General features: G+C 36.4%; 1 protein-coding gene and 2 non-coding genes across 3 annotated transcripts; 2 read left to right on the top strand and 1 right to left on the bottom strand.

The window, feature by feature from the left end:
* Positions 1 to 41,151: 41,151 nt before the first annotated feature.
* On the top strand, positions 41,152 to 41,223 carry Trnat-ugu. Its single transcript has one exon. It is a non-coding gene; the product is annotated as a tRNA-Thr (tRNA).
* Positions 41,224 to 44,758: 3,535 nt separating this feature from the next.
* Positions 44,759 to 44,830, top strand: Trnat-cgu. The gene has a single exon. It is a non-coding gene; the product is annotated as a tRNA-Thr (tRNA).
* Positions 44,831 to 59,048: 14,218 nt separating this feature from the next.
* Positions 59,049 to 139,070, bottom strand: LOC124357700 (B-cell lymphoma/leukemia 11A). Its single transcript, XM_046809704.1, has 3 exons — positions 138,838 to 139,070; positions 85,156 to 85,590; positions 59,049 to 64,442 (listed from the first exon to the last, which is right to left on the bottom strand). Exons 1-3 carry the CDS (start codon positions 138,872 to 138,874, stop codon positions 61,708 to 61,710), a joined length of 3,207 nt encoding a protein of 1,068 aa, XP_046665660.1. The 5' UTR covers positions 138,875 to 139,070; the 3' UTR covers positions 59,049 to 61,707.
* Positions 139,071 to 144,179: the final 5,109 nt, after the last annotated feature.

Below are 144,179 nucleotides of genomic sequence, written 5' to 3'. Positions count from 1 at the left end.
TCATGAAGGACATTTGCAATCGTTCAGTGATCACCTCACTCAGTAACGCCTTTGATTTTTGGTATCACTGAACGATGGCAAATGTCCGGAAAAAATTCTGTTTCCTTCACAATCCTTCCATCGTCAAAAACAAACTTCCAATAAAACATATACTAGTATTACTAGAAAAAGATACTCTTTGAAATATTTCAACTTTGAAACCAGTCGAGGAAAGCCATGTAACAAAATTGAATTTAAACATGAAATATGATGCATCTTTGTCCTGTTGACGCAAATATTGTAATGCTCTATATACACTCTGGTTTCAAAGTTAGAAAAGGTTTAAAGTTAATTTTGAATACAAATGTGAATTCTACAGACTATAATGGGTAAGAGTTGATAAAAAAATTGGCATATAACTGTTGAATATCTTTATACTCCATTTAAATTTGTAATTAAGATATGTTTTAAATATTTTTGATATGTAATATTTTTACGAAAATAATTAATTTTCTGCCAAAAACGCAGTTTTTCAAAAAGATTCTAAAATTTTTTATATAAGTCACTCATTACAACTCTACAAGATCCCATGACAAGTCATTATCGTAAGTGTTACGAAACCAAATTTTGGAGGCTAAGAAAACAAAATTATATGCGTCGCAAATATATAACTACAGTTACTATACAATGTAGACAAATACTGGATTGTTACATAAACTAATTCTAACTTCTTAACAATTTTCAGGATAACCATAGAATAAGGCCTAGTTTATAAAAAAAATATGCAAAATTAATTTGTTAAACATATTTTTGTTTGTTGAATTTCCCGTTTAATTTATATATCAGTAACCTTTAATGGTCCTCTTCACTAGACTAATGGTTATTGTCTCTGCTCTTTAACTGAGAGATCACGGATTCAAATCCCGGGGAGGGCCAATCATGTATAGATACGAAAACAGTGTGAGTACTCTGAAAATAAACCAGTGTACATCGAAGCCGTCATAGCTAAAGCTGAGACTTAAAAGAGAGAAAAAGATTGAACACAATTAAAACCCTTATATTAATAAAAAATCTATAAATAAATTTACTCGTGCTCAATTATTGTATGGAGGGACATGCACCATTATCAAAATCATGTATCCCATAGAAATGAGGTTTTATTAAACATTTAAAATCTACATAGGAAAATGTGTTTTTGAGATATCCTGAGAAAAGTTACGTTCATAATCGTCTATCCCTTTTAAAGTAATAAGATTATTTTAAAATCAAGTTTTAATTTTTAATAAAAAATACTTTTTAAAATTAACATTTTTATCGTACAGTAGATCTAATATTAATTTGGTGTTAAATTCTTTGCCTTTATTATATTAATTTTCAGGACTTTTATTTACTTTTCATTAAAACTTCTGTTTATAATGTTATGTGACGTATCAAGAACTATTTCATGCAGAATTTTTAAGAGGCACTAAATTGAAAGTTTGTTTTTAAGAGCTTCAGAAAATAGAATATCAAACAAAACCTGTATCTTTTGTGATAAAAATCCAGAACACACTATTGCACCAATCGTTTGATTTTAAAAACTATCCAATATTATAATCCTACTAAATAAAATAACTACTACTATTAAAGTTTTTTATTGCATTTTTTTGACACATACCAAAGTGACTATACAATGTTCACTTTAAAAGAAAATAGAAATATATTACTGACTTATGTATAGTTAGCTGAACTTCTTTGTATATTAGATAACTAATATTTTAAGTGCGAGAAGTTGTAGTGGCACAACACTGGATACATTATTCATGATGTTTTCGTTGTACAGGCATTAAAAGTATATTGAAAAAGAAAAAATACGTCCTTTATGTAAACTTTATTGAATTCAGTTTCAATATTTCGATTTAAAAAAAGTCGACATTACCGTACGAAATTGGTATAATCTGTGAAAGTAACTTAATAAATATTTGTTCAATAATTTACTTAAACTATTAAGTATTACTTTACGTAGAGATAGAGAGAATGGTATTAACTATTACTTTACGTTAAACTATTAAGTTTATAGTTTTGTTTCCATTCCTCAAAACTAATTGTTTAACGACTGCTTATTGTATAGACAGTATGAGATGTGTTTGGAATAATCCTTACCAACTTTAGCTCGATAGTAATTGTATAGAATCTATTGGATTATATTTTCACTATTTAATGCTATAAAGTTCCTAAAGCCTAACATGTGTATAAAGTAACCCCTAACATGTTTTTAATTGGTTTTTATGCCTAGAATCAGTTTATGAAATTATTTTTTTTTAATTGTAAATGTTGATATATGCATATTTTTGTATTAAATATTTAAATATAATGTGTATGTATTTAAAATATGTTTTGTAAATTATATTTGGCTCATATTTTTAGGGAGTTAGGAGTTTGGTTTCTACCAAGAATGCATGGTGGGACTTTTTCTTCTCGATTGAAAAAAACTAAGAAATAATGATCACCTATAACGAATACACAATTGTAAAGATGCGATATTACAGTGTGTAGTATTAGCTGATTTGATTTTTTGGGATTGGATGGGTCGGGACCACAATGGTGTAATTGGAGTACACAAATTAATTACCACAAACACTTGTGCGTGTGTACTAGGTGTACCTACATCACAGAGCGATTATTCTTGCTCTCACAATGACGCCGCTCTGACGCCTAGAAGTACCCCAGTTCGATTGACGCACTTCAGTAGTGAAGAGTAAACAAACAAAGCAGGTGGCGGCATCTCTCGTAGGTCCACCTGTCTCTAATTAACGGAGATTGTATCCTCCCGCTGTAGGAGATTACGTTACGTCACGTGGAAGCGAGAGCGAGGTGATACGATGGGATAGGATACGATACGCTTGTCTACGTTAATTAATACGACAGACATCTCAACGGGCCCCGACTGCGACATCTCGGTGGTAGTGTGGTAGTGCCGCGGTACGACAAGTGTTTGTTATCACACATACAAGAGTGAGCTTGAGCCTACACCGGCAGACGTCTCGGGCACCTCTCGAGCTATCAAGAGCCTTGCAACTTTTCATACTCTTCTTACGGCCATCCTGGACTAATTAATGTCGGGTAAAATTTAATCAATTTAAATTATTAACTTAATTTTCCCATATTAAGATGGTGCAATCGATATTTTTTGAATTGTAATAATGTTATAAATGTGAAATGCTTTTGATTGTTTATTTTGTTTTCACGAGTAAACTGTTCAACCGATTTACATTAAATTTTAAATGGACATTCTTACGACTTCTGGGATGAATATAGACCTATTATTTCAAAGATATGTCTGGGCTACCCCCACTAGGCTTTAAAGTAGCTAGAATCTTAAAAGAAGTAGCTAGAAGTAGCTTGGCCATTAAAGTTGTAACATTTTAATTTAAAAAGCTGATAAATGTAATCCCTTTTGTGTAAACAGTGTTTTTTATTACAACACAACTATACATTTAATTAATTTTACCACTATTTTCAATTTGTTTACATTCATAGTGTGTAAATTCAATGTAAGGAGTAACGATTAGTTTTCACGCCGTTTTCATATTTCAGTGATGAAAACGTACTCTAAGGTAAGTACTCTACCTTAGAAATGTACTTTAAAAATATCTTAAAACATAAGATGATCAGAATATGACTCAGAAGACTCCCTTTGAAGCAGTCGCAGTCAGCAGGAACTGTGCTAGATACAAAGTTCGATGGACTGTGCTTTTCAACTAATGTACCAATTCCAGCTCTAAATGTTCTAAAATGTTTAAACAAGTTTCACTTTATAAAGAAGCAAATACGTAAGTGCCATTGTTAATTTACTTTTGAATGTACATATTTAGCAAATATTAAGTATTAGATACTCGTAAAAAATGACAATTTACTATCTAACTGTTAGTTACTATACATTTAAAGTCTGTTATAAAACCATAACGGTAGGCTTCTGATATGTGATCACTTTGGCCTCGAAAATATAATTCACTCGAAGCAGAAGTGCTCATATATGTGTAATACGAGTACATACAAAATTGCATGCGAAGCCGCGGGTAACTGATAGTAATACATATTGTTTTATATAAAAACAAAACTTTGGTCTTAGCGCTTTTAGAGACTTTTTCAAGACCGAAGAAAATATATTCTTTATGATTTCACGATGATGTAGCTATTTCAAGCATAATTTAGGGGCATATTACTATCAGACTTAAAGAAAAACGGCAAAAGGATAAGAATGTATATATGTTACTAACATTTTTATTTTAGCCTAATAACAAAATTACACACATTTCCCACCTTTAATGATCATTCCTCCTAATGGATGAATCTAAAAAGTGCATTTTCCATCTTCAGGAGAGTAATCATTTAAGGCTACATTTTAATATAAAAGAATGATTCCCAGAAAAAACCCGACTGCATCACCGCTTTAGGTCCTTTGAATAATATCTTAAAATTTATTTATCCATTAATAAAACTATTGCTACATAGTATTGTATCGATATCCTTTAAGTAGCTCTGTATTTCTGAAGTATAAGTTAGATTGGAATAGGCAGACTCACCTTTAGGAAAGAACGGGAAGGAAAAACTATCTAATACAGTAATTAACACTGAAAGTGTAATGACAGTAAACAAGCACCCCGAAAAAAATAAAACAATATCACACAAATTCAAAGCTGGTTTAAAAAACTTTTGATGTCTAAGACTTCCTAAACCTGCATGTTCTCGTAAAGACCTTTGATTATAAACCAGTATTCTGTTGGTAAAGTAACCAGTAAACTGAACATCTAATTTTCTATTATCTGGATATTACAACTGAAAATGATTAATAGATTGTAAAAACAAAATGATTCTATCCCTGTAATAGTGTACATGCAAATAGATATATTGTTAATTGTCATTAAAAAATATATACATCTTATAATTTTCTTTCCCTTAAAACCACTAACCAAATGGTGGGTAAGTTTATTTAGTGAAATATTTAAATAGAAGACGTATTTAATAAGATAATTGTGCTAACAGAACCATTCTTTACTAACTGTTCCAGGATCATTAGATTTATTATACGTACATATACGGAATATTAAATCCATCTATACATTCACCACCGTTATAAAAGTAAACTGTTTTTTTCAGGATTGGTCCTAAAGAACTTCTTTAAGACATTTTGGATAAATGAGTCTTCATTAAATAATTGTCCAAAAAACATGTCTGTACACCACTGGAAAATTTCAAATACGAATGTGAGTCATGGCTGAACATACTTTAAATAACCTTGTGTCCAAAAATGTTCGATAACAAAAATTCGAGTTAAATATTTCTTTTTGAGAATATTATTCTCTGGACTATCATTTTTCTGTCCTTATGCTTTTTTACGGCTCAGTTACGGTGCAAAGGTAAGGCTGAAAAGGAAAACAATTTGACAACTACTATCTGAATATGGCCAAAAGAAACACATTTCAATAATTAGTAAATAACTAATAACTTTGAGTAATGCTAAATAATCTCAAATAATGATTCTGAGTATCTATAGGTATTACATAATAATTACCACGACTATATTAAACTAACCAGTTTTTATTTACTTATTTTTACTTGCTTTCTTCTACCTAGCGTATGAGAAAGTGTTAATATGGCGCAGTAAATAAGTTTTGAACTATTTTGGATGTATCCATTTTGAATATGACCTGAATTTGAAAATATGAAAAATACGACTTAAGTACTTTTTATCACTGTCGTCGACTTTTTACCGTACTGACCCTCCTTGATCTTTGATAAGATCATCACACAGGCCAGTGGCCTATGAGGACGTACAAAATAAGGCTAAAAATGTCACCAAGCTTCCATAAAAGAACTTTGGAAATACAGCGTAAGTTAAAGAAAATACTAGTATGATAAAGTAAATCATCCCGTTTCACAATAATATTTTACGTACAGTTAATTTTCAATTCTAAGAAAAAATCACTCAAGTGTATAAACTTCTACGAAGAGACTAACCATTTAATGATTTCTCATGATCTGATCTAACAACATTTTCAGTGAACGATATATTGAACCCAATTCTACTGCATAAATTGTGGCAAAGTTACTAAAGCAGATTTACGACAACGGCTTTACTATCATAATCGTACAAATTCAGATTCTAAGTTGTATAATTACGAAATTAACTCAGGATAAAGAGAAATGTTTGCCAAAATGCCAATACAAGACTCAGTAGTATTGGCTAATTACCAATCAGAAGCTATTGTCCATTAAGCATTAAGATTCCTATATAACATAATTACATGTAAGTGATTCAATTTTATCACACAACTCAAATACAAAAATAAATTTTTACAAATTATAATTTGAAAGAAACTAACCAAATTAATAAATAATAATTAGATAAAAAAACTAACCAAATTACGTTATATAAAAGCTACTAGGTCCAATGCTCGTTGGAACAAAAGCAGAATAGCCATTTTAATTTCCATGGACTTTCCCTATTACGGAAATGGTACTAGTATTAACGCCAGCTGGGATTTAACAAATCACTATCCTTTTCATCATGGACAATAATTACAATTTAAATCCAGGATTACAGGAAAACGCATTCAACTTTTTATTACATCATCGCCTAGGACACAGAGGTTTAAGTTCAAACACTTTCTTGGTGTTCTCTTTATTTTATAATATTGCTCCTCATGATTTAAACGTTCCCTATACCTTAGAGTGTAAAATCTGCATTTGAGTCATAAGGTAGTATAAATTGCCCAGGTCATAAGGTTTTTTCTCGTTACTTAGTAATACAGTTTGATCATTTTGAATGGATACACGTTTTATTTGTAAATGTGCTTAATTCGAGGTAAAACGTTAACAAATAATTATCAGCTAATTAGAGACCGAACTCACTATTCCGGGTAAAAATCAGGCGCTGAAAGTAACAGTGCATAAAACAAGATCAGTGTACGCGAGAAAGCGTCTTTTATCGGGACTACACGCATACACGACAAGGGATTGGCAATTCTCACAATACGGGCTAATTATGGTGAGTTTTACAAAAAGGGTTGAATGCGAGGCCGAGGGGGTGGCGGATAAAGGTGACGAAATTAGCGAGTCGAGAGGGGCGCAATGGCGTATAAAAGGGGAAATAAAAACAACGAGCCCTACTTTCCAACATTTGTCCCGGGTCATTCCGAATGGTATGATTGGCCGAGACGCGGCAGTGTTGCGCGGGGGCGGGGTACAGTCGTGTTAATTAAGTTGCCAGAGTAGCCTGCTCTTGAACCCCGCTCGACTCGTTCTGAATCGAACCCCGCTAAAAAATAAGTGGATAATGTGAAAACTAGCTTTGCCCCTCTCTAATTAGGCGCCCGCTCAAACTCACAGGTCGGGGCGCACAACATGTCGAGTCGAGGCGAATGGAAGCAGTGGCTCGGAATACCCGCACTACCTGTGGAACCATCAGCCCTGCCGCCCCCGCTACCACCCCCGCTGCTACCCCCGCTGCGCGATCCGGCTACGGTACGGGACAAGTGCACTGCTGGTTCAGCTACAGACACCTAATTTGGCACAATACGCCGTGGCTGTAGCACGTTTTGTGTTGGGCTTCATTGTACGAGTCGCTTACGTATTTTAAATTGTAAAAGTCATCTTTAATTTATCCGGTTACCCGGAGATGCTGTCTTAGACGTGGAGCGTCAGATAATGAATCGTGAATTATAAAAAATGCAGACTATAAATTAAAAATACTTTGACTTGTATAAACAAAGAGGTCGCAAAACAAGACGTGTAACTTTAATTAATCCAATGACTGTGAAGAGAACAAACCAAGATCTTTTTGAACTAGTGGTTCAAAAAGCGTACTTTCTATTATATTAACTTTATTCAAATCAACTCACGACCTTAAACTGAACAAGACCAGACTTGTTCTCACAACTATGACTGCAATGCGCTTCGCCATACCAGTTGCTTTAAGAATGAACCACCAAGTCTAAGTCTCATGTTATGATGCTTTACACAAGAGCGAAGGTTTTGCAGTTAGATGCACAGATGGCTATGAATGAAAAAGTCTACAGATATAGTGCATATTACGTAAAACTGTAGAGCATCTAATCAAAAATTCCCAAAAGAGCTATTAAATATTATAAACGCATCTTCCACACAGGTATTCTATAGGAAAAAATTGGAGTTCCGAGCTTGGACGACCTAGTTATGAGCCTTTTATCTTTATAGTGTTAAGATGTTTCACAACGTTTCAAAATAAGTTAGCAGTAGTCTGTCTTGCGCGGGTTAGCCTCGTTCGCATTTTGTAGAGAAGTCTTAATAACAGCATATTACGGTTGTTTCTACACGTACTTGAATTATGGATGAATTATTTGGGGTTATGAATCCCTATCCGTTCATCAAAAGAATTCGTTTCATCATACGTGTCTTTTTGAACTCAGTCATGTAAGGACGTTTTTAGAGAAAATAATTTACTTATTTTTCCTAATATATAGCCTACATTCTGACATATACATTCTTGACATTGGCCTTTAAAAATAAAGACTTTTTTCAATAAAACACATAACTTATAAACTCCGAGGAAACAATTCCTTGGTACTTCCAAAACATAGGACATCCTTCTTTCTTTAAAAAAAACATACGTTTTATTCCTGCATCTACCTTTTTAACAACTTTCCTGCAAGGTTCAAAGAGACCACTAATCCTTTATAGGAATAAGTTAAAAAGTTCTAATTCTAAAAGAATACTACACCATCCATTGTTTTTTAATTGATAAAAACATTTAGATTTAAGGTATTTATTTAGTCATAGATATTTTATGTACTAAAGATTGTTATGCAATTTACAGTGTTAACAACAATAAAGAATTGTGATAGTAATTGTTGACAAAGTAGAACTGATTGCAGTTCTGTTAGAAGGAGGAACTTCTGTCTGAAGTTCTTTTGGAGTCTATAAGAAAAGTTTAAGTTAAATGGATTTTGACCATGCTGACATTAGATGTTTTTATACCCCGGCGGGTATGTAGCGACATGTACACGACATGACAGCTGAGGGTGACGTGCGAGGACGGCTAATCACCGTAGATTACCCACAGACTGCCGCCGCTAGGTGGCAGTGTCATCGCGGCGCGGCGTACATCCACCGGCCTTCTAACTACCCAACTTCTTGCTATCAACACTAACTTAGGCGCGTGCCCACATTGCGCAAGTTTTTGGTCGCCATAACTTTAGTCATTATGGGCAGATACGTTCAGAATTTAACAAGACACAGCCCTGTTGTAAGCCCATTATGTCGTAACGATCGAATTCACTTTCAGTCTTGTAATTATTTATATGTACACGATCATTAGTTTACGAAAAGCGGTAGAAATCCTTAATCACGAAAAAGATTGAAATATAATTGAAGAACAATAATTAAAATATAGTTATAGGATAGCTAATTCTAGGTGACGTTACTAAAATAAGTTGTAGTTTTATGAAAAAGCTAAAAAAAATTCTGTAGTAAGACAGGTAAATTCCGTACTTAAAATATTACTTAAAGGTTATATAGGCATTAATATCTATGAACCGTCTTTCTAGTCTAAACAGAAAAAATAAGATGGGGAAGTGCCCCAACAATAAATCACGCACAATAAGATATTCCACATTAACATATTCCAGGGGTTCTTCTCTAATTTTAAAATATTTAAGCCATTGCAACAATCAATGTCAAGATACTTTCTAAGATACTTTAAGATACTATAATATACTTTTTAGATTAAGAAAGGCATTTTTCAGAGGCTGTATTGAAAGGTTCCGATTATTTTAAGACAAACAGTTTGTTTTTCGGATCCCGGATGTTCAATTTTTTATTTCTTTTGTTTGTTTAACAAACATCAAACAGCTATCTGCACCTGCGCAAACAACCGTCAACAATGTTTTTCACCATGAAACAAGTTAAATTTAAATTTCATAAATGTTTGTCATCGATCAGTAAAATTGAAATAATTAAAATATTTTGATCCAGGACGCGATTTTCTATTTGCGGATACAATAGCTTTTATTAATTTCATGCTAGACATGTATATAGAGGCCTCGAGCGTGAGAGTTGAAAGTACATACAATAAAAGAACGTTCTTTTTCACTGACTTTCCTGTGATATATAATATGAAAATATATTACTAATTTATCTCCTTGGATTTGAACAATCAAATCTATACAGTTAAATAAGCCATTACATGAACCATTATATGTTATATGTTTTTAAACATCTTGGTTTAGCAAGAAATATTTCAATATTCCATCGCGTGATAAGTAAATGTAGAGTAATACCTAATTTGACGTGACATTCAAGGAACTGTGCTGCTATTTGCTGTGGAAATGGAATTCTTCCCAAGAGTGTAACAAAGATCATTTACTGATTTCATGACAAGTGACCTTGTTCATGACATCCTAAGTTGTAGTGTTGGAAGCCCAACACTTTATACATCTGGAGTATCAAAACAGGATTACTTTGTTGATGGATATTTATCAAAATAACTTTACCATTTACCAATTTACTAATTGCCATGCCAATTGATTTGACATTTATGTATGTACGAGGTGAAATTCTCACTGAGTCTTATTGTAGTTCTTCATAGTTTGTTGTGAGCAACGAAGTTGATTTACTGAGTGCAGAGATGGTTTAGGACATTTTACCGACCTATACGAGAGTCTTGATATAATTATTTTTAACTCTCATGGAACAAAATACCTACAAGTGGGAGCAGTGTAAATGAAGATTCCCGCCGAAAAGGATTTCTTAATGATTTAAACAGTTATGCAATAAGAGATTTTGCTCTAAAATATATTTTTTTGTCTGGGGTAGTTTTTCTTACCATAGGTCCCGTATACAAAAGAGTATGGGGAGTGGGGATTTATTCTAATAACTAATTACTGAATGTAGAGTTTGTTTTGAAAAATGGATAAAACAACACGATGACGTGTTTTGTTGGAGTCTATGCCTGGACACTACAGTATAAATATGGACCTTTTTCCAACCTTGTCTTATGCCTCCTTGTGGTATCTCAGTACACCCCTATAGAGATTATTGTTACTATTCAGAGGTAATTCCCGAAAACCCAATGTCTTCGAAGCAAGGACTTTATTGATTTTGTGATCAAAAGACAGCAAAGACCTTACAGTAAGTTGGTTAGTAAAAGAGTCTCGTTAAATCCTGTCAGTTCCTTAAACACTCTGTCGTATTAGTTTATTGAGGAAGCGTTTAATTAACTACATAACACTTTTTAAATATTTTTATATTGTGTGTTAATTTGTATATAACTTTATTTATTATGATTTAAACAATTTTAAAACTTACTTGCGGCTTATGCATTTCCGCCAGTATGATTTGTTATACAACTTTTTATGGGAGAAGCAATAAGAGTCATTGAAAAATCTAGCTTTTTAAGCAAAGGTGTTCTAATTTTTCCCGCCCAACAAGCATTATCCTTTGGAACTGGCAGAAAGTATGTGGGTATAAAGATGAGTGGTTGGGATGCTTATGCAGGTCGATAACCAAGAAGGATAAATATACTCAAAAGTTCTCAGCTGTCAATAGTTAGTTCAATACTGATTCTGGATTATTTTAGACTCTTACAATTCCTTTTGAAAAATATGTTATAGTTAACAAAATCAGTTGCAATTTCCTATATATAATGAACTAGTTAGTTACAGTAAGTACGCCCTAATGAGTGCTGTGATAGTATCACTGTCATGATATATGGACGGATCACCGAAAGTAATGGGTCTCCTAAGTGTTATTTACAATAATTATGATTTTATTACAAAAATATTACCACATTTCATACAACATGAACGGTTTTAATAAATTAAACAAATAAGCTGCAATAACATATGACAAATACCAGGATGTACTGGTCCAGTGACGAAAACAAGTAGGGGAGGCTGTAGTGGAAGCTCTACAGCAGGAGAACTGGTCCAGGCAGTAAGAACAAGTGTGGCAGTGGTCATCATGTTGACAAGAGGGAGAGAGGCAAGTAATCACGTAACAATTAGGCGGAATACCAGGATGTACTGGTCCAGTGATAGAGACAGGTAGGGGAGGCTGTAGTGGAAGTTCTACAGCAGGAGAACTGGTCCAGGCAGTAGGAACAAGTGTGGCAGTGGTCATCGTGTTGACAAGAGGGAGAGAGGCAAGTAATCACGTAACAATTAGGCGGAATACCAGGATGTACTGGTCCAGTGATAGAGACAGGTAGGGGAGGCTGTAGTGGAAGTTCTACAGCAGGAGAACTGGTCCAGGCAGTAGGAACAAGTGTGGCAGTGGTCATCATGTTGACAAGAGGGAGAGAGGCAAGTAATCACGTAACAATTAGGCGGAATACCAGGATGTACTGGTCCAGTGATAGAGACAGGTAGGGGAGGCTGTAGTGGAAGTTCTACAGCAGGAGAACTGGTCCAGGCAGTAGGAACAAGTGTGGCAGTGGACAACATGTTGACAAGAGGGAGTGAGGCAAGTAATTACGTAACAATTAGGCAGAATACCAGTATGTACTGGTCCAGTGATGAAAACAGGTAGGGGAGGCTGTAGTGGAAGTTCTACAGCAGGAGAACTGGTCCAGGCAGTAGGAACAAGTGTGGCAGTGGTCATCATGTTGACAAGAGGGAGAGCGGCAAGTAATCGCGTAACAATTAGTCGGAATACCAGGATGTACTGGTCCAGTGATGAAAACAGGTAGGGGAGGCTGTAGTGGAAGTTCTACAGCAGAACTGATCCAGGCAGTAGGAACAAGTGTGGCAGTGGTCTTCATGTTGACAAGAGGGAGAGAGGCAAGTAATCACGTAACAATTAGGCGGAATACCAGGATGTACTGGTCCAGTGATGAAAACAGGTAGGGGAGGCTGTAGTGGAAGTTCTACAGCAGGAGAACTGGTCCAGGCAGTAGGAACAAGTGTGGCAGTGGTCATCATGTTGACAAGAGGGAGAGCGGCAAGTAATCGCGTAACAATTAGTCGGAATACCAGGATGTACTGGTCCAGTGATGAAAACAGGTAGGGGAGGCTGTAGTGGAAGTTCTACAGCAGGAGAACTGGTCCAGGCAGTAGGAACAAGTGTGGCAGTGGTCATCATGTTGACAAGAGGGAGAGCGGCAAGTAATCGCGTAACAATTAGTCGGAATACCAGGATGTACTGGTCCAGTGATGAAAACAGGTAGGGGAGGCTGTAGTGGAAGTTCTACAGCAGGAGAACTGGTCCAGGCAGTAGGAACAAGTTGTCGGCATTTTGAAAATGGGAGAGGGTGACTAATCTAGGGAGCGACTAATCTACGATACTCATGTATCGGACAAATAGCGGGCTGTAGTGGCCAATCAGGTAGAGGAAACGTAGTGCAGGATAAACTAGAATGATTTTATTTTTTATCAGGTTATCAATTGAAAAATGAATATTTGAATATAATTTTTTTAATATTATGGTTCAGTGATGATAAAAACAATAATATATAAAAGTATTGAGGCTGATTGTATACATAGCAAAATCAAATTTACTAAAAGTGACGAAGCAAAACTTCCAGCACATGGCATAAGTATATACATTTTTACCAAAGTGATGTAATTATTCCATGAATGGTAAGCGATGCAGCATTTGTTTATAAAGAATGTTCGGTACCTGAACTATTTAAAACTGTTATAAAATGTTAATTTCTTTAATGTTTATACTAATTTCAGATAATTCATACGAAACTAAAAACATATGTTACATTTGAATAAAATCGGCTAGAGGTACAAAGTTACTGTCATTTTGATAAGAAAACTTTGTAAAGATGTGGTCGTGGTGCATTGATGCTATTAAATGAGTTTCTTTGCTTTTTATATGGCCATTTTAAGTATCTAAATTATTTTTTCATGTACATATGTAGTATAAAATCGAAAAATTTAACACTTTATACGTCTCCTTTGTGACTATAGCACATATAAGAATAAGGGATCTGCACCACAAAATTCCAAATTTTCAATGGCAATATTATATTTGAAACAGATTATTTTATGTTGTTTAAAACAGATATCACATAGTTGAACAGTTTAACAGTTCCTCAGGCATTTATTTCCAATAACTCGCAAGCTTAATATCAACTAATTGGTTAAAATATTAATTAATCAGCTGATACTAATAAGCTTATTTCTTTGTGATGGTTTACACTCGCATCACTTTAAAAATAATTCACAGCAAAGAATTTGTAAGGCTTATTGTTTTATTTGTAAAAGAATTGAACGTACAGAATTTCTAAACCCGACATTTTGTAATGATTGGGTTCATAATTTTGAAATGTTTTAATATTTTTAATTTATTTTTATCTAAATATTGTACAGGATTTTTAAAACCACGTACAATGTAAGACAGATTTACTTTTTAAAATAGTGATTACAATTTTTATATTTAATACTGGTAAATTCATCCAGTTTCTGAACACTCGCTCAACACCGGTTAGAGAACCTTGGTTTAATGTAAAGAACATTTCATATTTCAAATCATTCAAAATGAGGCACCACATAGAGTATTCTTCCATTTTATATTTATGAGATATATCTAGTGCAATTGTATTTCATATTTATTTTTTGGAAATAGGTAAACTTTGGTAAGTATGTTTATGTGCAAAAACTTTTAAATGATTAAAAATGTAAGACTTGGTAGTGTCAGTATTTTATTTTTAGTAGTATATAAAATTCCAGCATTTTTGTAAAACCATAGTTTTATTTCAATTTATTCTGCTATTGTTAAAATGAAATTGTTAAAGTCTGTTAAGAAAAGGGAGCTCAGAGCACTGTTATTTTTGGCCAGAGCTTAAAACTTGTGAGATGTTAATCCAGGTCATCCAGGTTTTGGAAAATTGTTTCAGTCTCTAAGAAGTGGAGCAATAGTCATTATGTCGTAAAGATGTCTAAAGGAACGTAATCACTCTTGTAGCTCTTGCCCTGACTGTATCTGGATATACTTTTTCCCAGTAATAATAAGTGGTAAACAGGATTTTGAGAGTGTATCGAATTTGTTTTGTTTTGTTACAGATGAGAATTTTAATGCCGTACGCCTACTATCTTCTCTTCAACTTCTACTGTGGATCGACTGAAGCAGGTGGCGGCAACTGAGGGAATTGCCTGCAACCTGGCCGAACATAGTTATTTGTTCCTTATCTCAAATCGTGGACGAAATATATAAATAAAATACCTTGACTGTGTTATGTGTTTCTTAGTTATAACCCTTGTTTCCAAGCTGTAATACAAAAAATCATAACAACGACGGCAAAAACAACAAATATAATAATACTAATTTTATTTTTATTAACAGTCTTGATAATAAATAAGAAAACACACAGATAAAAACATAAGTCTTGTATTAAATTATTGAAGCTGATGAGAATTAACTTCTAGACTTGTTCTTAAAGGTGTTAATTTTATATTTACTGAGAAAGGACATAAAATAAGACATGTTTTACTTCTAAACATTGGAGTTGACAATCATTAGTGGGCAAGATATTCTCCCGGTTCTTGGAGACTCTCACTGAGGTACTGCAGATCTGTTCATGAGACCACCTTATGGATCATGACATATCAATATCCTGCACACGTTTTATATTCGAAGCAATCTTCAGCAATCCGAACACGATCTAGGTTAAGTCTAATAAAGGACTTTATAGTCTTAACATCGCCTGGTAAACAGTTCATTCATTAATTTGCGATGATGCAATGAATGCATGGAATAATTTGATAAATAAAGCGTATAAAGTTGTAAATAATGCGTATAAAATTGTAAATAAAGCGTATAAAATTGAAAATAAAACTAATTCCAGCATTTTTTGAACATCTGAATTAATTTATATCTCTCCAAGAGAAACTATTTCTAAAATTAGGGTAGCAGTATAAAATGTCATCTGGTCAACAAATTATTTTTAAACTAAATACACTATTTCTATAAATGTGCATTTCACTTATTCACAGATCATGAATCCAGGGGGTAAAAATGAGGGCTTAACTCGGTTAACACAACTATTATGCAATTTTTATAAATACAGAATTGTAACTAAATTTGACATGACTATACTAGTGATATTACAATGACCAATTGATTTCAAAGCCAAGAGAGGAACCCCCAATTACCCAACATAGTTTGCTTTTTTAATACTTTCATAGAAGTCTTAAATTAAATTAATTTTAATATAAAAGACAATAAATATTCCATGTTGCAAATATTAACCGAGAATTGTTATTGGACACTATTTTGGAACCTGCTTTGAATATTTATGTAATATACCAAAGGATTTTAACCACAGCTGAATTTTAGATTTTATGATACATTTATTAGCTGATAACATTCAATGAATGGGTAATAATGCAGTAGAAGAAACCTTTGAATCTATAGTACTACATTGTATATACAGATGCGTATAAGTTAAAATTTACTTTCTTTGCAGCATTCATTATTAACCTAGGATTATTATAGAGTGCACGTATGAGGTCAGGCGAAACATAAATACGAGCTCCCAAAGTAGTTAATGAGTAAGAGAATAGTGCCTTGCCAACAGGGGCCTAATCAGGAAATTCTAAGACTTGACAACTCGCAGAAGCCGGGTCGACAGCCAAACTCGAGATTGCCAAGACGCATGAAGCGTAGGATACCCAGAGGCTGGAAAATCCCATTAGGTGACAGCTTCTAGTAAGTGGTATCGTCCCAAGATTGAGAACTCCCAGAAACACGAAGCTGTTTCAGCCTAAGAACGTCAACATACCAAAATCAATCTTGAACCAAAATATTAAAGAGGTTTAGTAACTTCCATAGGTTGAGAAGTCTCGAAATTAGGAAATTCCATTGGCTGGAAGTTTTTATGTTCCATAAAATTTTATCTGAAGGTTCTAAAGCCCTGGAACGTCCCATAGTCTCAAGAGAGTGGAAGGTCCAAGAAACTGAAAATTAACAGAGGTAAATAAATCACTTAACCTAAGGTTTTGAACTTATGAAACAATTGAAAGCTAAAAGGTCTAATAGGTCAGAAACTTCTAGAGGTCGAAAGTGACCAAAAGCCGGGTGTTCGCTCCCAAGTCAGGTAGCTCTCCGAAGCTTGGATTTTCTCAGAGGTCTGGTAGAATAAGATCCATATATTTCAAGCCAATTATTCGAGAGGCAAATCACAGAACAGTAAGGAGATCAGGGCAGGCATCTCCACGTATATTAAGTGTACTAGAAGCTAGTGGCTTCTAGGTATAATTTTAGTCGTTGTAAACTAAAGTTTCATAGACTAAGTGGAGCAATCCTAGGGACAAATGGTGTTTGTACTAGGATGTTTCGGTCGTGGACTTAAGCTTAGCTCTCTACATTGGCTCTATACATTGGTCATGTACTCTACTTTAAGAAAGCAGAAGTTTTAGGGGCCAGGTGTTTTATTTACCAGAAGTTCTAAAACGTGGTGTTAAGTTCTCATGTGATGAGCCTTAATAATGTTGCAGGTTACTAATCGGTGCCGATCTTCTTATCGGACTTTTTAAATATATTTTTAGTAACTGGCATTAGTTAAAAAAAAAAAAATGGGATTAATAAACCTTACATTAATAATTATGACGTATATTCTAACTTAAAAAAGAATGTTGTGAATAGTTTTCAGAATTGTAAAATCTCGTAAAAACTGCTTAAAACGGACTCATTTATTAGTTTTAAATACTTATGAGCCATTAGAGACGGTCTCCTTATTTTCTGCGAACAGCAGTGCACTATTGCCGTGTAAGGCTAGTTCAGTACCTACCAACAATGTGTGTATTGTTTAAAAAATTGCTCAAAAACTTACTAATTTATCAGTTTTATGTACTTATGAGCCATTAGAGACGGTCTCCTTTATATGGTGATGAATGGCCTTATTTTTTGCGAACAGTAGTACACTATTGCCATGTAAGGCTAGTTCAGTACCTACCAACAATGTGTGTATTGTTTAAAAAATTGCTCAAAAACTTACTCATTTGACAGTTTGAAGTACTTATGAGCCATTAGAGACGGCCTCCTTTATATGGTGATGAATGGCCTTATTTTTTGCGAACAGCAGTACACTATTGCCGTGTAAGGCTAGTTCAGTACCTACCAACAATGTGTGTATTGTTGCTGCAGGTTGTACTCCCAGCCATGCTGCGGTCAGAGCGCGGGCAGCGCTGTCATTGGTCCCAAGACATCGATCCTCCGCGCCGTCGCGTCTCCATGGCAACCACCCCTCTGTTGTGGTCGGCTGATGGTCAACTTGACCGCGAACCCTCGCTTGCTGCGCTCACTGCTGCTCTCCTTCTACATTCTCCTTCTCTAATGTTCAACTTGGGAATAATACATCTAAAAACGAACAGAACACAATGCCAAATGTTCCCTAGTTTTATTCCAAAATCTTTCCTTCAAACTGTTCATTTTATATCCATAAAAATAGAAAGTTCATAATACACATATGTGTTTATAAACCGATAAAAAATTAACTCTTTTTGAATCACTCTACCATTCAGGGATCGCAATTAGTAAACATACGACAAACTTCAAATTATGTATGGTGTTTAAAATTTGTTCGAAAGCCTTTATCATGTGTCAAAAATTTAAAGTAAGAAATGGTAAACAATATTCTCAAAATTTCAATTATGCATAAGTGTACTATGTGAGGGCCACGGGGTATGTTCTGAGATAGGAAACCATTTATTCAGTCATAAAAGAAAAGCAAACAAAATTTACAAAAAACAAACCTTTACTCTGTAAAAAGCCATGTGATACAAGGCATTTTTATACTTCGTTCACAAAATAAACAATCATATTTCTAACTAAATGTATTCATATTTTAATTAACACATAAGAATACACTATTAAATATTGATTAAAATATTGAGGGAAATAAAATTTCCCTCAAAACGGAAACTGCTCAATGTTCATTAAAAACTTGTTTAATTTTTAAAAAAAAAATTAATATTTCATTAATAAATTACAAATTAAAACCTTCCAATTTCCAATTATGTTTGGTACATTTAAAGCTCTTTCATATTATGTGGTTGGGATTGGAATTCAAACCCATCTTTAAGTTGCTTACTAATATAAATATAAAACATCAGCCATATTTCCGTTAATATGAAGATTAAAATTCAAACACGTTTTTGTTAACTGAATAATACTAGAATTAATAAATTTTAAAAGAATCTTTATTTTTGTAAATATGGAATGAATCTGCTCATGCTGTCTGTTTTCACCTATGATGTTTTTATTTGTGTAGTCTTTTGTGACTTACAAGACAGAGTTTGAACTTTGAAAAGTAACCCCCATTTTTAGAGGGATATTTTAGTGAAGAATCCATTCACTCCTGCGCCCCGCTAATTCTCTCGTGCCAATCGGAATTCTTCCAAAAGATTAGGTAATAAGGCTCAAGCTTGCTGGCCTAAAGGAACATAATGTCTTACTTAAAACAAAGCAAATGTGAGCTAGCAACTGTGTGAATAAATCAAATATTAGAATGTCACATTTTATATTTAAATCAAATTTTTGAAAGCATTTGTAATGCTATTGCTTCTAACTGCCGGGTCATATGGTTCGATACAAAGGCAAAGGAATAGGTGCAATGTAGGAAAGGTGCAGACTTGGACACTTAAATCTATATTTCCTAGTAATACGTTATTTTCATGCATACTTCTATAGAAATAAAAAATACCAATAATTATTACAATAATGTAATATGTTCAATCATTAGGATGAACACCACAGTACCTTCATTTTGTACTTCACCCGGAAAGAGTGTCAACGACTGAAGCGATTGATAACCTTTGCTGGGATATGTCCACTATTTCAGGTTTCACTCCCGAATGTTCCTTATTAAATTGACATACGGCTTCAGTGTCGCAGGAAGAACAGAGGCGGAATTATCCCGAATATTGTAAATATATATTCTGAATTTAGATGGTTTTACACTGCAGTCTTTAAAATCAAAATTACCGTGTTGTTTTTTCAGTGGAATAAGGGCGTAAGGATAAAATGTTGATTTTGTATTCATTTTATCCTAAAAGGTTTTCTTAACATAAAGTCGTTATCCATCCGTATATCTGTCTGTGCGGTAACTCTTGATAGATAGATCCTTAAGACTTGAAACCTGGTCATAGATTCCTCTTAATCGTAGGAAGAATTCAATATGATTTTCGACTTAAAAACTAAAAGGACAGTCCGTCCGCCTTTGCCATACATCTTTAGTCATGTTCTATCGGGTCTTGTGGTACTTACTACATTTTATCGCTTTATTAAAAAAGTGTTGAGTGTAGAGTGATTATTTTATCTCTACTCTGCTGCTTTCTCCATATGCATTTACCAACATTAAATGTTTGTCCCACATTACCCTTCCTTCACTATTATTTCTCCAATTGATATGTATTTGAAGATAAAGAAGCGTGACAATGATAGGAGTTTTGACCTAAATATGTAACGCTGGATAGAAGTACAGATGTATGTAATGATCCACTTAGAACTATACGTTTTTCGTAGCAAATGACATACCTACACCAAATTGACTTTGCAAAAAGTCTCGTGGTAGTTTTTTGCATCATCATATGAATTTTAAATTATACGATAAACTTTAATTTTATCGTAAATTAGTTTTATGATAAAAACTTTTAAGTGTTGCAAGTAAAAATTATACAAACAAATATAACTAATACAAATGAAAAATAAAATGCTAAAACAATTTATTCTAAACGTTTTATTAAAAAGAAATTTAAAAGAGGTAATGCCAAAATTTAAGTGTACCTAAAAAATAATGAAGTGAAAACTAAAAAATGCAATTTGAAGTCAGAGTATTGTATCATACACCTAATAAATAATATTATAGAATGTCCAAGTGGATCACGGATAATGCAATAATTGCTTCCATTGCATTACTTCGCTAGAAATGCAGAATAAAATATACTTTTGTATATTTCATAGTTGGTAAAACCTCTTATACTCATCTCCAATTAAAATAAACCATGTTAACCTAGTGGCTAATACTTCAGTCGATCTGCACTTCAGCTACTTATATTGTTTAACTATTTATAGCCATCAATTTCCAACTGCATTCGTTGTTATTATTATTATTATTATACTGGAAAACAACTTTACTTTTATTTTGATACTTGTATGGTTTTCTAAAAACTCAAATGAATAAAAATTGTGTTTTTAACAGGTAACTACAAAACAATAATGGAATATCGCCTAATTTTGACACCTGTGGAATAGATTAGATTTCAATCCTCGAACGTAATGTTTTATTTCATAACATGTATCGTCAATAATACACTTTTGACAAAAATATTGATAAACATCGTTTCTTGAAATTTTCGCCGACCCTAGAAATTTTATTGCGTTGGCTTTGAATAAAGAATTTTGTTCAGAATACAAATTTCTTACTTTTATGCTTCTATTTTTTTATAAAATAAATATTTACCGCCATAAAATAATCATTGTCTTACACATATATGGTCTATTATTATTTTATATGGTTTATTATATGGTCTACCATATAATAAATATTGTCTACCACTAGAATACCTCGTTATAAAGCATTTCCTACCCTAATTACTGCTGTAGTGAATCAGGTACCACGCTATTTCGACAGTTGTCTGCCCACGTACACCAGTTGTACATCTCGCCGTGGAGAGGAACTTGTTGCGGTTTTTGACGACGCTAAAAGCACTCTACTTGTTTGTGACAACGTTTAGTGCTCTCTGGCGGCGAAGTGTGGCGTCAAATTGAATCGGCGAGTTCAAAGCTCGGGTCTCGCACAAGGAGCGCTAGTTGCAATTAAGACTGGCCGCAGCCACAGCGCCCCGCCAATCAGAGCTCGCCCGGCCAATCACCATATGCTTACCATTTCATTTGCAATCTACCCGCCTGATGGATGCTAGTTGCTGTCTTGGCTCTCATTTTTGTCAGACTCTAGCAAAGGTGATTGCTTGGTGAATATGTAATGTTTGGAGTTTCTATCCTGAAATCATTCATGTCATTTCAAGATTTTGTTCAAAATAATAACAAAAGTCTTTTCCCACAACTACGTGGAGTGATCTTGAGTCTTATAACCGTAATTTATGAAGCAAAAATTAAGCTTCAAGCTATTTCTTGGCCGAACTCAGGTAAATAAGTTAAATAACGGTATTTAACAACAATTATCCATCTTAAAATTACAAGATATTCGAGACTATCGCTCACTCATTCTGTTGTACGCTATTTAAAATACAAACTGTCCCAGTTATCTTTCAAACAGTTTTCAATTTATGTCTGAAATAAGTGAACGAAGTACAAGGAGGGGTACGTCCTTATTATCTATCGCAATTCATAGAACAACCACCTTTAGTAGGCTAAGTCGTTTACAGTTTCTGCCTGTCGATAGTGGAATGCTTTACCTATAAACATCAGAGCCATTGATAAGCGCGCTCGCTTTGGGCCGGAGGTCAGTGCCTTCATGCTGGGGGCTCAGGGGGTATAGCGGTTGGTGGCTTTGGAGTGTGGTACTTTGGGCAATTGAATGCAAGTTGAATGAATGCGCTTGTGTCTTGTTATAGTATTTTAAATATGCATAAAAGTTACATCAATTTTTGATGCTTGTTTTTAAGCTAAGATTCATTTAATATATAATGTAAATAAATAGATTTATTTTTAGTTATAAATGCATATATATATCTGTGTGTGTGTGTTTAATTTTTTATGAGGTTAAGTGATAGAGAGGACTTTATACTCCTAACTTCGCCTCTAATAAAGACATTTTCATTTCAATATCAAGAAAATAGTCAGGAAAAAATTTGTGGGGGGAGGAGGGTCATGATGTCTGATATTGTATCGTAAGTAAGGCAAGTGCAGTCAACCGGTTATTCCTCATTTTGTTCCTTAAAAATTTCTTGGCCCATTCTGAGAACGAAATTTCAGCAGTACATGTCAGTAATGCTGAATTGTTTAAATAATAACAGTCGTTTGCTAAAAAGGAATTGAAAATGACGAAAAATTGGGGGGGATTCCGGACCCCTTAGACCCTCTTACTGGCTACGTCCTTGTTCAATGTTTAAAATTAGAAGCAGCACTTTCACGTTTTGAAACCCAAAGTACTCGAAAAAACCACTCTTAACCAGGGGGAGAGATTCAGAAGCGATAAGATAGTAAGTGCTCTCAGCAACAAATACTTTGCCATCTCGTTTAATTAAGATCGTTTAAGTAATAATTTACTGAGGAATTCCACTTAACTGTTAAAGTACCAACACCTCTCTGGCAGATTTTCTTTATACAGCTGCATGTTTTACTTTAATAGTTTTAAAATATATTAAACCACTTAGTATTTTAATTCTACCTTGTTTGAAGGTTAAGACAGTGTTAAATTGAAATCAAAATACAAAAGCTAAAAATAATTCTGTGGGAAACAGGCTTTTAGAAATGTTAGTTAACAACAAATCAACAATAGAAATAACCGCTCTTCTTCTAGCGATTTAATTGTCATGGAAGGAATTAATGGTTTTATTCCACATCTCTTGTTCAAGTTACACAGTTCTCGTAGCAAACGTCTTAAAGTTTTAATAAAAATTATTATAAGGCAGTAGCTTAAAATACCAAAACATTTTATTGATTGACAATTTTAATATTATACTCCAGTGTATACCTTGTAATTTGATTAAATAAAGCAAAAATGTTTTTAATGGTTGTAGTGTTCGTTGTGATTGGAATGTTATGTTTTGCAAGCGTTTACAGGAATAAATTTTCTCAAATTCTATAAGGGATAGAGTGATGATAAAAATGTGTCCTTGAAAGTAAAGTATACCTTCTGTAAGGATGGGGTTTACAAAATAAAAAATAAAGTTACAGAATTCGTTTAACACAACATTTCTACAACGTGCGTGAATTATTTTTAAAATTATGTTAATGGCATAATTTTTTACATATTAAAAAATTGCCAAATGCTAATGTTCCTTCAGTTTTTTTAAATTTAACCAACTGAAAAAATTGCCAAATAATATTCTCTATCATATTCGGACCTTTAAAATGTATGTTTCAAGTTAAAAAGTATACTTTTGGAAAGCAACGAAAACCCCCGACATTGCACTATATTAGTTTGTTTCGCCTACTTACGTTAAAACTGCCCAGGATTTTTTTATTGTTAGTGTAGTACAGTAAGTAAGGAAAAACATTCAAATGTGCTAAGTTTTTGTGATTCTGCACTTAAAATACCGAATGAAGTAGTACTAAAAAAAGGTTTGTTCCATTTGCATTATCACACAGTATATTTAATTACTTAGTATTTTATGTCCAGAAATTATCATAGAATAAAAGATGAAAAAAGTTGTATTCTATAAAATGAATTATTAATGTCTTTTGACGGGAGCCTTAATGAGATATAAAAACTAAAACTGTATTGTTTTAGTATGAACAAATAATGTTTAACAATACAAATTTAATATTACTAAACATAACATAAACATTGATCTCTTAGAGTCATTTTATGGGAATTATTACAGCAAATAACATATAAAATAATCATAATATTAAAGCATAATTCGTTAGAAAAACGTACTGAGATTTATTACACGATAGAAATGCGCCGTGACATTTACATGCAGGCAACATCTACTTAGCACAATTTCGAGATAGTATTGTAATATTTGCAGGCGCTCATGAAGAATGCACATCTCCAGAGACTTGCTGTGGATTTTTTTATTGTTACGTATTGTGGAAAAGACGATAGTATTTCCAATGTGATTACTGTGAATTACAAAATGAAGGTACTGTGATGTTCATCCTTATCATTGATATATATATATGTTGGATTTTTTTGTGAAGCAGAAGACACTACACATGTCTATGATGACAACGAACACATGTTCCAGATAATATTTCTTTGTTTCATTTATACCAAGAATATATATACACAGAGTTTGTATATTATATGCATGTATGTGTTTAATCAATAATATAAAAATGTATATATTTCAATAAGAAAGAATTGTATAATATCTTTTAGAAATGTGTTTCAAATGCCTACGCCTTTAGGTTTGAGGCGACTACTTGTGGATAAAAAAATAACCACAAACTAATCAAATTAACTCCAAAATAACGGGCATTACATAAAAATTTAGCTTATTCATTACTGCGTTTAGATATTGAAAGCAAATATCTACAAACAATAACTTCCAGTTTTTATGTGGGTACCATCTATAAAGGTATTTATTTGGCTTTTCAACCAGTCTGCAACTTTCCAGAGCTCGGAAACTCGTGATCTGAAATTATATAAATCTTGTTATGGAACTCTAGTCATTTTAAAAATATTTATTTAAAAAGCTTATTGTTTAACACAGGTTTAACTAGCAGGTTTTGTTAATTTAGCGCGGCCTGCTCGAGCAGATCTACAGACTACGCAAGGCGTTATGTCTCAGTATCATACTGATATATACAAATCTAATGGTGTGTTTCAATGTGTTCATATGTGTGTGTATTACCCAATCACGAAAAACCTACTAGACCGATTTACTAAAATTTTACATGGACATTCTTAGGATCTCTGGTTATCAGATAGGCCCATTCCCGTTTCAAAATCCCTCCGGGCTACGTCCCTCTCTCTCTGGTCTTGAAAACTCTCCTCTATCCAATACATTTATTGAGTTAGCTAAACCAAAATATTTGTTGTTATTTTGTCACCTGTCAAAATCAGTTACTCTTTCCAAACATCATGTTACTTAAAAAAGCCTTTTATGTCTCGATTTGGTTTTATTTTAATCAAGTACGGTAAAACTTAATCATTTATCACATCGTATGTGTGTTAACTGAAAAGCTAAGGACTTTGGCTTTAGTCTCTTTACAGACTTAGGTTTGTCCACATTGTCCTAAAATAGCACAATTGTTACTCAAATCATTGGAGCTTTTCAATAAAATATCATGTAAGATTGGAGAGAAATTCGAGAAATTTCAGAGATACTTATAAAAAACAGTTGTTGTGGTCACTCTTTGACTTCAGTGCCCCATCTTTAAACTTAAGTCTAAAAGGGATTAAGACGTTGGAAAATCTTTCAGTGACTATCACTTATGCCATTTTTGGAATGCCATTTAAAAATACGTAATACGATCATGCTGTTCCTTTTTATAAAAATTCGTGCGATGTCGCGGGTTACTTCTAGTATCTAATATAAGGAAAATTGTTTTGAAAATTCTATCATATATATAATAGAATTATCAAAACAATTTTCCTTATATATATATATATATATATATATATATATATATATATATATATATATATATATATATATATATACATATATATTCCATAACGTCGTAATCTTTTTCTGGCACCAGTAACCAACCGAAGCCGAATCGAGGGAACTGATTGAGTCCTTGAGTCAAAGTTCTTAAACGTTATAATACACAGTGAAAATTATTATTATTGTTGAGAGTGTATGGTAGATCTCATCATAAATTTCTCCTCGAAGACCGGCAAATTTTCAAGTTTTAAAAATACTATAGTCATATCATTACTTAAGAAGGAGATGTTTAACCAGCTTGTAAATAATAGGCCGTTTATAACAAATTCTACTTTTACTGCGATATTCGAAAACACACTATTTAACCGTTTAAGTTGGTACATGTGAGTATATGTTGACTTTTTTAAATTTTCCTATCAACTTGAAGAAACTGAAAGTTAGTGCTATTATTCATCACTGATAGAATAGTTGAAGTCTTATCGAACAACGTTCTGATATAAGAATATTTTCCTAACTACAGAAAGATTTGTTAGGGTCAATACTTGTTATTGCTCGAAACATGAATATTGTAGGTTAAAGGGATTGCTTTTTAATTATTTTTCTTATACACTGTTCTTCGCTTCATATTTAACAGGTTTAAATTCAAACTGTCAGTGAATTATGAAGATGGTCAGAATTAAAGCACTTAGAAAATAATACAGGTTTACTGCATTAATTCCCCAAAATACGTAAATCCTCTTATAAAAATCTGACAAGAATTTGTCCCCTAGTTAAACATTTTAATTGTACTAGATGAGCTTTAATTGTACTCTTTCCCTTACTTTTCACATTTAATTCATTCATATCGATATCGAACCTCCAGCATCATTGATGGTAAATAAGTCCTTTATTTTTTCTCAATTATTTATTGTCCGCGATATAGTGAGATATAGTGGCTTATATCATGAAGTATGGTAGGTGTGGTGCAGAATTTGAACTAATGTTTATGCTTATTAGCAAATAGTTGCAATCACATTTTTTTAATAAAGGTAAACGAAAATAGTTGTTAATTTAATTTATGGAAGTTGTTCTTAAAATGTCGATTGTCATCTTTTAAATTCTTCAAAGGCTTGGGAATTTTTATGCGCTATAAATGTTTTACTGTTGTTTTCATCAAACATAGTTCAAAACAGAAACGACGTATGTTAATTTGCTTGAATAAATGAACTTGTGCCATATTTCGTCAAAACTAATATTTGTAATAGGGAAATAGAAGATATGAAAATATTACCAACTAAAACTTAAGGAACTTATTAATTTTATTTTAAAATATCAATCGATTTGGTGGCATTGGTGGCACGAAGTTCTTGACTGAATGACATCACATGTTATCAGATTGACGATTGGACATATCCCCTTGACTCATAGTGTTACGTATGAATTAAAGCTCTCATTGCTCTCTCTAGCTGAATCTCATTTAAATAGTCATTAAGTTTTCTAGCTCAAAGTATGGTTGTAAATATCGCTACTTGCTTGTATTCCTGCAACTTCCTGATTCCGAACTGAATCCATTGATCATCTCAGAAAATATGACCCTCTACCTCTCATAATCCTTTTGTATGGTTGGCTAATGTTTTTTTCCGCATATCTACTTTTTACTTATTGCCTCATAAATGTTATCCAAGAGACTATGTTGGTTTGACTACACATCCTTTAAATAAAAGAATGAATAACCATCGTCTTCTTCCGATCGGAAAATTTAATAAATTAATTTCTCAACATGTTGGCCTATATTAAAGAATTTAATAAATCTTCTTCCTTGAAAAGGATTTGTTAGGTACCAAAATATTGCAATTTTGACTAAATAAAGGATAATGTTTTTGTATAAATTAATGTTTAATACTGCATGCATTATTATATTATACTAGATTTAAGACTTAACGTATTTATTTACCTGCCTGATAAGAAACTGTGTACTTGTATCTCACTATACATTTTGTTGAGTTTAGCTTTTGTAAACTTGTTCGTGAACTTACTATCGTATACTATTTTTGTAATAAGCATTTCTACGTTTGTACATATTGATAAATTATTATTATGTAGTACAATTTTTAAAATAAAAGTAACCCGACTTCAATTTTTGTACTAAAATTAAGAAACTAAAAAGTAAAATATAATTTTACTTTGACAAAATGAAATTTATTGAAAGCCATACCACACAAATTTAGAAAGCAGCGCAAAATTTTAAGGGGGACATTTTTTAGACAATTAATTCTATAGTTATAGGCTACATTATACACATTTCCCCCTTATTGTAGTCATTCTAAATATAATGTGTACTTTTTATAAGCAAAGAAATAAAACTTTCATGTTTAGAATTTTATAATAGCAGTCGACACATTCGATAGTTCATTATTTATAGGTACACTGCATTGGCCGTTATGTTTTATGAATGTGCAAGAATACTATAATAGTACGTGTTTATGTATATTAGACGTTGAATGTAAGGATCATAGGTAAGTGTATTTAATCTTCCTTGCCAGTAGCGTAATTCAGTAATATCATTAAATTCATAACACCAAGTTATATGAACACCACACCCTCTTAAACTTGTTTTAAATAATCGCTTTCTATCTACAAATTTCATATTTTTGTACACACAATCACCTTTCAGCTTATCTAAAGTATGGCGTAGCCTTAAAAATATAATTATGTTATTGCCTTTCAGTAACTTTCATTTTGTGACATTAAATTTATGTTTTACGTTTTAGCTCCTTGATTTTAGTACAAGTATTATAGTCAGTTTATTTCAATATTAAAAGCAGTATTATTTATTAAATTGTTATTGGCTAATACTGTGTATTTTCTCCTGTCATTAGGAGTACATGTAAATTCAACATTTGGTAACTCTATTCAGTAGACATGTTATTTTGTAAAAGAACGTGCCGATTCTTAATGGAGAATTAATTTAATCCAAGCTAAGAACCTTGACTTTTTCCGTACTGTTGTACTATAATAATTGTTTTCGATTTCAAGAGGGATAATACGCTGCAGTCACTTTGTGTACAATATATATAAATTTTTATTTGTAATCATGGATTTGTACACAAAGTGACTGCAACGTATTATCCCTCTTGAAATCGAAAACAATTATTATAGTACAACAGTACGTACGGAAAAAGTCAAGGTTCTTAGCTTGGATTAAATTAATTCTCCATTAAGAATCGGCACGTTCTTTTACAAAATAACATGTCTACTGAATAGAGTTACCAAATGTTGAATTTACATGTATATATATATATATATATATATATATATATATATATAGTTTAATTTTATATACATACATACATACATACACAATTAAAGGCATTCAAAGTACACAAAGAAATTAATATTAAAGATTTTAATCGAGAAGATAAATTACGCAAGTCTCTCGTGTATCTCTGAAAAAGGATAGTGTTAACTTCCATTTCGTATGGCCAATTAGCTAATGCATTAACAACAAGAAGACAGTAATGCCCTCATGATGTGTCAACAATTTTATTTTGATTCTTTGAAATGTAAAATATGTATGTCACAAACTACATTAACCATTAGGCCTATAGCTGTTACTGTAATACCTTAAAAAATATTATGCTATTAATGACAAATATAGTGTGTGGGTATGTATTTGACTCACACACAAGCATCTTCTCCTGTATTTGCCTACCACCCTCTCTCTGACCCTCCCCTCCCCTAGACCCAACACCTGGGGGTAACAAAGTTAGTCACGTGACTCAGATAACGGAGCAATGGCGATTACAGTTTAATGGCATTGTACAGGAAATTCCTGCAGTGATAACGGGTTCACAATTCGCTACACCCCTCCCCCTCCCACACCCCTAACACTATCTGATGACACCCACACTACCCAACCAAGGGTGGCTATGCGATAATTACTGTACGGTAGGAAATCAAATGATCCAGTCGAATTGTTGGAAACAATGGTCGTTTCGATAAATGCATAGTACAAAGTACATATTGCTTCTAAGATCTTGTTTCACTTGTATTTGAGTACTCTATGTATTTTAGTATATTTTATAAATTTATAGTTTTGTAAAATCTACATTTTTTAACAATATATAAAATTTGACTACTAATATATAAACACTATATGTAAACTGTAGTATTTATTAACTGTATTTTGTTTGGATTAACAATGAATTGTTTATTGTTATAGAAATATGGGTCAAAACTTCAGTTGAAAAGCTTTCTTATAGCAAAATACTGTATTCCTTTTTCTGTGTTTTCTTCATAAACCAAACTGGTTAATTGAACACAGTTAATAATTCATTTATTTATTCCAAGGATTTCACAATTTGTACAAAGGATAACAAACAATAAATCAAGATACCAGTCAAGTCAAAAACCATAACAATACAGTTCTTTGAAAAAACAGAAGTTCAAATAGCATTTACATAAGTACCTTGGTGGAAATGGAAAACCTAACGATAAAAAGATACAATTTTAACAATTCAAGAATAAGAACTATACACTAGCACTATAAAAGTAATGTCAAAAAAGGCAAATAACAATGGCAACAGTAATATATTTAAAATAATAGCAACTCATAGAATAACTATAACAATACCAAATAAAAAATAACAAAGATAAAAATAAATCTGAACTTTTGAAAACATAAATAAATAAATATATATATATATATATATATATATATATATATATATATATATATATATATATATATGTATAATAGTAATAATACACAATACCTTATAAATAAACACACACCTTTACATCGACAGAGAGTTATTTATTTATAAAATAGGTATCAGGGAAAGAACATGTTCAGTCCAAAATCTTTGATTTTCTGATTTTAACGTCACCTGAGAGAAGAATTTAGTACGTTTTCACATGTTTACTCACTCAGAGAAAAAACCTGTCCACTCCAGAAATATCTACAGACAAAGAAACCATATACAGGGAAAGAATATGTTCAGTCCAGATGAAACTGGGAAAGAAAATGTTCTGTCCTACATGTTCAGGTCTACATCGTTTTAACAGTTGGTAGCCATTTTCATGGTTTGGCTGTGTAGTTCTTATTCATTGTTTACTTTTGTCACAATGCGGTCTGATTTGGTCAGTGTTTGAGGTTACTGTTTACTGTGTTCTAGTAATGTTTACTGAGTGGCTTGTAGTGTGTTTACCTTTTTCAATATGGATTCCATATCTGCTGATAGTGAAGATGAGGACACGACCAGGCATCAAACAACCAAGAAAAGGAAGAATGTCCTTGGTAAATATGAAGCTAAAACTTCAATCATTTGAAATAGGAGAGGACTGCTCCTGGAGGCTAAAATGTTTTGAAAAGGTGGGTAATCAGAAGACAGAGTTTATAAATCGAATGAATTCGTTTGGCTCAAATGATTCTGTTAACGCTTACCTTGCTGGTCTAATTAGTGTTATACCAGTTGCAAGACGACGACCGAGGGTCGACGACAATGAGGCTAAATTCAGAGATGCAAACTTTGAATATAATGTAAGATTTTGTTGATGACAGTGGCCCCATTGAAATAGCTGTATGTAAAAAAGCGTTTATGGCTTTGCATGGTATAGGTCGAGCAAAAGTAGCTTACATTTTGAACTCGTTAAAAAGAACTGGTGATACTCCCAAGGACCAGAGGGGGAAACACAAGAAACACAAAAAAATGTTTTTTCTGATGATACTAAAAACAAAATACGTGACCACATAAAAAGCCTAAAGACGAGTGACGTTCGATACAGTCTTGCAGATACGAAGAAAAAATATTTGCCAGTAGATCTCAATGTTAATAAGTTGTATAACATGTTTAAAGACTTGAATCCAGATTGCAACGTCTCGTACGAATCCTATAGACATATATTTTTTACTGAATTTAATCTTGCTTTTAGATATCCACAGAAGGATACGTGCTCTCAGTGTGATTTATACTCTGCAAAAATCAGCTGCTTAAAATCTGAACTACAATCAGCTAAGGATAATGAAACTAAAGGAAAACTAGAAACTGAAATTAGAAATATATCTTCTGACAAGGACATTCACTTGTTGCGATCTGATGAATGGTACAGATTAAAACGAAAGGCTAAGAGGAACTCTAGGAAATATAAGACTAAAGAAGCAATAGTTTTTGACTACAGCAAAAAAGTATCATGTACCAAACATTACGACTAATGACGTCTACTACAAACGTCAACTTTATATTTATATTCAATATCCATGTACTGTCTACAGGACAAAGTGTTTTCTATGTATATCCTGAAAATACGGCTAACTAAGGAAGTGATGAGGTTTGTTCTTTTTTGCATCACTTCATATACAACGTACTTGACCCTGATGTTACTGATCTAGAGAACCTTTTATGATTCCTGCTCCGGGCAAAACAAAAATAATATTGTTTTTAAGTTTTTCCATCATGTCGTTGTGAAAGAGAAAAAGTTGAACAGTGTAACGTGCTCCTTTCCGGTCAGAGGTCACTCGTACAATGAGTGCGATAAGAACTCTGCATTGATTCCTCAAAACCATGAGGCCCAATTGCCAGAAGATTGGGCAGAATCTCTAATTATAAGTAATATCTCTTAATTATAAGTAATAATATAAAATTATATATTCATGAATGGAATTTTTATTATTTTCAGATTAGCACTAGTCTCATTGATAATTTATGAACCGTTATTGTATTTTTCCCTTACAAATAAAATTCAACAACGAATCGAAAACAAGCATTCTCCGAACATTCTTACAGTGCCATATAATATGTATTTAAAAATTAAAAATATAACAGTAATTTTATGTACCGTACTGTGATTTCTTAATGACATTATTGTAATAAAAATGTGAATAATGATATATTATTTGTTTAGTTTCATATTATTCAACATACAAAATAAGAAGGGAAAATTTTAACTCTAAAACAAGTATTCTTTTCCATCATTAGTTTAATGTACCTTGTGTGCAAAACAGCAAAATACTGTTTTAAATTTTGCATGAAAAAGGATTTAAGAGTATTTACAAACATTAAAAATTTGATAAAATTGTGTCACTTACACAATATATTGCAGTACATACTGAAAATAAATATGTGTATATGAAATTAGTTACATTTTTTATATAAATAATTTACAACACTGTTTTAAATCACCCAAATTAAATGGTCACGTATAAACAACTTTTATTTTTAATAACTTACTCTTATGAGTAATCCATGGCCACTGGAATAACACACAGAAAATAATTTATAAAAATGAGTACAATTGTATGTTATTTTATCGTTTACACATTTGAAATGTTGCATTCAGCCTCAGCGTAGTGAGACGTGGTAGCGACACCTTAGACTAATTAATATTACACGTTAAACAGTTTTCAACATATCTAGTAGCCATTCATATATTTTATATACAACTTTTCAGTCATTTGAGTTCCTAGTAATGAGTAATCTAATGGGCGCCAAACTTTTAAAGTTTTGCCTTGGTTTCAAACGCGATTGCAACTACCAGTTTCTGCAACAAAGCGCCTTCATAGTTATAAACGCAAGTGTTGTATACGTTTCATGTGTTGATAGTATCTAACATAATGAAGGCGTCACTGTAACAATAAGAAATGTTACAGAAATCACTAACATTTTGTATCACTCATCAAGTCTCGTAATCTAATAAATTTCGTAAAACATCTGTTTGTCTAATTTTATAGATTAATTCTATCATTAGTAAAAAATATACATAAACATAAAAAGAGAATTTCTATTTATTTCAACGTTAGCTGTTTTTGGTAATTTATATTTTCGGTGGAGTTTCATAGGTAAACATCCTATCGATGCTGGATGAACTAGGCTTGGTATTTGAAGAAACTTTTACAAGGTCACCAAGTATCACAATCAGCTTAAGCAGTAACTTACATGACTTACGACGAATCGTTACCTTCATTCTTCCATCAGCTTCGAGAAGAACTAGTTACTTTCCATTTCACAGGATGAAAACAGTTTTGAATTGTTTTGGAAATATTGCGTTCTTTTCGAGAGAGTTCACGTTTCAATGGAATTTCAGTATTTAATTTATATAAGCTACAACAAAGTTGACCACTGCTGCGCTAACAACTAACAAATCTGAAACGCTTGAACTTCGTATGGAAAAAATAATTTTCATATGCTTGCAACATAGCAAGAATAAAACCAGATATGGTATGTGACAAAACTTATTTTGCTGGGTACAGTCGTGTCGGGAGCGTGAGGTGTTCACATTCAAGAATTCAACGTGTTGGGAGCGGTTGTGCTGTAAGCGTGTAGTGTGTACATTCTAGGGTTCAACGTGTTGGGAGCGGTTGTGCTGTAAGCGTTTAGTGTGTACATTCTAGGGTTTTACGTGTTGGGAGCAGTTGTGTTGTAAGCGTTTAGTGTGTACATTCTAGGATTTTACGTGTTGGGAGCAGTTGTGTTGTGAGCGTGTGGTGTGTACTCGTACGTTCGGGGGTTCAACGTGCTGGGAGCGGTTGTGTTGTGAGCGTTGTGTGTTGTGTTGGGAGCGGTTGTGCTGTAAGCGTTTAGTGTGTACGTTCGGGGGTTCAACGTGTTGGGAGCGGTTGTGTTGTGAGCGTGTGGTGTGTACGTTCGGGGGTTCAACGTGCTGGGAGCAGTTGTGTTGTGAGCGGTTGTGTTTTGAGCGTGTGGTGTGTACATTCTAGGATTCAACGTTTTGGGAGGAGTTGTGTTGTGAGCGGTTGTGTTGTGATCGTGTGGTGTGTACGTCCAAGAATTCTACGTTTTTGGTGTAGTTGTGATGTGAACGGTTGTGTAGTGAGCGTGTGGTGTGTACGTAGGAGGGTTCAACGTGTTTGGAGCGGTTGTGTTGTGGGTGTGTATTATGTACATTCAACGGTTCAATTTGCTGATAGTGGTTGTTTTGTGAATGTGTAGCGTGTACATTCAACGTGTGGGAGCGTACACTTTTTTATAATGGGGAATTGACAACAGTACTAATGTATTGCTGAGCCGTGAGCGATTGCTTTTTACTTTTTTAATTACACTGTAATATTTAAAAAAATAATGGTTTTGGATTCCTTAATATACTTGAATTAATTTAAATGTAACCATTAATCTATTTGATGACATCACAATTCTATATGGTGTGAAAATTAATGTTAATTTATAACCTAATAATCTAGTTTAAGTATTTTTCACATATTAAGATTATGCAAAAAACGACATCACCATTAAAAGTTTATTTTGCCTTCCAGTGTTTCACAATTCCAAATTTGGAACTCATAAAATTCGAGTATATTTCAAGAGTTTTAACTATTACCTTACAACTTAATCCATAATTATCTTAATACATACTACAAGGAAGGTGTAAGCCAAACCACGTGTGGTATAGCAGGCTGTACTGAATCGCTATATTTCAAATATTTCAAGTCTATAGGACAGAGAGACTTTTCACAGCCCACAGAAACACAGAAGAGAAGATCTTCAAGCCTACTGAGTAATATAGACTACAGAGACGCTCAGTTAAATTCCATGAAAAGATTCCATGCATCTTCATTTTTGTGATTCTTGTTTATGTAGAAATTAAGCTTCGTAGAAAATCATCAAACATTGAGCAACTTCATATTTTTGGCAAAAATATACTAACTTATTTTTAATTCTTCCCGTAAAACCAATAGCACACATATTAATACTCAACATATTTTATAGTTTTGGTTAAGAAATCTAATTTGTGAAGTAGCGTTGTTAACTTACTATGAGTACAAAGTGAACCAATTTTTGTCTAACCACTATACAACTTATGCAAGACATTTTGTCTGAATATTCAACTAATTCTGGTTTATGTAGAAGTTAAGTTTCGTGTAACTTTTAAAGTCTGCAGTTGAAATCGTTCTCGAAATTTCTTATAGTTAGTTGGGACTCGTACAGACCAAGCCAAGTTTCGTAGATGACCATGACCACCATCAATCACAATTTTGCCCAAGTAGAAATGTCGTGATAAGCAAAATGTTAATTCCAAAGCGCAATTCCTTCTTGAGATACGTAGTGGAAAACAGACACACAGGCAGATACACAAATATACAGACAGAAAAGGAATGTTGCTAGAATCCAAAGTGATAGCTAAGCAAATTATACACAATTTAAATGTTATACCTAATTTAATCTTCAAATAATACTATGGGGTTTAGACTTTGTTAACGCTCAGCTAATCCCCATGTAGGAACATGCACCATTATCGAACTGTTGCTAATATATAGATAATGCAACATCTTAAGTCCATAGGTGAGTTCGTTCTCAAGATATCTTACAAACAGAGAAATAAAACTTTTTAGCCCTTGAGTGATAGACCAAGAATAGCCTGAAAATACAAATGCTTTATTCGACGCAAAACGACTGAATATTTAGTAAAACAAACTGTATCCCGTTTTCCTTGCCCTCTATGTACAACGTAACAGTTATACAAGAATTAGACAATCGTGCAAAATTGACACAAGGTACTCCTATTACAATCAGATAATCACCGAAATCAGAACAAAGATAGATTAACGATGAGGGCAGCAGCGTCTGTGGACGAAGTATAGATAAATATTGCTTCAAGATAAGTGTTTACATTTTTGTTTGTACATGACCAAATTATACAGATATGTACATTATTAAACCCCCTTTATATTAAAAAAAGCATTTTAAAAGAATAGTAATTAATATTCTAAATTATAGTCTAAACAATATGGATGCTAATAGACCAAAATCGGATACATTGATTTGACCTTTAGCATTGACTGATTGATTGAATTTTAGTTACTATTCCAAGCAGGTGGAGGATGAGAGGGAATTAAGTCTTAAATGTAGGTTGTAATAAGTAATAGTTGAACGTCAATTCTGTTGAACACTTAAATTTCAATATCTGTAAAATTATGTTAGCATAACAGTAATGTCATATAGTTTATTAGAGGCTAACAAGTCTCATTGAGATAAATATAGTCGTATATTGAAGACGATATCTTTTCTATAATAGAATAGGATAAATCAGTTTTTAGAAACGCGATTGGAAACCGTTCTATGCATATTACTAATCAAGTAACTACGACGTTATCAACTTATCTTTCTATTTCTCCTACCGAGTTTTCCCGATCGACAAATATGGTTAGGGAACCGAGAGTTAAGTATACCGATATGAGGTTGTCGCTGCATTCCAGGTAATATGGACAAATTGAATTTGTTCCCTATTGGTCTAGAGACTGCGAATTTGTTTACCGGTTACCAGGGCGACAGTCGACATTCGTCATCGGCTACATAGCCAGAACAATTCCTGGCTCGACCCCCCGCGATTATTTGTAGCTCAGCACTTGTACGGTTTCTACAATTCGAGGGCGGTGAATTATATTAGGGCAACAATCGGGAAATTTTGTTATGAATCAAAAATACATGTTGAACTACCATAATTATTTGTAGCAACACATTTTCGTGATGTTGAATTATATTTGGGCAACAATTGGCAAATGTTCTTGTAAAACAAAACTACACATCAAAGTGCCATAATAATTTGTAGCAAATTTGCGTGTTGATGAATTATATTAGACCAACAATCATGAAATTTTGTTATAAAACAAAATTACACATTTAACTACCATAATTAATTATTTGTAGGATAAAATTTGAGTGTTGGTGTATTATATTAGGGCAACAATCGATAAATGTTGTTATGGAACAAAAATACATGTTGAACTACCATAATAATTTGTAGCACAACATTTACGTGATGGTGATACTAGGGCAACATCGGGTGGTTTTGTTATTAAACAAAAGTACACATTGAACTGCCATAATTATTTGAGATCTAATTTGCATTTTTAAAACAAACAACCTGGGTTTTCCTGAAATCGATGGTTAAATTTTGTATTGTAAAGAAATAAATCGTCAGCCGCCTTAGATTTGATGGAAGTTGAAATCGGAGGTACAAATATAAAATATTTTTTCTCACATTTCACTGTTCTTAATCTGGCACACTTAGAACCAACTTTTATCTAGTTTGCCTGACGGTAATATAAAAATACTGTAATTGTGTGACGGTATACGTTTGTCAAGCTATAAAAAATGTAATCTGAGGAAAATATTGTTGTTTCGTATTAACTCTTTCGATAACCTCAAATTTCAAGTAGATTCAAATGTAGCGCGGCTGGCGATTGATTTAATTTTTCGGAACTATTCCTCTATCGAATTCAATAAAAACCAGGTCGTGAGCTTATACAGGGTAAATTAACATTAGGCACCTAGACAATCTCATAAACTTTTCCCGTCACTCTAGATGTTTTGAAAGAAAAATAAAGTAAATTGTTAAAAAAATATAAAAAAAACAAAAAAGTAAAAATTAATTGTATTAATGATAAACTATTTGCCGTAAAATGTGTAATTGTTAACACATCTGCGAAGGACAAGTTGAGGATTCTGGGATCCAGATGTATTGGCGGCCGTCTTGACTTTAATATTACATGACCAAAACTTCATAAAACCTTAAAAAAAATTACGTTCTTATTTTTAGTCTTAAGATTATAGGAGATATCAATGTTTATATTTTTATTGATCGCTAAAATAATTATCAAATATTTTTACTCTAATTCTGAAATATTACAAAACTCAATTTACAAGAAAAATTAAAAACGTTTGAGTGCGTGTAAACTATGTATTTACAATTATACATATCCCATAGTTCTAAAACCAAATAAGGGCGTAATAATGTTTGAAGTTTAACTTTGACTTTATGGAATAAAACTCAAGGTCGTCTCACTACACCACCCGATATACTACCTACTTAATAGAGGGTGATAAATTTCCGTAAATAAATTTAAACTGTGGCTTGAAATCTACAGCTTACTTTTAAATAGGCATTTTAATATAAATGTTACAATCGATGTGTATTATTAGACCTAACTATTAATATAGCATTTAACGAGTTTTTACATACAACTAATTTTGTTTTGGGCTTCATTTTGTTTATGCTTGCTTAGTAACCGAGAGTTGTGTAAAAGTTTAAGATTAATCTAAACATTGTGTGGCTTAAGAAGTGTATAAATATACAACTTTGCAACAATATGAATGATCGGCAGACAGATGCAGACACTCTCTATACAAAAATAATAAAACATTTGTATAAACTTAATCACGGCAACTCTTCGTAAACAAATTAAGGCTATTAAATCTCTCTCGCAATTCAGCTCCTTTCAAGGTCACATTGAAAACTTTGGGATTCCATTACAGAGAAACGGTTGGAGTTTCTTATATTGTTTGTTGAATACCTCAAAATCGAATTAAACTCGAAACTTTAAGTTTGTAGAGCTTGAAAAAATAACAAAATTCGAGTAAAAATGCCTAAAATAATTTTCCGTTCGGCCCAGAATAACTTCCTTAGTTTAAGAATGAATGATAGAATTTTTTTAAGGAACTTTTTTAAATGTTACCGTAAACGAATAAGGGGAGGGGGATTAATGCGCATAAAGTTAATGGCTTTTAAATTATATGCACAGATTTTTAATCAAATAAACGGTGCAGTGCAACATTTCCTGAAAACTGTTACAATAAAACATAGCAAACAGCACTATAGTACATTTTAATTTAAAGAAATTTTATTTAATACCAACACATGTATTCTATGTTCAAAAATTGTTCGCGTCGAGTTCCCCAGAGTAGGACAACTGTTATTCAATAACTATTGCAAGTAGCGTCACTTCGTATAATTTACTTTTGCTGTACCTTGTACAAACATTTACTTTTATCCAACACATGAACACGAGGTAGTGGGTTATATCTTCAATCACGTAAAAGTCACGGAACGATTTAAATATTGTGAGCATATTATTATCTGTTACAATATATTATTGTTTATATTCAGTATTCGGTATCGTGACTGAAGTATGTTTCCGCAGCTGCGACGTGAAATTAACACACAAATGTCACTGAAACAATATCCGCAGCGATATTGTTATACATTGTATTGTTTTTAGACATAGGACATAGACTATGAGAGGTTATCCTGCCCCTCTGGAAAGAAAAAAGAATCCAAATCCAGGCGCCTCATTGAGGTAGTAGCTAGGACCAGCCAACAGAACTCGCTAGTGATGCGCTCTCCCGCCAATATTAGTTCTTAGTCTGGCCGTCGGATGGCGCTTTGGGCGGTGTTACAATATATCTATCCCGTGGACTACAAAATGATGGGGAAATTTTTAACTGATGGCTAAAAACCATTTGCTTACCTATTGATTAAGTGTCCCAATGTACTGTAGAGGAATAAATTAATAATAATATATCTATATATAAACTTTGAATTATAAAATATATAACATATAATTATTGTTTAGAGAGTTTACATTATAAACATTGCGTGAAGTCATTATAAATGGCTTTGGTAATACTACAAGGCTGCAATTTTTTATGTATTCGTTCCGTAAATGCATGGTTGTTAGTCATTTATTTAGTTTCAATTTAGTTATGGTTTCAAAATTATTTACATCAGCATGAATGAATTAAATCCTACAGTGTTGAAACAAGGTTTTTACATATTAAAGCGTAGCTATTCTTCTACTTTGCTTTTGAAGTAACAAAATACTCGTAGAATAATCTCCGACTGTTTTGCGATATTTGATGACTTGTTACTAATATACGAGATATGGCTATACTTTAACATGTTTTGGAGGCTACAACTGTGTATAATATGTGCTTTTCATAATTAACTGAGTGCTTAAGTTAATAGTTTTATAATTTTAATAGTAGTAATAACCAACAATGTTAACGAAAAATATACCCTGCAGGGCATTGTAATGCTAATGGAATTATAAAAAAAACGAAATAATAAAAATTATTAAATGTAGACTAATTGCAGTAATGTCTGCGCATGCAAAACATTACGGCCTACTCAACTTCATGAACAGGTTGGGTCCGTTTACTGTATGACTATTTCACGAGCAACACGCATCGCCTCTTTAGCTCAGTGGCAGAGCGCTGGTCTTGTAAACCAGCGGTCGTGAGTTCGATCCTCACAGGAGGCACTTAATTTTTGCCTCGGCTATTCTTGTTCATTTAAGGAATTGTATCGCTTTACTTCATTTTTATCACAACTATGCCGAATTTTTATTGTTTTGTAATTTTAAGCTGTGTTTTTTTTTAACAATTTTAAAACAAAGAACGCCGCATATTTTATTGCGAATTGTATACAGCTTTAACAAACATAGCAGGTGGTGTAAGAAACGCCATAATTTAGCGACGCAACAATTCAAACTTGCGTCGGAAATTACAAGGGCAAGATGAAGTACTGGATTATCAAACTCTTGGGAAATAAGTTTAAACGAAACCGCAGAAACGAGGTCACACCTAATATTAATGATGAATCTCGAGAAACAAAATGGCTGCCGCTAATTCCCGATTACGGAGGCTTTGGCGCGCGGAAGTGCCCCGGAAACTCGCGGCTGCTCTCTATAAGTTATTAACACTTTGAGCCATGAGCGACGAAAGAAGACGCGACGTTCGATTAGCGGGAAATTACGCGAGGTTAGAAAACTGCGCCGCTAACGCGGTTATACGAGGCGCGTCCGATCGTACCAGGGATGAAATTATCTAAAATAATCAACCGAGCAATATCCTACATTACCGCCCCATCTCCTAGCGTAGCCACGGCAGGCGGCGCGGCGGTCTGACTCCTCTTCCGGTTACAGGCTCATCAGCGGCGTCAAATTGACTTCTAACTACTAGAACATAATTTGTTTACTTGTTTATTAATGTATACGTTCTGACCCATCTATTTTGGTGAGCAATGATTGATTACTTTTTCATTCAAAATGATAAGGAATTAAATTGCTGATCGTTATGAGGTATTAAGCTACAAATAATGAATAACTCACACAGTATTTAAACACCTTGCAAATTTATATTACATAATTATTATTACTTAAGACCTACGTATCTCATAAACCAAACAGTGAAATCTATCGATTACAATATCTTCCCTAGTAGGTACATATATTTAAATAACCTTCATAAAATTGTATCATTCCGTCTATATGTCTGTGTGTTCGTCCGTACGTACATAGAAACGTCCTAAAGAATTGAACTTGGAACATGGGTTTCTCTTAACCCAAGGACGAACTAATTTAATAAAATTCTAGCTTTTTACATTAATTTTATGTGGTAACCAATATAATATATATATATATATATATATATATATATATATATATATATATATATAACGCAAGAAAAAACAAATTTCTTAATAAACTGAGCTTAGTCAAAGTCAAATATCCTTTATTGCCATAAAACAAATACATGCAATTCACTTGCGTCAAATACCAATTCAAACAAAATATTTAATTTATTAATAACTAACATAGTCCATGCTATTCATGAAGTAATCATGTACAGATTGAAAAAAACATGTTTCTAGTAAAATGCATTAAGCTTCCTTTTAAAACGATCTAGATCTACCTCTGTCCTGAAAAATACAGGAAGGGCATTGAATTATAATATTGAATTGTAATAAGTGTGATTAAAAATAAATTAGTGTTGAAAGGGATATTTAGTTTATTTTTGTTTCTAAGACTGTATTTAGATTGTGGTATAAAATACCGAAAAATACTATTGTTCTGTTAAAAAAAGTAATGTGCAAGATATATAAACAGAAGAGAAAGTAAAAACTTTAAATTTCTTAAAAACAGGTTTGCAAGACTCTCTTTGACGAATTCCAGCAATAACCTGCATACCCTTCTTTTGCGATAAAAATACATTTAGAATTTCATTTTAGAATTTTTCTTTCTGATTCCTAAATTTCCACAGGGTGAGTTAAGAAAGGGAAAATCAAAGCATAGTAGGACCTATACTGTAAAAAGAACAGAAGTGTTTGTAAAGTGTCATATGACATTTCACTATATGACACATGCCATAGTAACACATGTTATGAAGTTACTTACATTGTTGGATTGGTAGGTTACGTATTGACGGGCACTTTGACATTTTAATAAAGTTTCTGGCTGTGTTGAAATTGAACAATTAATATTAATAATCTCAAAATACGGTAGTAATCTTAGCTCGGTCAAAATTTAAATACCGACTTCTTGTAAAATTGGGTACTTCCAAATGAGCTACACAGTTGAAATGTCTTATGTTGGTACAGCTCGTGAATATAAGCAATATAAACTTGAATTAATCGATTATTGAACAACCAATGTTGTGGTGATATTTATAGGCCGAATTATTCCAAATTCTTGTTAGAAGCTGAGTATTGAAGATGTATCTTTTGAAAGGATACTATGGTTTTGCCATGGCATTTACAATCATCGTTGTGAACAAAAACTGAAACAATACGTTTCAAGGATTGTTACGAAAAAATATGCTTCACAAAACAAAATTAAAGGAAAAACTACACCGTTAAAAAACTTAGCCTTATTATTTGAGGAATTGAAAATAGTACTACACAATTTACTTCAAAATATTTAGAAAAACTACAAAATCCATGAAAAAACTAAGTAGTTACTTTTAATCTTAATAAGGTTGATACACTGTTAAGCCTATACTTAGCATGTATTTAGATACATATGTTAGACCAAGGACGTAGCCAGAGAGGGAGCCAAATGGTTTTTTTATTGTTTCAACTACTTTTTTTAGTAAACTATTATTATTATTTAAATAATTCAGTATTACTGACATTTACTGCTGAATGATAGTTCTTAACACAGATACTGGTCAAGAATTTTATAAGGAACAAAATGAGGACTTAGTTTCTGTCCACTTTTGGAAAATACCAGATGTCTTTTATTAAATCCCCCCCCCCAAAAAAATGTTTTCCTGGCCAAGTTATTGATACTGACTTACTACTCTCGGTACTATCACACACTCACTATACCGCAAGTAAAGAGTTATTATCTAACTATGACTCTGACTACGATACAACGCCAAAGTTCTTAATTTAAATATATTATATAATACACATATACATGATCTTATTCAGAGACGTAGTTGTAAATGAGTCAGAGCGTTTAATAGTAAATTCTAAATTGCTATACTCTGTTTAATGTACTAACTCCAAATATTTTTACGAGCGAAACACTGAGTTTTCAGAATTAGTTGTTGTTTAAATAGAATTAAAGTTCAATCTTGTGACCCATTAAATTTTGAAACGACATATAATCAATATTACTGGATTAATAATATAATCCAACAGTAATTGGATTAAAGATTGACACAACTCAATGTAACTTAAATTTTACTTCGAATTGAGTCTGTAGAATAGTTTAATGTTATCTCCTTTAGAGAAGAAAGAGCTATTATACCATTTTAAATCCATAAATCCAATTTTTAGGCGTATTCGTAATAAAATCATTTTAACGTACTTTGGAAAATTGAATACAAACTAAAATTAAGATTGATAGTAGTGTATTATACTTTGTGTACATTGATTAATTTATTTTGAATTAAAGAGTATAAGTCTTATTTTGGTATTTTCCTTTTTCAACAATTTTATTTCGCATGCAGAACGATAGTGCGGAAAGTGCACTTGTCAGCTGATGTGCAGTAAGAAACTGCGCCTTCAGCGCCTCCTTAGCTCAGTGGCAGAGCACTGGTCTCGTAAACCAGGGGTCGTGAGTTCAAACCTCACAGGAGGCAACATTCTATTTTGTACTAGCCAGTCATCATATCGTACCAAGTCCTTGCAAGATTTATGTGATAAAAAAATTACATATTTTCGTTAAATGCAAGTTTTACTTTTTAATTTACCAATACAATTTTATTGGATGTAAAAATATTGCTTTATATTCTGAAGAGGACAGAGGTTTTATTCCAGTTTGGGAAAAAAGAATTGTTATATTTGATTTATAAGTAACTATAACAAATACAGAGAGATTAAACATGATGCACACAGAAGTCGGGTATAAAAGTGGAAGAGTAGCACAGTATAATCCACTTCGATTGTGTTTTTATTTGTCAGTTCATTTACCAATTTCATTTATTCAGGCTCCAAAATTAAATAAATAAATAATTAATATTTAACAATTTTGTTCGTTCATATAACTGGAAACTCGACCACATAGGAAAGTGGAATTGAATAACCACGTTACGTTAGCAAGTTTTTTTTTAACACACTTTGTAAATTTAAAAGTTAGGATATAAGCTATGTATACATTATAAAGGTAAATTGTGCTTGTAATAGAATTGCATTACATATAATTTTGAGTCAGTTTTTATAAATATTCGTAATATTTAAGTTTTGTTAGCATCTGATATGGATGTAATAACTATTCTATTTATTTTTATGTATACCGTTTCATTAATTGTATACTAGAAGCACTAAATCGTCCTCTTTTAAGCTGTAGTGAATCGTAATTCATAATGTTTAAACAAACTTCCGAAGAACCCTTATCTTTGTAATATATAATTTGTGAACCAATGAATTGATTGGAACATCTTCCTCTCACAGATGTTCATGGCTACAAATACCAAATTTGCTAACTAATCCGGAATGTAAAATACAAAGTAGTGTTGTAATTACGGACCAAACAAGTCTCAGTGGGCACACGATGCGGGTACGGAGTTTAAGGTACATTTCAAACTACAAGCAGCAAAAAACAAACGAAATACTTTCAATTATTACTTCAACTTTTTCAATATTCACTATCATCTAATTATTAAATTACGTGTATTTACTTTTTCATTTTAAACTATTATTCATGCTGCTGCTTTTAAGGCACGCAATAGTCTAGTATTAGGAAAAAGTCGTTGCATTTACACTCACGCCTTCATTTATATTGGGCGTTTTACTCGCAACACGTATGTGAGCAGAGGTCGTAAAGCTTATTGAAGGCGCAGAGACACATTACAATATTACACAGTCTTTCAAAGAACAAAGGTAGTTAAGCTGTTAATTTTGTTAATACGAAATTTTTACTCAATTATTGCTGAGGAAGAGAAAACGTACTGAAAACAAAAATTTACTGAGCCTTTGTACGAACGTATACAAAAAAGTGCATTTTGAACGGTTTGTTTCACACAGAAAAGGTTTACGGCCCTTGTAAGATATTAACACTGATACTGAGTAAAATGCTTTATAAACCAGTGATCATACTGCAGTACTTTAAAAAAGTCTTCCGCACTAAGTATTAGAAGGAAAATATGCACATTTCGTGAAAAATGGAATACAAATTGTACTAAACGTTAGTTTCCTGTTCTATAATTCCAAATAATAGCTTTTATTGATATGTGTGTTTGCATACATGTGAGAGTTGTATGTCTACTTATAAGTTTGCCTAGTTTCTTAGCATTTTTCTAAATATTTTTATACTTTTACGTAAAATCTATAAGTACTTCAAACATGACTGAAGTGTTAATTATTTTATAACTTGTTATATGATTAACAAACTGCGTACATTGTATTCTACAAATGTTATCGTAAAATTTACATTTAATGTGAGTAAGAATACAACGTAAGTTATACTATGGGACGGGTGGAGGATTTAATTTTGATTAAAACATAACTAAAATAAGTTTACTTCAAAACTCAGTTCTCTAGGATCAATTGTATCATTGATTGCTTTGTTTCTTACAAAAAGGCCAAAAAGGGTGTAAGACGAGGCACAAATTGAAAAATTGAAAAGTTCTCTTTTATAATTTTCCAAGTTAAAAAAACGAGAAGTATAATATACACTACAAGTAAATGGTGAAATATCTCGCTACTTAAGTTTTATTATGTTTTATATGTTTTTTTTTTTTTTTTTTTTTTTTTTTGCTTATGGCTGATAAAAATTTTTAAAGGATTAAATTTTAAAAACTAATTTAAATTTGACATATAACAAGGTCTAAGTCAAGTTAAACTAAATAAGTCGATAGAAAATGTAAAAGTCTTAACGAATATGTTTAGAAAAATTGTAACAGAAATAATTCCCAAAGAAAACACTGATTACAAATTAAATATTGTTATTTGTAAAATGCAATTACATAAATTATTTATAAATACTTCGTAAAGGTTGTTTGCTCCACTTTTTATTAGTAATTTCTATACTTTTATATCTTGGAATATGTGAAGTTGAAGGAAATGGAACAGTTACGCAATGATGCCGCACGTCGTATGCTTCGTTCTAATAATACAAAAGAAATAACTATAATAATAACTATTATAATATGTTGAAAATTTACATTACTATCCATTTAAAATGAACTAATAGTCTTTGTTACTTTTTTTAAATGGTTTAAATATAGCAGACAAAAGGGTTAGGATGTTAAATGTTTATACTGGAAATATGAATATTGTACATTGTCTTTGAATATACAATTCGATTTTGTATTTAAAATCCACACAACCACAGTCTGAACGCTTTAACCTGTGTCATTCTTAATAAGGCTACATAAAAAAATAATTAATAAATAACAAAGGCTTATAGTACTTATTAGTATTTATTATGGTGAAACATAATTGCTTTAGGAACTTCATTTGTGGGAAATCTATGTCTGAAAGTTCTTTGCAATGAAAAAACGGTTAAATTTTCTCACGTTAACTAAAACTACACCTACATTAAAATCATTTACGGTATGTATTGTTTTACGGGGTTTCTTTAGCTATATTATCCCATTTTATTGCTGTTACACTTTAAAATTATACAGTGCGTCTGAATTCAATTATAGTATAAACTTCTGTTTTAAACTTTGATACTCAATGCAGTCATCATATTATTGAAGTGAAACAGACTGTATCTGATAAAATTTGTATTTCTCACTTTTATCAATAACTCATAATTTCACCACTTCAATTAACACTTAAATGATCGCAATTGTTCCAAAATTAGTTGTTGAATGATTTTGAAATAAATTACAACTGTGCTCCATTTTACAGCACATAATATGAATAAATTTCTCCTATTTAAAACCAATATTCTTTAAATATAGGGGGAAAAGTTATGCAATTTTATTGATTCGATAATTTTACAATTTTTAAACTATTTTATGTCATAAGCCCAGGTAATTAATAAATTGATTTTAATTCACGAACAAATAAAAGAGTAGCGAGGCAAATCTAGTCGTTAATTCACTTGACATATTTACGGAGGACTTGGTATGTAAATAAGTTAATAAATATATTTATATATAAACATTTAAATTTATATTAAAAATACATAGCCATGACATTTTAAATTACCAGTAAACTTCAAACTAAATGTTATATTTCTAGTGTTACAGTAACTTCTCCCGGTTGTACTGTTTTTTGACACTCAGTGAAATAGTTCATCGTTGCGCCGTCAGGTAGCAGGAGCGTCGCGATTCGCTTCTATCGGCTGTCGCATCGCAAGCTCACCGCGCTAGTTTGAAAATATTTTTATTCATTTCATATAAAATAAAAAATTGTTTGGTTGTTTTATAATATAAAACATAATTACTGCAGTGTTCTAGTTTTTATGGAACTCCTACCAATATGTTTTATGTAAACTCTGACTGTATAATGTTAATATTTTTGCAAAGTTTTACAGTTGGTGTGTTTATTACTATTCAATTGTAACTTGTCGTCTTCTTGCAATATATAAACTCTTGCATTACTTCTTTTCATCTCAACATTAGTAGATAATATTAATATTTTCAAATGTGTTCGTAACACCAAACATCCCTGTGGTGTAGCAAATAAAAATAAATTATCAAGGTACTGACCTTCACACCACGTACAATATAATGCAAGATTAATTTGTAACCCAGAATATTTATTACTGTATTGTAGTTGCCCACATCAGCATAAGTGGCATAATTAATAACATTAGTTTTCGTCTAGTTAATCTTTTAAAGTAACTTTAATTGATTTTAACACTCATTTAATACGTCTTATGTTTAACTAAAATTAAGTTACTTATTACTTATATACTTAAGGTGCAATTTTCTGAAAAATTATTTTGGCAAAGTTTCTTAAAACTGTTGTGAACCTGTTGTTATTCTGAAATATTATTAAGAAAATCATTTATTAAAACTACAAATTGCGTACAAAACAACTTGATATGTCGTAAGAACCGTTTCTGATATGTAACAAGCATTGTTAATATTTGTTTTATTGATATGAATATTGATTGACACGCACAAAACAACTATGTCTGGTGAATATGCAGTTACTATGCAGTTGTTGCTCACATCAAGTTGTTCTTGTTACTCGTGCATTATAAGAATTCATATGTGTTGTATTATACAAATTCAGACAATATATTAGCGACATACAACCAGTTTCCCTTATAGCATTGGTGACTACGCAGAACAATTACTAATACAACAACAAAACAAAATTAATAACAAAATAACGAGTGGAAACCTTCACAAAGGAGCTGATATTAAGTTACTTAGTGGACCAAGAATAACTGCTTGAACAAGTGTGTTCTAATGATCAGCTGTGTTAAAATAAATACAAAAACTCTCAGTTTAACATTGGAATTTTGGAATCCCATAGGGCAGAGCACTGTTGTCACACTAATTTCAAACCCACAAAAGGCACAGTATTAGATTGTAAGAGATTTAGGTTGATACGAAATATGTATATAAGATACATTAAATATCACCTTACAAAAATTATATGGATAATAGATTTTCAATAGATTTGTTGAGAGAGAGAGAGAAAGAGAAAAAAAAATTAGTTTGTACTAGTCCTTGGCACTATTTGCGGCCGTCTCAAATACTGCACAATTGCGGGGTCTCAGATGAGCGACTCATGTCGGAGGCGGAAGATATCATTTCCAATTCGGTCAAGTCAACGAAGCGGGCGGCCGCCCCTGACTGCACTGATGAGCGCACCTGCTGCTGCCGTGCTCGGCCTGCTGATGGTGGTCGACATGTGATTGTCTCCGTCAGCAGCTGATTGCTTTTGCTTCCTCAGCCGATTATAGACGTGACCAGAACTGCGCAATCTACTGAATCGCTTCGTTATCACAATCAAAAATAATTACTCGATTGAACATTTTTCACTCCTTTCCATAATTAATAAATAGGAAGATTTGTTTTGTAACACTGGTGCATCAGCATCATTAGTAACATCAGTGTATCTGAAATGATTTAGATATTTAACGTTACTGTATGACGATCTTACAGTGTTGTAAATATTAACAAATTCTTACAAATAAAAAAATCACTTGTATTATTCTTTGTTTGAAGTTTATTTTTGACGATGAAAGGGTTGTGAAGGAAACAGGGTTTTCCGGATATTTGCCATCGTTCAATGAAAAAAAGTCAGTAACACTACAAAGTTAATTAAGTATTAAGTTAGTTATTTACCTGAAGAAGATATCAGATTGCAGATCTCGAAACGTAGTGTTACTGATTTTTCGTTTCACTGTACGTTGGCAAATGTCCGGAAAAATCCTGTTTCCTTCATTTGTATTATACAGTGAAACTTCATGTCGCTGTGCTATGACTTTCCAAAATGTCAAGGAAATAATAGTATGTAAACAAAGCAATATATGAAACTTTAGGCGACTATCAGTAACACTGTAATAAATATTAGACTCAGTATTCAACATAAAGAATAAAATCAGTCAAAATAAACAAATACTCGCAATAAAGTTTACATTTACAAGACAAAAGTAAAAAATTTAAATTAGAGTCGGTATATAATCAAATACCAGAAGGAATATCTGGAAAGATACATTTTTGATTGGTACATATATGAATATACTGTATTCGTTATGTAGGTTTATTGGACAATTAAATCTCAACAAATTAATAGAGAGAGCTTTACGCTTTATGTTTCTTGCATACATTCTCTAAGTTTCTGTATCCCAAACTTGTGATACAGAGGTACTTTTAATATGCTTTGACTATAGTATAAATCTGACTATACATCTTTTGGAGATCCGGATGTAGGAGGAGGATGGAGTGGGGAGTTGGAGATTTCTTTCAGTGACCTTCTCTGACCTCAGTGATTCTTGGGGTCACTTTGCTACCCAGATAAGGATGTGATAACGACCCCTGATGTTTGGAACTTCTCGGCGCCAAAGAAAGGTTGCCCACGCCCTCTCCCACACCGGCTAAAGACTACGAAACTCTTGTCTTGTTGCCATTTGACGAAATTGGACAGACAGAAATTGGATTTCTTCCTACTTTCCTCTTTAGTGGTCACCCGGCTATAGTAAAGTGACCGTTAGTTTTCCCAAGGGCAATGTTAAACCTCATGCAATTATACACCCTAATATTTAGTCGTCGAATTATATGAGATGTCTAAGTTAAGAATGTAAATAATACGCATCCAAAAGCTTTTTAGTTTTTCTTAATATTTTTATGAGTTATTCAGATCAAAATTTCAAATTTTTTTACTTCATCGTTTAAATTCACTTTATAAAAATTAGACATCTTCCATAACGCTACGATCAAAAATAATGTTGTAAAACTGTATATGGTTTAACATTATTCTTATGGGGGAAAAAATCAAGTCCAATTTACTACAGCCAGCTCTTAAGGGCGCGATGCAGTCCTGGTGAAAGTGATGTATTTGCCTAGTACATCGAGGTGAAATAGGGTATGACCCATTATTAATGATAGCCTCCCTCCAGAACATCTGGTAATGAGGTAAGAGTTAACGCCTATGATGGAGGCCACGATGTCTAAACTTGTGGTAATAAACCAGAATAGTATCCAGAGGCTCCAAGTCTCACTCGAGATCTATCGGTGAATAATTTCTAGAAACTTATACGTCAACACTTTAGCTAGATCAGGTAATACAAATTACTCAAATGGTCCTTATCAGAGCTAGTAATACATAAACAACTTTGTACTCTGAACAGAAAGTTTTTAAGGAAGACTACACGTATAATTTTAGTTAAAAACCTACTTAATAATAAGATCAACTAAATTAAATCACTAGTTTAGTAATAAATTGAGCAAGAGGCAGTATACTGGTAGAAGGAACACCACAGAGTATACTGCAGAGCTACATATGAGAGACAGGACATTCACGACGTGTCTATAACCCACGAAAGCTGTGCAGACGACATTTATATTGACAGTTAAAATGTGCGAAACTATCACAGTATATGTTTACAAGCCTCTTAATACCCATTGGCTAGACACTGCACTTCCACCTATTACTATCCTGTACTTTGTAGGTCATAGATAACACTTGTCTAGGTATCGAAAGTGACGTAGAACTACCAATACCAGAATAACATTTATTTAATATTTGATGGTAAACACAGCAACATAATGTTCTCAATTTGGTAACGTAATTAACCAAGTGATTCATCATATTTTCTGTGATATTTCGCTGTAAAGTCGCCTGTTACATTACACGGTTCCAACCTTTTATTTGTAAAGGCCCTAATGTTTTAGTTTATGAATTGAAAAGTCTGCTATTATCTCTGTTATAGAATATACTACTGGTTAATTTTTTCGAACTGCCTAAGTGGAAATTCGATAGGGTCAATTAGTGGATGGTCTTATATGCATTTTTTGAGGAATATATAATATTTATTCCTCTTAACATAAATAGCTAATACCGTTTACAGGACTATCTCAAGGTACTGCTACATAATCACATTACAGAAAGACATCCATCGCAGGAAGGACTTAGAATATCCTTCTTCCACAATAATTTCACACCATTGAGCAACTCAAAGTCATTTTTATTAAACTCATTTGATAAGGTTAATACGGCTAGGAGAGTACAGTGCGTCCTTTACAATTTTCCAGGAGAACGTCACTCCTGCCAAGTGATGCGGCCTCAACAACATCTTTCTAGATAAAGTAATTCAACAATGGAATAAATTTCCGCCTTACACTACAAAAAGGTTCTTTTTATTGCTATATTTATTGGTCAATATTTAAAAGGTAACTGTCTATTGGAATATATGTGTACTCATGTAGAATTACATTATTTTAATTTTTTTATCACATTTGTTTTCGAGTTATTGAGCATCATTTTTAATAGAACACCGTCAAGTCTTGAGTGGTTATGCGTTGAATTAGATTTCTCTACAACAAGCAAGGAAGGATTGTGCAATTTTATTTACCTAAGAATAACTTGTCTTACTATGGAATAATACCTACTATATTGATAGCTCAAAAGATAAGAAGTAAAACTGCAGTTTGATCAAACCGATTGAGGCTAAACACGAGGCTTCTTAAATCTCAGCACGACCACTAGGCGCTGAATGTGGCAGTCTCAGAGAGAAGGGCTTTCAGTATATTTCAGCCTTATATCTCATCTACTTCAGATTTATGAAACTAAAGTTCTCTGGTATAACTTCATGGATTTTACCAGACAGAGCAAGATGACCGCCAGAGCTGCAGGGGCTGCTCGAGTTACTCTTTCAGCTAATTCTATTCTCGTCTACTTCCAATAAAATGTCCTGTAATATTATCTTTTATGTTGTTGGATATCTCAATAATCAGTCTCAATGTAATGAATTATTAATCGTATCAATCAATAAACGCAATGTTCATTTGTGCCCGTCAATGCTCATGTTATTAGTTACTTCTAATATTACACTATTGTTTGTAAAAACCTAGTAACGTGTGTTTTACCAGTATAATTAACATATTTAAACTAAAATAAAACTCCCTCACGTATTAAAAGAATACCAAGCATGTTCTACTAATCAACCTTAGATTCTCCTATTGAACAAATGTATAGAATATTTTACGGAAAACATATTTTTAAAACATCTGGTTACAAATTGTTAGTATATTTTTAATAAATTATTCATTAATATTATCTGAATTAACTCTCGTATTAAACAGCCGACGAAAGGATCCGATACTTACTCTACTCTTAGCTGTGAGCCAGACAGTATCGTACCTGTGTAGGCGCTACGGTAAATCCTTAATTGTTATTTATTGTACTTCCAATGTTTTTTGCGGAAACTTATTCTTTGTTTTATGATTGACTTCTTACTCGATTTATATTGAAAAAATACATTATCTTTGTTTCAGAGTGGGATAACAAATGTATGTGGGATAAAATTTATTTTAAAACGAAAATATATAAAAACTTATACTTATAGTAAATATGTTAAAGCCGCGTATTTTTTTTATACACCTCTTGTTAAAAATAAATTCTAAAATCACACGTATAATAATAATATTTTGTGTTCATTATTTTACGTTGACTGAAACCAAAGATTTATAGTATCCATAATCGTGCTTAAGAAATTGTTTCTACCTACTTACTTTGTATGGAAATAAATTCAAAATGAGTCACCAATGTGCCTTTCTTTGTTAATTGATTTTCATAAACTGTTGAAACCGTTATAACTAGCTTATTAACTTAAATAATTCAACATTTTTCATGTTTAATCAGTAATGGCACTTCTCATTTATACAGAAAAACTAATGAAAATAGGATTTAACATATAAACTACTCGAGTTCAAATACTCCGGTAAAACGCTGCTTATCAGCAAATCATTTACAAACTACATTTTATTCCGAAAATAACGTCAATTTTAAAGGCATATGCTAATAAAGATGAGAGAGAAAGCATATATCAATGCGGAGACTGTTTATAAATGGATAAGGAAATCAGGTAATAAAACATTTCAAACATTAATACACTACTCAGATAAAAACGTTACTCTTTATAGTCTTAATTCTTCCTTGGGTGATATTTTAAAAACTGGTTTAAAAATTAAATCTAACTACTTATGTACTGGGCAGCAAGTTTTCATATCAAAGAACATAATTATATATGCTCCACGTTGAATAATTAAGGTACTGTTTGTCTGTTTTAAAATATCTGGCAGATTTCCTTTATCTAATCTTCATATATTATATTCAAATTCGATTCCAAACTTTAAATTAACAGTCTAATTAAGTATACAGACACTGCATCTTCAACGCTTCCAAAAGTAATTGATTTAAAACTGTTAAATTTTAGTTGTTATTTTCTTTTTCTTTTCGTAGAATTAGTCTAGTTCTCTACGATTATTAGAATAATCTCCCACGAAATCTATTAGAGATTCAGTTTGTTAGTATTCATATATTGCTTTACTTACAGTTTGTAAGTAAAGCATATAAAAATGAAAAAGCAGTTTCGTCAATTGTTACTTCTAGTAATTTGAACTATTGTTGGTTTTCAAGTTATACCGATAAGTGTTAGTTTAACTCTTCTACATTAAAGTGAGGAAGCAAATTTAAGTAACACTTTGAATCAACTAATTACCCACTTTAAGTATAAACAGGATTTACACGTTTTGGCGTTAAAACTCCACTACAAAACTGGCATATCTCAAATCAAAGAAAATTTGTACGCATGAAACTAAAAAGGTGTTTAAATTCTACTATTTTAGTCGGAGAATAATCTCAGAAATTTAAGATATATAGGTCTAGTAGCTTGCGTGAAGGCAGCCGAAGGACAGGTTTCTGATTTATGTGCTGCCCAGTGTCCAGGTATTACACCGAAACCACCAGATTATTTGGTAGGTCTGGCAAATAAATAAATAAATCTGAGATTATGTACAGTCCTGTCTTACTTAGGTTTCCGTACAAGTGTACGTATATATCCCTACATAAATATAATTAATCAAAACGTTGTTGGACTTGCGTAATTATAGTCTTTGTGACCACAGTTAAAGGAAATCACACAGGACTTAATAGTACAAATTAAATAGATTTCATAAAGTTTTATAATAATTGACAATAATTAGGTGAGTACAATTTTATTTTTAGGATATTCCAAAGGTTCTTATATTGGATTACATTGGCTACTACATTGGATTCCTCGAAATTGTTTTTAAAACAGCTATGATCTTGAACCAATCTTGAAAAAACACATAGGCATTCAGCGTGAGTCTAAACTAAAAATATATACATTTCATCTTGTCTCCTTTAATTTGACAAGGAATTTTAAATTGATTTTTTCTTGGATAGTATTATTGTATGGGCTATTATTACCTCCAGTGATTTCAAAGTAATAATTTAATGACAATTATTTCATTAAGATCTTGGCTGAGTTTTATCGACGCCTATCACTCTAGGGGCTGAACAATTTTAATTTGTCTCTATCTGCCTACCTGTCCGCACGATATCTCAAAACCTAACTGACCTAAGGATTTGAAACTGCGCATGAAGCTTAGTTTCTATATGAGGAATACTGAGTTCGATGATGGTGCATATCACACTAAGGGATTTCCCTGATCGTTAAAGAGAAATTTTACATATGTCACACGGCTAACAATGATGGCAACGACTAAATTGCAGATTAAATTAAGTTTAACCAAACTGAGTCCAATCATAAAACATGTGACTTAGCTTGACTACAAGATTAATCAAGAAAGATTTCAGATGTACACTTATATTTTGCACGAAACTTCATTTCTACATAGACATGGAGTTCTATATAAGGTGCATGTCCATCCATGGGATTTGGCTGAGCGTCATTGCAGCCTATCTCTCAATAGGTTGGCACAATTTCTCTTCTGTCTGCCTGGAGGCTGTGAAAATTCTGTCTGTCCAAAAGATATCTCGAGGAATGAGTGAGCTATAGACGTGAAATTTGTCATGTAGCTTCAACGAGCTTGTTGTTCACTGGTACGTCACGTGGTATGGCGTACTCTTGTATACTATTATAAATTCTTCATAAAGACGTAATATTGAAGTAACGTGTGTTTTTAAAATCTTGCATAATACTTGATATAACAAATATACGTTTTATACGTATTCATACAGTGGCTATGTCTAAATCATAATTAATACTGAAGCATGTATAGTTTCGTGTAAAATATAATACGGTATTTCACAAAGTATAATTATATATAAGATGTAATTATAATTGTGGGCTGTTTTGCGGGTCGGGTGGAATATGCCTGGGCGCCCCATTTCTCAATAATTTATCCTGGTATTGTCCCTTGTTCCCAAGCCTTTCACTGGCACGTTAATTGCTATGCAGGTTTAAATTAACCATCGCTGCATCCTCTCTCTCTCGCCCTTTCCCCCTCCCCCTCACCATCACCACCCACAACTCAGTTAACGTAATTCTATGATAATTATCCGACTAATGTGGATTTTTCAGATTGGTCAGTTTTAGTTTATCAAAAGTTAACACCGTCGCACGCTCTTTGTTGTAGTACGCAAGATTATGTATTGACCCACAAGATTAATTTACTGTCTATTAAAAAGTTTACCTACTAATTTCAAAATTTATTTTATTTATGTATTTTACTGCATCAATGTATTGCTGTGATCAATAGTTTATTGCGACTTATATTTTACAACTTACTTTTCCTTTTGTTTTTACAATAATAAGTACTGTAATATAAAACCTACAGCACATATATTGTGTTTTATATACATTTTCTTGAAAACATCAGTTACAAAATAACATTTGTTCCTATTTATTTAGCACAAATATTTTTTTATGTTCTTCTCAAACGATGAATTGTAAAATATTTTCTTTATTGAATGAAAGGAATAATTTGCATATGCTTCGTTAACTAGTACTATGTGCAAATCACAGGATTTATGAAAGTAGATGCACGTGAATTGTTTGCTAACCAACGTGTAAGAAATTCAACTTAAATTTTGATTATGGTAATACAATCCGAATGTGAATTTGGAATTATAGGATGTGGACATCACGCTAATCCCTAAGTGTGTTGGAAAGATGCTGATTCAGCATTAATTCGGGGAATTAAGAGTGTTCCTTTCACTCTAGTAGTCGTGGACATCACCAACAGGTTTTACAAACCTTGTGACATCAAGTCTTGTAATTAATATTGAAAATTCTGTTTTATGCTCAGAGTTTCCAGTTGTATAATACCTAAGCACCGATGCTACATACCCCACCTTATTACCCATCGAGTACTCGTTGTGTTGCCGATATACGTATGACGATGTAGAGGTAGCTGCTTCACTTCGTCTCTTGCTCACTGGTCCAGTCTTGGCTAATATTCACCTCAAACCTTTTGTGATCTTCGTTTAGTAGTGACTAGTTCCTTTTGTATATTGAATTAATTTGCATTCAAAATTCCTATAAGCAAATTGAGGCAATGGACTACTAGGTTCAAATTGATTTCTAATTATAATGAAACTGATGAACAAAACTATTTGAATGAAAGATGTTCAATTGAATAACTTTCACTTGCTTATAAGCGATTTTCATATAGTAAAAATGATGCCACTAAACGTGACTTGTGAATTATTATGTTCTTAACAAATAGGCTACTGTGATTATTTTAATTAATAAATATTTCTCTTATTTATTCCTAATAGATACCAAGACCTTAAACGCACCCAGTAAGAAGGAATTCATTCATTAAAAAATATTTGTTCAATTTGAAATCGAAATGGAATAATATATTTTTGTGAATTCCTGTGCGTATACGAACTTTTAGGTTTGTTTATTCTTTATTGATTTTTAACTGCAATTTTCTTTAGAAATAAAGCACAAAACATTTATACATGTATTTGACTGTGTATGTTTCGTATTATAAAACTCCACAATAAAAGAGTTCAATTACATTAATTTTGAATGTTACAGCCAATTATTTGAAATAAACTAATACCATTTTAAAATATACTTTATTACTGAAAGGTTTCATTATTTTGTACTTCTCATAGTTATTTGCAAGTTGAACTACAAGGTAGCTGAAAACATTTATCCGAAATCATGGAATTATGTATTAAAAATCTAAAATCATACTGCCAATAATAATGACAAATCTGTGTTCTGTGTGCCTATAAATTACTTCATAGCGTAATCTTTGCTTAAATAGAATTAAAATACTTCAAATGATTAAGTAATAACCGTCTTCTTGACGTGGTGGAAATGCAGTTAAACTATCCATATTTTTATTACATGTAGAGAAATAACACTATTTTTTAACTCGCATAAGTTGAGGCAAAAAATGAGTGAGGGATATGTAAAAAAGGAAAAGTGTAATAAAAAACGTTTTAAATTTTCATTCACATATTTTTTCCATAAATACACAACTCTACGCTCTTAGTTTTGGTACATTACATGTACAATTATAATGTTACAATAAATAAATAATGGAGTCATTGAAATACGGGAACGAAATCACTATAATTTTCACACTTGTTTAAATAATAAAATGTATACAGTTGTAGATATTTATATACACTAGAGTAGCCAATGTAGGCCTACTGTATATCTTACAGAGCCTTTCGGCCAGGAACTAGATGAGGCCAATAGACCATTAGTGTCACATAAACAACCATACAGCTTATTAAATAAGTCTTACAACAATTTCATTAAAAAATTTCAAATCTACATATGCAGAATTATATAAAAATTAAGTAGTTATCACAATACGTTTAAATAATTTTTCCAAAAGTCGAAAACATAGTTTAAACCAAAATAAGAAATAAGTAACTATTATAAAAATAACATCTTGAAGAATTATTAAATAAGGAGTACAGTTATTTTATATAAATGAAAAACAGATATAGAGCAAATAAATAAGTATCTCAATCATAACAAAAAATAATATTTTCAATAAATCAATCTGAACTGAATAACGGGATTAGCTAACAACAAATAGCAGTTGATTGTGGCGTCACCGACCATTCTTAATTTCAATGGCAGACAATATAACAACGATTTTAATATCGAATTACAAATATTACCATTGCCTTGACTTTAAAACAAAAGTACAGTTATTCACATTACTATAATAGAAGACATATATATCTATGAATTTAATTATAAATATTTTTTAATAAATCCTTTAAGAGGACACGCTGATCAGCTGGCGACTGCGCATCTGAGACTCTGCTTTTAACATGGGGCTTAAGTTTAAAATTGAATTCTAAATAGGAACTGGTCTCAAATCTATAAATGCTTCACTATAGAAACTTAAGTTTTAGTATTTCAACGCTAATGAATTATATATAATACGATTATCTGTTAATACTAATGGTTTTTCATTTATATCCAATAAAGATTTTTAATAAACAATTAGAATTAACATTTAACGAGTTATTATATTTTTTATAATTCATTAGCATTGAGACACTAACATCTAAAGTGAAACATGTATGTATTTTGAAACAAATGCCTATTTATAACCCAGTTTTAAACCTTAGTACGAGTTAAAATCAGAGGTTCAGACGCTCGGCCGCCAGCTGACTAGCGTTTCTCGTTTTATATTTTACAAACAAATGCACTTTGTTGTCAGCCAAATTAATTAGGATCCAGGTAGTTTATATAACTGATACCTTATAGTATATTTACGGAGAGGTTATTCATCTACAAAAGACGAGACATATATAGATACAATATCTAGTTTACCCTGTGATATGCGTTCTATGAGATAATGAAAAACCTGAAAATTAGAGGAAATCTATCGGGATCACGACGTGGGTGAGGTAACTGCGCATAGAAAAATAAGTAAGCTTTCATTAAAAGTGGTGAGGGGATGTAGCAAACATCGGCAAATATGGCTCCCTGTAGAGCAGGGCTCTATGAACAACTAGGAGAACACACGAAGTTGATTAACACGTACCTTAGTCTACTTTATACAGGGTGGCCCATAGCCCGGGCTCTTACATCAATCTATAACCGATTTACATAATATTTATGATATACACACATGTACACACGTAAATAATAAAATACAAGGGGCACGATCCCACTAATAGCTAAGAAAATGTACAAACAAAACTCAGTGTCATAACACAAAACAAATTAAGTAACAAATTACCGGTTAAAATATGGATGTAAGCTACAAAGCACCTAAACCCAAGCAGTCTTCAACATGGAATTACTATGTTTGGCGGAATGTCGAATGGAAAGTCGGCTTAGTTTAAGTACATAAACAATACTATAAAATAATACTCATTTGTAAGGTCTAATGGTAAAATATTTAGCAGGTAACACTGCTTTGATTTCTTCGGAAAATATCAGCAATTGTAAAAGTTGTGGAGTTTGACGGTAAACAATTTATTGTTGATCATCACATTATTTGCTTTTTTAAGTATACAAAAATGGTCAAAATCAACAAATTAATAACGTTATCATCAATAAAATATAATTTATCGAACGATATAAAACAAAATTTTATACCAAAATTCAATTGTATTAAAACACGTTAAAAACCAACAAAATGCGTATTAAAATTTCATATAACTCTAAAAACAAACTAGAAAACAAACCGATCAAATTGTGAAAACGTTTCAAACAGATAACACTTACAATTAATTACATAGTTAAAGATGCGTTGCGGCTACGCACGTACGAACTACAGAATAATAACCATTCCTTTGGTATCAGTTACAGTAAGAATAAATTGACAAACAAGTATACATATTAAACATCCGAGGAAGTCTTTAAGTCTGCGCGAACAGTTTATCACAAACTCGCATTGAACTAGTTTGATTCTTCCCCCAAATCACAGGCAGTGCGACATTCACAGATTTCACATTAAAATTATCATTTTGATGATATTGCTCGTACTCTCAGTGTCCACAGAGCGGGCAGTGAACCTCTGATCCGACCGGGGGGACTCCGCCAAGTGTAGTGTGGTGGTGGCAGTTAATAGATGCTCTGAAGGGGAAGATGGCGGAAACCACCCCAGGGAAAGAGTCATGTGGTGTCTTTGGAGGCTGACGCACTGGAGTCTCCGTCGTCACGACTCTCCATGTCGTCGTCCATCCGTAGCATGTGACCTTCCATGTCCATTTTCATGTGCATCTTCATCTCTTCATCCATCTTCATGATGGACGGCAAGATATGGCCTCCGGACTTGTTGTTCTGGTTCACCACGCACTTCCGCATGTGCTTCTCGAGCGTGGAGGGGACGGAGAACGGCATTTCGCAGAAACGACATCGGTAGACGTCTTTCCCCAGCCTCCCGTGTGTCTTCATGTGCCTCGTGAGCTTGGAACTCTGAGCGCACGCGTAGGAACACAGTTCACATTTGTACGGCTTCTCACCAGTATGAGACCTACGGTGAACCGTCAGGTTGCTGCAATTCTTGAAAACCTTACCACAGAACTCGCAGGTATCGTTGCGGCGGTTATCTTTCTTCAGGGTTTGACCGGGAAGCACGAGGTTCATGGCCGCCGCTGCCGCCGCTGCTGCCAGGGAGGGAGCACTCGGTCCCGGTTTAGGTCCGTTTTTTAGAAGCATGTTCTCGGGGTTCGACTTGGATCGCTGGTTGAGCATGTCGACGGTGGCGTCTCCTCCCACTCCGAACATGTGTTCTCGATGATGTGCCGCTGCCATCGCTGGTAACCATAATCCTGCATATAAGTTCTCGTGTTCTGGCCCTCTCCCCAAGGCTGTATGATGTTGGTTTTCGAGTTCGAGTTTGATGCGCTTGCTCGAAGCGTCGAAAGGATTATCGAAAGGAGTACCGGGTCCAAAGAGCCCATGAGGTCCCCTGACTAAATCCATCGGAGGTTGGCCGGACATCAGATTCTTTGCAAACTCTTCTCGAAACCTCATAGCGGCTGACTTGTCCATCAGACCGTTCTCCAGGTGCCTCAGAGATGGCGGGGGTATTTTTCCACTGTTGTTGTTGTCTGATAATAAAAGAGACCGTTGAAGAAGGTCTTCTTTTCTCGTTATATGCAAGGGATGAGATCCGACTGATTCTTGTAGAGCTTGTTTGTAAGCCTCATTGTACTGTTGGATGTTGCTGAGCCCGAACTTGTCCATTAACTCGCCAACTAGAGATCCAGAAGTAGTCACCTTCTCCAGAGGGGTGGCAGTAGGAGTCGGACGGGGTGTTGAGGGGGCGTTTTTCTCACCGCTGTTCGGTGGTGTTGATGATGTAGATTTTGTCGTTAAATCCTCCGGCGCATCGCCACCAAGGTCATCGTCTTCATCACCTTCCTCGTCTTCTAATTCCATGTCTTCCTCCTCCTCCTCTTCTTCCTCGTCCTCTTCATCGTCCATCTCCTCATCATCATCCTCTTCTCCTTCGTCATCTAGTGTTTCGACGGACCCTGCATTCGAGATTTGGTCCGGTGCCGAGATGGAACTACCATTGGTAGCCGCCGCGCCCCCCTCGCCACCGGCTTCCCCGTTTCCCTGGTTAGAACGGCGGTGAATTTTCATGTGCCGCTTCAACTTGGAGCTCTGAGTGCACGCATGGTTACAAACAGAACATTTGTATGGTTTCTCTCCCGTATGAGTTCGCCGATGTACCAGCAAGTTGCTCTGGAAGCGGAACCTCTTGCCACAGTATTCACACGCCCTGGACCGACCCTCTGTCTCACCAGACATGGATCCCGTACTGAGTGATGCCTCCGTCGGTTTGCTGGCGGGAGGACTTGATGCAGATCTCGGCGTGGAAGTTAACTCTGACGAGTTGTTAGCTGGAGTTTCCGCCATCTGCGACTGCTTCTCCGGGGGAGTAGCTGACTCTGATCGAGTATGAGACTCATTGTTGTTGTTGTTACTCGTGTTGTTGTTATTATTGTTATTGCTGGGCACAAGAGAAGCTCCGCTCAAACTGGTGGCGGATGGCGGATTACCGCTCGGACTAGTGAAGGGTGGGGACAATTTCCTCGGTGAAGGAGAGGGGCTTCCGTTGGCAGCTCCAGGGCTGGTAGTGCCTGCTAGCTGGCGGAGCCTCTGGGAGTAAAAGTCCAACTGGGGCTCGAGGGAAAGGGGTAATGTGGGGGGAGGTGGAGGTATGACGGACCTCGCAGTGGAACTGGGAGGAACGATGGGGGGTCGATCCCCAGGGGGCGGAAATGGCGAGTGAGGCGGCGGTACTCCTCCGGCAGCTGCTACTGCCGCGGCTGCGGTGGCGAGGCCGAGGGCGTGATGCTGGTTGAGACGGATCTGCTCGGAGACAAGCCGCTCCATGCGGAAGTGGTGATCGTGGTGACTAGAGGGTCTCGCGAAGAGAGGGGCCGAGCCCGAATGGTGGGTTAGGTGGTTGCTGAGGGCGGTGGAGACGGAGGTCGGTGGGAACTGGTGGTGCCTGGACGGATCCATAGGCATCCTCAGCAGGCCTCCCACGCCGAAGGGGTGATGCAGGGGGTGATGCGGGTCTACCAAAGGGGACGTGGGAGGCTGCAGCCCGAGCCGCGAAGGAGGAGGTAGGGACAGCGAAGTCCCTGAGGGGGTGGTAGGCCCGCCGTTCCCGTTTCCCGAACTGCTAGAGCAGGAGGAGGATGCGGAACAGCTGGAGTAGGAGCCACTGGAGTGGTTAGCTCCTGGAGTCTTGGCGCCGCCTGGAGACGAGCTCGTGGACGAGGACTCGACGTACAGGCGGATGCCGTGGGAGGTCTGCACGTGCTGCACCAGTCGCCAAGCAGAGTGTAGGCGCTGTTTACATGTGGAGCACACGTAGTTACTGGGTTCTGCAACAAACCACAATACACTTACAATTGCTAGTCAATTTAAATAGGCAAACAAATCATAATTGCATTTGAAACATATTTCAAAACGAATTAACTATAATTATTTCTTTCAAAGAATAAGTTTGTATGTGAAGAAATGTAAACTAATAACAACAGTTCATGTTTATAATAAATTAAAAATAATAAATAAGTACAACAGAGATGATCTCATTGATTGTTAGAAACCGATAGCGTATCGGCCGTACGCACAGTTTGACGGGAAAGTTGAAGGTAGAGACGGAATTGATATCGGTCGATGTCGGACAATAGCTAGGATGTACGCCCTCCGCACCGCTCTCCGTCCCCGTCGCCTCCAAACAGACATAACGAGTCCGGCTGAAATAATGGCGGGAAAAGTTGGTCGCGTATAATGACGTTTAGAAAATAATTGGGGCCCCAGTTGACCCAACTTTGAGCTGCGGGCTAACAAGCTCCCGCTGAAAACTAGTGTCGGGTAGTTATCGACCTGGTGCATTTTTCACCTGATGAGCGATTCCTGAATTTGTGAATGAATGCGGGTTTGGTGATCGTTAAAAGTCTGGGTAGAGAACGCGACAGCAAACTATCCTAATTGGTTGTTGACACAAAAATGTCCCTTCTCTGCTGTAAAGCTGACAACATTTTGCAGGCCAATAACGTCGACACCATTTACCACATTTACACTCACATAAGAAACTAAATAGTCAGACTGTACTACTCACATTCAGTTACATTAAACCCTTTCAATACGGCTTTCAGAACTTTATTTGTGTTAGGTCCGATAGGTTTTCTTCCAACGGAATTTACTTTTTGAACAGATACAAATTTCAAATATCCTTCAAAATTAATCAATTTGTTTTGAGAAGGATTCTAAAAAAACTTTCAAAATATTCTTCAAAATAGGAAGTATTTGACGGAAACTCCAAAATTTTGCATGGGCTGATCATCCAGATGTACAAATTTGAAAGATAAACCATTGTGTAATAAAAACGTATTTCCGACGAAAGATGTATATATGTTTTACGCATATTTAGAATTTTCCTCATATTTAATTGGTAAGGAACTATGAATAGTAAAAAAAGTATAAACAAAAGTACGTTAAAACCGTGATACCTTATGAAGTTGTACAGGATGATTAATTTTGTGACAAACTAAAATATTACATTGTTTTAAATTGTGTATTTCAAGCTATTAAAGATTAACACAATTTTAATAGAACGGTAGACAAAAGAAGAGACGACAGATGGAATCGCAAACAACCAATATAGACGTAAACTGTATGGAGGCCTGACAATGGTTAACAAATTCTTCAAACAGAATACGAAAAGAGTAAATAACGCGAGAATGACCGAACGTTTGTTGGTCGTATACAATAGACAGAGACCGCCCTGTCGCCTCTCTAACACTGGGGCTTCAGTAGTGTAGGCAGTAGTAACATTAAAAAATTAATGGGGATTAAAAAATTTCTTGCATGTTTAAACACCTGCCTGTTTGTCTTTCCGCAGGACATTTCAAGAATGGAATACGATGTAAAGTTGAAATTTCACTTGCAATCTTAGATAAGCAGGTTACGCGATACGTCGTGTAGCACTCTACTACCTTGATAGATGAAAGTATTCAGTAGTGAAGTGTTTATCATAAATACGATGTAAAAATTGTTTGCCTTAAATGATGATTTTATTTTAACCAAAATTTATGTATAAAACACCTGATACTGTTAAATAACATAATAGTGTTTACAAAACAAATAACGTTACACCATAGAATTGGAGTTTTCATTTTGAGAGAAATGCGGTGTCCATCTGTAGCTGAACATCAACTATCAACCCTCTAACGACACATTTCCATCTTTTATTATTTCAATATCGCCGTTCTCACCCTTACCACAGGATTCGTTTCAGTGCCTCGCCACCTTTGTTCGGCGCGTTTTATTTTCGCGGCTTACATTAGATTGCCGAACAAAGTATAGAAAAAATTTAGTATACGTAAAAACAAAGTTTTCCAAATTTGTTTGAAATATAATAACACACACCACTTGCTGTGTGCGGATCAATACAGTCCAAGAAATGTAATTAATTTATTTCTGTTAATAAAGCAGAAATAACATTGTGTTTCATTTGCCAGTAGTCTATAACTACACGAATACTTCCGATATACACAATGAAGAATTTGCTAATTAACTAACGGAAACTTATATAATATTATTAAAATAATTAAAATAAAATATTATTACATTTACTAAATATGCCAACCCCCTTTTCATTCTTTTCATAAACAACCAGTATACAATTATGCCAGATATATTTAATTGGTTAGTGAGTTTTACCATAGTTAAGAACCAAATATTTATGCAATTTGATTTTTTCACTCAGTTACGCAACAATTTGTTTTCTACAGATCTCAACAAGTGAGTTTACGTTTACTGTTAACTGTACTATTCGCTTTTTAATCATCGGAAATAAAAAATGAACGAAGTAGAAGTAAATGTCCAAAATAACGCAGGGCTCTAGAGTATAATGACGTATTGAGAATAAACAGGTAAAATGACGTCATAAAGAAGACAATACAGGTTAAAGTAAAGTAGTGGCAGGTCGGCTAGGGCTCTTAATTCTCCGTATTAGCCGTATTATGGCCTGAGGGCACTACCGCGCTACAGTCCCATTAGCTCGTGTATTAAACAATTCGCGCGTCCCAGCATTAAACCGCTTTTATAGTCTCATTAATTCTTTTCTGCAATTAAATCCAACATTTACTCCCGCACTACGCCTTTGCGGGACGGCGCGAACTTAACTGTCGTCCAACACCGACGCAGGCTTATTGGTAAAAGTGTAAACCGCATACATATGGTGGACGGTACGGCGGCGGAATAGCAAATAGGTGGACATTGAAATCACCCCCCCCCTCCTACACCCACCCTCCCACCGCGGCTCTCGCGGTAACATGTGTATTACACATTCTGAGTTTAATAAATTATTTTATACTGCTTGCTATTGTCCTGACTGCGGATATTGAAATCGTAATGGACTCGTGAACAGCGCCTAATGTGGACCTTGTAACTGGATTGACAGGGATGTCAAAGCGAATACCGTGGCTCTAGTCTTGGAGTGTTGTAATAACGATATAAGGAAACGTACTAATGTCAAAGAGAGTTATAGGAACTCTTAGTTCTCAAGAAAATAATAATTATGATTAATTTAAAACAAACGTGTTCATAAGATGCACAGCTAACGTGCTAATAATAGCCTATATGGTGTAATCAAGATGACTACAAGAAAAATATTCTAAAAATCTATAAAATACAAACTATTGTTAATAGACTGTATGGTGTATAAGTATTCAACGTTGTTATTTAAATTCGTGCAGTTTCGCTGTTAATATTTCGACTAAAAATATTGACTTTGAACGCAAAGCCACCTTTTTGTGATTTGACTTTATTATGTGGGTAAGTCAGGGCCGGCATGAGATAAGGGTTTTATTATGTTTGGGTCGAGAAGAAAAGCGTTTTGGTAAATAGCGCGTAACGGTAAGTTATTGCTTCAATGGTGTCAGGGGGTGGGGGAGGTCTTTATGCGTAGACGTCCTAAATAAGAAGATATGCAGAGAAGATCCCGGGACGGAGTCCCCAGGGAGAGTGTAATGGATTGGGCAGGATTAGGGAAGAAGAGCCGCATCGCCAAAACTCACGACTTCCGCTTCCTCACCCTTCCGCTCCTGGTGAGAGGGTGGCAGGGGGATGGTGAGGTACTCGGGACCATTTCCGTCCACCTCCCCCCTCCCCACCAACCTCTTCACGTCCAGGACTCTCTATCATCGCAGTCATCGCTCAGTCTCCTCCGCCAGGACTAATGGAAACAGAGACGCGACTGTATCACCGCACTCAAAAATGAATGTGAGTTCGACCGCAGACAATAATAACATCTAACATTCGAAATGGGAATGGCCAAGAACAATTATTTTAAACTAGAAGTTGTTTTTAATGTAAATAAAATTAATTTTGTCTCCGCCTGAAACTTTAAAGACTAGCAACTATTTAGAGTTCGTGCCTGCACACTTAGTAACTCAATAAGAACAGTCATAATTTGTTTAACTTGAAGGTATAAACAGAATATCTATCTTGTTATTTCCAGAGATAATCCCGCCTAATATAGAATAGTGCAAAATATATTAAATTTTGACTTTTCGCTATTTAAACTTTATAAATAGTCATTATACGCACTGCAGTTACAACTACTGCTACTGAAAGTATATTAATTAGTGTTTAAGAATAAGTTATTGATATGTAAAGTTTAAGAACGTATACTATTTAAAAAGCTCGGTGTCACGTTGAGGCGTGACAGTGAGTGCGCGTGCCAAACGAAGCACTGCGGTGGCCGAGTCGCCAACACGTGTAAAAAGCGCGTAAGTGAGGCTCTAATGAATATTTAACAAGGGAGACAAACTTCGCGCGGCTCCCTGCTAAATCTCCCAAGTTGCCGGGAGTTATCTTCCTCAGCAGCTCATTATCATGCGGAGATATGGGCCGAGAAAAAGGCCAATTCCTGAGTTAGGCCACTTTATATCGACTTTCTTCTTCATCTACAGAGATTTAGTTGAGCGTTATACCATGGAAAAATTTAAAATGTAAAGATATTAGAGGTAATATTAGTGGCGAGCTCTAACATACTTATTTCATTATGGATTTAGAAAATACAATTAAATTACGCTTCCCTTATTCAATTCCCTAGTACTGCTTATAGTGTTTATAGACAACACACATTACACATACACGAATGTTTATAAGCAAACCAAGGAATCGAATCAACACTGAAGGTGCAGCGGTAAATCTTATAAACGTTAATCGCGAAGCAGCAGAAATTGAATTTGTGACGTTTCTAGCATTTCTGCATCTCTATCCTAGTCGCATGTTCTTTCGTCTTCTCAGTTTGGATCATTTGATCAACAGTTGTACAGGAGGCAGACTGAGGGGTTGGGGGGGGGGGGGGGGGCAAGTGATGGTCTCCACCACCAAGTCCTCGCTCCGTTTTGGCAATGTTGACACTCGGCTCGGACACAATTTGAAGGCGGTAAGTGGGTAATTGCAGGCCGCTCACCGCAGCCCATCTCGCCTGACGCAACGCAATGAGAATCGTGCCGTCTCTGATGAGCATGAGCAGCAGTAGCAGCAGCAGCTAGCAGCAGCAGGGCTGGTGACAACTTACCACTTTCTACACTAATGGCTTCCCCTACCGTGCCGGGTTTGGTAACCGATAGACCACTGACTGACTGTTGTATAACTCCTGTGCCGCGCCGCGGGAAAGGATGACCACAGGTTGGATAATGTTTGGAAATTGGCTGGGAACCCGGATAATCGCTTGGGATTCTGGGTTGACAAAATTACCGGTGAAAAAGTGAAATCGGCCGCTAATCCGAGATGTCAAACTGCAAGAGGAAACGAGATAAACGAGCATGTGAGCGAAATGTGATTGGGGCAACTGCATCGGAACGGCTACGGGTCAAGTGGAGCCGTAATTTGGGTAAATGATCAGTTCACCTCATGTAAATTACAAATTCTCAAATAATGGGTGATGATCAAACAAACCTTTAATTTTTTCTTTGCAATCAAATAAATTTTAAGAACGTTCATAAAGATAATTGGGCACTGCAAATTTCTAACTCTGCGAAAAATTACAAACAAGATTTAATATGATAGTGAAATTTGTGTTAATCACCACAATCATCACTCAAGTTGTATGTTTGGACTCCTCAGTTATAGACTACTTTGAGCATGTTATTGTTTTTCAAATGCATTAGTCCAGTTTGTGTAATTCGTTCTTCGTACACGTTTTATTCTTTATATACTTATCAGTTAACCTCTGTTCATAATTATGCTCCAAAACATTTGTTCTTGAACGAAATTGTATAATATAAGATGATAGATAATATTTGCAAAACATTTTGCGTATTGCTGCAGTTTAAAAAAATTGTTTTTTCACTAGCAGTTGTACCAGCTGCACCATTTTTGTGAATTAGGCGATGCTAATTCAAAGACGCTCAGGAAGTTACACCATTTTTAAAATAAACAAATACAGTGTAAAGTTCTCATAAAAAAAACACGTTCCTTTAATTGTTTTTTTTTAATTTCTCTCATCAATAGTGATTTGAGAACACAATTTTACAACCGCGGATCGAGGAAATTTTATTCTCATAATAAAAACACGTTCCATTAATTTTTTTTGTTTTTTTTAAATTTTTCTCATCAACAGCGATTTGAGAACACAATTTTACAACCGTAGATCGAGGCAATTTATGTATGAAATTTTAAGCCCTTATTGTTATGAGGAAAATTTAATGTATTCTTAATTTTAATTAGCTTCAAACCGGAGCTCTACTTATACGTCGCTTCAATTTAAAATTTGAAATTGAAATGTTACTTCAAGTGTATGATGTGCTGAGTGAGTGGAGAAACAAATAACGCCAAAATCGTTGAAGTCAGCTCGACATTTACCACGATCTTATTGTGGTCACAAATTATAATTGATAAGATACTATAACTCAGTTTAAAATCTAAGAGAAACGAATGTGTTGGTGTCAACACATTCAACATCCGTGATCGGGACATTAGCACAGTGGGTGTTTAAATCCGAAAAAATGGAGAAATCACGTCCCATCAGAAAATTGGAGACGTAAAACAAACAAACCGACAAAAAGCGGAACAAACAACAGGAAACAATTGTTCCCCGTATAACCAATGAAGCACAGAGGAGTGTGTGGCGAAGCGGCGCGGGCGCGGGCGGGGGCTATTTTCGCCTCTTGTCCACCACTTAGCATTACTGTATTGTGCTGACCTTTGTTATGTCCGCTATTGTCGGATGACAAAGCGACTTTAAATATGTAAAACCCGGATTTGGAGTTTCCTGTCCAAACAGTGCAACCGGTCGCGCGACTGAACTGCACTCTTTCGGCGGCCGGGTGCAGTCAAACACGGCATTGTTTACCTCAGTTTGACATAACCTCATTCTGTTTGTGCACAATGCATCCAGGTTATGGAATAACAATGAATGTCAGTAGGTGCATTTTTGTTCATTGCCATCAGATCTCGGTATTTCGGGTCCCACCCGGAGCGGGGCCGAATATTTGGCTGAAAGGCCCGCACTTGAGCGATGCGCATAATTAAGTAAATGACATGAACTCCACGTTTTGTATGTGAATTGGAAATATAATGCATCCCTTATTTTTGAAACCACTTGTAGTGAAATACAAAGAGAGAAATATCCAAAGGAACGTTTAAACGAGAATTTCAGTCAATTTAACACTCTCAGCTCCACTTGTTAGAGTAACAGACGTCTGTGGCTGAAAGTGATAATAGTTGTATGAAATAGCAAAACCGTGCATATTTGTGTCAACTAATGTTTAGTGTCCAATCCATACAATTTCATTATTTACATCGGTGATATGACGAAGAGAAAGTGAAACATTTCAATTTATTTTGTGCAGGAAAAATGTTCAACAACAACAACAAAATTTGAAAACACTTTCCAAAAACTCAACAAATTTTTAGAACAACTTTCGGAGAAAGTAAAAAGCTATTGACATTGTCATTGAAATGAGTCAATTATTGGTGTGGCGAGGCGGAAGCCGGCTTTTGTGCGGTGTGGGCCCGCTTTACGATGTCAACTCCAAAATTAAGATAAGCCACGGCTAGCGGCGCCCTCAAAGAATAGAAATTTGCATGAGAAACCCTGGCGAGAAAGAGATTCGATGTAGACGGTTATTTACGGGGCTTATCTGGGACTTATGATAAGAGCTGCCTGACCGCGCTACTACCCTCTACCTGCCGAGGGTTCGGAGTCTCTTACTTCAGACGGCTATTGTTAGAACATATTTATTAGGAATACGAAATATAACGACACTATTCCTACAGGATGCAAAATCTTGTATTACTTACTAGTCAACAATATAAATGGAGGTTTAAGGTGTTACCTTTTGAAATTAAAAATAAATATTAATAGGAATCAGTACGTCCATTAACTGTTGGCTATGTAACCGTACTGTTGTGTTAATGTTGGAGTAACAAATTTAAAAATTAATTCTTTATTCTCTTCAAAAGGTTATTTTTCATTTTTCTCTTCGTAAAGAAGAAATATATTAAGAGCTACAAAAAACCAGAAAGACTTTAAATAAGGATTTCTACAAAAAAGTCAAAATATTTAAAATCTTCTGCAATAATTATTGTTACTACCTGTAAATAAGCTGATAATTGCTAGTGTGTCGGAATAACAATTATATTCTTTATTTTGGTGCTAGTACGGACCACGCTGAGCTTTGACAAAAGGTGACAGATACGAAATTAAACCTCAATACCAACACATAACACAATTAGCATCGTAATTTGGATTTACAGGGAGGTTTTAAGGCAGGATCACTTCTACCACAAAGGCACAAGACTGGACAGATGTGGGAATATAAACAAAACAAGTGATTAAATGAGAAAAGACAATACATCTAATTTCCATGTAAAGTATCCATCCTATCCTAAATCTCAGCTCCACAACGACTTCAGAGAACGCTAATCTAGCAACAAACTGGCTGAATACCTGTGGACGTCTCTAGAAATCGAGTGCTTAAACAACAGGGGTAACCAGGTACCGCAAAGGAAGAGTTAAGTAGATTCTCATGGGATAGAACGACTTGGATGTTTAGGCATTTCCAGAACACGGCCTCATTCATAAAATATTCTATGAGCATATAAGAGAAAGTATACAATAAGGTTACCTTCATAATTATCCCCAATTAGGCTCTAATGTAATTAGAGACACGTGTGAATAATCCTAGGAATAATTCCTTGAGATAATCTAACTCGAGTACCCAAACATACTCTAACATGATGTGGCTCTGAGGCTACACTAGCCCTCATACTAACACACCAGAACCCTTACTACCCGCCTGTCCTGAGGCATCATGATGTGCAAGAACCACTTTTTTACTGTATTGAAATAATCTGATAAAATATGTTATATTGATTAACAACAAAATAACACAAGCCAAAACACGGCAAGTGTGTGATTTGTTAAAGAAGTGAAATTATTTTTTTATTTTTATTTATTTTTCAATTTTACATGACAGCTACAGGACGTAATATAACCTTATTAATATCAAACATCTCAGTTTCGGTTCAAACTCTGTTGGAAGGAGTGGTGAGAAGATATTTCAAGAATAGCTGGAAAACTCAGATGTTAGTTATCACGCCTATCGTAAAAATCTAGGAACTAACTTAACGTCATTCATAATAAAATGGCCTGAATTAAATAAGAATTGACAAAACATCATTATTCATCGATTGAAGTGCAGTGTGACCATTAGCGTTGGATGTGACTTGGATCGCTTCGCCCATAATCCTTCAGAGCAAAGGCTGTCCGTACAGAGTATAGAATGTTTACTTTTCTTAGTTTGATTACGGAATTGTGATCTCATAAGAAAATACCCGGGAGTTTTCACAACCACAATTACGAAATGGCCAGGTCGCTGAGTGACAGGGGGACCTCCCGACCGCCGCATACTGATGTGGGCTGATCCGGAGACAATGGACCACAACACGAGACAAGATGGTTCGGTGATTTACCGAGACGAGCTGAGGACCGGAAGCCACTTTCCTGCCGCGCCCGTCCCGCCCGCACCGCCCGACTATCGCCCTTCGGTCGCGGCTCGGCCGCCTGGCCCTTCTTGCGAAACTGGTCAAAGTCAGTAGTATGAGTGTAATCGTTGGATTCATTTGGATTTAGAGGGAGTAGACCATCCGGACTTAAGCAGTTGTTAGTGACATCGAATCTTGACATTTATTTAAGAGATTCTCACCCTTTACCAACATCAACTGTTTTCACTTTTAAATCACTTACCACAATTCCACCATACCTAATGAAAAATCAACTCCTTTGGAAACATTTATCGCTGTTGAATCGATTTAACTTGTTCAATCCGCACAATAGCAACGGGTAGCACGGCCACCCCTTCGCCGGTTACCAATCTGGCCACACCACCGTCGAGTGCACTACACGTCACTCACCCACCGTATGTTCGATTGTTTACGGTTCGACTGTTGATATCGATACCGTTCCGATACGGTAATCTGTTGTTTCTGAGTGCCCTTCCCCTCCGTGTACTCTTTACCTCTTTGTTCTTCGGTTAGTGTTTGTGTTACCCCGGGCCGAGTGGCTACCTCATGTTGGCACACAAGATCCCACAATGTACAGACCTCAGGTCGTGTCATTTGCTCTTCACAGTAGCTGACAGCTTTATAGACGTGGTCACTCGAGCTACCATAACCCATGATGGACTTCCATAAAACCTCTCCACGTTCAACCCTTATATTTGAATTACAATTGTTTCCCATTGACTTCACAAAGTGTAGTGTCAATCAAATCGATCTCAGCGCTTGTTTTACTCTGTAAAAGTGTACTTGTGTTCATAAAGATGTCAATTAGGTTCCATTCATGGGAAGGGTGAGTTTATGCTTTCAAGGAGAGCTCCACCAAATACATTTTGTTATTATGCAAGACTGGTAATGCATGGAAAAACTATCTGAGGATTTAGGGTTTGGCAGATTGGAAGAAAGGTTTTGGAAGATTAGGGTTTCTCAGCCATCGCCGAAACGATGACGATAAGCTATGCAAATTGAGGACATTCACTGTGGAGGTTGCAGAAAGTCCTTTGTCCAGGACTCGAGCAAGTATGCGTGCGGGGAGCCTAACGAGTGCGCAGGAGTAGAGGTGTGTACGTCCTGGTCATTGTTTCTCAGTTTCGCCGCGAGAGTGGGTGCGAGCGCTCTTCACCGTATGAATTATTAATACCGCGGGACAGACGCTGAGGCCGAGTAATTAAGTTGTAATCGAGCTGTAAAAACCGAAAAACGAGCCGGAAATGTCGCTTTTTGTCCCGAACGTGCGGACACGTAGAATGTTTACGCTCACATCCTGAGGTACGCGCGCGGCGCACGAGATGGTGGGAGGATGTATGTAGGACGAAGAATGAACGCGCTGAAATACGATAAGATCGGGACTGACTAACGGCGCGGACGGTCAGGATGAGGTTCGAGAGGTCAGAGGTTGAGCAATCAGGGCCGGACTTATTGAAGAGAAAACCGGTCGAATTGAAGCGTTCTCATTGACTTAATTGTATGTAATTACCTTGAAAGCTTTCTTCGTCTGTGGTAAATTATTAATCGCTCAAGAGCGCATTCAATGGATTACTTCTGCAAATTTGGCAAACTTCAATATTTCAATGGAGGCTCTCATTTGCGGTACAAGACTTCGGTAAGTTACCGCAGCATCTGTTAGTCGTGACCCAGTCACAGTGACAACGCATCTACAGTAACTGCTTGAGAGCCAGCAGTCTTGTATATGCAGCTGTGACAGACCACAAGCTCCAGCGGTCACCACAAGCTAGGCCTTTACTTCTCTGTTTGTTCTCAACTCGACCGTACTCTTTGTATCATATTCTCACTGAATGATTTTTGCTTTTAAACTGGGAACTGAAATGCATAGTACTTCATAACTGAATCAAATATCATCATCAACAACACTTAAGTTTTTCCAACAGTAAACATTACACTAATTTTAGATGGAATCACAAATGGAAATGAAAATGTAAACAATAATGCAGTAATTCTATTCTGGTATTTTTCGATCTATTGAAATTCTTTGGAATTATTAGGCTATATTCTGAAATAACTTATCACTGACGTCTCCAAGAGAGGGGAGTGCGGGGTATTCAACCCCCCCTTCAGAAGATCAAAACAAAGAAAATATTCGTACATAAGACATACAACTTGATTTTCAAACACTAGTTACACATTTCATTTTGAAGTAGGACTATTTAATGTATTGAAACTTAGATTTATTCACATATATTCCAAACTCCGGCTCTTCAATCAGATTCGCCCTCTCCACCGCCTCCACAAACCCAAGTCTTTGTTACCACTGTAATCGATACTCAAGGAGTAAAATTACTTACAGAAAACAATATAAATTTAAAATCATACTATGGAATCCAATTAAAATTCCTTTTCTAACACTTTTTACATCTTATTGTTAACTCCTGTTTTTAAAAACGTTGTTATCTAAATTTCCAATTTATGACTTACAGTTTTTATGTAGTGTGTGTCAATTTACATAACACTTCACTTCGTATGTTAAAAAAGATAAAGTATCTACAGTATGTGTATCATTGTATCATTGTGTCATGTATCATTAAAGCTGTCTGATACTCAGACACAATTCTAAAGGATTATTTCAACTTGGGGTGACGTCGGTTTGAGATTAGGACAAGGAACATTGTTGGGCAGGTAAAGGACTCTAAGGACCAGACAAACACAGGATCAAGGGACTGAAACTGACCGGCCGTCTTGCGGTCGACCGAACCGCGACCGAACTTATAATCCTATTACCAAGGAACCCTCTGGAGATAACCTCTATCCGCGCATGCGCTCGTAAACTTTTGGCAACGATTGTTATATACGGGGCAGAATGTGGATCTACATATAACAGGTCACGCCGAAGAAATCGAAAGCGGTTCGGAACAAGATCATTAATTTATTTGGGTCGCTCGTATTGTAAAACGGTCTCGTGAGTCATATTCATGGCACCTGGTAGAACGCGAACAGGGCGAAACGCAATCAACGACTTTGTGGGAATCTATAAACTGCGACTTTGTAGTTCATTTGTCTCTCAAGCTGTTTCGACATCACTTATTAAATGTTTGGGGCCCGCTCTAACAAAACGTTCAAGATACATATGTATTTTTACATCAATGTTTCATAAAATAACAGATATGTTACACGCCTATGCATATAGTGAAAATGTTAATATTTAGTGACATTATTAACAATTTTCTTGTATCAATACCGAAAATTAGTCATAACAGAAGAGGATTGGAATGGTATTATTTGTCAATAAATGTAGGGCTTTCAACTAATTCCACTATTAACAATGAACGACACTGTAACACTCGCAGTGTACAGTGTTACAGTTGTTAGCTACAGTGCCGTACGGTGACAGTCAAGGCCGGTGTCCGCTGCGTTCGCTGGGCGAGTCACAGGTCTAGGGTGTGATTATTACTTCACCTTTGTCTCTGTTATTTGTCATGCAAATCCATCTCTGGGTCGACCCTGTGAAGTGACGCACGCTCGAGCAGATGATCGCCGCGACACCGACATCGTGCCTGCAGAGCCGCTGGGGACAGGACCAGAAATGGAGGGGCAGACCATTCGTAATACCCGGTATAAGAAGGAATTAGAGGGGAAACGTATAGAAATCATAGAGGTTGATCTGATTGAGAAAACATCCGCCATGCCTTAAGAATACGGTATCAAAGATCTCCAGAAAAGGGATTCAGCACACATTTAGCACTTCACATCTGCATTTAAAATGAAAACTTGGACACAAGGACATGAAAGCAATACTCCAATGAATCTGATGAAGACACTGCTAAACTGAGTACTGCCAGTCCTTAAATCATGAGTGTATTCAATGGAACCATCAGAAAGCAGTAATAATAACTGACTATTAGGATAAACTGGCACATTCCCGAGGTATAATCAAGTTGAGTAATAAAAACCGATCACGCGGAAGAGTGGAACGCCACCGTAACCGATTATTGGAGATCTGTCTATTAATAATCAAATTACCGGCCTCTGCAGCCGTTTCTAGACCTGCTGACGTCTCAACCCTTACGTGCGGTACGCGCAGACAGGCGGTGGGGCGGGCGGCGCAGCATCTGTCTTCATCTGATACCGCTGATAAAAAAGTGCCCCAAGTCTATATCAGGATTACCGGCAGCAGCTGGCGCGTGCCCCGCGTGCTCGCGCACTCACCCCCGTACAAAGGGTTGCCTAATGAAATAACGAGCAGGTACGGGGGATGAGATTGTCTCAAGGTAAACAGGGAGCGTGCCGGTAGACAGCTGCGGACCGGCGAGTGTGCAGCGCGCCTTGGCCTCGCAGGGCGGACGTCTTCATCGGGGGTTGGATGAGGGAAGGATTAAGATTTCATCTGGCAGAATAATTTCAATAGTAGTCAGTCAATCAGTTAGGATTAACCCGAATGACTACTTGGATTCGGAATGAAAACAGCATTTATAGCTGCATGAAAAGTAATATTCAATTAAATTAAACCAGTCCCAAGGTTGAAAGACAAATGCTATGAAAAGATTGAATGGAACACTGAAATGTCTTGAAAGTCGTGTTCAAATATGAAGCAGAGAATTGTACAAATAAATGGTTGAAGATTATTTTTACGAAACTAATACATTTTTATGAACAATAAAATCAAAATGAAGTTTATTTCTATAACATATCACGTTTTATCACACCGAATAGAAAAGGACCATATTATTTACACCCACGGAAAGACAATACATACAATGTATCAAGCAATTGCATTTTTGGTTTCAGAGAAAATTGAGTCTGGTCAGTTGTCAGAGTTAGAGGCAACCGATCGTACAAGGAGGGAGATGGCCGATTGCCCGGAAGACATCGTGTCCTGTGTCCGCAAGAGTGAGTCCTGAGTGTCCTTACCTCCTCACCCCGTGTCCTGTCTCTGCATCTGAATATCCCTGGACGGGACGAGACCAAGTATATAATGCCTTACATTGCTATCGTTAGCTGATGTAAACTTTAATGTGATTAACCATTATGTTTAGAGCAATATATAATTGTTGTAATATATTAAAGATCAATGAGAACAATAATTTTTTCTATATAATAGTTTCAAATATTACAAATAAAAATTATAAATTTTACTTATGAATTTTTATATTATCATTTCAAGATATTTATTTCGCAGTCACACAATTGAAAAGTAATTCGAATAATGTCAGATTATGATTTTAACTCACAAGCAAAGTAGGGTAAAAAGAAACAGTAACGTAGGAAAGGTTTTTTTTCAAATTTAGTGTTACGGTACATTAATTTCTCTACATATGACAGCACCAACATTTTGTATGTTTATTAAAAATGACACCGATTTAGCGAATGGAGCGATGTACGCACATTCGACTATTCATCGATATGAATAATAGAACGAAGCGGTCAATGACTAAACACTATTGTATTGACAATCCCACAAAGGTTTAAACGCATCTGGTAACTATTGTCGGCTTTTCAACTAACTCTCGTAGGCAATTATTTAAAACCAAGGTATTCTAATATGATATTGCGCGTAGGCCCACAAAGGGGATAGTAAAATGCCAGAAGAATCGATCGCGGTACTCATTAAATGCACTATTGCGTACTTTGATGCGACCGATTATTGCATTCTTCGGTGATGACATTTTGGGCGCTGCGCTGTGTCGGTGATTTCTTTCGCTCAATCCTTTTGAGCCCAGTTTACATTCGCCGATTCGGATTGCTTATATTTGCTCGATTCGCCGATAATGTTTGATTTCAAAATTATAGGAATTTTCCCACACCTTTGACTGGTTTTGACAAAGAGTTTTCGGTTGTTAGATGACGTGTTTAACATATCGTCATAGGTCTGTATTTTATGCGTCACCGAGTACAATATTGACAGTCAAAAGATAAAAGACTCGATGAGTAATATATAAAACGTGACTCAAAAGGTATAAATCTTAAAAAAGAACCGAAAACCGACCCACACGACAGCGGCTCGAATTTCAAACTCGATTAGTTTCCGAACAAATCCAATTATGAAGTGAAACCGAAGAATTATTAAAACCGAAGTGCGAAGAAAACAAAACAATCAAACAGGCGAAAACAATTACAATAAAGAAAGCGATAAATTTCTCCGTGATCGGTCTGTTTACAAGATCAGATTTATGTTCGGAATCGGTAAAAACAAATGCCAGTGAGAAATTTAATATTTTGTTTGCGAGGGTAATTTGGCTCGATAAATAAAAGTTGGAGCGCGACTGCCGGGGGTGAGTAGCGTAAGTGTTAATATCGCGAATGAGGGGTGGGGGGACTGTCACGGCTTCTTGTTTCTTTCTTATTTGGAGTCACATTTCAGTGTCAGAAGATGATGGAAAATATACAAGGCGAGACTGTTATGCAATCTCCGAGTACAGTTCGAACACTCGCGGGGATATTAAATGTCAAGAAGAAAATCTGCCAAACAAAATTTTTCAGTTTGGAGGAATGACAGTCCATTGAGTTGAAGGGACCAGTTCGTCATTCCCCTGTGAAGATGATCCGAAATTTCACATTTTACAAAATCTATTCGATTGACAATAAATCTGATCGAGATGTAAAACTATTTCAGGCTAAATTCTCCCCACCCTCTTCCCACGGAAGAACATGTGACTACTGATTGGTGGTTAGTTTAGAATATGAAAATTAAAAATACACACCTTTACTTTACGTTCACATACATGTAAACATTTTAGACCATATCAAAATTTATCTCCCTTCTCCCAACTGTAACACGACTGATATTTTCAAGTGTTCTTTAAAAAATAATAATAACCCACTTGAAGATGTTTAATGGATTTACCAAACGTTACCCAAAGTAAACATCTCCAGGAAATTATATTTAAAAATAAAAAGCTCACAATACAAAATGAAAGGTATCGAAACTCCTAGCATTTGATCATTCTATTCTAAAAAACTTGAAAGAGATGATTTTGGATCACATATTCTTAAAAGCAACATTCGTGATAACTATTTTGTTAACAATGGAAGAAGTGATAGAAGATTTTTGTTAACAAGACTTCCATAACAAACTCCCGGACAAATTAAAACATGCAGTGAGTGTTAAACTTTCAATATTTTCTAAGAACGCCGAATGCTTGTGTCACCAAATTGAAATTGTTCTTTTTGAAGCGCATCCGACGCCAATCTGATCCTCCCAGGATTACTGGATCCAAATTGTTTTCCCTTAATTTACGTCGTCGTAATAACGTATCGTATCTGGACACTGCAAATTTTAACAATTGTGGATTTGCACCTGGCCACAAAGAGCTCCACTAAAAGCAACGCAGGAAAATTCAACCCCATCAGCTGTTACTTAAAGGGACACATAAAGTATGCAAATGATGCTTTATTTTAAGCTCGTCTCTTTTGTCAGGGAAAATCGTCTCTGGACAAAAACAAAGGAGGGTCCGAGCAACCCTCGCCTAAAAAAGTAGCAGAACGCAACCGGTCAACAACAATTACTGGCGATTGACCGTTGCTGAGTACTAATCGGCACGAGAACATGCGCTGGAGGGTCGCTATTGAGGTGCGAGGGTGTACACTGACCTCTGGCTGGATCTCATTTGCATCACACGCGCCCTTTGTCTGCCCTTGCAGCTGTTGGGCAAGGGCAAGCAAGGGTGCAGCGATGACAACAACTGTCCGTACATCACCGGGAGCGTCACAGGCGAGTTGCATCGTCAACAGCCTCTAGCCTGTAACACTCGGGCATTCTCGGGAATTCGCTGGATTCTCCTTTTGAGTTACTATCTTTCAGAGTCCAAAATCTTCTCATCACAATGCTAGTAATGATGTCGCACGATGCTTTTAGTTAGTCCAAAATCCACCTGTTCACACTCCCCACTCTAAGAATCCTTACTCATCCTTTAGGTGCTCTAGGACACGATGTTATTATATCCAAAAAACCCAGCCCAAGGAGGATTTTAAATTATGGTAATGGAATTCATTTAACAATTCAATCATTTTTAAAATTAGAGAAATTAGTTTAAAATTGGCACTGTAAGAATTGTACGCACCATTTGTGTTCTAGCAACTAAAATAGCATACTTTTGAGACACCATTGATGGCAGAGTACAAAATCAGTACACAAATGTTTGTTGAAACATTACATACAATTTTTTATGTAAGTTGACATACGGTGTTTCCCTTAAATTACGCCTTTCGTTTGATCAATAAATAGTCTCTCTTAAAGTTGGCATATTTATTTTGAACCTTTGACAACTATGGGCGCTGCGGAACGACAACTAACAGTGTGGTGAAAACTTTTCAAACTATTTTTTAGTTATCAGTGGACACCCCTCGATAGAGGTCAGATTTACCATAGAAAGTGTGCTCCCAAAGCGATGCCGCCGCATCGAGTGACCGTCGCCCGCCGTGTTGCAACCGAGAGTAGTATGGACGGACGACTGTTAATGCCCAGAGTAGTCATCGGTTCAACGCTTTATGGCCTGGATGTTCGGCAGCCGGTCACCGGATCCGGGCGACGATCGGCGTACCCGTAAAAACACCGTAAAACACCGTCGGCATTTACCGGCCGACCTCCCGACTACATGCTTGCAATTTATTTACAAATTCAAATGTGCCTTAAACGTTTTTTGATATCACGAACTGGTTGGTCAAGGACTATGTCAAAATGATTTCAAGAAGAAAAGCAAAACCTCGCTTCATCAAATTATAATTATAAATACCACAATTGTAAACTGATTGCCATCATAATCTTTACAAGAAAGGGCAGATTCCAGGAAGAGCGCAGAGTGAGCTAAGCCTGAGAGCTAAAAGTGAGCTACTGTGGTCAGTAGCAAAGCCTGACTGTACAAATGACGTCACGTAAGCTATCCATCAGCTGTGCTCTGCTTGAATACAGAATAGCTTCAACCCTTCCACCCCTCGGCCCTCAGCGCATCTGTTATTATTGATAACAGATTGCCACCAGCCGCCCGTGCCCGAGCCGATACTAATTTGATTTCTTACAGGACTTCTTTATGTGCTACTGGCTCAGGCGTTACGATCACTATATGGAATACTACGCACGAGTACGTAGTTTACTATAATGTATTACTCTAGATTGGAACGTTAATCAGCAGAATATTTCACCATAAAATGATTCAATTTTACGATTTTGCCTTACAGGAAATCCTAATAAGTACCTTTCAGAAAAGTCATTCCAAAAAATGTATAGATTGTATACGACAAAAGAGTTACTTCTATTTCAAATAATTGTTAAAACCTTGATGGTTGGATTGAACTTATGGACATACATGTCAGAGTTGACAATATATTATTTTCTGCCTAGAAACTGGTAAACCCAACTAAAAAAGGCCAATACTGGAGCATGCATGTGTATTTTAACAAACAATAACGTATTTACAATATAAACTTTTAGTCAGGCACTCTTCGGCTCGCTGGTGATAAGAACCTCGCTTTCTGACGCAGTCAAAACTAATCAAATCAAGGTCTGAGAAGTTCGACCGAAGATCAATAGCGTGTGGTAGGTGATGTCCTGGCCGTGCCGGAGAATGCCAGAATCTATCAATGTGCGGCTCGCTGGCGATGAGAACCTCGGTTTCCGACCAAGAGTATTTCTAAACTGATCCAAATCAAATTCGACCGAAGATCGGTAGCGTGTGGTAGGTGATGTCCTGGCCGGGCCGGAGAATGCCAGAATCTATCAATGTGCAGCTCACTGGCGATGAGAACCTCTGTTTCCGACCAAGAGTATTTCTAAACTGATCCAATACAAGTTTCGACCGAAGATCGGTAGCGTGTGGTAGGTGATGTCCTGGCCGGGCCGGGGAATGCCGGAGTCCAGCATTGTGCGGCTCGGTAGCGATGAGAATCCGCGGTTCCCAGCCGCATAAAAGGTTCCGACCACTTAAACCGTGCAATCATTTATACTGCCACTTAATACTGGGAATTAGGCGCGGAGACAACCAGGTCTCGGACTGGTCAGAGTCGCGCTAATTGGAGGAGATGACCATCGAGCCGGCTTTTAAATTCGGAATGTGGAAGACCTTTCTGGGTGAAAGTCTCGGGAAATAGCTTCAATTCCCGCGTGACAATTACCGTTTTGCCGCCAAATGTCACACGCTCATGGTCGCGGCGGCGGCCATACTGCACAGTGCTGCCAATCGTCAATATGGACAGTTTAAAAGATACATCATAATCTTATATAAATCATATATTATAGCTTGTTTATTAGTGGTGTTACTTATCTAATATCAGTGATGACAACTGTTGTGTTAAAATATGATTCGATATGGTGATAATCATGTTTATTGTTTACATAGACCGTAACCATCAATCAAGAAGGGAATGTTTCTGACAATATCAATGTAAGTAATCTCCGGTAGGATATAGGAGTTTAAACTGATACGAGACAATGCTAAATAAATTTACTTCCACACAATTAAACACCAGAAACAATCTGGTAATTCAATAATAGAAGAAAGCGAAGACAATTACTTGAAAACATAATATTTGTTCAAATCAATAAGCAATGCAGACCCGAGTTCCTTAAACGACCTCCATCAAAGGGCCCGCAATCGATGGGACCTCAAAGGGTCATTTCAAACGCACCCTTATCTGCCACTGGACGCCACGCGCATACGTTTTAAAGAGCGTCATCTGCTTTAGAAAAGTTTAATTTTATTTATAAAAAAGAGGGATGCTCGGGTGGCCATGGACAAAGCTAATCTGGGAGGGGTGACAAGGGATGACCACCCTTCAGCCCTGTATCGTCCACCCTTCGTCTGCCGCACTGGGTCTCTGGGGCAATTATCACACGTCCTCAGCTACTGACCGACACCGCCACCGCCGTTAGATACATATAATTACGTAAAAAATAAGGACAAATGTATGTATATTGATATTTACAAGTGTCCGTCTTCTAAACATGAATATAATACTTCATTCATTTTTTGGATTGATGATAGTACATTACTATCAAAACCGTTGTTCTTTTTCTAAGGATATGAACTGGGAGGGAAAGGATGTTTCCGATCTGTCAGGTTCTCTCACCTGAGTGCGTCGTGTTAGACTCAGCGTCTGCGACTTCAGTCCTCAGTTTCTTGCAGGGGCCCTCATCGGGCGAGGAGGTGATATCCAGCTCCTCCTTGATCCTGGGAGGGCTGTCAGGATCGGGCTTGATGGGGGTGGAACATCGTGGTTCGTCATCGTGGGAGTGTGCCGGGCTCAGATGCCTCGGGCCAGGTGTCGTCTTCTTGATGGGCGCCGAGATGCTGGGACGGCGGGAGTTGACCACCCCCAGGACGCCGCCCCCGTCATCGCTATCCGCGGACTCTCCGCCTCCGGCAGCAGCCTCACAGCTGTAGTTCTCCTTGTTACACGCAAGCACCTTGTGTTGGATGAACTTGACGATATCGGCCAGCACGAAGGACTTCTGACAGACCCCGCAGGTAAGGATATCCTGGTGGCCGCCGCCCTCCGCGTCCGCTGCAACAGAAAGTATCCTTTACAGCCCAACCTTAATTTTAGCAATGATAGTTTGATGAAAAACATATACTTTGATGATATAAGTCAATCATTATGTTCAATCAATGTTTAAAAATTAGAACATAAAAATGATACACTTTAAAACTATCTATCTGCTAGATAATACAGAAAACATTATTTTAGTTAAAGACACACACATTTGTGAGAGTATACTAAAATACAAGGATAAATCAGTTATCTAATCATCTACTAAAACGATGTTTGAACTGTAATTAACCAATAATTTCAACTAGTTTGCACGGCTGACAATATGATCAAATGCAGAAATTACAACCAGTGTTCCTTCATCAAAATAATGTGACACAACTAAAGATGTGTTATCGTGGTTGTCTCGCTTTGTCCAGGCAGAACCGTATCGGCGAACTTTCCGTGTGTGTGACAGACGAGGGAGACAATGGCGCTATCGCTGTTCTGTTATCGCGTTATCAGCTGTGGTGTTGCTGACAGCTGGCCGTTCATAGCCGGTTGTCATATCGATCCCTGACTATCGATCCTCACCTCTGCGCTCTCTCTGTCCTGACGGTGATCGTCCTGACATGTTCTAAAGGAGTGGGTCATACCTAGGCTATGCTCAACACAAATATAGACACGACTTAAAATATTTGAAAACCTTCAGATGTTTTTAGTAACTTAAAATCTGTTGAATCATATTTTTAAAACCTTTACGATATATTATTTTGTTTAAGATTCCACCTTCATAAAATACATCATTATAATGTACTATAAAACGCATTTTTAAGAAAACATCTAGGTTTATTACATAATGTGCAAAACAGTTTTATTATATTGACTGCTTAAAAGTAGAAACGATGAGAGTTATTTGTTTACCAACAATTAAACTGTACTTACGAATTAACTGAACATAAGTTCAAAAAGAATTTTTCCAGATAGTAATATACTTCTGTGTTATTTTAAGTAAATAACCAGCACCCAATGAATTCATTTTATTTGATACGATTGTGCTATGACGAAGATTCAGTTGATGCTGAGAGGTGCCATTGTTAGCTCGCGGTCACGTAGAGGCAATGTGTTCCCGATTCCAGGAAACGGAAGTGTCTGTCGTGAGAGGTGCGGCGATAGGCTGTGGTAGGACATGCGTGGACAGCGGCCTGCGATTGGTTAGCGTGAGGGTCAGTTCCGGTCAGTGGCCCCGCCCCCGCTGGACTTGTCCACACCCCTCCACCCCCACCGACAGTGGTCAGTGTCCGACACTACAGGGGTGTGAGGCAGCAATTACACGAGTAGAGTGTCAGAGCCGACATGTCGGACTTTGGGACAACACTGGCTGCTGAGAGACTAAAACGTACAAAGCGGTGGACTCAGAAACCACTGTGAAAATAAAATTCAAGACACCCGCACGCACGCATCCTACCTACATTCACAGAAATGCAGCAAACATCAAGGGCAATTCATACTACCGAATAATAGCCTATGCTTATGCTGTCGATTGTCTTAGCAACTGTGAAATTTACCCACAGTTTGAATTTTCTTATGAGGCTTTAATCTGTTGTCAGTTTTTGCAATTTTCTGTCAAAGTCTATACTTTTTTAAAGTATTTTTTAAGTAATAAAGTATTTGTTGTAATAATGACTAGTTTATCTAATTATATACTGGAATATACTATTATTATGATATCTTACAGTTAATTTATTGATATATAGGTTATATTGTAATTGTTGCTTTGTCATGTTCTAGAATGAATGTGTAGCATTTAAGTTGGTGATTGCATTGTAATTCGGACGTTTTGTTATTTATGCAGTGCATGTTATCAATTCTTTGTGTGTTCATGTCTACAGTTAATATTAGATAGTTACGTTATTTAGTATTAAGTTTTAACTCTTATTCATTGTTATTTAAGTCTTGTCATCTTGACTGATAACATTTTTATTATTAGATGAAGTGCCGGTGATAAATAAATATCCTTACGAGAGATTAATGATAAAAGAATTAAAATAATTGGGCCTAACCACCAACAAAAGTGTTCCTTGAAGTTTAGAATATTATTTCGGCGGTTGCATTAAATATACACAAAAACAATGTGTATTTTATTAGAAGAAACATGTAATGCAAAAAATGTATTGTAATAATAGGTCTAAACATTGTGTTAGCCTATTAACATATAAATCACCAATTATACTTTATTTTAAATTTACAATTTTCTGGTTTACAATAAATAATTTTCTGGTTACAATAGGTCTAAACATTGTGTTAGCCTATTAACATATAAACCACCAATTATACTTTATATTAAATTTACAATTTTCTGTGAATCTGATTTATAATTATGTAATCCTACACAACAGGTATAACTATATTTATCTATAGGAACCTAACATAAATAGTACGCCTATTACGGCAGGCCAGTTAAAAAACACTTCCAGATTCCAAAGAATCTAATGACAGTGAAGTGTCGTTGATTGTAAAAAAAACACATTACAATTCGGTCGTAAATTTTCTTTACATTTTCAGTACCTTGGCTTTCATTGCGGGTATATAATCCACGATAACCGCAAAAGCCCCGCTTTTAAATATTTCCGAGTACGCAAAGACCAGAAATTGCGATATTTTGATATACGCGGTCCTAAATTGATCGCAGCCCGTCTCCAATACACTTGAGGACTGGGTAAGAGGAGGGGTGGAAGTGGGGAGGGTGGGGGATGATTGGACAGAGTCAAAGTGTGACCGCAAAGGGATGATCCAGATGCCATCCATTGATACGTCTGCAGCGATCGAGTCTTATTAGGATCCGGACATTCCGGCATGTCGCCGTCCACTGGTCTTGATTAGTTGGCGCTGGGTAGGGTGGGTTATGTACGTCATACGCTGCAGCGGGGAGCACCGCTATGTCAAATTTAGGTAGTCAATCAGTCTGTTTATCCGAAGTATTGTTTTATTCGATTACACCCTCACGCAAAAATACTTTTAAGAGAAAGTGCATGGCAAAGGTTTTTTTTCTAATAGACTGTATTAAACCCTGCAATTTGTAATAACATTGATATATTTGTAATTATAATTCTTACTCTACTTATTGTTTTTTTTTAGCCAAAATTCGAATTAAAATCCTAACAACATATTTCGCATACAATAAACACTTGCATGATACATTGTAGTATTAGGGGCTTGTGTTTTAAACAGGTTGTTTAAAATAGTTGATGTTTATAAAACCTCTGCTCAAATTTCATTCGTTTTATTTACGCTGACTATTGGTAAAACTAACTATTTCCCCTCCTTGAACCGCAGGTAGTTATCGTACAACAGGATTGATAAAAAATACTGATCATTGCACGAAATTCTCTGACTAAATCAGATTTGAGCCTTGCAGTCAGCGAACCGCATCAATATTTAATTTAATAAAAACGTTAAACTAGCACTAGTGCTACTTATGGGTGTTATTAGTATATAATCATGGATTTGTCAAACAAAAATAATGTAAGACTTATTTGTACGAAATTAACTGTTCCCTTCCAAAATTCTTACATTGGGTCACATCACTCAGTATATGACTTTCAGTAGGATGAACGTGACTTGCAGTAGGGTTTGTAATAATTGGCCAGACGGTTTGCGCGACGATTTTCACTTATTCTATAGAAAAACAAACAGCCGGCCCGAGCGGGCAGGGGCGCGACAATGGGGGGTGGACAAAGGCCCCTATCGCGCGCCGTGTCGCACCCTCCTGTTTAAGTATGGTTTTTACCCTTGAAGAGTTGTCAACCGAAGTAGGTCTATGTGCCATGTCCCTCTCTCCTCCCCCACTTTTTACTCCCCCAAATCAATAATCTACCCCGGCCGTTTACTGGCCAGACAATGTGCTGTTTCTAATTATTTCTACATTAAGCGGTTTTTTGTCTGTTTTTTACGACTCGCAGATAATTATCACTGTATCGCTTGTGGGGAATGTTATGGTTGAGCAACACGTGTTTTGATGGGCTCTGCTGTGTTAGGTCTGCCGTATTTGGCTACATTTAGTTGGGTGGAAATGAACTTTCATTTTGACGGTGGACCTAAATGATACAGGCATGTCATAGCTTACAATAAATATTCTTATCTGTGTTTCACCGTAACGCCGTCACTTCTAACATAGATAATGTTTTTTTAATTATTAAGTACACACCAGCGTAATTCTGTAGATTAACTATATAGTTGTACCACGAAACACTGCAAAAAATGAAACGTAGCTTATGTTTAGTCTAATTGTTTCAGAACCCACATTTTTAAAGACCATATTCCCTTGTTCTCTTCTTTCCACTCATGAAATAAGGCGGCATTCAAAATTCAGACTGAATTTGTAAACAAAGTGTCAATAGCCAATCACTAACGACGGCCAAAGGATACGGCGATATCTGCCGGAAGTACAGTTTAACAGTAATGGAGGGGACCTCCCGTAGACCAGACGGGCTCTGAGTCATCGCTCAATTTTAAAAAGTGTTTGTGAAAAGTGCTCTCATTAAACTGCGCCCCGGGGGTGGTCATTAGTCCAGTCGCCCCCTGGAGTACAACGGCCATTGGGCAGTACGGATACTACACTATAATACACATCTGCGGGTAGACCCCGGGCGTGCCGAGGCTAAGGGCCAAGAGTGAAAATTATTCGTAGGTTTGTAGCTTTACTAGAGATGAATGGATAATAAAACCGTTTTAAAATGACAACGAGAGTAGTGGAAATATTGAAATGGAACAATTTCTTCTAAAAAAACATCTTGTCAAAGTGTGAAAAAAAATAAAAATAGTAAGAAATTACCTTTCCTCCCTTCTTCTTGCCTTGCTGATTTAATAATCCTACACGCTACTTCTTATTTATATCCAATCAAGGGTAGTCTACTCAAAAAGCAAATTATTACTACACAGAAGTTGCACTTTCTGTGGAATAATATGTGGAAGACTGTAGAAAGATGAGACTGTAGACAGGAAATACTAACCAGAAATAACAAAATGACGATAAAGGTACTATTTAAATTAACGGTTCACGAGTTAACAAGTTAATAAATTATTTAACATATCATTTTCTTTTCTTTACCAACCGACACAAGGATTCAAACAAGCACCTAACAATTATAGACCTATCAATTTATTTGACGACTTTCGAAAATATTAGAAAATTGCACCGGAAGAATGCCAGAAGCAGATTTTGAAATAACAGCAATTTACCGCCCTCGAGGGTTGTCAGAACGCCGGGGCGAGGTCCCACAGAGGCCATCATCAGTATTGAAGCCCGCACCGTCGTGTCTGAAGGTGTCGCGGGATAATGGCCCATGCTAATGCGAGGTGGAGCCTCAGCCTCGCCCGTAGGTGTCATTGTGCACAAGAATGCGGTCACCTGACGCTGACTCTCCCCGGGACATGACCGGACATCGTCATCTTTCATGCAAATCGACCCTTAATTATCCGAGAGAATCGGTCGCGTTCGGAATGACGATGGAGAGTCTGGAGGTAATGGTCGGTTGGATGTCGGAGGTGAGGTGCAGCTTCGGATTGTGTAGGGCCATGTGCCGATTGCCGGGGACCCAGGACCTAGGAGTGCCTTGCGTACAAGTGTCGTGACGGGATTGGCACACATCGACAGCGGTTTGTTGGTTTTCTGACACAACCAGTTTTATTCACGAGAGAAGCATTATTCTACGAGTATATTGTATCTTTGGTGTTTTTCTTGCAGTGACACCTAAGCGTGGCATACCTCAACGTTGCCTCACTAAGGATAAACGAAATAAGATACTCGTGAAGGTGTTCCAACAAAAACGATACTTTTAATCCAGTATAACGTGGATGAGAATATTACCTAAGAAGTACACAAGATTATTACGTTTTGCCGAAGAAAACATCGATGAGACAGATTGAACAGAACCAACTGACGAGACTGCCGGGTGTTGAAGAGGTGTGAAGGGGATGTCCTCGCTGGCAACAAAGCGGTGGCCAGTTTCAGTGGTCGGGTGTGGCGCCGATTCCGTATTCAATATTTTTGATTGATGCTCACGGCCGCGGGTGGCGGTAATTTCCCGTTTCCTGCCCCTCTCGCCCCCCACGCCCCACACCCCGCCAACCACCCCCACTGGACAATGCGCCTTCCTTAACTTTGTCAGACCACGGATAGTTGACTCCCAATATTTATAGCGTCGTGTTCTTAACGTCACGCCTCTGAATTGGAATATTCTGGCTACTTGCGCTGTACCCACTTTTCTAGTACAAAGAACAGTATATTTCACGCAGCTGGTTGTAATTTCTTCATAAGTATTCTCTGCACTCTCGGAATAACTCAATTATTAAGTGCTAATAATGTATTGTAAAAATAAAAAGTTATGTAAAACTAAAGTTACAGTTCATTTTAAATATATAAGTTTAACATATTTGATACTTAAATACATATTTAATCCATTAAAACTAACTAGACATTTCAACGCAACCAGACATTTCTACGACATTACATTACAGTAGTAGTTCTGATCGGATGTAAGAACTAGTTCCCTGGAACCATCATGGCCGGTCTTAATTAGGTGACCAGTTAATTTGGCGCTAGACGTTGTGGTGAGGGGAGGGGGAGGCAGGGATCCAAATTGGTCATATATCTGTCTGGAGTTAGCTATCGCCCTTGCGAGCCAAAATAAGGCAATTGGTAGACAATAAAAGAAATCGATGCAGCTCTATCTATTTCCGCAACTTTCTCCCCCCCCCCCTACAAGTTCCCGACTGCTTGGGCAGACCTCATGAATAAATCAAAATACTTTGCCGCATTCCATCTGCCCTCGACCAAGCGTTGTATTTTTATAACACCGTAATAATTGAAAATCCACCCCGTTGTTGGTGTTTAGTTTTCGAGAGCATTGATCATTAAAATAATGTGTCTGCTATAGAAAGCGTAAATGTTAAGGAAGTTTATTTTGTAAAACGAATGCAGCCATAATATGTTGAGTTTGCGAAAAAATTCTGATTCTTATAATTAGACTATGTAATGCAATTTTCTATGAGAAATGCAACAGAATTATTTACACTTCAAATATGTATTCATATGAATCCATTTTCCTCTTAAGAGATTCATTCGAAAGACCCAAAATTAATCCTTTGGTTTCGAACGCAGTTTTGTTCATCATGTTTTTATGTGTTGAAGTTAAAATTATTTGTATTCAACCTTTTTTCATTAGTTAATAGTGAATAGGTAGTGTATACCTTTTTTATCTGATTAAACGTTTTAGTAAAAATATTTTAGACTACTTAAACATTAAGGTCATGGTAGAAGAATGGATATGACAGGCAGCCAATCCGACCTGTTCTTGTGCTTTGTAATACAGTAATACACAAAGCAGTGTACTTGCCGAGTTACTATTTATTAGCCGGTCGGTTATGATACACTATTCAAGTGTATTGCATATTACAGCTTTATTGCCTACGAGATATATATGCACTACCTCTTACCTGAGCTATCCTGGCCTTCATTACTGATGTCATAAGCAGTGTTACAGTTATAATGACACTTGGTAGTACAATACAGTGACACCATACACAGAACTCGGTTGGAAATTCCTTAGACAGTGTAGAAAACTATTTCAAGCTCATAAACTTCTGATATAAATCACATAATTAAAAAAATGACATCATACTGTAAACTCAGTTTGTACTTCATTCAAGGAGAGCAAATTAGTAATCTCCTGATTTGAACCACGTACAGAACATGGTGATACCAAATAGTTCACTCAGTTTAATGTATCTGAGACACAGTGGAAACCAAACTCCCAAGCTCCTAATCTCCTGGTAAGAACTACTTCAGAATAAGTTGATACCATACAGTGCTCTCAGTTTTGCTGTATCTGAAGCACAGTAAAAGCCAAATTCAAGCTCCTAATCTTCTAGTAAGAACTACTGCAGAATAAGTTGATACCATACAGTGGGCTAAATATGCTGTATTTGAGACACAGTGAAAGCCAATTTCAAGCTCCTAATCTCTTGGTAAGGACTACTGCAGAATAAGCTGATACCATACATTGGACTCAATTTGCTCTATTTGAGAAACAGTGAAAGCCAATTTCAAGCTCCTAATCTCCTAGTAAGAACTACAGCAGAATAAGTTGATACCATTCAGTGCACTCAGTGTTGCTGTATCTGAGACACACTGGAAACCAAATTCAAGCTCCTAATTTCCTGGTAAGTACTAATGTAGAATAAGTTGATACCATATAGTGGACTCAGTTAGCTGTATCTGAGAGAGAGTGGAAGCCAATTTGAAGACCCTAATATCCTGATATGATGCACGGCTCTTGATGAAGCTATGGACTTGTAGGGAGACCGATGACAGTACAGTAATCTGAGCGGGCGTTTTGGCTAACAGCTGGTCTCAGTGGCGGCGGTAATGTCGCTTTTTGCACCGCCTTATTAGCGCTTGCGTTAGTGAGCAGAGGTTCGGGTCAGCTCCACTCTCGTCTCATCTCTATCATCTTTGTCGGCGTCACTATCGGAGTCGCGCCGCAGTCTGACTTGATACGTACTTGTGGTCAGATGTGACCTGAGAATGATAATACTACTGTTTTTGCTTTGTTAACATACAAACTTTTGTTTACTAGCACTTATTGTTTAGGTCAATTTGGAGTAGCATACAATCTTTCAGAAGGTCAACACTCAATGGATCCAAACGTGTCATAAGAAAGTAAATTATATGAATTACGTGTTTGTAAAATATTGTACAACATGCCATTTATACCGGTCCAATACAAAGTAATATCTGTTAGACTTCACATTCTCCACTAAAATAACACAATTTCTTGACGTTGTACTTGGAACGTCTTGACTCTCGAATCTGACCCAATTGGATTAACACCTGAGGAGTCACGGGGGGGGGGGAGGGGTGACTTGACAGTAGCTGTGTCCTCCGAGACCACCAATCAGATTAGCTGTCCTGAGGCACCTGGACCGGATGTAACCGGATTGTCGGAAGAAGCGTCGTGTTAATGACGCCACCGTGACGTCACAGGGCTCTGATGTGATTATGTTGACGTCCACACGACCCAGCCACTGCCGAGCGCCTCCAGCGTACTTTCCTAATCCAATTCCGCCAAGAAAACAAACCCTCCCAACTCTCTTGTGTGACCCTCCCCTGCCCCCGCCCTGTCCCGCTAACTTCCGACCTTTGCCATCTCACTGTTTGCGAACTTTACTATCAAAACTTTCAGTGCCTTTTAACATTGTGAACTCTTTTGTGGATTGAGCACTACTCACTCTACCAAAGGCTAATGTGTAAGGCAGATAAAAATGCATTTAATGCCAGGTTAAGTGGTACTGTCTGCACTAATAAAGTATATCACTTTATTGGAATATATATTTTACTCTTCGCTTTCCAATGACAACGTATATCTATAGAGTATAGACCCTATATATTATGGACGTATTTAATTTTTAAATAGTAGTTTTGACGTGGGTAATAGTGACAAATATTACACGTAACGCAAGTAGAACCTTATATACACGTATTTTACAGTTCTTTTTGTTTCTAAGTTTATAAAAACGTTTTGTTTACGCAATGTTGAATTAAAATCTTTGTTTTGTCTAAGAGTTTTTAATGAATTAGACCTAAGGTCATATACGTTGAACCATACGTGAAAATATAAGCAGCAAAGGAATTATTTCACGTTTACATTTGAATTTGCACATAAGCAAAAAAATGGTGATTGTGTACTAGTTTTGTATGTTCCCTAGGGTAATACTTTGATAGCAAGCCAACACATTCTTAGAAAAAGCATTCACGATTCAGGATTGAAGTTTGACGTGTTGAAGGTCCAAGGTATTTATCGTATCTTTATCGTATTTCATCCTAGCTCCAATTATAAAATCTTAACATAAAACTCAATGTTTACTTCTCATTACACGAAACGCTGGACAATAAACATACCGTAAATCGCAATAAAGGATCACAGGAGTGAATGGGCGCAAACAAAGAAATGGAAATCGTTGCCACAAAAGTTGTTTGCGTTCCGAGGGGTTAATGTGGTGCACAAACAGGCCGATTTGTGGTGAGCCCCCCACGAGCGCCATAACGGTGGGGTGTGGGTGTGGGACACGGCCAATCACGGGCTCGTCCATCACCGGCAAACGGGAGACATAAAGGTACCAGAGGGAGAGTAACGGGACCTGGCAGGTGGCGGAATCGTCGGCGATAACATGGACAGAAGTTAGGAGAGGATCGGGAGACACAGCCGAGAGGAGATGAGATTGGGTTAGCAGATGCGCGTACTGAGAGAAACTATAAGAAAGAAGATAATAAGTAATATCACAGAGGGACCGTGCCAGAAAAGTGCTCAGGGAAATACGAAATGAACTACAGAAACAACTAATAATAAAACTAAAGGACAACAAAAATGAAAAAATCCATGAAAATATTTAAAATAGCCTTAAGGGACTGTAAAACTGATGACAAAACTAGAACAGTATAGTCCAAAAAATAAGCAGTAATAAAATCTAATCAAAATTAACTTGATCTAAAAATAATAACTGCGAAAACAAACAGTTAATAAGAGACAAACTGAAAAAATGCAGTCTGATCAAACAACTAGGTTTCATGAATGTTTAAATACTTTCCTACATTGAGCAGCAAACAAATGCTTCGGTGGTATTTAAAAACACATAGGTCATACTGCTTTAAGAGAAAGTAACAAAAAATCATAAAAAGGGCAGATTAATAATTAATTAAAGTAACTTTTTCACTGCTTTATGGATTAAGCTGAATAAGATTACTGAAAGGTGAAGCTTGAAAAATTGAATAGGAATTGGAAACCATAACAGAGTTTAGCAACATTGTGTATCACAGTAGACGTCCAGAAATGATTCATTGTTATTTTAAATTCGTTAACCAAGTTTTACGCGAGAATGATGACCGCCATAAGCGGCCGTAACGGCGCAGTGCTGTCGTTGTTTTTGCGGTTTAATGACTACGTGTGGTTTACTGCGGAGAGTACGGTATAAGGCAGCGGTTTGATGCCTTACCGCGAGGTCGCCGCGTCCTTATAGCTGAGGTCTGTTGTCTGTGGAGCGATTGGCAATACCTTCCTTTGTGAGGGTTTACAAGTTCCACCAGCAGGCCAGCAGTGTGATACATGGCACACATACATTAGTTTGTTTATGTATGTGATATAAAACACATAAGACAAATGTGCTGATTTCACAGTCTCCTCACGGTGGCCTGGTATAGTGAGGAATTTCTGCTAGGGCTGATAAGAGTACCGAAGTTTATTTAATCTCAACGGTGATCACCAATTTTATACAAGTACATACATAAATGATGACAACTGTGAACAAAAACTTGCCTAGTTAATAATATATAATATTATTGGCAAAAACTAGCATAAAAACTTGCCTAGTAACTATATATAATATATATATATATATATAGTTATACATATATATATATATATATATATATATATATATACATAAATTTGTGGCATGAACAGAGTATCAAAATACAATAGCAATACAATACTTACAATACCACAAATATATACTTTGCAACTGAAAGAACCTTATTCTGACTGCCTTTTCATTAAAAAAAGGCAGTCAGTATAATAAAATCAGCCGGTTATTTAAAACATTGCAAACCAATCTTTGCTAGACTAGACATCTTCACTGGCTTTGGCTAGTATGTGTATAGTTCTCTAATCTGCATTAGGACAACTTTGCCAACCTTCGTTGGAGGTCTGAAGTCCACAATCTCTATATTCCAGCGATGTCATGAATTCTAAAGTGGAGACTTTCCTCCACAATGAAAAACTTTCCAGATATTCGTCACTTGGACTTCAAACGTACAAGTAAGAAAAAGTTGGAGGATGGTTTGTTCTAATTGCTACCATGTTTTGCAGTCGTGAATTTGTACAATCGGTGTATTATATGTTTAATCTTTACATCAGTTTCAATGTTTTCAATAATTTAACGCTTAGTATCCGGTAACAACGGCCGGTCGCTCAAAGTAAGATAGTGTTGGTAATTGTAATTGAAAAGGAAGATGTCTCTATACGATTATGAATCCCTTAATGACACGAATTTGAACACGATCGTGTAACTGACAGGTTGAGAGTAAGGCACGCCGGCGGTAGCGGCACGGAGCAGCGTGCTGATTCAATCAGCTGGTCGAGATCGGGATGTTAATTGGCCTGGACTGGACCAATCACGTGCGAGGAGAATCTGAGATAAATGCTGGGACTGCCATATGTCGGACGTCTCAGATGCCGCATATCTCGGTGACCTTCCCACGACAACACGTAGGCTACTGGCTACTGTGTCGTCATGGGAGGTTGTACTGCTTCTCTACAGAGTAAAGAGTAGCGAGTAGTATGCACAACAAGGATATGACCTTGAAATGAACGGAGGACCGGTACAGTCGCGTTAATAACACATAAACCCAACAAGTATGGTCAAATATCTCATTTTCTGGAAATCCGGTTCGGCCGTCTGCAGGTTTAAACGTGTTTATTTATTCACGGCAAACCCATTACATACAAAGATTACACAAATTGATAAAAAAGCTGATAAGAATAATAAATAGTAAAGCAGTTGAAAAAGGTGATGATTATAGTACCAGAATAAATTAATAGCATAGTAATAATAATAATTTGAATGTAAATGACGTAATAATAATAAAATATCAACAACGTTAGAAAAATAAATAATAAATAACAACAATATAATAATAAATAATAAGTCCTTTCCTGGAAGCTATACGGTTTTTGGACTATTCAAAATCAAATGACGTAAATAACAGCGTTTCGTCATGGAGGCCAATTGAATGGATAAAGTTAATCCACAATTATAACCATGAAGCCAATTAGGAAAACAACCAAAAAACACCAGAATCACTTGGGACGTATCCAAAAAGATTGGCTAACCGTTATATAACAGGATCTCAGAACAGATCGTTTCTAGCGGTGATACCTTCAAATTTTAGGTTGAAAGTTTCAACTGTATCATTGTTTAAAACATTTTGTAGCGCCTAAGAATATCTTTAACTCGTTGAAAAGAAATCAGCGAGAAGATCTCGTGAAGGAGTGGAGAGCGAAGTGGCAACCACTGCAACTGTACAGTATATCTCTATCACCGCCAGCTCACCTCTCGCAGTAGCTGTGAAGTGTGAGAGGCGAGCTATTAGTCGCCTTTATTGCGGAGATGTCACCCGCCTGCCTGTTGTCTATTGCTACTTGCTACGTACAAGCCCTCCGCTAATGTCTCGACTCCCGAGTGTAACAAGCCTCGACACGGTTCCCCGACAACAACAGGACCGTCTCAGCCAGCTTTCTATAAGGCATAAGTGAACGATACACGCTTCCCTACTGAGATATGTGTATAACGTAAACGATACTAAATAACTAAAATTTCTAAGATACAATAGGAACGGATGAAAGGGAAAGTCACTCATGACTGCATCTTAATCCCAACACACCTTAATCAATGAATTTTGTCTTTGTTATTTTTGGCACATTTTATTGTTTATTATGCATGTTATTACTACCTGCTTCTATGTATAATTAATAATAGTTAATAACATTTCGTTTAGTTATGCTAACAAATATTACACTATTAAAACATGCATCACCGTTGGTTTGTAATAAACAAAAAAGACTAGGATCGTAAATGTGTGTGAAAGTTTCCAAGAGGCCATATAATAAAAATTACAACTCCATTATACCTTGAATGATTAACCGAAATATTACCAACCAAAAATCACTTTGAAATTTTTAAAAGAAAGTTGGTAACTATTTTATGTTGTTTATTGTGGAAAAAATAAATCAAACTAACAACTAAAACCTTTACAAGAAACTTCAAATAAACCAAAAAACAAACACCACTGCTAATGGCAAATGAATCTAACATGAACTGTCTGCATAATAGCAACCAACTAAACAGCAAAATATTGCTTAAAAATAAAAAAATATATTGAACTGGAAAATATTTCTATAAACTATTGACGATTTGAAAAATAATAATCTTAAAAACATTAAATGCACAACAGTAAAAATAACACATTTTGTATCCGTACTAAAATTGATATGTAAGAAGTTAATTAATTAAATCCTAATAAGTGCTAAGATAATAATAAAAAACAAACACCACTGCTAATGACAAATGAATCTAACATTGAACTGTCTGCATAATAGCAACCAACTAAACAGCAAAATATTGCTTAAAAATAAAAAAATATATTGAACTGGAAAATATTTCTATAAACTATTGACGATTTGAAAAAATAATAATCTTAAAAACATTAAATGCACAACAGTAAAAATAACACATTTTGTATCCGTACTAAAATTGATATGTAAGAAGTTAATTAATTAAATTCTAATAAGTGCTAAGATAATAATAAAAAAACAAACACCACTGCTAATGACAAATGAATCAAACATGAACTGTTCTGCATAATAGCAAACCAACTAAACAGCAAAATATTGCTTAAAAATAAAAAATATATTGAACTGGAAAATATTTCTATAAACTATTGACGATTTGAAAAATAATAATCTTAAAAACATTAAATGCACAACAGTAAAAATAACACATTTTTGTATCCGTACTAAAATTGATATGTAAGAAGTTAATTAATTAAATTCAAATAAGTGCTAAGATAATAATAAAAAAAACAAACACCACTCACTGCTAATGACAAATGAATCAAACATGAACTGTCTGCATAATAGCAACCAACTAAACAGCAAAATATTGCTTAAAAATAAAAAAATATATTGAACTGGAAAATATTTCTATAAACTATTGACGATTTGAAAAATAATAATCTTAAAAACATTAAATGCACAACAGTAAAAATAACACATTTTGTATCCGTACTAAAATTGATATGTAAGAAGTTAATTAATTAAATTCTAATAAGTGCTAAGATAATAATAAAAAAACAAACACCACTGCTAATGACAAATGAATCAAACATGAACTGTCTGCATAATAGCAACCAACTAAACAGCAAAATATTGCTTAAAAATAAAAAAATATATTGAACTGGAAAATATTTCTATAAACTATTGACGATTTGAAAAATAATAATCTTAAAAACATTAAATGCACAACAGTAAAAATAACACATTTTGTATCCGTACTAAAATTGATATGTAAGAAGTTAATTAATTAAATTCTAATAAGTGCTAAGATAATAATAAAAAAACAAACACACCACTGCTAATGACAAATGAATCAAACATGAACTGTCTGCATAATAGCAACCAACTAAACAGCAAAATATTGCTTAAAAATAAAAAAATATATTGAAACTGGAAAATATTTCTATAAACTATTGACGATTTGAAAAATAATAATCTTAAAAACATTAAATGCACAACAGTAAAAAATAACACATTTTGTATCCGTACTAAAATTGATATGTAAGAAGTTAATTAATTAAATTCTAATAAGTGCTAAGATAATAATAAAAAAACAAACACCACTGCTAATGACAAATGAATCAAACATGAACTGTCTGCATAATAGCAACCAACTAAACAGCAAAATATTGCTTAAAAATAAAAAAATATATTGAACTGGAAAAATATTTCTATAAAACTATTGACGATTTGAAAAATAATAATCTTAAAAACATTAAATGCACAACAGTAAAAATAACACATTTTGTATCCGTACTAAAATTGATATGTAAGAAGTTAATTAATTAAATTCTAATAAGTGCTAAGATAATAATAAAAAAACAAACACCACTGCTAATGACAAATGAATCAAACATGAACTGTCTGCATAATAGCAACCAACTACTAAACAGCAAAATATTGCTTAAAAATAAAAAAATATATTGAACTGGAAAATATTTCTATAAACTATTGACGATTTGAAAAAATAATAATCTTAAAAACATTAAATGCACAACAGTAAAAATAACACATTTTGTATCCGTACTAAAATTGATATGTAAGAAGTTAATTAATTAAATTCTAATAAGTGCTAAGATAATAATAAAAAAACAAACACCACTGCTAATGACAAATGAATCAAAACATGAACTGTCTGCATAATAGCAACCAACTAAACAGCAAAATATTGCTTAAAAATAAAAAAATATATTGAACTGGAAAAATATTTCCTATAATAAACTATTGACGATTTGAAAAATAATAATCTTAAAAACATTAAATGCACAACAGTAAAAATAACACATTTTGTATCCGTACTAAAATTGATATGTAAGAAGTTAATTAATTAAATTCTAATAAGTGCTAAGATAATAATAAAAAAACAAACACCACTGCTAATGACAAATGAATCAAACATGAACTGTCTGCATAATAGCAACCAACTAAACAGCAAAATATTGCTTAAAAATAAAAAAATATATTGAACTGGAAAATATTTCTATAAACTATTGACGATTTGAAAAATAATAATCTTAAAAACATTAAATGCACAACAGTAAAAATAACACATTTTGTATCCGTACTAAAATTGATATGTAAGAAGTTAATTAATTAAATTCTAATAAGTGCTAAGATAATAATAAAAAACAAACACCACTGCTAATGACAAATGAATCTAACATGAACTGTCTGCATAATAGCAACCAACTAAACAGCAAAATATTGCTTAAAAATAAAAAAATATATTGAACTGGAAAATATTTCTATAAACTATTGACGATTTGAAAAATAATAATCTTAAAAACATTAAATGCACAACAGTAAAAATAACACATTTTGTATCCGTACTAAAATTGATATGTAAGAAGTTAATTAATTAAATTCTAATAAGTGCTAAGATAATAATAAAAAACAAACAGAGCAAATACCTGTTGATGGACCCATAACGAAATTCATTAAATAGTACAACACATGACACATCGGTGGTGGACCTGGGGTCGAGGATAGTTCAAGGTAAACTGAGCGAAGTGATCGAGAGGGACAACAACCCTTGCCAGGAGCTGCAGTGACCCCTACCGGCCCTTCAGTCAACTAGTCCTCCCTTCGCCTACCTGTATCGCTGCTCGGCGACGTACAACATCTAAGCGGAATCTAATAGCCAGCTAAACACTCATTAATAAAGAGTGTTTCATAATTAACTCATATATTTGCATTGCTAATCCAGGGCCGTGTTCCGAGTAGTGCGTGCTCTTCACCGATTTATCTGCTGAAGAAAGGTTGTGAATGGTTGTAAGAGGCAGCACTGGTATGAATCCAACTGCAGATAGAGTAGCGGTAGCATAGGTGAATGTAATATATGTGGGAATTTACGGCTCGAGTACGGAGTACCAGTTAGTTTTATTGCACGCCTCCCACAAAAGATGACCATCACACAGTTATCGTCTGACGGTTATTCTTTTTCAGTAGTTTCTTAGACAGTAAACAAATCACTGCTTTATGCCCTTTAGATGGTATTGGAATGGCATTCGGGTTTTAAGAGGTATTCAGTGTAAATTTACCAACACACTTAAGTTGAGTACGCAGTAGGCCTACAGTCCTTCCCCAACAAATTGATATGACCTATGCAACAGCAGCAGATTCTTTTACTCCTATCCGTCCATTAACACGGTTGCTATCTCAGAGCAAATCCAAGAGCATAGTCTAAAACGTTCAAATTACAACAGCTACGAAGAAAAATTGAAATATTTAGTGGTAAAGAATTTTCTGAGCGTAATATCATGCTATGTAACGGCAGATGGTACTTTGCCTTGTTGTTATTACGACTGAGACTATACGTTTCTTAAAACAGTTCCTTAAGCTCAAAGAAAATATCAAGTTTTTAAGTATACCAAAAGTGCATTGACTTTAATCGTAATCAAAACTTATTTGGTTCTATCCGTTATCCGTATGTCGACCTTGAAATGCCTAGAAGTGTCCCAGATAAGTCTGCTCCAGTTGTCCGGCAGGTGTGGGAGTGTGTGGGAATCCGGCGTGAGAAAACACGAGTAGCCGAGGTCCAGGCTATCAGGTGCTGGTCTACAAATTCGCAACCCCTTCAGTGTTGTTGTGGCCGGCCTTTCTTCACACTCTCTCTCATCCCCGCTTTTGTGCTGGCGGAAAGCTGCTCTAAGGAGCCCCGGTCAAAGCAAACGTTCACCGGTTTTGTCTTCCTGGACAGTTTGGAACTTCCGTTGACTTTTACACTCGTGCAATTGTGCTGCACTTAAAGGCTTACTCGAAGGTATTAGTTTTTCGATGGCTGGATTTTTTGTGGAAGTATCTTTTGCCATCGACAATTAATGGCAAATTTGTTTCTAAAGATGTACAAACTTCAAGAGATGAAAAGTTTTGCACTTCTGGTATAGTATTCAAATGACTAATACACACGACCTTCGCCGCATCTCGTATTCTTGTTGCCGAGGACCAGCTGGCGGTCCTGCGCGCCGCGGTGTCCCAGAGATGACGCAGCAGTAACCGGGTATTGTGGGCTTTACTACCGTAAAACTGTGGCCAGCTGAGTGAATGAACGCTGGACCCTCACGTCCCATTGATGTAAACAACTGACATTGTCCGGCCTCGACTCCTTCCAGACCATCGGTTCTCACGCGGCGACAGAGGCTGGCCACCTACATCTCCCAGATGAGTGCCATTCCCATTCGTACAGTACTGTTCGTGGAAATCTGGTCTTTGTATGCAAATGCGACTATTGTACCTCCGCTTCGGTTTGTTGGAAAAGCTTAAGCAACCGCAATAATTAATAAACTAAAACGTCTATGTCGTTAATAGACAAACATTAGACAAACATAATTTACTCTACGACTTCTTGTTTTGTTTTTAACTGACTTAACCAAACGCATTAAATCCTAAGTTTTAAATTATATTTTTTAATCTCTCGACCTTGAAAAATAAAATTTGATTAGTATTGTACTTTGGAAATTATTATTAACCTTTAAACAATGGCGTTATCATGGGCGTTCGATTAATTGTATGTAAAATAAAGTATAATACGTAATCCAACGTTTTACGATTATAAATTAGTTTACCTAGTCGTAAAATAAGCCCATCTTCTTATAACAACTTATTAAAATATATTTTATCTACTAATGACAGTTTCCCAATATTTTGAAGCAACCAAAACGTATGCGTAGAATAAATGCGCCAGAAATGAATATAAGATGGAGAAACTGCATATAACGGTACTGAGCGAAGAGGAATCCGGCTGCGCCGAAATGTTTAGTAATTATTTTGGAATACCGGAGAGTTTGCCGGCGGGAATGTCGAATTGCTTTATGGGGACAATATACGAAATGGACGCGGAACGACACTAAACCGCCAAAAGCCGTATTTACAACGGAAAACTGTAAATGTTTATGGCAGCAAGATAAAGGTGTAGTACCCGGCCTAATCCGCTAGGCGCGCTAGACACTAATGTGGATTAAACGGGGATATACACACGCGTGTACTGAATAAAATAAGGATTACTGGCAAATTGGCAAACAGTTCCTCGCGGAAATAAAGATATTTGTCAGGATTATTTGCAAGCTAAAGGAAAGCTGCAGGTTCCAGTAAGCATCTAGTGACAACTTTCTGGTCATTTATACGATTGCTGTCCAGTAAAAGGATTCCCGTAAATTTCCTTATAGAGGTTATCAATTGATAATTTAAAGTAATTACACTTAAAATATAATAGTTCAAATCACGTACTTTTCAAAGAGTTATCAATGAATACATTTTTAATCTGTACTACTCGAAAACAATTTTACACAATAAGAACAAAAATCCAGCACAATAGAAAATTAAAAAACCATGAGAAACACAGAAACGGAAGGGCGCGAGCGGTAGCTGACTAATTAACACGCAGCCCTGCCGTGTCGGTCGTCGTTCAATTAAAATTCACCGAAGATGTTGAGGAATTAAGTAGAACTGCGTCTGAATCAGATAAGGTGGCGGAAGTGGCGTACAAAGAAGTAAGGGGGATGACCACAAGAGAGCGTGGGAGTCTGGAGTGTGGAGTGCTTGTTATGGTTAGATCTGACCCTAGATAGTTCGCACACACGGTCACAGATAGCGCACCGCTTTATGGAAATCTGCGGTACGGGTACAGACCTAGTTCCGTGGTTTGCAGTTCGCAAATGATTGTCGCCGAGCGTGCTCGAGTCCTCCGCCTCTGTACAGTATTTGGGAACCGTTCTCTGCGCGGCGCGGCGCACAATGGTGTGATGCTCATGGTCAGTCTTCCCATAGCAAAACAAGGTTCGTTATCAATTGGGTTCATCAAAGTGTTGAGAATTTCCAAATATTCATGAAAAATACTTAAGTTAATCATGCATCAATATACTAAGCTAAGTGTGTGTTTGGTTAATCCTGGTGTTCTTCTAAGTGATGTGAAACGGTATATAATTAAAAATAAATCTGTTGATGAAAATAAATATAATAATCCTACGAGCCTTAGAAAGGTTTGTGTTGTAACAATAGGTATTAATTTTTGAAACATAAAAATTCCACCATATACACCATTTATAACCTTAAAAATAATAAATGGTAAAAATGTGTATAAGCAAAAAATTATAAAAACTATCTAAAATCATCGTATCTTAGTTAGACTCGATCGACAACGTCGTGTTCTCCTATGTGAGTGGTATCAACGAACAGTTCAATGATTGCACCGTTCTTTCAACGAGAATCAATGAGACCCTGCGAGTAGATCAGAACAAGAAAGCAAACAGATGAGATCCAGGTCCGAGATAATAGTGAGCACCGGGCAGTGGAAGGTGGGCAGTGGGCATGGGCAGTGTATGCTAATAGCAGTCTGACAAACACTCGCATCTATAATTGTGATTTACACACGCGCACACCTTTGTTGTTCGCCGGGCATCGTAAATACGACCGGCTCACATTTACAAATTGACAATTACCGACCAATAACTCTTTTTTCAATTTAGCACAGCTGCCCATAGCGTGATCATTACTCGCGATTTATTTACCCGGGAATGATACACGGCGGTGTCGGCTACCACTTCCGAGTTCTCAGGGAGCCACCGGGAACTTCCCACGGGAGTCGGCAAGAGAAGGGAACAACACGCGAGCAACTATCGGCCAGTCTTCTACGCTCATTTCAAAGTCCTTCTTGAAGTCATTGTGCTCCTCGTAAATTAATTGTCCACCGACGTCATTCTCGATTCCAGTTCGAGCCCATAATAAAAACAAGTGGCTCGACCACCCGTGTCCTACAAGTCGAAAGTTGTTCACAACAGTAAAACGTGTCTCCACAGTGGGTTCTCGGTTGTCCCGCTTGAATTACAGCTCCCACCGGACATTTATTTGCCAAATGAACTGTTCCACGTCTCGGCGGTACGCCAGTGGCCACTTCCCGGGATCAGGACAAACGCGTCCGTCACTAAAATAAGTTATTACTGGAGGCGGACGCGAACTCGTGTTACTGGTGGGGAAAGCGAGTTAGTCGAGTTCAACTTGTCACTACACCACAACTGAGCGCCCTTTAGGTGTTGATACCGCAGTAAATTTGTCAAAGTGGTCACATCGGCAGCACAAGTATGACAAGATATTATCATAAATGTCCGAGCCCGGTTATACTTCGGCTAATTAACAGCTAGGGATCGTCCATTGCTGGTCTTCGATGTTGCTTTAGTTCGTAGCGGACATCTCGGGTGAAAATTATGAGCCTGCTCGAAATCCATGTGGTGGTATGCCTGAAATGTGCCTCCAATTGAGACGGATGCCGCAGCCGCGGGCCTGCAGCTCCGGTAGTAATTCACGGGGACAACGTGGGATCGGTGATGATGCTGCGCGGAGTCGCGTCCCGGCAATAGTGACTTTTCAGCAAAACAGATCTCAAGCCTAACTTTTACCAAACGGGTTTCTTCACGTCGAGAAGGTCTACCTATAATCATAAGCGATTCCAAAGAATTCCAAAACAGCTACTTCAGATTTATAGCCTGAAATGCGCTTTGCATGAAATGATGCGAATTTATGGCAGCCTCTCTCCAAATACTTACAGTTTGCCCAGAAAACATTCCAAATGACGTTAAAGTAAGCTCCTAAATTAGCAAACATCTTCCTCCGACCCGGTGAAATGGGAGAAATCCGTGAGAATCCACGTTAATTAACACGCTCTCCACTCCGGCGCTCCGATAAAACAGGGATAGTGCTGCGGATGGACACAAAAGTCGCTGAAATTTGACAAGGAATATCCTATAAACCGAGGAACTGGAAATTCAATTAAGTAGCCTGTTTATGGTCAGTAAATATGAACCCGACAGCGAGGTACTTGGCCGCTGAACTGCACGAGTTTATTGCTATCGTAGACGATATCGTTGACTATGATGGCATTAAATACTTCACTGATTTTTATATTTAACCATACTACATAACAAACGCAATTATTACGTTATTATGTTCATATGAAAAGTATCTGCTTTGGAGGTTATTTTTTTGTATTTTTGGTCATTATAAAAACAGCCATTTCAACTATAATCTTAAATATTATAATACAGAACTGTAGTGTTCATAGTCTAACGTTCTACAGAAATAATACTCCCAATTTCCCAGCCATTTGCTAAAATTGACAAAACTCGTCTGAACGGTAATTATAGTGGAGATGGCCGAGGAGATGTTGAGGGAGGGGGTGTTCTGCCCACTAAATCCTGGTGACCATTGTCTCGCCCACCACCCTTAATTAATAAGTCCAGGATCAATCAGTATCCTTCTCGCCTCGCCCGCCACACCGCGCCGCGTCGGTCGCAGGACTCTGCCTTATTGATGATGTCGTAGGCTGCGGTGTCATAGGTTAGTGTTGCTCTGCCTTTGCTTGATGTATTGCTGCATTGTTTGCACTCGCTGGTTTTTATTGTCTGTAATTGATCTCGTCGCGTTCATGCTGCGTTTTGAATAGTAATGCCCGTCGCCGCGCCGTTTCCGCTTTTCTCTTGTTAAACGCTCTCAGGCGCTTAGTCTGTGGAAGGCGGCACCACGCGTGGGTGACAGCCGTCGGTCGATTGTCTTCATCTCGGGTTTCTATCAATTGTGTAATAATCATCCTAGCCTTGTTATAAAGGCTGTGTCTGGCATAGACCTAATTAATTTTGTATGGACGAATTGTTTTATTAGTTAATGTCAAAGTGTTATATTATCTGAACCAATTAAACCTGTTTAATGCGACTTAAATAACTGTGTGGGCATATAGTAGAGAAAGAATATCCTGAACAGAAATTTCTGATGACAGACCCAAACAAGGCTACGCGTAAAACAACACAGGTCGGACTACAAATAGTTTCATAACTTTGCTATAACGGGACTCCAGGTCTTTCGTCACCATCCGGAATCTAGGCCTAAAACTATAAAAGAAAATATTATAATCATAACTCTAAAAAATCGTAACTTTTTATACATAACTATGAATGTCTAATTTTGGGGCCGCATGTAGATTGTTTGTTTGGGCAAATCAAGTCACCAGGAAGCCGGGATTCCAGCCGTAATCTCTGACCCGGGTCGTTTAGTTTCGCATTTCGGCCGCGGTCGCGGGTCGCAATTATGACCGGTGAGTTGTCATTTGTCGGGGCCGCTGCATTGCGACAGCCGCCGCCACCACCGCCGCAGTGACCGCAGGTTGTGTGGGTATACACGTGGACACTACCTGCCAGGCGAGCTCACTGCATACCAGGTAGCAGGTTGTGTGGGTATACAGGTGGATACTACCTGCTAGTCGAGCTCACTGCATACCAGGTAGCAGGTTGTGTGGGTAGTGATGCACTATACACGTGGACACTACCTGCCATACGAGCTCACTGCATACCAGATGGCAGGTTGTGTGGGTAGTAGTGTCTATCTTTTTTGAAAATTGTATAAACCATGACAGAGAATCCTCCAAATCTTTACGTTTCATATACCCATATATTTTCCTACCTTTTTACAACCTTGCTGAGAATAGAGACCCCCCGGACTGAGCGTCCAGAAAAGCCTAAATCACGGCTGTAACTAGTCAGCTTTAACTCCCTAAATCCCCGTGTTCCCGGTGCCCCGTGTCAGGTGACCTCAGGTCACAGGATGACCCGGCCTGTCCCGTCACTCGAGGTGTGGTCGCTTTCTCCTCTACTTACAATGGACTCGGTTTGCATTTATTACCGATGAAATTTACACACCTCCAACCTGCTTTATTACTATTTACTGCGGCAATCAAACAAATCCGGTGTTTTGGGCACAAGTCGCCAAGCCAGCGCCCGGACCGGTCCGTGTTAAGCACTCGAGATTTATTGGGCATTAAATGGAAAGGTACTCTTATACTCGTCGTATTTTGCAATTTAATGTGAAATTAAATGTCCAAATAGAAATATTGGACGGATTTAATGAGTCGTACATTATCGGAATGGAATTGTGCATTGTTATTTACGACAAGCCAAGGACGTAAAATAGTCGTGTTGGACAATGCTTACATGATGAAATTAGCACAACATATGTGTAGAGAACAAGAGTATAGAAAAACGTTAAATAAATCTATTAATTCTTTATGTAGACTAAACTTATCTCTGAGGAATTGTTTCGTATACACAATCACAGTAATGTCCATAATGTATTATAATTACGAATAATAATTATTGTAATGAATTTTAATACGATGAACACAAAGCCACAATTTGAACCTTAGCGGAAAAAACACAGATTAAATGCGGTGAAAGGATCAAACTTGCTGGGAATAAACGACTGTTAATAGTTAACGAAGGTAGCGCACTACGTCTAAGGGCTGAGAACTACGGAAGGGTTGCAGGACTTGGACATCGGAAAGCTCTTGACCACATGAATCATGAAGCGCCTGCAATAATTACTTTATGAGGTGGTCAGGCGCTGTACACCACAAGCTGGACAACAATGTCATGCAGGCAGCATCTATGGATTGAAGGGGCACTGTTTAATACATTTTTCATTTCGGGTGGTAATATATATTTTAGGTTCGGAAAATATTTTTTATTTAAAATTCAGAGCCCTTTAATATGATTTACTGAAGACAGAAAAAGTAGACAGTCTAATAACGCCAAATGGAATTACAGGTATTTAAATTTAAAACATTTAGACAATTTTGTAATCAGGCCCAAACTAGAACGGCTGTCAAAAATGAAGGTATTCACTATTCACAACAACTATAGCATCAAGGAGTAACCTTTTTCATTAATTTATGATTTAAGGACATTAAAAAAATTAAATATCAAGAATTTTAATTTTTATATTTTTAATTACAAATGTTGAATACATGCACTATTATAATTATTGTCAGAAGGATATTTAATATATTATAATAACTCTCCAGTCTTCTTTCCTAACTTAATAGGACTGTGACAAAAATATTTAATTCAAAACATTGTTCCAACCGCGCCACTTAAGGATAAAGATTTTATTTATTGATTAAATTATAAACTGTTGAATTACATGTTTCCATAAATCACATACTCATTTATTCCAAAGTGATAAGATACAACATAAAAAATATCTTAATTGAAGGAGGAACTCTTCTTATTGGAAAAACTATTTTCTTTTAATTTATATTAAAAGAAACTCACAATTATCCATTAATTTTAATTTTCTCAGACGAGGCCTTTCGACATCTGACGATGGCATCTTAGATGCCGTAAGGCTTTGTGTGAGAAAATTAAAATTATTGGACAATTTGTGAGTTTTCTTTTATAGAAAATAATAGAAAAAATGTCTTGAGATAGTACATGTTTTCTTTTTATACATATTTTCTTGACAAGATGGCTGTAGAATTGTCTAAATTTGTTCTGTTCTTGGTTGCAGGTGAAAGTTTAGCAATTAAATATTAACAGTCCTATTAGAATAAATTATTATTAAGTTACATGTTATCAGGTTAATCGCTTTTGTATAAAAGAGGATTAAATAGAGGGAAAAGATCAAGTAAATGGTGTTATGAAAAGTATTTAAAAAAGGCTCAATATTATTTTAAAACCATCTTCCTATTAAATTAAGAAGAAAATATTCAATAATTTACTTCAGAAACGTAGCCTAAACAATCGTTTCATCTACAATATAGATTATTTTATAAGAACGGTTTTATGTTGCTCATAATACGGGCTACACGCATGGAAAATTGTGTATGTGAGTTTTTAATTTAGAAAACTGTAACAGTTTAAACTTGTATGGATAAAACGACAAGATATTACATCCTAGCCGAAGAGACAAAATAATATGAAGATTGTATGTAGCGGTCACGTCATGACGAGAGGCAGGCCGCCCGGACCACGGCACGGGATCGGGAAACACTTAACCATCGATTGCAACTCTCCGCATAAATCAAGTTCAGCGGGGTACCATTAGAGAGTGTGCATGCATTAACCGCCTGGACCTACCCTCCCTTCCCGCCCTCCCGCGCGCCTACGTCACAGGTTCAGTGGCTGCTATTGTTTCATTAAATCTGCGGCCGTACTTGACACTCCAACAGGTTTAACGCGAGCAAGTCTAGACTTCACGTTATTTTCGGAGTGGAACAGCGCTGTCATACTGCGCTACCTGGCGGGGCCCGACAGAACCACAGATAAGAGCTATCACCTCGTGACCGCCGACTGCAACACTCTCGACTCGCTCGGAGGTGGCTGGCGTGATGCAACTTTATTGTTCTCTAGAAAACAGCGCTCTGACACTAATTCTCGGTACAACTTAAAATGTTCAGATGGATACGATTTCTGAAACGTTGTTTACAAGTAATAAGAGAATGGGATACTTGTTAGATAACTATGTATACTGTACAAATGGTAAAATTCTACTGTGTAGTATTTGACAAAATCATTTCAAGTACTAAGGTATACTCATAATTGATTAAAACAACCACAGGCTCAGTAACTAACCAACAAATCGGAGTACCTTCTTCTTAAGTTACTACGGATTGTACCTGCAACTAGAATGAAGGGAACTGCCCCCTGCTTATAAAATTATCTTAAAACAAGAAGGCAGGAGTGGTACAATTATAAAAAGTCTATATTAAAATATCTACTGTGAGAACAAAGTTATATCATAAATTAGATGAAAATTGGAGAAGTTCCACGTATTTTTGATGAGCAAGCTGGAACAAATCTTCATTAATAAGTCTACTGTTAGATCAGCTTCTTCAAACAGCTATTTAAAGGTTTAAATGCAAATTACTACAAAAGTTTCTGGTGTGCTCGAACTCAGGGAGAAGAACGTACGGATTTGCGCAATGTCAGCACAAGGGAGGGAACAAGGCACCGTGACGAAATGATAAGCCAGCTAGGTGCGAGTCTGGGAGGTCAACAATAGCTGTTATCAGCACCGCCATAAACCCTTCTGATAACACGGCCCGTGGTAAATCTTGGTAAATTAACTTTATAAATTACCACTAGGCCTAGAGGTGACGGCCATGGCACCGCATCCTCGGGCAAACAGAGGCTCTCGTCTGTAGCGCTCGGAGCAATCAATCAAACACGTGCACTCGGTGGTAGCAACCAGTCGCCGCGACTGGGGTGTTGACTCAGGGGCTCTCCGGCTTACACGGTTTGGTACAGTCGATTGGTAATGTGAAGTTCACAGAGAGAGGACGATGGATACGTATGGATTTGTTACGAGACAGGAATTGTCTCAACCAAATACGGCGGGCCCTGTATGAAACTGAGAGGCACGCCATCAACGATCACGAAGTACAACTCAATCCGACCACTAACCACCGGAATGTGGGGACAATGCCGTGGTGCAAGCAAACTATGACATAGGAAGGCTTATCTAGCGGAGTAAAGTACGGCTGATCTCGCTACCTACGGCCGAGCGGTGAACAATCGCAGATAAACTGTATTAGCACATTCTTGCCTCGCCGGCCGGGCAGGTTATGACGTAGGGTACGACAATGGTGCAGGATTCCAATAATGTGCATTGTCGCGCAGCTCGGCACCGACTGGCAAGGCTAGGCGCCCGCGGGCCACAACAGACGTACTACAGGCGATAACTCTACAGCAGAATGCGAATTACAAAATGCTAACAGTAGGTTGTAAGTCAATTAGACTGGCCGTGTGATACTGCCTGATAGGCTGACTAGTCCCCACTCCAGAGCGCATGCGTCACACATCCCGAGCTGGGGAGTGACTAGTCCATCTTTATAGCTCTTTTCGTGTCTCCTTTAAACATTCAGGTGACGACTGCTTTGGCGGTTATATTACCCCGTAAGAGCAATGTTAAAAACGTCACGCCTATTGTTTGGTTTTAAAGTAAAGGCTACAACAACTCTATTCAAGGCCCACTTCTTTACCGACTTACTCTTTTTGAAACCCATAAGTGAAGATTAATTGAGAAGATATTTTACAAACTCTAAGTAAAGTAATATGTAAAAAGTTAAAAGATTTGTCTAATAGATTGAAAAACCCAACAACTGAATCAAGAATACAATCTACTAAGTAATGATTGTAAAAAGGAATGTAGACCTACCTGATATTACTAATTGAATATTTGAATGTGACTAATTGAAGGTGGAAAAACAGGACGTTTCCGCTTCAAACAAATTACGAGGCTATCCATCCAAATTCTGTGTGAAAAATAGGCAGCATGAGGGAAGGTGCTATAATAAATTGGACACAAAGGTGCATTTTTCGCTATAATTGGCGGGAATGCCGATTACTTACCCATCCGGGTGCCCATTCGCTGGAAAAATTGCAACCCGCAGACTAGGCCTATAAATGTAAGGAGTCTATATGGAAATATGGCACCCTTATGTACAGGTACGCATACGGTTAAAAATGAAGCCATTTATTTGAGTCCTTGTTTGATTTGGCTGAAGACATGAAATTTAAATGTCTTTACCATTGAATGGAGACGTGTGTGGAAAGCCGAGTGGTGGACCGGCGCCGCCCAAGACGCTGGCTGCTCGGCGGCGGGCTGGCTCACTACCGTCCCGACCATATTTTAATATCACCAATTAGTCCGGTCGGTAGTTCGTTTTGGTATTCACAACGTAACCTGTTCAATAATTCCCTGGATATCCTCCTAACGGCCGGTCGCCGGTGACCACGATGTTCGATGAATTAATTTAACGATCCTCGGATTTATTCGGTATCTCATGAATGGAGGTGAGAGGTCAACCTCTATTAAGTAGCGAAGTTTATCGGGAAGTGATGACAAATCGTGAAAGCTATCTGGTGCCCGACGTCCGCTTGTGGATTTTTATTAGCACTGTTCACACCGATGGTACGTGTGTCTATGATTTATTCGACCGATTAATATCGCCCGTGACACGAGACAACATAATATCGATGTTGTATCGGTTAGTTGTTTCGACCACCTCAATGAGTAAAATGTATCTTGTCGACTTCGAGTGATGAGGCGAATGGTTCGCCATTGAACCCGTTCGCAAGGCGGCCAAGTGAATGTGGCAAGTGGACGGTGTAAGGTGGACGTGGATGAGTCGTCCTCGACCCAGTCCAGTACCAGTCTGTCCATTACAGTCCAGTCCACATGCTCCTCTGCAGCATCAACACCTTGCGAGACACTTTAAACGCGAAATGGTCTGTTTGCAAATGTTCCCTCTGAGACTCTTGCCAAGTTGCCTTGATTACTCGAAATTAATCTTTCCTTACCTATTCTCACTTGTCTTTATGTTACAGGTTTTTAACTATTAATAACGCGAAATAAGAAGCCTGGGCTGTAAAAGTACATTATAAATAGGTATGCATTCAAAGATACTAACCTTACAACAAGGTGTCCGAAATGTCATGAAAAATACCTAAGTTAGACTTAAAGTACTATAAATTTGATGATAAATTCTGAAGATAAATTATTGTGTAGCCTACCTGTGAAGGAAGAGGCTGTGTAAAATAAAAAATAAAACATTCTTTTATAACAATTGATAAAAGGTTAACAAAAGAGTGTAAATTATAAAAAGCGATTCTACAGGAATCTCACCAAACGTGTTAAAGAAGGTTACTTACGTCCACAGGATCACTAAACCACAAAACACAGGAAATACCTCCCAACCAGGTCCGCCATTTTGAAATTAAATCATTGCCAATTGGTCAGCCAATGGAGAAGTCCGTTGGGGCGAGACGAAAGGATCGGACGCGACAAAAGAGTTTAGCCGTGTAAAAAGAGCGGACAAAAGAAGGCCAAATACGGCACTGGCGAGGAACAATAGGAACCGGAGTAAGACCATTGTACAGAAGTCGGCAGCCGCTATTGGCGGAGAGATTGGGGCAAAAACCCCAGGAACCTCGCATGGACGCGGGAGACCCGCAGACGGCAGTTCGCACGGCGCGACGTTGACCCGGCGAGGCGCAAAGACGCAAAAACACCGCTTTCCGGAAGCGACGAGAGAGCATCTGATTGTTGCTTTTTGCGGCGGTCGTGAGCGCCTCGCCGTTTTCCAGTTATGGTAATTTTATCGATCTTTAATTACCCGGTCATTACCACAATCAGTGGTGCGCGAAGTCCGCGAGAGGACACACGACTGGCTCCTACAGGGGCTCTCAATCATCGAGTTCGATCGACGGATATTTGATGACAAGGCGAGCGGCTCACTTCTTTTTGTGGAATACTATCTTCTTCGATAGACTCAATATTGTGTTTGCTAACGTTCTGTCGTGTGAATCACACGATTTGGTTAGTAAAGTATTTCACCGTAAGAAGAAAGTGGAGGTAGAATTAATCCTGAGCGGAGAACTTAATAAAAAATGACGGGCCCCAAAAGTGATCCTTGAGGAAGACCGTGTGTCGTGTGCCCGTCTGACTCCGAGCGGCTCACTTTTCATTGTCTGTGACCCCAGTTATCTAACAGACTTGTCCAGTTTTTACGACGGGTTAGGCATGGCAGGGCGGCAGATGCTACGGCACGCGCGTGCGCCCTGTCGTCACTCTAGGGCGCAAGCCGCATCTCTCAGACAATGGATGATAAACCACGTGCTAATCACTGCTCGGCCCACCTATATCGGACGTCCGGCAACACATTATACGATAAATCGCGTGAAATCGGCCGACGGAACGGTGCTTGAATGTAAACTAGCCGACCACGTGGCAATATTTAAAACATGTAAATAAGTCTAAGGTGGAACGGCTCGATTGGCCATTCTTTGTTGAATGAATTGTGGATATTCTCTGAATGTTAATTTTTCATTTCAACACACCACTGACCAAACCGGTAGCTGCTTTATGCCGGCCAGGTCCATCCTAGCTTTATAGCAAGTTTTCAACTCGTTTGAATTTTAAATTGCCCAATACACCATTGCGTCGCATAAAACTGCCTTGATGGCCCAACGTTTTCTGTTTAAATAAAACATTTAAAATTAAATTAATAGGATACTTGTTGATTTATTTTGATACAGTTAAAAGGATTTAGCTTCTTTATGAAATAATCAATGAACAAACCGTTTGAATACTTCTGTTGGCATTCCTACATTCCTTGTAGGTTCAGTATTGAGTTATTTTCGACGTAACTGTAGAAGACCACTGCACAAAGGAAAGGTGGACGCAAGTACGAACCAAGCAGGAGGTGGGCTATGTCTGAGTCCTGTCAGACGTCAGACTCACGACGCTTCACGTAGAGGCAGGCCAGTCTAGGGTAGGCTAGACGCATATATTTAGACGTGCGTACATACACGCATCTGTCAGAGCCATGTGTCTCTAGCGTCCGTCGCGTCGCATCGCTTAGAGGCGTCTCCCGTCCTCCCTCTTACTCATATCGTCAGGTAAAAATAAGTTACTGACACCGCAAGAGTAATGTGTCATAGTGACGCTGTTCAGACTGAGACCGGCTACCTCGTCCGGTAAAACTGAAATATGGTTCGCTTGATCTTCAGCCAAACACCTGGACCTCGCAATCGGAAAAAATATTTACTACTCTACACAACAAAACTACTCGTTGATTAATAGATAGCATCATTAAGAAATATTTCCATCTCATATCTTCACATCTAGATACGGCAGCATCCAGCGCGAGCTCGATGTGGGAGTAGATGCTTGTATCAGTAATCAGCAATCATTTAACAGAACACGCGATCTGATTCCCAGTAATCCGTCGGATCAGCTCTAGGCGGACAGACGGTCGGACGGAAGGACACACCCCGAGTTCGAGTGGACATCGCATGTTTCACGCCACGAGGCGTTATGGGATGTCGTCCAACACACCACTACTTTGATTGATTCAAGGCATTACAAGGTGTGGCCCTTCCTGGTGGGGGCTTACAAGACTGCGAGCCTCCAGATAGAATCCTCCCTTTATCAATCAATCGTGAACTTGAAATTAGAATGAACATAGTTATGATGCCGATTATAATCGTATAATAAAACACAGCAGGTACACTAAGTATAAGGACGTATAATTGTAATACAAGGCAGAAAGTGTGCAAAAAGGTTTGCTAATGCAATGCGAATTGAGTACAGTAGTGATGAGCCGCTGTGCCTACGGTAGATGTAGCCTACAGACGAAGCATGCGGTCATGTCTGGTACATAACTTATCCTACGTCATCTGGTGGCAACTGAGCAAACACCAGTAACAACTGGCTACCTAGAAACATCACCTAAACAAGCATGCGTCACACGGTGGTACACGAGCAGGAGCCTACTTGTCGTGGTTAGCACAAAATACGAGCACGCTGTGCTCCAAGATATTCGCCTGTAGAACTGCATCCTGAAGCGGTGCTAAAATCCCATCAGTCGATAACTTCCTGGAAGAAATTTGTTCTCCTTCGAGAGACCGGTCCGAACCCTTAAACCTTCCCACAAACGGATCCGCTTGCATCACTAGCCCAACCTGCCCCTAGCAAATCATCATTCGGCAGTTCATAAAGTCGAGCCAGACCAGACCCGAGCGAGACCTGTGAGCTATGAACAGGTTCAACAATGACCCGGGCCAACTAAGAGCTGATGGTGTGTGATTTAACACCCGTTGGCGAGCCAATGAGACCCGAGAGTAATGTTATGGGGCGGTAATTACATAACTTCTGTCTGATCGCTTCCTGGTGGCGAGTAGTGGCCTATTGCTCAAGGACTCGTATTCTATTGATGCACAAGGTGAGTTCGTCTGTTGGTCAGACATTATATTATCTGCATTGTATTCATTCCAATTAAAATATTCTCAATTAACCTGATTAATCGATAATATTGAGCTATACAGTTGTTTGGTATGTACAACCCGAACACAGTCACTCGTGTAGTCAGCTTCCTACATACGCCCGTTTCCAAGAACGTGGACGGGAAATGACGCGGCCTGATTAATTTCACCTCGTAAATTGCTTCGGTATCAAGACCAAACAGAGCAACAACCTTATCTTTGCTTGTCAACAACCGACTTATCGCGCGTAGCGGCCAATGCCGGCACAGACCGCGCTGAGGGAAAGCGTCGGTTTTTTGTCCACGTCTACGACCCGCCCGCAGCGACGCTCGGCGGAGAGCGGAGGAGACCGTGGCTATTTCGGAAACCGTCGATCATTCGGCCGCATCTGGAAAAAGTCCTGTGAAAGCTTCATTAGCGGACGGACCAAATTTGGACACCCGCCCGTCCTAGACGGGAGGGTTGAGGCTCTGTGGGGGTTTAAAAAATATACTGCGACACGGGAGCTGATTAGGGGAGAAACGGAGACCGGACGCGGATAAAAATGCGGAACGAACGACGCGGCGCGACGGGCCCGAGGCGGTCGACTAATAGAAGAACATAGTTAGTTGCCTACGGTAGTGCTATGACGAATGCAAGTCGACTGCATGCAGGTAGAGGTAATCGATTTGCACCTAATGACTGCTAACTCCGAGGTCGCGGCTCTCGAAGAAAAGTAACAAAGTTGTACAAATACACACGTCACGGGACGTGCCAGCACCTGTATTAGTCTTTATTGATTATGATTAACTAGCAAAAGTGATTACACAATTAGTTAGCCGTGTGTTTAACACCACTATACAGAGGATTAATGACCGTGGAAACTTTCGTGGAGAAGAAATACTTTTTTTCATACTAAATACACGATTGTGTGCGGGTGATCATACTTCGGATTTCGATGGCGTACATTTCTTAAGATATTGTGTAGAAAAGAATTTGAACGGTAAAATAAGAATACAAAGCAATTATCGACCAATCAGAATTTTGACGATCATGAAATTCTCCTCGTTTTATGAAATGTCGCGATAAGGTATACACGATAGTTCACAAGTAATTGACACAACACCGGTCGAGTGGGTCTCGCCGTTACGTTATTGTGGACGTGAGAGTTATCGTCTTACAGACAGACGGACAGCCGCGGCCGGGCGCAATAAAGTGTGAGACTCGCTAATGACCATGATTATGGGAACCGAAGGTCAGCAATTGATTAGAATTACACGGCTAACGGGCCAGTGCGGCAGTAGGTTCTACCCCTGACTACCAACACCGACTTCCCCGCAACGTATTTTATTACCTGCCACTTACTTGCCCTAAATAAGTACTATTTTACTGCGAACAAAGTACCAAGTACGAAAATTTTAGTATGTTGCGATTTTTTAATAGTACTTAAATTTTGTAGTTACAAATAATTTCAAGAATACTCCAACAGACGTTAACATAACAGTCACTAGAAAACTTGAAAGCTTTAAATATAATACCTGTGGCTTTTTCCAATCATGGTTCTAGATTGAACATTAAATTTGAAATGATCGCACCCTATATCAGAACGAGAACAGTATTATCTGGAGAAAAATAATCCTGCACCAAAATTAAAATGTTTATGTTGTCCTTCAAAACACAGCATTATCCTTTCGTTTTAAGGATAATGTGTGCATGTTGCGAATTGTGCCAAGGCAACAACACAAGTTCCATTACAATGAGTTTATTTTTGACGATGATCCAGTCAACGTGACGTGTTGTAACTGGTATCCACATCGGCAATGTTTCGGGTTCATTAAAGTTTCGCAAGTTTTAATTGCTGTTAAGTCCACACCCGCACCAGGACGGCCGGTCCTCGGTCCTTGCGAGACGTGGTGAGCGGTGTACGGTGACGTCATCCACACTGCAAGTGGATCCATCAGAGCTGACCCGCGATGACCTGAGATTTAATAAATAATTGACCCCTCGCCCGACAACACGCAATTATTGATAAACTTCATTTCAATCAAAGCGCGAATCTTGTGGTGAAGTTTTGTAATGGTGCTAGGCGCCAGGGCTAGGCACCGCTTGGGAAACTAAGTTAATCGTTGATGGAAACACACTTATACAGTATGTCTTGAAAACTTGAACTGAAACCTAAAAAATATACCAAAATAACGGAGTATCGAATAACGCAAAAAAAAAAAAAAAAAAAAAAAAAAAAAAAAAAAAAAAAAAAAACATAACGAAAGTCTTTACCGAACTGTCTGAAATTATTTACCGGATTAAAGTATTTTTTGAAATGTAACTTGCTGCCCTTTGTCTACAATCAATGAAGTTCTTCCTAATGCCGTCTTTAGGGCGTTTCTATACAGAGTTATTTTTGCACGGATTGTAAGAAGTATTACGTTTCAATTTAAAATATCCCAAATTTTTCAAATACCACTGCAGAGCACAAGCTACAAGAATGCAAAATTAAAATAACATTATATTTTAAGTTTGATTTTTTGGTGGTTAAAAATATGAATTGCAGTTTAGTACCGATTTGGATATCATCTCCCGTTTCAATTCCCTTTGCTTTTTATTTGTTTTTTACACAAATTATTTGCTCAAGATGTGTGTTGTGTAAGGATTATATTGCTTAATCATTATCATCCAAGATTCTTTTAAACTCCAAGTACATATTATATAACCTACACAATACAATATATAAGTTATGTATAAAATTGACCGGAACAGATCATTTCAAAGAATAATTACTTTTTCCTATTATCGCACACGCAACCATGGAATTGTAATATCATATGTTGTCCAAATAATCCCAAATACACGGGGAAGTCTGCTCCAGAGTGTCGGAAACCAGTTCCGAGTGCCCGTGTGTGTTTGGTCCGACACTTGTTGGGTCGCGACCCGAAGTTTCTAATTTATACAGATCAGCCCAACAATGGCGCAATTCCCAATTATCTGCGTTGGGCTGAGTTATAAGGCCGACACCAGATAAACCACGGTAACGGAAACCGGTGGATTAATGCGGTTCTAATAGACTATCTTCTGCCGAGCAGTGGACTGTCTCTCGTACATCCATCACAGAATGTTGTTGTTACCGAGTCAAAGTAGTACTGGCATTACTAATTACGCAGGGTTATTATGTTGGCAGTGGATTTCGACATGCTAAATGAACACGTTTCTTCAGCAATTCTTCTGTCCAGGAATACTTGGAGCAATTTAGCTACTCACAAATAAGGCTATTAAAAGAATCATCTTAAAAACATATCTTTGATAACCACTCTTATGGATACCGAAGTATTATTTTATCTTGTTAAACTTTCTAGGCACTTGGATAATCCCAGAAAACAATCCACCGCATCCTAGAATCCGAACCTTTTCATAATGGGATGAGTGGTCGTAGTGCCAATTGTGAATTGTTTGCTGATAACATTTTAACTGAAGACAAGATTCATTCATCCACTAATTCCACATTTACATCAGTCTACCGCATACACTTGTTGGTTATCAAATCTCGAGATGTTTATTTGGAAGTCAAAACCTACTTTTTAATGACCAGCGATAAATTGTAGAGTGACATCTGAACAAAAGAAATGAGGAATGACGCACGGACCCACTCCAAAGGCTCTGTTACCTGTTAATGAAATGAATCACAAGGTGAGTTGGTGTTCCCGTTATTGATCGAGGCTTATCGCACGTACACTACCGTATCTCTAGACCTCTGATCTGTGAACGCCAATTGGCATGTGACGGACAGCCAGAAGTGCCTAGTTGTTTACTCGTGGTCAACGATTGCAAGTTATCTCAATACACTTTCAGAGATACTCTGTGCTGATAGTCCGGTGAGCACGGGCACATTTCCTGCTCCATTGCGTAACTAGGGCACGTACAATATTTCGCCACAGGTGCATGATCTTAGTTCCATCCAACGTTTTACCTGTGACTACAAAAAAAGCTGTATCATTGTGCGCTGAATTAGGCTTATCAATAATCTAGTAATTGTCTAAGTAGAGTTTAAATAACGAGAATAGAATAAAACTACTTCAGGTGAGTGCATGTCAAACTCTGTATTTCATTCCTTGAACCCTTCCTTCCAAAATCCTTTTATTTCCAATTCTGTGATAGCCTGTTTACAATATAAAGTTTATACGAGTATTGTAAAATTTATTTCCATAATATATTAATTTTCAAGGATTATGTGGCTTTTAAAATATGGAAAATCTAATTTTAATTGTGGATGTAAATCAAGCAGAACGCGATGAATTTGCAAAATCATGGACAACGATCATTGTTGGAAAAGTTACGGCCAATTTCTATCTATCATCCAATTTAAAAATTTCCCGGAGAGGCGAATAAATTCGCGATGACTGGCCGATTGTGGCTCTCGGTCATGGTCGGTGATGGACGGAAGACGATCCTGGTCGTAGTCCAGATCGCCGACCGGGCAGCGAGGAGCAGCAGTGAGGTGTGGGTCGTGTGACCTCTGACCCGCCGGCCCTCCGTGCTGAGAACACGCCGACCCCATCAATTAGACCACTGCAAATCAATGACGACCACGTAACACTCACCCGTCCACTGGCCGCAATTTTAATAATAAAAATACGCCGGTGATAAATCATCCTGACGTTGATCGAACGTGTGGACCACGGACCGCGAATTGTGGATCATGGACAGGGGACAGCGGACAGCGGACAGCGGACAGTGGACTTCGCTCGGTATGATTGGTCCAAGAAGTGTTTCGTTGAATTTTACGTGAATTTGGTCGTGGTCGTAGTTTTAGTCATGACAAAAGTGAATTTTAAATCAGGTTAAATCAGCCAAAATAAAATACATTTATAGTCCAGAAATATTTAATAAAACACAGCTCTAAATAAAAAAAAATGCTACAAATACAGTTAGTTATTGAAACTAAATGTGGTTATTCAAACTATAGGAGAAAAAAATTAAAGAACAATGTTATGTTGCAAATTGAAATTAGTAACAGCTAGAAGTACGCAATAGCGCAAGCCTAAATAAACTCAATTTAAAAATAAATATATACAGTACAATTCAATTCAATTCAATAATTACACCATGATACACTTTGCCCATTTTTTACATTATATATGGCTACTAATTCAAAGTTTAGAATGCTACAATATTATTTTAATTTATAACTAGAATTTACTTAATCCAGTTCAAGCACAAAGCGACTGAACCTAATAGCTCACTGTAAATGAAAACCAGAAAGTTGACAGATAAAAGTAGAAGAGATCGCGGGATTGCGAATAAACTCGTTAACAAAGCTAATAATACCGCCCGGGTACACCCCAACCAGACGTAATTAATTAGATATTTAATTCCGCAATTAGCCGTCGATCGCGAGATACCGTCTGTCCGTACAACTTGTTTATTAACACTCGCCGGCCGATACGATCTGAGGCTTGTGGCGGGACGAACCGCTGTTTCAACATCTGCATTCGTTCGCGGTACAATTATTCTACTTACTTGTGCATTCACGTCATATAAGTGCTGCTAGTGTTTTATCGCCAACTACCTCGTTCTTTACTACGTGCAGAATATCCGCTTCTACATTTCACAGCAATTATACAGGCATAACCTAAACACTGGTTCGAAAATCCGTTGCTGCGATCATTATTTAATTGTGTTTAATATTACTGAAACACTCATTGTCATACGATACAATATTAATTAGTTATGTATAATTAACAATTCAATGCGAGTAGTTTGATGGTTGTACTGGAAACATTAACAAATATATTGAAACTAAGTGAGGATTGAAAATGAATATTTTCTTTAAGGTAATTATTAAAATAACTACTACTAAAATATGTATATAGGTTTGCATAGGTATTTACATTCTTAAAAGTACAATGTAAACGATAAAATTATATTTAATATACTTAAAACGAAATATTACAATCTTACATTTCTTATTAGTATGCAGTAAATAAGTATTTTGTGGCAAATAAGGTACTCAAACAGTCAGCTACGATCTAGATTGTTTTCTCATGCGGTACAGGCTGCTAAGTACATGGAAAACCCCATTTTGTAAATGAAGTACATAAAAAAACAAGTAGTATTTGATTTAAAGTAAAGACTGCCAACATGATCAAGCTCAGACATACAGTAAATTTAGTTAGCACTGAATAAGAGGTTTTGATCAAAATTAATTTCAACGTAATCCTCAAAAGTTGGCGCGGAAATTAATTGAGAAACATGCAGATCCCGCGGTCAAGTCCAGGTGCTGGAGCCTGTTCGCGTTTCTCCAGCGATTGGTCACTGGTCACGATTTCCACAATCAAGATTTCTCCATGATTAGCTCCAGACATTAACCTAGGTCAGAGGTGATTTCTCGGAATCCGTTTTACTATCTTCCTTCTCGGTCGTTCCTTCATTACCGTGCATCCTCCACATCGTCCCACACACGGATGGGAGGAGGTAATGCTACAATTTCAGGATTTTAAGAGCATTTTAGTATTTTCACAGTAGCGTGGTATTAGAATGTTTATCCAAAGTAAAGGAAATACAAATTGATGCGTCGGATATTTTAAAATTCAATTTCTTAATTTAAATTTGCTCTAATTAAAGTATTGTAATGCTAAAGAGAAATTTATCTACAAGACGACATCGGGTGAGTAATTAACTGTTCCGAGGTTGGCCAACCTGTAAACTGTATCTGTTGTCACAGCTGTTCGATGACTAACAGTAACGCGCGCTGATACATTCTCCACACTACGTGGCCGCGGCTGCTGCATTACATTAGCATATCTAAATATCGGCTGATCGCTGGAGTTTTAACACCTCTCGACCCTCGACCACTCTCGGTCCGACGCGCCGGCCGCTCCGTTGTTTTATGGCTCGCAGAATGCGTTATGTGACACTGTTCTACGGATTCTTCAGGGGTCAGACCCTCTTGTTCGGCGGAACTCGATTCCGGATTGGTCGGACCCGGGATTTATTCGTCGGACGGACTCCGGGTAGACTTACGTGCAGCGGATCTCATCGATCTAAATGACCACTTATATTTTGTAACCTCCACGGTGTAGTTTCTCCCCCATTGACTTTTCACAACTCGAATTTTAGCACCCGTCCGGAAACTCGCTGTCCCACACTCTCTCTGGTGACGGACCGGACCACCCGGGTCGAGGATGACGCATCAGAGGAGAGTACGTTGTAAATGGTCAACACTCCCTTACACGCCGCACTCCGTCAAAGGCGCCGCCGTTTATTGCGGCGTCTGTCCTGTCCAAAAACACCCCCGGACCTGTTTCTTGCCCACCAAAATCACGGAATGACTGTCCCTTATACCTGCTTCCTTCCCTGGGATGTTGAACGTTTCCCTCGACCCAACTGTTATGAATGAAAAACAGTTCCACTATGACCTTTAAAATTGACTCATGTAGCCTATAAATGGAGACGTTTACAAAGAATGTAACGGTTTCTTCAAAATAAAAAGAAACAGCGTATCAAGCGACTGGTGTGAAGTTCTTGTGGCATCATTAGGTGCGACATCCATTGCCAGTTATTGACTGTCCGACCTTTATCAGTAGAGGAGGTTCTTATCACAAGGTCACCTCAGGCCCAAACACATTATACTGTCGTAATTATTGTGATAGGTTGTACGCCGGTCGGCTCTGCAATACGAACGTGAAGCGGTGTACGAGTATAAACAGCTCTTATAGCCTTACAACAAGGAAGAATGACTTTTTGTCATTTATAATAAGACATCATCTTTAGCACGTCTTCAGTGAGGAAGATTAAAATGGGAGAAAAATGATAACGTTTATACAAAGGAAATGTAACTCGCGGTACATCTGTGCTAAAACACGGAGATTCAAGAATGGAAATAGCTAAAATTATAGATAATAAAGATGGCCTCAATATATGGTTGGAATAACGATTTTGAATCTTTACAGAACATCTGTGTTTAAAATTAAAAAAAACTCCAAACCAAAAATGAAAAAAGTTGTCTATCAAATCGCAAATATCATACAGAACGTTGTATTAAATGAGGATTTTTGTACCATACACTAATGAACTGTATGTACTTGTACCCATTGTCAGTAACTGCAGACCCATGTAAGTTGTCAACCCTGTATTGTACCTCGAGGCAGAGTAAATTAGTTTTAATTACTTGGTGCATAAATAGCTATTACAGGCTTGTAATTTGTTCCAGATAACATGATTCGCTACGTGAGGCAGTTACATGTAATACGAGTACGTATGCAGTATACGGCTGTTCTCCGAGCCGAGGTACACCATTGCCTCTGCGAAGAAAGGAACATCTGTATTACAGTTCTTGCTGTACATGCCTGTGGTATTTGGAACGGACCACGATAGAAGCACAGTTATCTTAGTACCTTAAGAAGTAACATTCGTAAAACAAATTTCCTACTTTAAAGATTCCAAAATACTGCAAATCTTTATCTATAAGCCATCTTTAAAAACTTAAAATTCTGGCAAAAAAAACTATAAAGTGGTCCTTTACACGTATTCCAACACTTATAAGACCTTTTATCATTCTAATGCGAGCAAATAATAATGTACGAATTGAAATTAAAATGAGAAATATCTTTATAGAGGTGAAATTAGAACTTAAAAGCTCTCTTTGTTGCTTTACGTAAGCTTCTGCTTTATTATAGGTAAAATAACATAACATTTTGCCAATACAATAACTGAAAACACTATTGTAGCACTTATTTAGTATTCGAACCATTCTAAAATAAGAGATCTACTTTGAATAATTTTGACAAATTCTTCATATTTACACAATAGGTATTTAATAGTTCCTGGGAATATTGTAAGCTGTTAAATAAATCTACGAACTGATTAGAACTAGTATCTCTTGGCGGTTCTCATCAGAAATACGCTCTATTTGAAGTAATATTTCCGCCGTCCTTACCAATCCTGTTCATAAATAAAAGATCGCCATTAACATGCAATGAAACCGGGATATTGGTCATTGGTCACTTCAAGACCAGTAACTTGTCACAAGGTCTCCGCCTATCATCGTGATTTACTGTAGGTAGCTACACTCAGCTGCCGGGGTACAGCGACTGCGCGGTCCTCGACACCGTTCAGGTCTACCTTTCAACATGTCTGTGCTGCGAGGGCAATTAATTCAGATGTACGTCAAACTCGCGTATACACAGCTTGACAAATTGTATTGCAATGTGGTCAATATTTCAAACGATAGATGAAATACAGTACAACTCCTTATCCGCCATGATTAGGCTATGCGTGAATGTCACAAAGTTCTATCTTCAAGATGAATTGAAGTGTCACGTATCATTTAGGTGTATATTTGTGATGAAACCTTCTTTTAGATGTGAAATCGAATCACACTATTCCCCAGCACCAGGCATACTATTTTCGTGTTTAATGATAAATAAAGATCATGCCTGGAAAGGTCAGCTGTCCGAGGGAAACTCGATGTTTCCTTTGTCGCTAGTAAAAATTGGTAAGCTATTTATTATATTTCCAAGCCTATCTACTCAAAGATACCATAGAACGAAGTACTTTAATCTTGAGCTTTGTAAATTCCATCTCAATAAAGAGGATACCATTTCCATATGCTGTGTCGGCAGTACCTTGTACATTCCGTCCTCCGAACCAACAAGTGGACAGAGAGTCCTCGTACGCAGCGCAGATAGTCGACCTTGACTGAGCTATTTCGAGCAGTTTTCACGGGAAACGACCTGTTTTACAGTGGCGTTATCGAGGTGCGCGGCGTCGAGCCTCGAGTGCAGTGTGGAAATCCATTATGTAAACTTTATGACAGAGTGATAAGGTGATAAGAGAGCAATTTGTCCACGAGAGTGACCGCTCCCATGAGGTGACATCAGTGATAAGGTTATCAGAGTGGAGTGGTCGAGAGGCACGCCCCGTACACCGAGTCACACCGCACACGCTCGGTACCGCACCGGATACTGACAATCGATCATAACTTCACGTACACGATCAGGTGGCAGCGGCTGCCACGAGCTGCACGTACACGGTCAGGTATCAGCTGCTTACACGAGCTGCACGTATACTACCAGGTGACAGCGGCACAGTACTCGTTCAATGAGCAGCATTTTATAAACTTCCTGCAAGACGCTGTGGAAATCAAGCCAACCGACAGTTTCCCTCAGGATCTTCGGATCTATTGAAGAATTCAGTAGCATCCGCAGAATATTCAAATAAGGAGAACTAAACTAGCAAATAGATACAATTGTATCTAACTTAACCTTTCTAACAAAGAGTAATGCTATGTTTCTGGTTGGACATTTTGCGAGGAATTTCTCTCCCCTCGCCCAGCCGTGGCCGATGAATTACGAAGACCTCAGTTATCATTAGGGCTGCTGATTGACCGTTTATAAAAACACTTGATCCACCGTAGGGCGGACCGTGTACCTTTTATAATTGGGGTGTAATTGGGGTCCGAGGTCCAGCGGGGACTTTGTCGGCGCCGGGGTCTAGACCGGCCGGAAGACGGACAGACGGGGGTGGAATGTTGTGACAGGGCAGACCACAACCACATGTTGGACCCGGTCACCTCGGAGAGGCTGGAAGTCGTGTTTAGTAACCACCGTGACCGTCTGTGTTCCGCGTGGGGTTCCTCCAGCAGCCGCTCCGGATTTATTGGCTACCAAGAGAAGATCCGATATCAACGAAGAGAGTTTTCTCGATTCCAAATAAGGTTAAATGGTTTGATTTTTTGGGAGATAGTATTTGCTATCTGTACGAAAAACAATACTTGCAATGTAGAATGTTTCGAGTAAACCTTAAGGTCTATAATAAATTTGTTTAGCACAAAAAAACGTTTTAATTAGGGTATTCTTAATTCCCGCTGGTAATTATTACAAACAGGTTGTAAATGAACACCGATAGTTCTGGTTCTAATGAATCCGCGGACCTAGCACACAATGGTAGTTTGAAGATGCTGCCAGTTGCCCGATTCTTGCACTAGTTGACCTTTGCGAACTAGCCGCTGCATTCTTGGAACTGGCGTAGCAACTTTATAGGCTCGGAATTTTATAATGGCAGGACTTTGATGGGGGTTAATTAAACGGAAGAAAAACTATTTTGTTCATAACTAACAAAAACTGCAAAACATTTCCTTTGTGCTTAATTTGTTTAGACTTGATTTTGAGCAAACACGTAAATTTGGAAAACGTACAGGGTTCTAATGAACTAATAATTTTAAACGATTGAATTTTTAACACAGATCATATCGTATCATGGTTTAACGATAAGTATTCAAAAATCGGTTTTGTAAAAAGTTAACGTTAAAACAGCACTGCAAGTGGGACATTTTCATCAGGTAAAACTCAAGTGATTAGTTAAATAATGAATTACGGAGTGGGTGCACTGCAAGCGAGAGACATACATAGGGGTTCAAGATGAGCGACAGAGAGAGAAAAAGAGGGAGAACAGCAAACAGGTGCTGCCGTCTAGACGGTTGCTAGCGAAACTACAGCATAGAACAGATGCGCATCCCTCTTGAACGTACTATTTGTTTAGAACACAAAGTTGGAGTTTTTGTAGGTTTCATGAATTTAGAGTATTCCTAAAAACATTGTCACGTTTTTTAAGTTCCAAAATAACAAAACTCATACTTTAATTTATTAAGAAAAACACTTCAAAACGTACTTAAATATAACAGTTATTTATAGGTTTGCTAAAAACACAACGCACAACTTAATACAAACAACTTATTGGATTATTTATGAAAAACATCCTACTTTGGGTTTTGAAAAAATTGATGACTTTCAGTTAATTAAACCACAAGACGCAGTTGACCTATCAAGTTAGATACGTTATTGTACTTTTTTCCTAAATCAATCAATTAAAATTTAATATCTTAAACAGTAATAATAGGCATATGTTAAATGGCAAATATTACTTGAAGGAAGAAGGAAAACATGATATTATAACCACATGCAAGGGTCAAGTTTGGTTAGTAATACAGTTTTAATTTACACTTGTTTTCCATTAAAATAATTATTATAGAAAAAGACTATAAAATAATAGTTTAATTTAAAATATATATAATAATAGTTAATATCATTAAATATAACTATATATTCAACGTTGGCGTCTATTATACCATTGACTGATAAAATTCCGTTTTTCCTTAATGTAGGCGTTGGATTAAACGTGCATAAGATCATATTTTAGTAATGAAATGTTTAGCCTATTGTCAGGAAAATTTAGCTGAAGAAGAGATCAGATCGCAGATCTCGAAACCTATTGTTACTGATTTTTTGTTTCACTGAACGATGGCAAATGTCCGGAAAAATCATATTTCCTTCACTATTGTCAGGTTCGTATGCATGTTTAAAAATTACTAGTTTGTTGGTTCAATCTCTACATTGGGTTCAGTAAATCTCTCAATTCCCTTACAAAGAAATACTCTCCACAAAACGGATTTAATTAGTGCGAATTAGAGGCAGCAATGCGGTCGGCAAGTCCCATTCATCACTTGAGTGCCGGGCGTCAATGAGCGCGGACCGTGGTTTCCGTTTCTGTGGGCAATAATCCAACAAAGTGTGATCCCCGCGGCCCAACTGGTATTTCTGGGCGAGTTTGCACAGATGGGGAGTGCGAGAGTTGACCCTGGTGACACGGCCCGAGTTCCCACAGTCGAGTCGGGGAGGGCGAGAGGAGTTCGCTCGTCGGCGAGCGTCACCCTGGCTGGCCATTATAATATTCTATCTAATTCTTGGTCGTCGATGGTCTTATAAATTAATACAATGGTGTACAGTAATAATTCAAACATCTATTATTATTGTATTGTAATAACCTATATATTATAACAGATAAAACTATCCTAGGGTCTTAAAACTAATTTAAATGTATTTTAATAGTAATGCAAAATACGGTTCACTACTTTTTAATCATACAGTTTAATATATTCCTCATGTTATATTAATTGTTAGACCTATGCAGCCGGTACCAAGCTATCATCAGTGTTTCATGTACAAACGGCTTCAAAGTGTTTTTTTTAACACGTTTAAAATCTTCTCGTACCTCGTCTTTTTACGGAGAGTCATCTCGAGTAAAAGAATGTTGAAGGATTTGAAACCCGTGATGACGATGATGATTTTGTCACGGAAAAAGTACTTTCTCAATGTTATGCATCGTCGTCACAAAGAATAAATATGAAAAGTCTTACGTGTGTGACGGGCAAAATAAATTTTGTTTGTCATTTTTAATTTCTAATTAACAATCATTAACACATTGTTCAGAAAAATGTGTTGAGCCACGTGAGAACTAACCAAAAACATATTCTACAACTCCAAGATAGTGCATTGCAAATCAACAACAGAATCACTATCGTGAAGGATAGATTTGATAAAACCTCATTTGACCGACGTTCTTGTAAACCGGGAATAAAGCAGCATTGATAGAAGAACGGCCCTAACATTTCCGGTATATTTTAGGCAAAACAGCCAAATTCTTAAATAGTTTAACATTTGAGTGAGAATAATGAGACAGCTAGTCAACCCGCTGATCTCACAGACGGCAATTAAAGAGTCGAAGTGAACTAGAGCAGTCGCGTGCAAGAATCGAGGGGTTAACTGGTTTGTTCCATCCGACACGCACACGCGCACGCACGTTGATGTAAACAGCTATAAACTCACTGTTAATAGATTCAGTATATACATTTGTTTAATATTTCATGGCTTATCAAACATATGCACTTTTAGGTGGACTCATATATCATTTTCCTACAAAACTAAAATAATTTTACCTTTACAAAATAAATAAAGTTCGTTTTTGTAGGAAAATATATAAATAATATTGGAATTTCACATATCATTTCAAAGAAAAGGAGTTTGGCTCTTTTAAATAAAAAAAAAACTAGCAAAAATTGATTTTGATTTACAAAAAATGAAGTGAAACAGTCGGCTTTTGGAACTATAAACACAAAAGAGCCCGGTGAAATAACTAAGAAATCCCGGCCGCTGAATAAAAAGTGGAAATAAATCGGCGTGCAGTAATATATTCAAGCGGGGACACCTCCAGCAAATAAATCTCTGGCGAGTCCGATTCTTCAATTAAATTGTCGGCGGGCCAAGTACCCTGCTACTGGGCACAAGGCCCCACATAACTCACCGGCTACCTGTCACAATAAACTCCGGGTATTAACTCCTTCTTGGGAGTACCTACGCCGGTATCTCTTCACTTCGGCAATAGTAATATTCAAGCGTAATACGCTAAAACCTCATCGCGTAGTAGCAAAAAGATAATTACAAGCAAACTTTGAAAATACGCGTTAAGTTCGCGTAGTTTCCTACCTATACTGACTACCCCATTACATTTGATAAGATAAGAGGATAAGTCTCATTATGAAAAAAATGCAAAAATACGTCGTGTGTAACGTTTTTATACATAATATTTCTGTACGAGTGTTATTTAACAATTTATTTATAATTAGTTCAACTTTTCACAACATAAGCTGCTATATTTATTTTAACTTATACTATGATGATAAAGACGCTTTAAATAGGTAACCGTTGTAAAATGCCAAAGTTACGTAGACTAATCAATATTCAGACAATAAAATACATGCTATCTTCGGCAGGTTGAGATTGACATTTTATGATAAATATATCCAATAGTCTTCCAAAAAGATACGACTAAAAATACGAGCTGATAAAGGTGCTATGTCCAAATTACGATTGTAATGTGATTAGCTCAAGATAATCGATGGAGAGATGAAGTAGTTTTTGCTGAATAATTGACGCCATGTTCTGCGAGCGTGGGCGCCGTGAGCCGATCGCGGTGGACGACATATCAGGCCGTAAATCTGGTCCGATATCGGTCGTTAACTAACAACAAAGCGGGGAGCGATAAGGAGTCTATACCGGTAAATGGAATTGTTAATGAGAAAGGTGAGCATGTCCATACACAATAGCCGGCGGTTAATGGCGCGATCGCAATAGCACTGCCACCTTACCACGACTGGGATTAGTCAATCAATACCTAAGAGTCGATAAGAAAAAGGTTTCATCACTTCCAGATTAGAAAATATCGTTATCAGACTATTGATTTTGCAGTCAAAGGGGAATTTTAGTCTAGATATGCGGTTCTGTTTTTAGATCAACATAGGATAATTAATGATGCTGGGTTTTTACAAATCTGAAATGTAACAAAATTATTAGAAATAAATAAACTCAACCCTTTCTTATCACAAATCAAATGTTTCTTTTAAAACTATTAAACAAAATGGAAGCGAAATTAGCTTTCAATTGAAATGTTCATGGTTTTAAGAATTACAATTATTAGGGTTGTTCAAAACAAACTGTATTTTTATGAAGCAAAATAAAAGCGAGATGCTAATTTAACAAGAATATAAAATGAATTCTTTCAAAGAATATGCCTTATTCGTTGTGAAATGTCTTCAAATTATGGTGAGATTTGAATATCAGTATTTTACACGTAGTAATTCAAACGTAAATGTATATAAAATCAATTTCATGACTAAAAATTCGTTGTTGTAACTGAATTTAAAGAAAAAAGATAGTAAAAAAGTGAGCTGGGTGTGGTTTAATTACCGATTTATGTAAAATATTTTTACTTGAATCTCTAAAAGGATATTCCAAGTAATTTGTTTATGTATAAAATCTTCGGATAGGACGTTCTGTAGTATTTGTAAAGCAAACAGTTTACATTGAACGATTTACGATTATATAGTTTCCCTGAAATCCATTATATTCCTTGTAAAGTTTAAAACAAAAAGTGAAACTTTAACATGTGTTTGTCACTTTTAACATGTTTGTCGTTATAAAGAAAATGAATGGCACTTCACAATGTTGCATACTAGAGACGAAGGAAACACACCCTTAAACCCTTTGTCACTACACGTCAAGAAATGACCCTTCCTTTACGGCGCTAATCGGAGGGTCAGTTTCAGTGAAAGGGCTGTTTACACAGTGGTCAAGTGGTCAGCCACGCGTCCGTCCACCCTTCACCCTTCTCTCGCCTTCAACCCTTTTGTGGGACTCACTTCCAGGCCGAGGGATGGCACGCGCCTAACCTTAAGAAAGTGCGGTGCGACTGACGGTTGCATGTTTGTAGACTGTTAAGGTATTAACAAACATTCACATTCGTTATGATCAATTTTTACAAATATTATTATTTTCTGTTGTTGTTGAAATAACAAAATCACAACTAGAGATAAGCCCTTTGCTCGCTGCGCTATTCTGTTTCCAAGTTGTAACTACAATTTACTTTAATCTATGATATAAAGACAAATTCTGGAATACTAAAATACGTTACGAATTAAGAAAATAAAACCACTATTGAGATAGTAAATCTAAAAGTAATTTGACGTATAATTTTTGTTATAACCTTAAGTTAAGTTATCAAATAACTAAAAAACACTTTTAATCACTAACCAGTTCTTTAATTCCATAATTACGTAGGTAAAGTACGCGTATTTAAAGATTTATATTTTAGACTTAAATCTATTCCAAAAACTGCAAACCGACGAATTTTACGCTACGTGAAGCTATACATAAAATTCTTACCTTATAGGATAACGTATTTTGGCACATAAATTAAGAGAGGGAGGAAACAAACACAACGCTTTGTTTTACCTGAAATGTTCCGTGGTAGAATTTTTACTCAAACATTTTAGTTTTTTTACGCCAACCTTCAATAATATACTGTTTCCATGAAACATGTTTATATTGCTCTATATTTTCACATTATAACTTGAACACCTGTGCTCTGTGGAGGCTTTTAGTGTATTGTTATATAATTGTCATTTAAAAACCCTTGAAATGTATAATTAATTATAGATGGACATGTCTCTAAAAGTTTTGGTAAATTGAGAGAACACCCATACTGCTCGCTTAGGTTATATTAAATCTATCTATACTACATGGAGATGGACTTCTACATCACTTCATTTACTTTAAGTAAAACACTTATCGAGAAAGTATTAGATAAAGATTACAAATATATAGAAGATACTCACATACATCTATTATTAGTATTATTAGAATTGTACTGATAAGAAAGAAACTTCTTAGTGTATATCATCAAATTTACAGAACCACACGCAACATATTAAAATATAACCGTACTTTATTCTAAATTTAGTTACTTAATTTAAAAGATTAATATACTAAACACAATTAGTCTTCTATTTTCAGAACCATTCTTCAAAATTATGTGTTCTATTGATAATTACACTAACTACTGATAAACAGACCCAAAGTAATCTGTCAAAATACGAAAATTTTAATATAATCTATATATATATATATATATATATATAAGTAAATAGAATATAGTTACATATATTCAATCCGACAATCATATATTACGGACAATCTGTCAATCATGGACAAATTGTTTAATTGATACTTAGGTTCAATACACTTTTAATACTAGAAATATTTGCTCTTAACTTATTATATTTAAACTAGTCACTGTTCAGCCTGGATTATAAGATTACTTAGTAACATGTATGTTACGGTATTGCCATTTAGTATGCAATTTCATTACGTGTTTTCATGTAACGAACGCTGGGTTTTTCTAATCATACACGGCTTAGGAATCTATTTCGATAAAGTATTATATTTTGTGCACCTAATCTATTACCCTACAAAAGCAAAACAAGATACATAGTTTTACACATATAAAGCAATTGGTTTCATTCTAAGCCTATATCGGTAAGGCATTTAATATAATTTTAGTTTTGTTCAAATGCCAAATCTTGTTTTAGCATATTTACTATACTCAAACAAATAAAGACACAAGTTTAAATATATATTTTAAACTTAAACAGAGCAAGTTATTATTTATTGCCATCTTACTCTCACTTTGAATTTTACACATAGCTAGTGTTTTATCCAAGACTAAATTAAGAACCTTAAAAAGCCATGTCTCATGCATTCTTTCTGTTGTTTAGTAAAACTCATACGCTAACTAAAAATATACATTAGGCCTAATAGTAAGTGATATTAAACTATAATTTACTTCTGTTTATTATTCACAACAATTTTACGTCTACAAAAATTCTCTATTTTATTAAACGTCTTTTCTTAAGAAACATTGTGAAATGTATCTTATAAGAGTCTTATTTAGATTCCCAGGTATGCTAATCGGAATAAACTATTACATAGACACTATTTTTAAATTCAGATACTATTTACTGTTAGAAGATTAATTTATTGGCAAAGCTGGTTAGAGAGGTAAATTTTTAGTACGTACTACAGGTGATAATAGAAACTTGTTCTTGATCTAGCGTAGTACGTAATAACTATTCTTAGCTTTGGCGGTACGTTACTTAAAATAAAAACTTGTAATGTTTGCATACAATTCACATTTTAACAGGTAGATATTACATCTTACAAAATATTCATGTCCGACATAACTTTATAAATTTTAAGAAGGCTACGTTTCTACTTCAGTTACTAAGCCTATTTTCTACCAGGGTTCAGGATGCGTAAGAGTTTACTTTAGTGTAAAAATGTAGTAAATGTTGTTTTTTAGTAAACCAATTTTTCATTAGAAAATAACGTTATAATCACCATGTATGATATACATACGTCCTTCTCAGAAATATATTTTATAAAATTCCCTGAATACGTATAAACTTAAGTACACTTAACCCTTATTACTTTGTTTGTGAAAAATAAACCCTGCCTTTTTACCAGAATTATTTACTTTTTTTTACATATCTCTCGTTATTATTATTTGTTCACAAAATTAAACGTAACGTCTTATAGCAGCGAAAATTTCCCACGGGCGGTATCACTTTGGTTTATCCTATATAATTGTATTGATTGTTAATCTATCACCTTAGGTTATTAACTAACACGCTTTTCAAACACCGCTGTTCCATTGCTATTGATTAAATATTTAGGAACATACAATTTAATGGTGGCAATTTGTTTTGAATAATATTTGTAATAATTTATCAGACAGGGTTTTAATTTAATTTGGCTCCATAGTCTAAATCTGACTATAATTTATAATGTTTCTAAGTTATTCATTGTATTTAAACTTTATAAATATGGTGACTATCCCAAGTTTAACTTTTATAACGGGTGCATTATTTTAAAAAGAACTAAGTAAAATTACTCTTTTTAGACCCATTTAAACCAAAAACGTCTACACTAAAGGTATTTTACTAGTTATTACATTATAAACTAGAACTTATAAGGATTTTTATTTGACACCATTGCTGACGTATACATGTACGAAGTTGGGTTGATTATAAACGACATAATATGACTTTTATCGACTAGACTAGTTTAAACTCGAATTTTTTAGCATTAAAAGTATCGATATTACTACTTAAAACACCCGGTTATGATATCTTCGTGATTACTAAAATCAAACCTTAGTGTGGAAATATAGTTTTAAACGATCGAGGGGAGGTGGGAGTTTGTGACCGACTGGTATGCGATTTCGCTCGGTCGAGCGGCCAATAATTAATGTCAGATCAAGGAGCGTGTAATTATTAATTAGAAGACATAATGAGTTGGCACTACAAGTCTCACGGCGAGCCGAGCTGGCCGCCCGTCACATCTGCCTGTCTGCCGCGAGCCGTCTCGGCAAAAATTGTCAAGCTTCCGCCGTTACGACGGGGGTGGCTCGCTCCTCGCTCAGCCCTCTCTAATTAGGGGCGGCGGGCGCCTTGCCCCCACCCCCACTTTTAATAATTTTGCGTAATTCATTTTTAAGAAGGGAAGCAGCAGTGGACAAAAGAACGTCCTGACGACAAGAACTCGCTTATCATTTTATTTCACGGCACATCTAGAGGCGTTCATTGTCGCAGGGAGGGAAACTGATGAGTTTCTGTGTGGAGTGTTTAAGTTACTGTAAAGAACTTAACCAATGGTGATATAAATCAGTTTTATGAATAATATTGAACTTCTGTATACTTTGAGATAGTATCGCAATACAATAAAATCTTATAATTAGTTTAGCTATATTTAATTTACATTTTGAATATTTCGGTAAATATATTTCAAGTTAAAGTTAATACTATTTAAAAATGTTGTTTACGTTTGTTTAGCGCTTTGTTACGCGAATATGAGTACAGAAGGAAATTGCCTAAATATCGCTTTATTTCGAACAAATGTTTATAAATATCTATATTTTTACTAATAAATAGAATACCTACATTATGGGTGTTTCTTAAAATAAAAATATAAAACTATAATAGACACCTAAAATATTTCCAAAATTGTCCTTATATCCAATACCTCTTAAATATTGAATGTTTGTTATCTTACCTTGGGCAATACGGACCGCTGGCATCTTAATCCGCATGTTGAAGGACTGAATGGTCCCGCTTATCTATACCTAGGCCTGGACACGAGTCTGGTCTCCATGATAAGCGTGGTCACTTCACTGATAACACCAGTCCGAAGTACACATGGCACGTCACTGTCCGTCACTGACACGTCGTGGCGACGGTACGGCTGCAAGCTGGGAACTATCCACTCACCACTGGCGCTCCGAGAGCTACGGGCCACTCGGCTACTATCGGCTGAGTTCGGCGAGCGGCCGCGACCACGACTGGCCTGGGTCCGCCGGTGGTGGGGTGACCGTCCCCTCCCCTCCCCGCCCGCCACCCCTACCGCGCAGACCGCGACCGACGCGCAGCATCCCCCCGTAGTTCGCGCGGCGGCCGGCGTCCCGGCGTGGCGCCACCGTCCTCACAACGTCGTCGCTCCTGACCAATAGCGCGTCGACTGACCGGTGTCCGGCCCTCCCCCTCCCGCCCACACCGCTACGCCGCTGACCAATCTAATTGTTAGTTATTGATTGCTGCGACACTACAATTGTCCACAGGCCACCTCTTTCCCAACGCCTCATAGTTCATAATACTCTAGACACGAAGTTTCTGAAACATCACCAATAAACTGATATTGATAAAAATAACAATCAGGTTTTAATTAATCATCTTAAAACCATCTCATTCAGGAATAATATTCACCTGTCAAAAAGGGATTTTCTGAAAGTGGATCACTTATAAGATACGGCCAAACAAAAAGTATGAATTCATGTAAATGTGTCCAGTTTAGATTTGAACACATTAATTTACGTAATGTTCAAGTTTTACTTTGAACACAAATATAGTTTCATAATGTTATGTAATGTCTTCATGTATGCGTGATCAAATATGCTAATTTCAACAACGCAGTTGAAATCGCCTCAAAAGACGTGGGAACAGAATAATGAAATGTTTTCACGAAATCATGTTATTTTGAGCCTATAAAAGTTTAGATGTATGGGAGTGTATGTGTGGTTTTACTTCACATACCTTACCCCGTTTTTAACACGGAGCCGTCCGGACTGTGGTTTCTAAATTGCCTTTGGAAGTATTCAACGGATGTGTTGGTGAGAAATGAATGTTTTCATGAAGCAATTAATTTATAACGAATTTGAGCTTGTACATTGTAAGCTGGAGTAGCAAGTAACCTACAGGTAAATAAGAATTGCATGATATCAAGATAGGGTTTCTACTCTCGGTGAGCCAAAGAAAGATCGCTGGCTGGCCTAATGTATTGACTGTTTTCAGTTTTGCAGGGACTGGTGGTGCTTTGTTTTTAAATAAATGATACTTCAGAACAAAACTATACTGTACTATCATAAAACTAACACGATATTTTGGGGGGGGGGGAATTCAGATCTCTTCTTTTGAAATCTCGTGCGAGTAACCTGATATTACAGATAACAACAGTGTCAATATTTGCAATATATTGTATACTTATCAATTAATTAGAATAATTAACTTGTTCTGATGGTTATATGTAATTTAATCAGCCTATATAAACCATCAGTACTAGGAACACAGCTCGGCCTCGAGTGGTATATAAATTTCATGCTCTACGTCGCAGAGTATTCGGTTAGTACTACAAATTTAATTAATTATACGTTAAAGGCTGGACAGCGGGGTACAAAAGACTTCACTTGGAGCGACTTCGCCCTAGCGATTATTGGTTAGTGTGCTGTTAAACTTGATCTGTAAAATGTACAGGCGTTCCATAGCTTCCGCATAAAAAGAAGTTACACGAGAAAAGAAATCTTTCGGTGTATCTTGGTGTATATGAATACAGGACGATAGTATTTTGTAATTGAATATCTTTAGACTCATTTGTTTTTAACAGACCATTATTGTTATTGATGATCTGTTATTATTACCTGTGCCAAGACGGAGGTTGATGTGATAAAGCCAATTTTAACCTCTTACATTCACCTTCCTTGAAAGAGAAATGCGACCTTTAAATGGAAGTTATAAATTTAGTTAATACCACAAACCGAATTGGTATAATCGCTAGGCGCTACAACCAGTTCCGGAGAAACAGGTCTGGCGTGTGCGGCTGAAGAAACTGGCGGAAAACTCATAATTATGAAAATTCCATAAAAGGCATTATTAGAACCAGTTTCTCTAAGTGAAACTTAGCTCAAGATTGTATTTCAACTTGAATATGAATGAAGAAAGAACTAGTTACAGCTGTTTACATTTGTTTTTGACCATGAAAGGCGTGTGAAGATGACTGGATTTGATCCATTATGTTTTGGATCTGGAATCTGATCTCTTCCTCATGTGGTTAACTAACCTCACACATAAAAGCTATGTCTTTTCTTCTACAGTTTCACAGACTTGTCGCTTGTGTCATTGGTCATAATACACGCAATTGCCTATGGAACTACGCAAAAGAAAAACCAAAAACACATGCATTCAGACAGATGATATGCAGATGAAATTTAACTAAATATTTCTGTCCCATGTTTATAAATAATTTGGTTTGTCTTGACACGAAAACAAAATCCAAAATTTACCCAGAGGGTTCGTAAACACCCTTGTAACTTTTAGCTGATAGTTTTTCATCCATTCGTTTAACAGAACACAGTATGATACAATATATTTCTATTACAAGTCATCTGGAGGGTGGTCTAGTTACAGTTTTGAATGAATTTTGCTAACACCTTCCCTTTATAGTGATCACAGAAAATTTGGAAAAAGGAAGAGACAATACAGTATTTTTTATGGTCGCGAAGTTTTTGATACTTTAGTTGTATGATATAAATGTTACAGTATTTTAACATTGAAATCCTGTTGTCCAAAATGCTTATAATACGGTGGGTATTCCTTAAAAAGAAAATTAAAACATCAATATATTAAACGTGGACTGACAATAGGTAAGACATATTTTGGAATAGCTTCGGAAATCTGAAACCGCTGAAATCTAATGTGCTTTTGTGTAATTTATATATTGTACTGTAATACTACTCACGTATTCTGCCTTCAACAACGAATGATTTAGAAGGAACTTACAAACCCAACAATTAGTGAGTAGAACCCTAGAGTGACGTTTTCGGAAACGACTCCGGACCACGTCTCACCTGGACTCTTCGTTGCAGAGACTATCCGCAGCATGGCTTCCATAATTCCTGCATAAACTGAAAGCAAACTAGCTGATATGTAGTAGAAGTTTCCTTCTGACTTGATAAACAGAAACCGACAAGAGTCGCCGATGGCGAGGATGTCGCCACGAACAAGCAAAGACTTGTGCATAATCATATCGTGAATTCTACGGTTGTGTTTCAGTAGTACAGTTTCTAAATAAAAAATTGGTTTTCACGCAACAGCATTCTTGCACTGTTCATATTTTCATATTGTCCCATTCCTTGACATGGAGTCATGGTATGTTTAGGTCTTACATCTCAGCTATTGAAGGCGATCATGACTACCACGAGACAGCCATACGTAGCTGGAACAGAAATACCACTAGAGCTACAAGGATTACACTCGTTCGAATATCACACGTGTAAGAATAGGGCTAACAATGCTCGCAATCGAAGCAAGATAGCTGTACGAAGCTGGAACAAGAATAATACCACAGCTACTGACTATCATACGTTTAGAAATTGTATTTACTTAAGTGCTCGCAATCTAGGTTACATACAGTGCCAGATAGCCTTCCGAAGCTGGAACAAAGGTCCTATCAGAGCTACAGGGGCTGCACTGGTCGACTATCACACGTGTTGGAAATAAGTAATTGTAAGGGACAGCAATCGTCCGAATAACATAGTACGTGTAAGAATTGTGTTATCAATGCTCGCAATCGAAGATACTTACATAAGCAATATAGCCGTATGAAGTTGAAACATGAATAATACCACAGCTAATTTGGTCGACTATCATACGTTTAGGAATTGTATTTACTTAAGTGCTCGCAATCTAGGTTACGTACAGTGGCTTCCGAAGCTGGAACACAGGTCCCATCAGAGCTACAGGGGCTGCACTGGTCGCCTATCACACGTGTTGGAAATAAGTAACTGTAGAACTCTAAAGCGGAACGGATTACCTGGATTTCTATATAGTAAAAGGTGCATTGTTACTTCTTTAATTGTTTGCAGGAGTATAAATAAAGGTCAAGAGTAAAATGGCCAAAAATAAATGTTAATGGAAAAAATATTAAAGATCCTGATACCTGAAGAATGGTAGTCACATTTTTTTCAAAATATAAGTTAAAAAAAAGAGTAATATATTTGTAATAAATATATAATGTAGACGGTGTAGGTAAAATGATAGAATAAATTTATTGGGAATCACATGTTTTCAAATTGAGTCAAATGATAGAGAGAGCTGACAAATAAAATGATCTACATGAAATTATTATGTAAAAATGTATAAGCATTAGAGTTGTAGGTTAATATTTATGTATTAGGCGTAATACCATATCAATTTGCAAAAGCAATTAAAATAACCTGTTTAGCTATATTTGGTAGCGATTCGCTGTAATGGAAGGACTGCAGTAACCTATAATAAAACAATTTGCCCATGAAATCAAGAAGAAAACTGCGATAAAGATTTGATTGGGTGGATCCGAGTTTATCTCGTAAATTGATCATCAGAATCGCTAAATGGGTGAAACATTGTAAACTTTTAATAAGGAAAGGTGCCGCTAACTGCGACTAAGTGATTGGCGTCGTTTTAAACGAATTAACGGCGAACTCTTCATTAACTGCGCCAACTTGTTGCTCCGGGCGGCAAAAGTTGCCACTTTTATTTATGGAACTTGTAATTTATTCAAGTGCTGTAATAGACCCTCTGATTGTTTTAGTTGTGCTCGAGCTGTCTCCCCCCCCCCCTCTATACAATAGATTTTTTTGCAAACGTGTGGATGATTAGAGGTGAATAATTGTTTAATATAATGTTTGTTTTATTTGATCCATTAACACTTTGTATTGAAATCTTAACTATATCACCTTATGTTGATATTTGTAAATAATTAATTATATAAATATTTTTGTGAACCCAAAAACAGTTTTAAAAAGTTTTGATTACAAGATAATAACGATATGGTTTCGTCTTGTAGCTCAGTAACGTGGACGTTATAAGGGGGAATTCTAAAACATCCGGACTATTTTTTGTCACCCGCGGCTTCAAACAAAGATTTCCACAGGTCAATTGGAGTTTCATAGTTAACTTCTTAAATCCTGCTCTCAGAATCTATGGGCATTGGAAGACCCTCATCTCAGGAACCACTTCTGAATGTTGTAGGGTTAAGTTTAAAGGCCAATGGTGTGAGCCAAGGAGCTAATGGTAGGCAAGGAAATA

The sequence above is a fragment of the Homalodisca vitripennis genome, chromosome 3 (assembly GCF_021130785.1).
Source record: "Homalodisca vitripennis isolate AUS2020 chromosome 3, UT_GWSS_2.1, whole genome shotgun sequence".
Classification (NCBI taxonomy): Eukaryota; Metazoa; Arthropoda; class Insecta; order Hemiptera; family Cicadellidae; genus Homalodisca; species Homalodisca vitripennis.
Note: the sequence above shows the minus strand (reverse complement) of the source record. Positions and strands in the feature narration are given on the sequence as shown.

Excerpts from the sequence above, each read along its gene's own strand:
- LOC124357700 (XM_046809704.1), bottom strand. The coding sequence starts at position 138,874 with ATGCGGATTAAGATGCCAGCGGTCCGTATTGCCCAAG. Across the intron at positions 85,591-138,837 it reads AGCGGTCCGTATTGCCCAAG|CGGACGCGGAGGGCGGCGGC; the intron begins GTAAGATAACAA and ends TTTCTGTTGCAG. Across the intron at positions 64,443-85,155 it reads GTCTAACACGACGCACTCAG|AACCCAGTAACTACGTGTGC; the intron begins GTGAGAGAACCT and ends GGTTTGTTGCAG.